The 121,137-nt window shown below is 43.8% G+C and overlaps 5 protein-coding genes and 3 pseudogenes across 5 annotated transcripts; all 8 read right to left on the bottom strand.

The window, feature by feature from the left end:
• Positions 1-11,345: 11,345 nt before the first annotated feature.
• On the bottom strand, positions 11,346-12,739 carry LOC144503817 (gamma-crystallin S-1 pseudogene; annotated as a pseudogene).
• Positions 12,740-18,730: 5,991 nt separating this feature from the next.
• LOC144503816 (gamma-crystallin S-1 pseudogene) lies at positions 18,731-20,700 on the bottom strand (annotated as a pseudogene).
• Positions 20,701-26,216: 5,516 nt separating this feature from the next.
• On the bottom strand, positions 26,217-37,063 carry LOC144503982 (gamma-crystallin S-1-like). The gene is made up of 4 exons (XM_078229132.1): positions 37,007-37,063; positions 33,165-33,278; positions 31,993-32,235; positions 26,217-26,492 (listed from the first exon to the last, which is right to left on the bottom strand). The coding sequence occupies exons 1-4, from the start codon at positions 37,061-37,063 to the stop codon at positions 26,217-26,219; spliced, it is 690 nt and encodes a 229-aa protein (XP_078085258.1).
• A 712-nt stretch (positions 37,064-37,775) lies between these two features.
• On the bottom strand, positions 37,776-49,310 carry LOC144503981 (gamma-crystallin S-1-like). The gene is made up of 5 exons (XM_078229131.1): positions 49,254-49,310; positions 45,395-45,508; positions 44,559-44,588; positions 44,223-44,465; positions 37,776-38,051 (listed from the first exon to the last, which is right to left on the bottom strand). Exons 1-5 carry the CDS (start codon positions 49,308-49,310, stop codon positions 37,776-37,778), a joined length of 720 nt encoding a protein of 239 aa, XP_078085257.1.
• Positions 49,311-50,022: 712 nt separating this feature from the next.
• Positions 50,023-61,563, bottom strand: LOC144503979 (gamma-crystallin S-1-like). Its single transcript, XM_078229130.1, has 4 exons — positions 61,507-61,563; positions 57,650-57,763; positions 56,478-56,720; positions 50,023-50,298 (listed from the first exon to the last, which is right to left on the bottom strand). The coding sequence occupies exons 1-4, from the start codon at positions 61,561-61,563 to the stop codon at positions 50,023-50,025; spliced, it is 690 nt and encodes a 229-aa protein (XP_078085256.1).
• Positions 61,564-62,275: 712 nt separating this feature from the next.
• On the bottom strand, positions 62,276-71,858 carry LOC144503978 (gamma-crystallin S-1-like). The gene is made up of 4 exons (XM_078229129.1): positions 71,802-71,858; positions 67,943-68,056; positions 66,771-67,013; positions 62,276-62,551 (listed from the first exon to the last, which is right to left on the bottom strand). The coding sequence occupies exons 1-4, from the start codon at positions 71,856-71,858 to the stop codon at positions 62,276-62,278; spliced, it is 690 nt and encodes a 229-aa protein (XP_078085255.1).
• A 712-nt stretch (positions 71,859-72,570) lies between these two features.
• On the bottom strand, positions 72,571-90,346 carry LOC144503977 (gamma-crystallin S-1 pseudogene; annotated as a pseudogene).
• Positions 90,347-92,517: 2,171 nt separating this feature from the next.
• LOC144503827 (gamma-crystallin S-1-like) lies at positions 92,518-96,638 on the bottom strand. Its single transcript, XM_078228755.1, has 3 exons — positions 96,624-96,638; positions 93,489-93,735; positions 92,518-92,786 (listed from the first exon to the last, which is right to left on the bottom strand). The coding sequence occupies exons 1-3, from the start codon at positions 96,636-96,638 to the stop codon at positions 92,518-92,520; spliced, it is 531 nt and encodes a 176-aa protein (XP_078084881.1).
• Between the last annotated feature and the right edge of the window lie 24,499 nt (positions 96,639-121,137).

Raw genomic sequence — 121,137 nt, 5'->3', positions numbered from 1 at the left:
CAGAACCTCAGTCTGTCAGGGGACTGTGTCTTCCTCTGGGAGTGATGTAGCTCAACTGGTCGAGGTTCAACTGTTGAGATAGTTTTGGTCAGCCTTGCTTCACTGGCACTCTCTCCTGGCACCAGCACATCACTTTCCACTATTCCCTTAGTTTCACTGGGAGCAGCACTTTGACCTTCTACCGGCTGATCAACCACTTCACTCTTCAGACAATCAACAACACTACTTGGTGGCACCATTGGATCAGGCAGTAGGTAACACTGACTCTTGGGATGACTCCTGGCTCTGCAAATGATCCATGTGTTTCTTCACATACTTGTCTTGCAATCTCACCTCATAGGACAGTTGAGTTGCCCCGTCCTGGTGCCCTACTTCATCTGCTTCCAAAATTATTTACAAAAACTGGATCATCTATCTCATAGGCTCTTTCCACTTTTGACAAATCATGGATAATTTCCTGGCAACTCTGCCTTGTCTCCACCCTCCCCACCAAGTTTGGAACTGCCAGGCTCAACCTGGTTCTCAAGCATGAACCCATCAGCAGCTCAGCTGGAGTTATTCCAGTACTGGTATGTGGGGTGGTTCTATAGGCTAACAGGAACCGTGCTATCTTGGTTTGTAGTAATGCATTGTTTCTTCATAGCAGCTTGAAAGTATGAACTGTGCGCTCAGCCAACCCATTGAATGAGGGGTGGTATGGGTGCAGTTTGGCTATGCTTTATTCCATTAAATGTCCTGAACTTCTGGAATTCAACACTTGTGAATGCTGTTCTGTTGTCTGGGACAAGTAAACTGTGGTGTATGAAATTGTGGACCTTATTTTGAAAATCTCCATCCATTTCGAATGGGCGTCCACTAGCAAAAGGAACATTGTGCCCATAAATGAGCCAACATAATTTATGTGAACTCTCACCCATGGCCGGACTGGCCATTCCCAAGTGGGCAAGGGTGTTCGTTGTACCAGATAACTTCTACTGTAACTGGCACTGGTCACATTGTTTCACAATCCTTTCTATATCAGTATTGATGCCAGGACATCAAACATAGCTTCTCACTCGCATTTTCATCTTTGATATGCCCAGATGGGCATTATTCAATTCTTCAAGCAATAATCCTCTTCCTGGTATGACGACGACCACTCTCACTCCCCAAACGATACACCATCCTCACAACTGTGTGCTTCCTGAGTTGATAAGGTTTAATTTCCTACGAAGTGCCATCCATGCTGTATCATAGCAGCGATTCTTTTGAATCTGAACTAAGTGCCCACGCCAGGGGAATACTAAAGGGTTTCCCGCTGGCGCTGGCAGCATCTGTCAAATGGGATTCACCCACCAGATGGGTGCAAATTCATGCATCACAAGCAACCTGCCAGCCAGGGTGCCAAGATCAGGGTGCCATTTTTCATCTCCGTGCAGGGAGACAGGTCCCCTCCCACCAAAAAATGAAATGGTGCTCTCAATGGGGCGGCATGGTGGCACAGTGGTTAGCACTGCTGCCTTATAGTGCCAGGGACCCAGGCTTGATTCCCGGCTTGGGTCACTGTTTGTATGGATTTTCACGTTCTCCCTGTGTCTGCATGGGTTTCCTCTGGGTGTTCCGGTTTCCTCCCACAGTCTGAAAGACGTGTGACTCAGGTTGATTTTCCATGCTAAATTGTCCTTAATGTTAGGGGGCCTAGCTAGGGTAAATGCATGGGGTTATGGGGATAGGGTCTGGGTGGGATCGTGGTTGGTGCAGACTCGATGGGCCAAATGGCCTCCTTCTGCACTGTAGGATTCTATCATTCTAACTGACCAGGGGAGCATCACAAACCCCGCACCAAAGAGAGGCATTCTCTCCCACCCACAAATAATTGGTTACCGCCCCCCCCCCCAACCACCACCACCACCACGCAGGCATGAGAGCGACCCAACCCCCCTACACTCAGCACCCCACTCATCCCCCTCCCCACTAAATCCCTCTGTTCAGCCTCCCCTCCTCACTCAGACCCCTTTCACCACCCTCCATACTCAGGCCCCCTCCCCAATAAATCCCTCCATTCAGTCCCCCCTCCTCACTCTGCCTCCCCTTCCCCACTCAGACACCCATTCAGCTACCCTCCACACTCAGACGCTCCATTCAGTCACCCTCTTCACTCAGATCCCTCATCTGGCCCTGTGTCTTGGCCGTGCCAACATTGCTTTGGCCCCGGCATCCTGCACTGATACTCTGACCTGGCACTTTGGACTCAGAGGGTCATCAAGGAGGAAGATCTGGTGGGTATTTGTTGCTGCCAGGCTACAGAGGGTGGGTCGTCCAAGTATCTTGGGGGTTGGGTGGATTCCTGCTGGGGGCAAAGGGTTGACCTCAGCACTCTCCCATAGGATGGGGGTTCCATGACAGGACTGCCCATACTAGCCCTGGCAGATCTGAAGATCACACCTAGCGTGATGATTTCAGGCAGCCCTGTGATCAAAATCTGCATTATGCCTGTCACCTGTGAACATATTCAAGTGGCCAGGTCACTTTAATCTCCCCTGGTCATCTGGCAGGATTTTAAATCACTACAGCACTGCATTCTGCAGCAAAGACTTTCCTTTCTCCCTGTCAGAAGCTGCAGGTGTAAGGAGACCCCCTTGAAGTCCTCTGACAGAGAGGAAATGTCAATTTCACCTAGGGGGGTGGGGTGGTTCTATTCTTCATGGCTGTGCACTCAACTCAAATATATTCACACAGCTTTGATTTGAAGTCTCCGAGGCTTCCTAGCAAGCTGAAACCTTTAAAACCCTCTCTGTTGCATTAGAAACCTTGATCTCTGTCCATTTCAAAGTGCAGTGCTTTGAAGTAAGCTTTTACTGGCAGTTCAATAGATTTCTACTCAGCTTCCTGTCATCTGTGTTTATTTTCATTTCCCTTCATACTTGAATGCATCTCATGCACATCCCATTGTTCCTAACCGCAATGTTTATAGAGACTCTAAACCTGATTGACATCTGTGGTTTCTCCAAAATGAATAAGTAATTTAACTTCCTCTTTTGCATACCACTTATTCCCAAATGATGGTGTGGATTGTGTGTACTTTATAGAACTGACATGTTTATTGGGTAATTTGTTCTTCCCAGGTGATGAAGATAAAAATCTACCCCTGAGGTTGCGTCCTTTGATGCAGTCAGTAATGTTTCCTCATCCATGCCGATGGAATCTGGGATGTGGACTGATTTTGCAGTTTCCTACCAACTGCAGAATATCCTGAAAGTTAGAGCATAAAGGGGGGATTGGGTAAAAGGTGTTGGGGAGGGCAGTGTGGAATTGGATTTATTACTGCTGTTTTATGGTTGAGGGGAGCCAGACGACAGGTTTGTGGCACTGATACCTAACGTTTGTTGATAGCATACAGAGCAGACATGACACAACATCAGTCAACATGTGAAGGTAATTTGATGCCAACGCTCCTGTTATCAATCTCCACACTTCTGACCTCAGCTTCTCTTAACATCTCACAATGGATCAAAACATTAAGCAGAAGACACATTCCCCACCAGCTCTATTTATACCACTTATAGTTTAATTGTTGGTTTATTTATTCTGGCCTCTGCTGCAATTCTACATATTTTGGGTGTTTTCTATACTTGGTTAAAATTTCAATAGTGCAGTGAGTGATAGTTGTTGGAGATCTTTTTAGATGACTTAAATGTTCCTGCGCAGACCTGTTTGGGTGGAGTTGTAAGCCTTCCCCTTTGCTTTGAGTGTGACTGGCAGAGCAAGAAGTCACACAGAGTACAACAAGCTGCTAGAAGAAGGGGGAGGAGAAGAGGGAGAAGGGCAGTCAGCAAGAGGCCATATTTGAAGAAGGTGTTTCAGACGCTATTCTCCTAGCTGACTGTCAGGCTTCATCCATGTTGCTGTTTGAGCTTAAGGCGCCGCCTCACAAATTATGACATAGAGAGGTGACTGAGGCTCTGAATGCACAGGGAGACAAATTCATCTTCCATCTCATCAGAAACACATAGCTGGCGTGAGCACCAACGTTTGCAAACATCCCCCTGGTGCAGGGTGCCTTTGATTGCATGTGCATATATCCCATTTCAATTCTGTCACACACCCATACAAAAGGGATTCCACTCCCTCAATGTGCCGCAGAACGTCCTGGTCAATGTTTGATACCCTATCAGCAATCGCAGTTATGGTAACACTGCACCAGTCATCAGTGCCAGCTGTATTAAAACCACCATGGCAAACCAAAGCCTGTGCTCCGGCTGACTAGTCACCCACTAACAACACAGCTCAGAAACTGATCCTCAGCACCCACACTGCAAGCATATAACAAGAGCCATGTTGCAGCAATGAATCTAATAGCCCAGACGTTTGGCAGGCTGACTCAATGAATCCACTAAATGGCCTGCTGCTGAGACACCATTCATACCCAGTCAAGTGGCTATTAAGATTTGTGTTGGCATGCTGCACAATCTTGCTAAAATATGGGAGCAACCCTTGTAAGCCTCTGTTAGGCAAAACACTGAGAAGCATGAGAAGAAGAGGAGAATCGGGGAAAGAGGAAGGGAACTTTGAGAATTTCTTCCACTCAGGCTCTATATCAACAAGTAATTAATGAGACACACAAAAATCTCAGCCCCATTCCCCACACACACTCCTTAACCCCTGTCACTGACCATCTTTTTTGACCACTATGTGATAACAAATGCCAACTCAGAATGCACAATCCAAAACTAATCATCCTTGCACATGAATTAAAAGCAAATGACTGCGGATGCTGAATCTGAAAAGAGAAAATGCTGGAAAATCTCAGCAGGTTTGGCAGCATCTATAAGGAGAGAAAAGGGCTGATGTTTTGAGTCCAGATGATCCTTTGTTAAAGCTAAAAGGCATAGTGCAGTTACTGTGAAAATCCTCTAGTCGCCACACTCCGGCGCCTGTTCAGGTACACTGAGGGAGAATTTAGCATGGCCAATGCATCTAATCAGCACGCCTTTCAGACTGTGGAAGGAAACCGGAGCACCCAGAGGAAACCCAAACAGACACGGGGAGAACGTGCAAACTCCACACAGACAGTGACCCAAACCAGGTCCCTGGCACTGTGAGGCAGCAGAGCTAACCACTGTGCCACCTTGCTGCCCACTGAACTGGACTGGACAAATCACAACATACTTTGGCTACTGTGACAGGTGAGGAAATTCTGTCCCTAGAAGGATTCAAAATTGATAAGGAGGAAGTGTTGAATAGACTGTTGGAACTAAAAGTTGATAAGACACCGTGACCGGATGAGATGCACCCTAGGATATTGAAGGAAGTTAGAATGGAAATTGCAGAGGCTCTGGCCAAAATCTTTCATTCTTCTCTAGATTCAGAGGAGGAGCGAGAAAACTGGGGAATTGCAACTGTTGGGGGGAGTTCTCTGGCCTCCTCGCCATGTGTTTCTCGGTGGCATGAGGTGGCGTGCTGTTCACTGGCGGCGGGACTCTCTGGTCCTGCCACTGTCCCTGGAATTTCCCACTGACGTCACTCCACAACACAGCAAAAACTGTGGGAGGGGAATGCTGCCAGCGGGCCTGGAGAATCTGCTGGAGTAAATGGCCAGAGAATCCTCCCCCCGACCCCATTATGTCCTTGTTCAATAAATGCTGTAAGGATAGCCCAGCAATTGCAGACTAGTCTGTTTTAACTTTAGTGTTTGGGCAAGCTTCCAGAAACAATCATCTAGGATAGAATTAGTGGTCACATGGAAAAATGTGGGTTTGTTATGAAGAGTCAGCATGGATTTCTAAAGGGGAAATTGTGTTTAACTAACTTGCTGGAGTTTTTTTGAGGAGGTAACAGAAAGGGTGGATGAGGGTAATGCTGTTGGTGTGGTATACATGGAGTTTCAGAAAGCATTCGATACAGAGCCACACAACAGACTCGTGAGAAAAGTTAAAGCTCATGGAATAAAAGGGACAGTAGCAAGGTGGATAGAAAACTGGCTGAATAATAGAATAAGAAGTTTAACAACACCAGGTTAAAGTCCAACAGGTTTATTTGGTAGCAAAAGCCACACAAGCTTTCGGAGCTGCAAGCCCCTTCTTCAGGTGAGTGGGAATTCTGTTCACAAACAGAGCATATAAAGACACAAACTCAATTTACATGAATAATGGTTGGAATGCGAATACTTACAACTAATCAAGTCTTTAAGAAACAAAACAACGTGAGTGGAGAGAGCATCAAGACAGGCTAAAAAGATGTGTATTGTCTCCAGACAAGACAGCCAGTGAAACTCTGTGGGGGTTACAAATAGTGTGCCATGAACCCAATATCCCGGTTGCGCTCAGGATGCAGACCAGCTGCGAAACTCTGCCAAGCAGACGAGACAAAGGAACTACACCATCTACATGCACAACAAGAACAGGAAACTTGAGAAACTCGGCATCACCACCAGCAGCAACCAAGCCTCCCCCGGTACCACAGTAGAAAACAGTACCACTGCAGGGAAGTCCATTGTCAACTCGTCCGACTACACACTTCAACCAGATGAAATCGAAGTTCTCAGCCGAGGGCTTAATTTTTGCCCCACCACCAAAATAGACCCCATCAGTCTCGCAGCAGACACTGAGGAATTCATCAGGCGAATGAGGCTGAGGGAGTTCTTCCACAAACCCCAAGAGGCCGACAACGAACACAATGGGACAGCCAATGAACCGGAACAGCCGACAGAGAGATCCGCAGTGCATCTGAAGAGGAAAGAGTCGAATTGGACTCCTCCGGAAGGCCGCTGCCCTCGACTTGACATGTATGCCCAAGCCGTCAGGAGATGCATCAACACCAAATTCATCAGCCGCACTCACAAGACAGCCCCGAACATCACCCAAGCACAACGTAACGCCATCCACGCTCTCAAGACCAACCGCAACATTGTCATCAAACCAGCAGACAAAGGAGGGGCCATCGTCATACTGAACAGAACGGATTACTGCAAAGAAGTGTACCGACAACTAAACAACGAGGAACAGACAGTTACCTGCAGATCCGACCAAAGAACACACCCGTCAACTCAACACTCTGATCAAGACCTTTGATCCGGACCTTCAGAACACCCTCCGTGCTCTCATCCCACGTACTCCCCGCGTTGGAGATCTCTACTGCCTCCCGAAGATACACAAGGCAAACACACCCGGCCGTCCCATCGTATCGGGCAATAGGACCCTGTGTGAGAACCTCTCCGGCTATGTCGAGGGCATCCTGAAACCCATTGTACAAAGAACCCCCAGCTTTTGTCGCGACACGACGGACTTCCTACAGACACTCGGCACACATGGAGCAGTTGAACCAGGAGCGCTCCTCGTCACAATGGATGTCTCGGCACTCTACACCAGCATCCCCCATGACGATGGCATTGCTGCAACGGCCTCAGTGCTCAGCGCCAACAACTGCCAGTTTCCAGATGCAATTTTACATCTCATCCGCTTCACCCTGGACCACAATATCTTCACCTTCAACAACCAGTTCTTCATCCAGACACACGGAACAGCCATGGGGACCAAATTCGCACCTCAATATGCCAACATCTTCATGCACAGGTTCGAACAAGACTTCTTCACCGCACGGGACCTTCAACTGATGCTATACACTAGATACATCGATGACATTTTCTTCCTTTGGACTCATGGTGAACAATCACTGAAACAACTCTATGATGACATCAACAAGTTCCATCCCACCATCAGGCTCACCATAGACTACTCTCCGGAATCGGTTGCATTCTTGGACACACGCATCTCCATTAAGGACGGTCACCTCAGCACCTCACTGTACCGCAAGCCCACGGATAATCTCACGATGCTCCACTTCTCCAGCTTCCACCCTAAACACGTTAAAGAAGCCATCCCCTACGGACAAGCCCTCCGTATACACAGGATCTGCTCGGATGAGGAGGATCGCAACAGACACCTCCAGACCCTGAAAGATGCCCTCATAAGAACAGGATGTGGCGCTCGACTCATTGATCAACAGTTCCAATGCGCCACAGCGAAAAACCGCACCGACCTCCTCAGAAGACAAACACGGGACACAGTGGACAGAGGTACCTTCGTTGTCCAGTACTTCCCCGGAGCGGAGAAGCTACGGCATCTCCTCCGGAGCCTTCAACATGTCATTGATGAAGACGAACATCTCGCCAAGGCCATCCCCACACCCCCACTTCTTGCCTTCAAACAACCGCACAACCTCAAACAGACCATTGTCCGCAGCAAACTACCCAGCCTTCAGGAGAACAGTGACCATGACACCACACAACCCTGCCACAGCAACCTCTGCAAGACGTGCCGGATCATCGACACAGATGCCATCATCTCACGTGAGAACACCATCCACCAGGTACACGGTACATACTCTTGCAACTCGGCCAACGTTGTCTACCTGATACGCTGCAAGAAAGGATGTCCCGAGGCATGGTACATTGGGGAAACTATGCAGACGCTGCGACAACGGATGAATGAACACCGCTCGACAATCACCAGGCAAGACTGTTCTCTTCCTGTTGGGGAGCACTTCAGCGGTCACGGGCATTCGGCCTCTGATATTCGGGTAAGCGTTCTCCAAGGCGGCCTTCGCGACACACGACGGCGCAGAGTCGCTGAGCAGAAACTGATAGCCAAGTTCCACACACACGAGGACGGCCTCAACCGGGATATTGGGTTCATGTCACACTATTTGTAACCCCCACAGAGTTTCACTGGCTGTCTTGTCTGGAGACAATACACATCTTTTTAGCCTGTCTTGATGCTCTCTCCACTCACGTTGTTTTGTTTCTTAAAGACTTGATGAGTTGTAAGTATTCGCATTCCAACCATTATTCATGTAAATTGAGTTTGTGTCTTTATATGCTCTGTTTGTGAACAGAATTCCCACTCACCTGAAGAAGGGGCTTGCAGCTCCGAAAGCTTGTGTGGCTTTTGCTACCAAATAAACCTGTTGGACTTTAACCTGGTGTTGTTAAACTTCTTACTGTGTTTACCCCAGTCCAACGCCGGCATCTCCACATCATGAATAATAGAAAGCAGAGAGTAACAGTCAATGGGTATTTTTCAGGCTGGAGGAAGATTTGTAGTGGAATTCCTCGGGGATCAGTATTGGGACCCTTGCTTTTCCTCATATATTAATGACCAAGATCTTGGTGTGCGGAGGACAATTTCAATGTTTGTGGATGACACAAAACTTGGAGGTGTTATAAACTGAAGAGGACAATGTAGAGATTTAAAAGGACATAGACAAGTTGATGGAGTGGGCAGGTAGGTGGCAGATGAAGTTTAATGCGGAGAACTGTGAGGTGGTGCATTTCGACAGGAAAAACATGGAGCCACATTATAAAATAAAGTATAAAATTCTTAAAATGGTGCAGGAGCAGAGAAACCTGAGTGTATATGTCCGAGGATCATTGAAGATGGCAGATTAGGTGGAGAGAGCAGTTAATAAAGCATATAGTATTCTGGGCTTTATTAATAGGGGCAGAGAATAGCAGAGCAAGCAGGTTATACTGAACTTATACAAGATACTAGCTAGACATCAACTGGAGTATTGTGTACAGTTCTGCACCTCTCATGAGTCTAGAGAAGACTGGTTTATGGAAACACCATGAACAAGCTCTATTCCAAACCACTGTTATGAAGCCATGCTTTATATAAAAAAAAGACTTATGAAATTATTGGCTGGAACCCACTAACTGAATTTTTAAAAAGACATTCCAATGACTTGAAATCACGGTCAAAGATGGCTAAGTATTTGCATCACATTCCAAAGGCATTGAAAGGGAGATAACCAGTCTGCAAAGCCTCACTGCAATAATCACCCTGAAGGAGTATTAATGGTGTCCATAACCTATCCCTTTAGCAATGCATCCCAGGAATCAGCTGGATACTCAGCGGGATGAGGAGAACCCATAAGATATAATTTTGACAATCGGACTCTGCCCAGAAAAGACAAAATCCAATCATGTGAGTCAATCAGTAGAATCCACTTACCATGTCCATATTTGTGTCTCCAGACAATTGGACAGATGTCAATTTTTGTGTTGAAGCATTTTTTTTCTCTCTGCAGAACAGAGAATAAAGAAATGCTCTCTCTCTCTCTTTTTCTTTCTATTTGGCTTGTAAGTGTTCAGTCCTGACTGCTGAATTTCGTGCAGAAAGTAAAGAATCAACCGAGCAGCTGCTTTTTCAGGAAGGAAAGATAAATCAACCGGCAACAATTGCACCACATTGATGCAGAACCCAGAAAGACTACTGAGTTCATCCTGAAGCTAACCAAGTCACAAACCTTCAGCATCCATTTCTCCTTCAGTTTTACTGGCCTTTAAATTGCTGAATCTATGTTTCCGCACTGTCATCTATTAGTGTATTTGTGAACTTCAGATCTGCATGTCTGAGTGAAAATTTCTTTATTTTACTTTGACCAGGTTTAAGTACAATAAATACTATTCTCTTTTCTTTTTAAAAACTCTTGGAGATCTGTGTATGCCCTATCTACAGTCACAGCATGTAAACAGTTAAATGAATGACAATTTCAAAAAAGACCCTGTAGTTCCAGTACAAAAGGGTGATTCCCCTGTTGAATGTACGGCTGCCTCTGTAATACGTCCACTGGACTATCGAGCCACTCCCTCTGAATATTTCCCAACCCTGGCCTTTCATTTTTCTCTAGTTTCTCTCCTATCAGCCCTCTCCAAGTTCATCTTGTCCATGAGAATGAGTTAATGATCACCTGAGCATAGTCCCACTGGAATTAATGATAACCAAACATGCCATTTGGCTCCCATGTTGAGCAACATTCTTAGTATATTCATGTACGGTTCCCCTTTCATTACTTATGTGCTTAAGAAACCTCAGAAAGGGAAGGTGCTGAGGGTGTGGTCTTGCAACTTTCTGCTTTTCCAGTCCTCGGACTCATTGGTGGGACACTGGAGGCTGTTAGACCCAGGGAGCTGAAACACAGCCACCTCAGGAAAGCTTGAAGTATTCCTTCTTGGAGGATGTTCAAACTGAGAAAAAGACTCTGTAGTTCCTGTACAAAAGGGTGATTCCCCTATTGAAGGTGCAAACCTCAGCAAGTTCAACAAGGATGATACAATTGGCCTGTTCACACTTTTCTGACAGGATCTTGGCCGACAATTTTTCTGCTTCTGTATTTTCTCACTTTAATGATAATCTCGTCACTGGCGAAGTATTCTGCATGTGAACACCAGATACACGCATGGTTTGGAACAATTTTGACAAGCATCCGAAAATAAGTGATTTAAGCAAGGTCACATTGTAATAGAATGCATTTTATTATGTTGACATATGATTCAGCATAATAAGGTCATGTTTAACAATAACAGATTAGAAATCTCTCATGCGTCTGAAAGATCCGACAGTTGAGTTGTAGCCACCCCAGTCACTGTATCTCCTGTATTCACCGGGTCTCATGAAGTACTGTCGGCCTCTGTAGTTGGGATGTTCATAGAAGGTCCAGTAACCGTCCATCACGTGGCAGGAGTGAATGTCACGGTAACGGAAACGATCGTAGACAGAGGGACAGTCTTCCATGAATTCCATCATCTGTCCCCCAAAGTCAGGCCTCTCGTAAATCCTCATTCTGTAGTTTCCACCTCGGTTCTGGAATAGAGATAAGATGATATTAATGGTGAAACTGCAAATGTACATTTGGTATATCTATTAAAATAGGAACATTGTAAAAGAAGGAATATAACAGACGATGACAACAATGAGATAATTTATTAACGTCGATTCAATAGATTGATAATGTTTGAAACTTGTTAGCAACAAGCAGCTCCTATGTAACTTTAAACAGTTAATTAGTGAAGTGTGTGTAAGAGTGCAATGGGACTGATGTTAGTTGGTGCACACAGACAGAGCTTTATCAATATCAGTAAAAGTGTGACTCTATTTCTGGTGTCCATTGTGAGCAGACGTTTTCTGTGTAGAGGTAGCTTTCTCTTTCTATAATGTATTAAGCAATTACAGTAAGATGAATGGGCTGAGTGCAAGTATATCTGCCATCAAGTTGTAGCCAGTCATGTCTTAGTCTATTTGTAAATGAATTTATAGCTCTTTACTGCCAATTTGACTTTCAGATTTAAATATCTGGTTAATTGTAAATAAATGTATCCAATTGTAGTCCAGATGTTCTTCTGTTTTGCAACAAGCTGCTGACGTGACACCCAGATGCAACTTTACAGTTTGCACAACTACTGACTTAAGAATCAACAGCGGTTACAGAATTGCAAGGGCTCTTATTAACTTCTGGCAGTGACAGGAAGACATGTGAGTGGATTGGTAAACCAGGCTGGATGTGTGACAGGCAGACAATCCACTACCTGTTAGCCACCACCGGCCAAAGTTAAAATCAGACCTGTGAAAACAGCCGATGTCTCTTCAGAGCTAATGTGCACAAAGTCAAATGTTGAGCACACATTTTCTACATCTCACTTTGGATAGAAAATACATCATCGAAGGTAACTTACGTATGGGTAGGAGCGACATGAGCCGATGCTGTCATTGAATCCCATCCAGCGCTGGTAGTCAGGATATTCTCCCCTGCTCAGAACATACTGGTATCCCATGTAATTGGGTCTCTCATACATCACCCACCAGTCACTCTCCACACGGACAGAGTTACAGCGACTGAAGTAAGGGGACAGGTCAGCACAGTCACTGCTGCACTCATAGTGCCGACCCTGGAAGTTCCTGTCCTCGTAAAAGATAATCTGTAGAAAAAGACATTGATTAATTAATTAATAACTTGTGAAACCCAGCAATAGGAATTCTAAAACTCAGATTTATCCTTGCCTTTCCCATTTTGAGCTCAGAGTTAGCTGACTAACTGACTGTTTCACCGCTTCACACTGATGGGTATTTATACGTTGGACAGAATTGCCTCTCTGGGCTGTACTTTTGTTATTTTAATGATCGCAATAGTTTGAACTCAGCACAAACGCAACAAAACACATGTCACATACACTAAAGAAAACCATTTTAACCTATGTATAATTGAATGTGTTTTGCCTTCACCTCATTTTAATTGTTGAGTCAATAAGGCAAAAGGACATTGGGATTCATTGTGTTCCTGATACTGTATTTACACTGAAATTCCCCAACAGTTAATGTTGCACATTCAATCAGGTGTGTTTCCGATTTGTCCATGTAATGATTGCAGTAGACTCCAGAACTGGCCACAAGGAGATGTATACATCTAGAACAAGTTATTTTTAATTCACACCACTTTATATAATTTGCTGATGTGTAACTATCAGTGTTATCTGATTTCACATTGTGCTCCAAAGCCCCTAAAGCTTTAATCACTGCATGTAGCTATTTGGTTTCATAGATGGTATTTATTAAAATGTTATTGTTCATATTGAGTTCATATTTTTGAATCAGTGTCGCTTTGTTGTGTGGGACCTTTCATTCGTTTCTAAGTTTCAGTTAAGCTGAAGGCATTTTGGAATAGTAAACAGAGAAATAGAAAGGCCAGTGGTAGCGTGATCAAAGACATTTTTAGAATGTGGTTTAAAAAAAAGTCATTGATGGTGAAAAGGAGATCTGGAGTGATCCTATTCAAGGAATATTGAAGAACAGAATGCTTTGTGGACACAGTGCTGAGTCAGATATTTGGGACAAGTGGACATTCCATGCAGAGGGGACTGTCATCTTGCATTCATTTCCTTCATCCCTGGCAGCTGATGAGTGTTTTTCTTTTGTTTTGAGTTTAAATGGTCGTAACTTTTTTATTCTGTTGGCTTACCAGTTGCTGATAAATCAAACAAAATAAGTAGCATGAAGTTCAACTGGACAGAGTACTTACTGAACTCCAGAAATGTGGTAAGTGAGCGAATTTGGCACAGTTGGGGAAGATGTACTGTTCTGCTTCTTTAGAGAACCAGGATTGGTCTGATAGAGGGAGCAAGAGTCAGTGAGGCCTGAGAACTGAGGTTCAGAGGCATTGCTGGTGATTGTTGAGTTTTAAAGTGTCTGGTTTTCCTCAAACTTCAGCAAGAGGTTAAACAAGGACTGGGAAAAAGTACATGTAATACACCAAATTTATAGCTAAGCGAGTTAAACAATCTGATATCACAACAGATATTCATTGAATATACACATTAATTAATTAAATAAATATGGCAATTTGAAACATGGCAGCGTAATTTATTTGTTTTAAAGAGCAGAATGCTGGAGTTTCGGGATAACAAGATATTCTCAAGCAAACACATCTGCTGGAGATGCCTCCATCTTGAATCTCTTGATCATAGCTGACAAATCTGACTGAATGTTTTGAAAATGTGACTAAGATAATGGACTGGGAAATATCTATAGATTTTGTCAATCTGGTTTTCCAGAAAGCATTAAATAAAATCCTTTCAAAAAGTCTGTTAGCCAAAGTTGAAGTTCAGGCAAGGGAAGGCAAAGTATTGACCTAATTAGGAAATGACTGAATGGCAGAAGAAGAGGGAAGGGATCGTGGGCAGTTACTAAGAATGGGAAGATCTACCTCATGGTATCTCTTAACAATTTGTGTTGAACCCTCAAATATTCCAGTACTTATTAACAGCCTAGGTTATGACATAGAAAGGATAGGGTCTGGGTGGGATTGTGGTCGGTGCAGACTCGATGGGCTGAATGACCTCCTTCTGCACTGTAGGGTTTCTATAATTTCTATGAAAGCCACATATTCAAGTTTACCGATGACAGCAAGATAGGCATTATTGTAAGGAGTGTTGATGGGAGCATGAAAATACAAATTAATAGATTATGCAAATGGAAAAATGTGTGGCAGATGGTTTCCAATATCGGCAATATAGGCGAAGGGATTTAATTCGGATCAGAAAGGATAGGAAAGTCTACTTTACATGCGGTTAAAATCTAGAAACAACGAAAGACCAAAGAGAATTGGGGACCGTATTTTTGATCATGAAATTTTTATCAACAGGTAGAGAATACATTAAAAAGGCCAATCGAATGATGGCCGTTATATCCTGCGGGTTTGAATAAAAGTGGGGAAAAGTCATGCTCCATATTAACAAAGCTCTAGTTAAACCTCACACGGAGCTCTGTGAATGACCTGAGCAGAAGTTTTTCGGAGAAATGAATTGTCTCTGGAGGGATGTATAATAACTTCAACAGAACAATACCTGGGCCCCCAGAGATATTATACACAGCAGGATTTTAATTCCTTGAATTTAGATGGTTAAGGGGTGATTTTTTCAAGATATTTAGAAAAGGTGGGCCAAATAAACAGAACATATTTCTGCTATTTAGGGAATTTCAGACATGGACAAAAAAATGAGTCAGACAGGGTGACTGAAGTTTGGGAATCTCTTCCACAAACAGCAATTGCGGTTAGATATTGTAAATGTTCAATCTGAGGTTGATAGACTCTTGTTAACGAAAGGTATTAAGGGGTAATGGGTGAAGGCAATTGGGGATTGACTGCACAGCAGCCATGAGGGACTGGCCAGAGGGGCTAAACAGCCTCCTCCTTTTATTCTCTTCCTCTATGTCACTCTGTTCTTGAAGGTTGCTATGGACGTGGTTTCCATCACCTTATCAGGCGATTTATTCCATAATAAAATATAATTCAGATATTAATGCCTGAGACAGAGAGAGACTTGGACAAGCCACCAAAACAATGATGATTTAATTCAGTTCCATTAACTGTCCAGAGATGATCATTTTCCCCTGAATTGGTCTGCTTCATGCATTTATAAACTATTTATGTGTTTGCAATTCCATGGATGTTACAAGGTGAGCATTTGCAATTTTGAGACTTTCTCTATCTCACCAGTATCATTCAGTATCTTTCTATCAGCAATGACACTATTTATGTTCAGATCATGATCTACTCCTGCTCCTAAGTCCTCCATTCCTATGTTTTAAAATTGTGACTAAGATAGTAGACTGGGAAATATCTATGGATTTTATCAATATGGTCTTCCAGAAAGCGATAAATAAAAGAGTCAGTTAACCAAAGGTGAAGTTCAGGCAAGGGAAGGCAAATTATTGACCTGTTTAGGAAATGACTGAATGGCAGGAGAAGAGGGAAGGGATAATGGGCAGTTCTTCAGAATGGGAAGGTGTACCTCGTGGAATCTCTTGACAATTTGTGTTGAACCCTCAAATATTCGCAGTCTTAATTAATAGCCTAGATGATGACATAGAAAGCCACATATTCAAGTTTACCAATGACAGGACGATAGGCATTATTGTAAGGAGTGTTGATGGAAGCATGAAAATACAAATTAATAGATTGTGCAAATGGAAAATGCCTGTGGCAAATGTAGGCAATATAGGCGAAGGGATTTAATTTGGATCTGAAAGGACTGATAAGTGTACTTTCCATGTGTAAAAATCTAGAAACAACGGAAGACCAAAGAGAATTGGGGACCATATTTTTGATCATTACATTTTTATCAACAGGTAGAGAATAATAAAAAGGCCAATGGAATGATGGTCTTTATATCCGGAGCGTATAAATAAAAGTGGGTAAAAAGCCCTGCTCCATATTAACAAAGCTCTAGTTAAGCCTCACGTGTGGCATTGTGAATGATCTGAGCAGAACACCTCAGAACAAATGAATTGGCTCTGGAGGGATTGTATTTTAACTTCATCAGAACGATACCTGGCCTCCCGGAAATATTATACACAGCAGGATTTTAATTCCTTGAATTTAGACGGTTAAGGGGAAATTTGATTGAAGTTTTCAAGATTTTCAGAAAAGGTGGGCCAAATAGATACAACATATTTATCCTATTTAAAGAGTTTCAGACATGGACAAAAAAATGAGTCAGACACGATGACTGAAGTCTGGAAATCTCTTCCACATATTGTAAATGTTCAATCTGAGATTGATAGACTCTTGTTAACGAAAGGTATTAAGGGATAATGGGTGAAGGCAATCGGGGATTGACTGCACAGCAGCCATGTGGGACTGGCCAGAGGGGCTAAACAGCCTCCTCCTTTTATTCTCTTCCTCTATGTCACTCTGTTCTTGAAGGTTACTATGGAAGTGGTTTCCATCACCTTATCAGGCATTGAATTCCATAATGAAATATGATTCAGATATTAATGCCTGAGACAGAGAGAGACTCGGACAAGCCACCAAAACAATGATGGTTTAATTCAGTTCCATTAAATGTCTGGAGGCGATCATTTTCCCCTGAATTGGTCAGCTTCATGCATTTATAAACTACTTATGTGTTTGCAATTCCATGGATGTTACAAAGTGAATACTTGCAACTTTGAGACTTTCTCAAGCTCACCAGTATCATTCAGTATCTTTCTATCAGCAGTGACACTATTTATGTTCAGATCATGATCTACTCCTGCTCCTAAGTTCTCCATTCCTATGTTCCTGTCAGGCAGCTCCTGCAAACCATGAACATTCCAGCCAGTGTGATTTGTCTTCAGTTCCATGTGCAATATAACCCAAGATGTACTTGCATTACACAACACTGCCATTCACCAGCACACCCAGATCCTTTCCTCTCCTACATTATGTTAATTTATAGTTCCAGTGTTTATTACACTTTCCGAATCTCATGACATTCTAGCTGACCAACTTGTTTTTCATTATTTGCAATTCTACCTTGATTCAGTTTGAAAGTTCAGCCAGTTATGTTTCTATTTTCTCTTCCAATTAATTGATATACAATATGATTGTAATGGTACCAGCTCTAATGCCTGGGGAGTGGTGGTCCTCAATCATTGGTACAGCTCTGTTTTCACTCACTCTCCCTCTCCCACACACACATAGGCATTAATCTCTGCTTCATTTCATGCAGTCATTGGTGAATCAATCTTAGAACTGCCAACCACCAAGGATTTTGAAAACATATCGGTGCCAGTTGCTCGAGCACCATGAATAGTTCTCAAACCCCACTCATTCCATGAAGCCTGGCAAAGTTATTCTCTTCCTGTGCTTGTACAGTTTTCCCTTGAAACCTTTAACCCGCTGTCCAGTAATGCAAAACAGATCAGAACCACTCTCCATTTAAAAATACATTTCCTCATGTTGGTTTCCTTTTACCAATCACAATAAGTGGGTGTCCTCTGTTTCTCAACCCATCCACCAAAGGAAACAGCACCTTTCTATATAATTTGTCCAGACACCTCTGGACTTTAAACACATCCATCAAACCATCTCTGAACCTTCTCTTCTGTCAGGAGGACAGTTCCAGCTTCTCTAATCTATCCACCTAACTGAAATCCCTCATGCCTGAAACTATTCTCCTGAATCTTTTCTGCACCATTGTTCCAACTTTTACCTCCTTCCGAAATTCGGTGTGCAGAATTGGAAATAAGAATTCAGGTCAGAGCCAAACAGTGCTTTATAACGATTCATCGTCCTTGCCTTATTCTCCATTCCTCTTTTTTGAAATCTAATGTTCCAGTTCTCTGGCACCATTCCCTTATCTACGGAGAATTGGTCGAATAGAATGAGTATCCTGTCAATTTCACCGAGTCAATGTATTAAATTATTAATAATATGGACAAGGTTTATTCCTAAATTTACATTTTGCCGATGAGATATATCCATGAGCTGAGATTACAGATGTAAAATGGAGAAGATGAGAACTCAGTTCCAGGAAAGTTCTAATGATCTCCACAACAATCCACAAATAAATGAAAACCTTGACTGTGAATGACAGGAGGTTTTATTATTTTCAAAAATATTTCAGCAATGAGGAATCACATTTATCAAGAACAATCTAGAATTCTCTCATGCGTCTGAAAGATCCGATAGTTGAGTTGTAGCCGCCCCAGTCACTGTATCTCCTGTATTCACCGGGTCTCATGAAATACTGTCGGCCTCTGTAGTTGGGATGTTCATAGAAGATCCAGTAACCGTCCATCACATGGCAGGAGTTAATGTCACTGTAACGGAAACGATCGTAGACAGAGGGGCAGTCATCCATGAATTCCATCATCTGTCCCCCAAAGTCAGGCCTCTCGTAAATCCTCAATCTGTAGTTTGCACCTCGGTACTGGAATAGAAATAACATCATATTTGTAATGGACTTAACAATTAGGAAGACAGCCTTCTGTGGAGCAGGGAGTATATGAAGAGTTGCAAATTATATTACCAAGCAACTGAGTTCATTATCTGTTGACTACATTCCCATGCATCCCTCCTTCAAATTATTACAAAAAATGGTGAAATCTTTCGAACATTATTTTCAGGTTGGATTCCAGCTGGGCCATACAGATTTATTTTGATATTAATGCTAATTTCTGTTCCACATTAGGTACCGATGGTTTTTCCACCTCACTGAGTAGTAGAATATTGCAATTGGATATAATGTCTATTAATAAGGCCTAGTATTTTCAACCTCATTGTAAAGAATATACTTACAATCAAACCAGCAATTCCAGGGTTTTTAGCTCTAAATAGTTACATAATGCAAACCAACTTCTAATACTATTATTGCTTTCTCTTTAAACTATCGACCCATGTAGGCTTCATGGTTTTAATATTTAAGTATAATTAATTATACATTTGTGAAAATGATTTATATATTTTATCTGGGGGTCCTTGTGCATGAGACGCAAAAACCCAGTCTGCAGGTGCAACAGGTGATCAAGAAGGCAAATGGGATGTTGGCCCATATCGCAAGGGGGATAGAATATAAAAGCAGAGATGTCTTGCTGCATCTGTACAGGGCATTGGTGAGGCCGCAGCTGGAATACTGTGTGCAGTATTGGTCCCCTTATTTGCGGAAGGATATATTGGCCTTGGAGGGAGTGCAGAGAAGGTTCCCCAGGTTGATACCAGAGATGAGGGGTATTGATTATGAGGAGAGACTGAGCAGATTGGGTTTGTATTCATTGGAATTTAGAAGGCTGAGGGGGGATCTTATAGAGACCTATACGATAATGAAGGGGCTGGATAGGGTAGAGATGGAGAGATTCTTTCCACTTAGAAAGGAAACTAGAACTAGAGGACACAGCCTCAAAATAAAGTGGGGTCAGTTTAGGACAGAGTTGAGGAGGAACTTCTTCTCTCAGAGGGTGGTGAATCTCTGGAATTCTCTGCCCACTGAAGTGGTGGAGGCTACCTCGTTGAATATGTTTAAATCACGGATAGATGGATTCCTGATCGGTAAGGGAATTAGGGGTTATAGGGATCAGGTGGGTAAGTGGAACTGATCCACTTCAGATCAGCCATGATCTTATTGAATGGCGGGGCAGGCTCGAGGGGCTAGATGGCCTACTCCTGCTCCTATTTCTTATGTTCTTATGTTCTTATTAGTTATCAATTCCAAAGAAAGCATATTTAGATGCTCCACACACAAAATATTGGTAAAACAGCTAAAAGGTTTCTTCAGTTCAAACTAAGAAACTCAACTGCCCAACAGCTTATCATTTTTCACTCATCCATCCGGGTTACATGCAAAAGTCACCAAAGGAAACTTACGTGTGGGTAGGAGCGACAAGACCTGATGTTGTCATTGAATCCCATCCAGTGCTGGTAGTCAGGATATTCTCCCCTGCTCAGAACATACTGGTATCCCATGTAATTGGGTCTCTCATACATCACCCACCAGTCACTGTCCACACGGATGGAGTTACAGCGACTGAAGTAAGGGGACAGGTCAGCACAGTCACTGCTGCACTCATAGTGCCGACCCTGGAAGTTCCTGTCCTCGTAAAAGATGATCTGTGGATAAAATGGCCGAATAATTAGTTAATAACTTGTCAAATCTTGTCAAAGAGTTCTACTGTAATATAATATCTCAGATTTATCCTTGCCTTTCCCATTTTGAGCTCAGATTTAGCGGACTGACTGAGTGCTTCACCACTTCACACAGCTTGGTATTTATACGTTGGACAGAATTGCCTCCCTGGGCTGTACTTTTGTTATTTTAATGATCGCAATAGTTTGAACTCAGCACAAAAGCAACAAAACACATCACATACACTAAAGAAAACCATTTTAACCTATGTATAATTGAATGTTTTTTGCCTCCACCTCATTTTAATTGTTGGGTCAATAAGGCAAAAGGACATTGGTATTCATTGTGTTCCTGATACTGTATTTACACTGAAATTCCCCAACAGTTAATGCTGCATATTCAATCAGGTGTGTTTCCGATTTGTCCATGTAATGATTGCGGTAGACTCCAGAATTGGCCACAAGGCAGATGTATATATCCTGAACAAGTTATTTTTTATTCACACCATTTTATATAATTGGCTGCCAGTGTTATCCGATTTCCCATTGTGCTCCAAAGCCCATAAAGCTTTAATCACTGCATGTGTCTATTTGATTTCATAGATGATATTTGTTAACATTTTATTGTTCGTATTGAATTCATATTTGAATCAGTGTCGCTTTGTTGTGTGGGACCTTTCATTAGTTTCTAAGTTTCAGTTAAGCTGAAGGCATTTTGGAATAGTAAACAGAGAAATAGAAAGGCCAGTGGTAGCGTGATCAAAGACATTTTTAGAATGTGGTTTAAAAAATAATCATTGATGGTGAAAAGGAGATCTGGAGTGATCCTATTCAAGGAACATTGAGCAACAGAATGCTTTGTGGACACAGTGCTAAGTCAGATATTTGGTACAAGTGGACATTCCATTCAGAGGGCACTGTCATCTTGCATTCATTTCCTTCATCCCCGGTCGCTGGTGAAAGTTTTTCTTTTGCTTGGAGGTTAAATGGTCGTAACGTTTTATTCTGTTGGCTTATCAGTTGCTGATAAATCAAACAAAACAAGTAGCATGAAGTTCAACTGGACAGAGTACTTACTGAACTCCGGAAATGTGGTAAGTGAGTGAATTTGGCGCAGTGGGGGAAGATGTGCTGTTCCGCTTCTTTAGAGAACCAGGATTGGTCTGATAGAGGGAGCAAGAGTCAGTGAGGCCTGAGAACTGAGGTTCAGAGGCATTGCTGGTGATTGTTGAGTTTTAAAGTGTCTGGTTTTCCTCACACTTCGGCAAGAGGTTAACCAAGGACTGGAAAAAAGTACATGTAATACACCAAATTTATAGCTAAGCGAGTTAAACAATCTGATATCACAACAGATAGTCATTGAATATACACATTAATTAATTAAATAAATATGGCGATTTGAGACATGGCAGCGTAATTTATTTGTCTGAAGAGTGGAATGCTGGAGTTTTGGGATGCCAAGATATTCTCAAGCAAACACATCTGCTGGAGATGCCTCCAACATGAATCCATTGGTCATACCTGACAAATCTGACTGAATGTTTTGAAACTGGGACTAAGATAATGGACTGGGAAATATCGATGAATTTTATCAATCTGGTTTTCCAGAAAGCGTTAAATAAAATCCCTTCAAAGAGTCCGTTAGCCGAAGTTGAAGTTCAGGCAAGGGAAGGCAAATTATTGACCTGCTTTGGCAATGACTGAATGGCAGGAGAAGAGGGAAGGGATAATGGGCAGTTCTTCAGAATGATAAGATCTACCTCATGGTATCTCTTAATTTGTTTTGAACCCTCAATTATTCACAGTATTTATTAACAGCCGAGATGATGACATAGAAAGCCACATATTCAAGTTTACCAATGACAGCAAGATAGGCATTATTGTAAGGAGTCTTGATGGAAGCATGAAAATACAAATTAATAGATTATGCAAATAGAAAAACCTGTGGCAAATGGATTTCAATATTGGCAATATAGGTGAGGGGATTTAATTTGGAGCTGAAAGTAGAGATCCATATGGTAAAAATTTAGAAATAACGGAAGTCCAAGGAGAATTGGGAACCATATTTTTGATCATTAAATTTTTATCAACAGGTAGAGAATACATTAAAATGCCAATGGAATGATGGTCTTTATATCCAGAGGGTATAAATAAAAGTGGGGAAAAGTCATGCTCCATATTAACAAAGCTTGAGTTAAACCTCACATGGACCACTGTGAATGATCTGAGCACCACATCCTAGGAGAAATGAACTGGCCCTGAAGGGATTGTATGATAATTTCATCAGAAATATTCCTGGGCTCCCGGAGATATTATACTTAGCAGGATTTTAATTCCTTCAATTGAGATGGTTAAGGGGTGATTTGATTGAATTTTTCAAGATATTCAGAAAAGGTGGGACAAATAGATGGAACATATTGTATTTAGGGAGTTTCAGACATGGACAAAAAATGAGTCAGACAGGGTGACTGAAGATTGGGAATCTCTTCCACAAACAGCAATTGCAGTTAGATTATTGTAAATGTTAATTCTGAGATTGATAGATTCTTGTTAACGAAAGGTATTGAGAGATAATGGGTGAAGGCAATTGGGTGCAGAGCAGCCACGTGGGACTGGCCAGAGGGGCGAAACAGCCTCCTCCTTTTATTCTGCTTCTCTGTGTCACTCTGATCTTGAAGGTTACTATGGAAGTACTTTCCATCACCTTATCAGGCATTGAATTCCATAACAAAATAAAATTCAAATATTAATGCCTCAGACGGAGGGAGACTCGGACAAGCCACCAAAACAACGGTGGTTTATTAATTCAGTTCCATTAAATGTCTAGAGGCGATCATTTTTCCCTCAATTGGTCAGCTTCATGCATTTATAAACTACATATGTGTTTGCAATTCAACGGGTGTTACAAAGTGAGTATTTGCAACTTTGAGACTTTCTCAATTGCACCAGTATCATTCAGTATCTTTCTATCGGCAATTACACTATTTATGTTCAGATCATGACCTACTCCTGCTCCTAAGTTCTCCATTCCTATGTTCCTGTCAGGCAGCTCCTGCAAACCATGAACATTCCAGCCAGTGTGATTTGTCTTCAGTTCCATGTGCAATATAACCCAAGATGTACTTGCATTACACAGCACTGCCATTCACCAATACACCCAGATCCTTTCCTCTGCTACATTATGTTAATTTAAAGTTCCAATGTTTATTACCTACATTGTAGGTGACCAACTTGTTCTTCATTATTTGCAATTACAACTTGATTCAATTTGAAATTTCAGCCAGTTGTGTTTCTATTTTCTCTTCCAATTAACTGGTGTACAATATAATTTAATGGTACCAGTTCTAACACCTGGGGAATGGTGGTCCTCAATCATTGGTACAGCTACATTTTCAATCTCTCTCTCTCTCTCTCTCGTACACACATAGGCATTAATCTCTGCTTCATTTCATGCAGTCATTGAACTGCCCAGTGTGGTGAACCATTGTTGGTTCCCACCAGGTAGTGCTGAGCCATGGTCTGGCCAGTACTATGAGTCTGTAGATATCTTACTGTTGGGGTTAGGGTTGGGCTGTTCTACCTGTTAATATAGTCCTATGGTACACCCCAGTTGGCTCCGCCTCTTGGGAGAGGTATAAAGGTCACTGCTCTGCCTGGTGACCCTTTAGTCTGGGATCATATACTGTATATAGTAGCTCTGTTATTGTTGGCAATAAAAGCCTTTATTTCCCGAGTACATCCAGCCTCTCGTGTGTTATATCGCGCATCACCCACCACCAAAGATTTTGATACCATATTGGTGCCAGTTGGTGCTCGAGCACCATGAATGGTTCTCAAACCTCACTCATTCCATGAAGCATGGCAAAGTTTTTCTCTTCCTGTGCTTGTACAGTTCTCTCTTGAAACCTTTAACACGCTGTCCAGTAATGCAAAACAGATCAATATTTACGATGCTTTTCATCATGTTGGTTTCCTTTTACCAATCACCTTAAATGGTTGTCCTCTGTTTCTCAACCCATCCACCAAAGGAAACAGCACCTTTCTATTTAATTTGTCCAGACTCCTCAGAACTTTAAACACACCCATCAAATCATCTCTGAACCTTCTCTTCTGTCAGGAGAACAATCCCAGCTTCTCTAATCTATCCACCCAACTGAAGGCCCTCATGCCTGAAACAACTCTCCTGAATCTTTTCTGCACCATTGTTACAACTTTTACCTTCATCCTAAATTCGCTATGTAGAATTGGAAATAAGAATTCAGTTCAGACCCAAACAGTGCTTTATAACAATTCATCAAAAAGTTCTTGCCTTTATTTTCCATTCCTCTTTTTCGAAATCTAATGATCGCGTCTGCCTTTTTAACCACTTGCTCAATTCAGTGATGTGTGTGTATATGGCTCCAGCTCTGTGAGTTTGTGTAACATTTCAGAATTGTGCTTCCTTTTATATTGCCACTATTCACTCTTCCCAACAAAATGAATCAACTCAGGGTTCTCTGCATTGAATGTCTTGGCCATGTGTTCACCCATTCCACCAGCCTCTCTCTATGTTCTTAAAGTCTATCTGTATCTTCCTCACAGTTTAAAATACCTCCACGTTTTTTGTCAGCAGCGTCTTTTGAAATTGTGCCCTGTAAAACAAAGTATAATTTCTTACTGGAAGGCATGATATCCATGCAGGGCACCCACTGTATAGCTTCAGGTTGTCTGTAATCATTCACAATTACTCCTTGTTTCCTGTCACTGAGCCAACTTTGTGAGTTTGTGGCTGCTTTCCCTCATATTTCATTAGCTTCAATTTTGCCGACATGCCGAATATGTGGCAGTTTATCAATTGTCCTTTAGAAATCCACATTAACCACATGACCCTCATCTATCCAATCCGCTATTTTATCATAAACGCCCAAACAAAATAAATAAACATGAAATGAAAAGAGAAAATGCTGGAAAATCTCATCAGGTCTGGCAGGGCAGAAGATAACTGACGTTTTGAGTCCATGTGACCCTTTGTCAAAAGCTTTTGCCAAAGATAAACATGATTTGACTTTAACATGTCCGTGCTGAGTTTTCTTACTCTACACTCGGCAAAATAACTGTAAATGTGATCCCAGGCAATATTAGCAAAGGTTCTCCCACACCACAAGGTGACAAGACCGTAGCTGCTGGATTTACACTATTTTTCTGTAAAAACAATTTCAATGTTCCAGTTCTCTGGCACCATTCCCATATTTATGGAGAGTTGGAAGACTCGGATGAGCCTCTCAATTTCACTGAGTCAATATATTAAATTATTAACGATATGGACAAGGTTTATTCCGAAATCTGCATTTTGCCGATGAGATATATTCATGAGCTGAGATTACAGGTGTAAAATGGCGAAGATGAGAATTCAGTTCCAGGAAATTTCTAATGATCTCCACAACAATCCACAAATAAATGAAAACCTTGACTGTGAGTGACAGGAGGTTTTATTATTTTCAATAATATTTCAGCAAAGAGGAATCACATTTATCAAGAACAATCTAGAATTCTCTCATGCGTCTGAAAGATCCGATAGTTGAGTTGTAGCCACCCCAGTCACTGTATCTCCTGTATTCACCGGGTCTCATGAAGTACTGTCGGCCTCTGTAGTTGGGATGTTCATAGAAGGTCCAGTAACCGTCCATCACATGGGAGGAGTGAATGTCACGGTGACGGAAACGATCGTAGACAGAGGGACAGTCATCCATGAATTCCATCATCTGTCCCCCAAAGTCAGGCCTCTCGTAAATCTTCATTCTGTAGTTGCCACCTCGGTACTGGAATAGAAATAACACCACATGTGTAATGGACTTAACAATTAGAAAGGCAGCCTTCTGTGGAGCAGGGAATAAATGAAGAGTCGTAAATGATATTACCGAACAATTGAATTCATTATCTGTTGACTAAATTCCCATGCATCCCTCCTTCAAAGTGTTACAAAAAATGGTGAACTCTTTCGAACATTATTTTCAGGCTGGATTCCAGTTGGGCCATACAGATTTATTTTCATATTAATGTTAATTTCTGTTCCACATTGGGAACTGATGGTCTTTCTACCTCACTGAGTAATAGAATATTGCAATTGGATAGAATGTCTATTAATAAGGCCTAACATTTTCAATCTCATTAAAAAGAGTATACTTACAATCAAACCAGCAATTCCAGGGCTTTTAGCTCTAAATAGTTGCATAATGCAAACCAACTTCTAATAATATTATTGTTTTCTCTTTACACTTTCGACCCATGTACAAGAACATAAGAACATAAGAACTTAAGAAATAGGAGCAGGAGTAGGCCATCTAGCCCCTCGAGCCTGCCCCGCCATTCAATAAGATCATGGCTGATCTGACGTGGATCAGTACCACTTACCCGCCTGATCCCCATAACCCTTAATTCCCTTACCGATCAGGAATCCATCCATCCGCGCTTTAAACATATTCAGCGAGGTAGCCTCCACCACCTCAGTGGGCAGAGAATTCCAGAGATTCACCACCCTCTGGGAGAAGAAGTTCCTCCTCAACTCTGTCTTAAACCGACCCCCCTTTATTTTGAGGCTGTGTCCTCTAGTTTTAACTTCCTTACTAAGTGGAAAGAATCTCTCTGCCTCCACCCTATCCAGCCCCCGCATTATCTCATAAGTCTCCATAAGATCCCCCCTCATCCTTCTAAACTCCAACGAGTACAAACCCAATCTCCTCAGCCTCTCCTCATAATCCAAACCCCTCATCTCCGGTATCAACCTGGTGAACCTTCTCTGCACTCCCTCCAATGCCAATATATCCTTCCTCATATAAGGGGACCAATGCTGCACACAGTATTCCAGCTGCGGCCTCACCAATGCCCTGTACAGGTGCATCAAGACATCCCTGCTTTTATATTCTATCCCCTTCGCAATAGAGGCCAACATCCCATTTGCCTTCTTGATCACCTGTTGTACCTGCAGACTGGGCTTTTGCGTCTCATGCACAAGGACCCCCAGGTCCCTTTGCACGGTAGCATTTTTTAATTTGTTTCCATTGAGATAGTAATCCCATTTGTTATTATTTCCTCCAAAGTGTATAACCTCGCATTTATCAACGTTATACTCCATTTGCCATATCCTCGCCCACTCACTCAGCCTGTCCAAATCTCTCTGCAGATCTTCTCCGTCCTCCACACGATTCACTTTTCCACTTATCTTTGTGTCGTCTGCAAACTTCGTTACCCTACACTCCGTCCCCTCCTCCAGATCATCTATATAAATGGTAAATAGTTGCGGCCCGAGTACCGATCCCTGCGGCACGCCACTAGTTACCTTCCTCCAACCGGAAAAACACCCATTTATTCCGACTCTTTGCTTCCTGTCGGATAGCCAGTCCCCAATCCACTTTAACACACTACCCCCAACTCCGTGTGCCCTAATCTTCTTCAGCAGCCTTTTATGGGGCACCTTATCAAATGCCTTTTGGAAATCCAAAAACACCGCATCCACCGGTTCTCCTCCATCAACCGCCCTAGTCACATCTTCATAAAAATCCAACATGTTCGTCAAGCACGACTTTCCCCTCATGAATCCATGCTGCGTCTGATTGATCGAACCATTTCTATCCAGATGCCCTGCTATCTCCTCTTTAATAATGGATTCCAGCATTTTCCCTACTACAGACGTTAAGCTGACCGGCCTATAGTTACCCGCCTTTTGTCTCCTTCCTTTTTTAAACAGCGGCGTAACATTAGCCGTTTTCCAATCAACCGGCACTACCCCAGAATGCAACGAGTTTTGATAAATAATCACTAACGCATTCACTATTACCTCTGACATTTCTTTCAATACCCTGGGATGCATTCCATCCGGACCCGGGGACTTATCCACCTTCAGTCCCATTAGTCTACCCAGCACTGCCTCTCTGGTAACATTAATTGTATTAAGTATTTCTCCTGCTGCCAACCCTCTATCGTTAATATTTGGCAAACTATTTGTGTCCTCCACCGTGAAGACCGACACAAAAAACTGATTTAAAGACTCAGCCATATCCTCATTTCCCACTATTAACTCCCCCCTCTCGTCCTCCAAGGGTCCAACATTCACTCTAGCCACTCTATTCCTTTTTATATATTTATAAAAACTTTTACTATCATTTTTTATATTAATTGCTAGCCTAGCTTCATAGTCTATCCTTCCTTTCTTGATCGCTTTCTTAGTCTCTCTTTGTTGTTTCTTAAATTTTTCCCAATCACTTGTTTCTCCACTATTTTTGGCCACTCTGTACGCAGCTGTTTTTATTTTAATACTCTCCTTTATTTCCTTCGTTATCCACGGCTGGTTCTCCCTTTTCTTACAATCCTTGTTTTTTGCTGTAGGTTTCATGGTTTTAATATTTAAGTATAATTAATTGTACATATAGAACATAGAACAGTACAGCACAGCACAGGCCCTTCGGCCCACGTTGTTGTGCTGAGCTTTGTCTGAAACCCAGATCAAGCTATTTCCTCCCTATCATCCCGAAGTACTCCATGTGCCTATCCAATAGCTTCTTAAATGTTCCTAAAGTTTCTGACTCCACTCTCACTGCAGGCAGTCCATTCCACACCCCAACCACTCTCTGAGTAAAAAACCTACCTCGGACATCCTTCCTATATCTCCCACCATGAACCCTATTGTTATGCCCCCTAGTTACCACTCCATTCACCCGAGGAAATAGTCTTTGAACGTTCATTCTATCTATCCCCCTCATCATCTTATAAACCTCTATCAAGTCTCCTCTCAACCTCCTCTGCTCCAAAGAGAAAAGCCCAAGTTCCCTCAACCTTTCCTCATAAGACCTACCCTCCAAACCAGGCAGCATCCTGGTAAATCTCCTTTGCACTCTTTCCAGTGTCTCCACATCCTTCTTATAATGAGGTGACTAGAACTGCACACAATATTCCAAATGTGGTCTCACCAAGGTCCTGTACAGTTGCAGCATAACCCCACGGCTCTTAAACTCAACCCCCCTGTTAATGAACGCCAACACACTATAGGCCTTCTTCACGGCTCTATCCACTTGAGCGGCAACCTTCAGAGATCTATGGATATGAACCCCAAGATCTCTCTGTTCCTCCACATTCTTCAGAACCCTACCTTTGACCCTGTAATCCACATTTAAATTTGTCCTACCAAAATGAATCACCTCGCATTTGTCAGGGTTAAACTCCATTTGCCATTTTTCAGCCCAGCTCTGCATCCTATCTATATCTCTTTGCAGCCTACAACAGCCCTCCACCTCATCCACTACACCACCAATCTTGGTGTCATCAGCAAATTTACTGATCCACCCTTCAGCCCCCTCCTCCAAGTCATTTATAAAAATGACAAATAGCAGAGGACCAAGCACTGATCCCTGTGACACTCCGCTGGTAACCGGTTTCCAGTCCGAAAATTTTCCATCCACCACCACCCTCTGTCTTCTGTTAGATAGCCAGTTACCTATCCAATCGGCCAAACTTCCCTCTATCCAACACATCCTTACTTTCTTCATAAGCCGACCATGGGGGACTTTGTCAAACGCCTTACTAAAATCCATGTATATGACATCAACTGCCCGACCTTCATCTACATACTTAGTTACCTCCTCACAAAATTCTATCGAATTTGTGAGGCAAGACTTGCCCTTCACAAATGCGTGCTGACTATCCCGGATTAAGCTGCATCTTTCTAAATGGTTGTAAATGCTATCCCTGAGGACCTTTTCCATCAACTTACCGACCACCGAAGTAAGATTAACCGGCCTGTAATTACCAGGGTCATTTCTATTCCCTTTCTTAAACAGAGGAACCACATTCGCCACTCTCCAGTCCTCTGGCACCACCCCCGTGGACAGTGAGGACGCAAAGATCAATGCCAAAAGCTCTGCTATCTCATCCCTTTCCTCCCAAAGACTCCTAGGATATACTTCATCAGGCCCAGGGGACTTATCAACTTTCAGTTTATTCAAAATTGCTAGTACATCTTCCCTCCGAACATCTACTTCCTCCAGCCTATCAGCCTGTGACACCCTCTCTTCCTCAAAAACATGGCCCCTCTCCTTGGTGAACACCGAAGAAAAGTATTCATTCATCACCTCTCCTATCTCTTCTGACTCCATGCACAAATTCCCACTGCCGTTCTTGACCGGCCTCAACCTCACCCTGGTCATTCTTTTATTCCTCACATAAGAGTAAAAAGCCTTGGGGTTTTCCTTGATCCGACCCGCCAAGGACTTCTCATGCCCCCTCCTAGCTCTCCTAAGCCCCTTTTTCAGCTCATTTCTTGCTAACTTGTAACCCTCCATCGAGCCAACTGAACCTTGTTTTCTCAACCTTACATATGCTTCCTTCTTCCTCTTGACAAGACATTCCACCTCTTTTGTGAACCATGGTTCCCTCACTCGGCCATTTCCTCTCTGCCTGGCAGGGACATACCTATCAAGGACACGCAGTATTTGTTCCTTGAAAAAGTTCCACTTTTCATTAGTGCCTTTCCCTGACAATTTTTGTTCCCATCCTATGCTTCCTAATTCCCGCCTGATTGCATCATAATTACCTCTCCCCCAATTGTAAACTATGCCCTGCCGCATGGCCCTCTCCCTCTCCATTGCAATAACAAAAGACACTGAATTGTGGTCACTATCTCCAAAGTGCTCTCCCACAACCAAATCCAACACTTGGCCCGGTTCATTTCCCATTACCAAATCCAAATCCCCCCCCCCCCCCCCCCCCCCGCCACCCCCCCCGAAGAGCTGTAGCAAATTTCCCTCCCAGGGTATTGGTGCCCCGCTGGTTCAGGTGCACCTCATCCTGTTGGTACAGGTCCCACCTTCCCCAGAAAGTGTTCCAATTATCCACATAGCTGAAACCCTCCCTCCTACACCATCCCTGCATCCATGTGTTTAACTGCACTCTCTCCCTGTTCCTCAGCTCGCTATCCCGTGGCACCGGCAACGTACCAGAGATGACAACCTGTTTTGTCCTGGCTCCCAGCTTCCACCCTAGCTCCCTGAATTCCTGTTTTAAATCCCCATCCCCTCTCTTACCTATGTCTTTGGTGCCGACGTGCACCACGACATGTGACTGTTCCCCCTCCCCCATATACATTTGAGAAAATGATTTGTATTAGTTATCATTTTCACATTAAGCATATTTAGATGCTCCACACACAAAATATTGGTAAAACAGCTAAGGATTTCTTCAGTTCAAATCAAGAAACTCAACTGCCCAACTACTTATCATTTTTCACTCATCCATCCGGGTTACATGCAAAAGTCACCAAAGGAAACTTACGTATGGGTAGGAGCGACATGACCTGATGTTGTCATTGAATCCCATCCAGCGCTGGTACTCAGGATAATCTCCCCTGCTCAGAACATACTGGTATCCCATGTAATTGGGTCTCTCATACATCACCCACCAGTCACTGTCCACACGGACAGAGTTACAGCGACTGAAGTAAGGGGACAGGTCGGCACAGTCAGTGCTGCACTCATAGTGCCGACCCTGGAAGTTCCTGTCCTCGTAAAAGATGATCTGTGGATAAAATGGCCGAATAATTAGTTAATAACTTGTCAAATCTGGCAAGAAGTGTTCTACTATAATACAATATCTCAGATTTATCCTTGCCTTTCCCATTTTGAGCTCAGAGTTAGCTGACTAACTGACTGAATGTTTCACCGCTGCACACAGCTTGGTATTTATATGTTGGACAGAATTGCCTCCCTGGGCTGTACTTTTGTTATTTTAATGATCGCAATAGTTTGAACTCAGCACAAAAGCAACAAAACACATCACATACACTAAAGAAAACCATTTTAACCTATGTATAATTGAATGTTTTTTGCCTTCACCTCATTTTAATTGTTGGGTCAATAAGGCAAAAGGACATTGGTATTCATTGTGTTCCTGATACTGTATTTACACTGAAATTCCCCAACAGTTAATGCTGCACATTCAATCAGGTGTGTTTCCGATTTGTCCATGTAATGATTGCGGTAGACTCCAGAATTGGCCACAAGGCAGATGTATATATCCTGAACAAGTTATTTTTTATTCACACCATTTTATATAATTGGCTGCCAGTGTTATCTGATTTCCCATTGTGCTCCAAAGCCCATAAAGCTTTAATCACTGCATGTGTCTATTTGATTTCATAGATGATATTTGTTAACATTTTATTGTTCGTATTGAATTCATATTTGAATCAGTGTCGCTTTGTTGTGTGGGACCTTTCATTAGTTTCTAAGTTTCAGTTAAGCTGAAGGCATTTTGGAATAGTAAACAGAGAAATAGAAAGGCCAGTGGTAGCGTGATCAAAGACATTTTTAGAATGTGGTTTAAAAAATAATCATTGATGGTGAAAAGGAGATCTGGAGTGATCCTATTCAAGGAACATTGAGCAACAGAATGCTTTGTGGACACAGTGCTAAGTCGGATATTTGGTACAAGTGGACATTCCATACAGAGGGCACTGTCATCTTGCATTCATTTCCTTCATCCCCGGTCGCTGGTGAAAGTTTTTCTTTTGCTTGGAGGTTAAATGGTCGTAACGTTTTATTCTGTTGGCTTATCAGTTGCTGATAAATCAAACAAAACAAGTAGCATGAAGTTCAACTGGACAGAGTACTTACTGAACTCCGGAAATGTGGTAAGTGAGTGAATTTGGCGCAGTGGGGGAAGATGTGCTGTTCCGCTTCTTTAGAGAACCAGGATTGGTCTGATAGAGGGAGCAAGAGTCAGTGAGGCCTGAGAACTGAGGTTCAGAGGCATTGCTGGTGATTGTTGAGTTTTAAAGTGTCTGGTTTTCCTCACACTTCGGCAAGAGGTTAAACAAGGACTGGAAAAAAGTACATGTAATACACCAAATTTATAGCTAAGCGAGTTAAACAATCTGATATCACAACAGATAGTCATTGAATATACACATTAATTAATTAAATAAATATGGCGATTTGAGACATGGCAGCGTAATTTATTTGTCTGAAGAGTGGAATGCTGGAGTTTTGGGATGCCAAGATATTCTCAAGCAAACACATCTGCTGGAGATGCCTCCATCATGAATCCATTGGTCATACCTGACAAATCTGACTGAATGTTTTGAAACTGGGACTAAGATAATGGACTGGGAAATATCGATGAATTTTATCAATCTGGTTTTCCAGAAAGCGTTAAATAAAATCCCTTCAAAGAGTCCGTTAGCCGAAGTTGAAGTTCAGGCAAGGGAAGGCAAATTATTGACCTGCTTTGGCAATGACTGAATGGCAGGAGAAGAGGGAAGGGATAATGGGCAGTTCTTCAGAATGATAAGATCTACCTCATGGTATCTCTTAATTTGTTTTGAACCCTCAATTATTCACAGTATTTATTAACAGCCGAGATGATGACATAGAAAGCCACATATTCAAGTTTACCAATGACAGCAAGATAGGCATTATTGTAAGGAGTCTTGATGGAAGCATGAAAATACAAATTAATAGATTATGCAAATAGAAAAACCTGTGGCAAATGGATTTCAATATTGGCAATATAGGTGAGGGGATTTAATTTGGAGCTGAAAGTAGAGATCCATATGGTAAAAATTTAGAAATAACGGAAGTCCAAGGAGAATTGGGAACCATATTTTTGATCATTAAATTTTTATCAACAGGTAGAGAATACATTAAAATGCCAATGGAATGATGGTCTTTATATCCAGAGGGTATAAATAAAAGTGGGGAAAAGTCATGCTCCATATTAACAAAGCTTGAGTTAAACCTCACATGGACCACTGTGAATGATCTGAGCACCACATCCTAGGAGAAATGAACTGGCCCTGAAGGGATTGTAAAATAATTTCATCAGAAATATTCCTGGGCTCCCGGAGATATTATACTTAGCAGGATTTTAATTCCTTCAATTGAGATGGTTAAGGGGTGATTTGATTGAATTTTTCAAGATATTCAGAAAAGGTGGGACAAATAGATGGAACATATTGTATTTAGAGAGTTTCAGACATGGACAAAAAATGAGTCAGACAGGGTGACTGAAGATTGGGAATCTCTTCCACAAACAGCAATTGCAGTTAGATTATTGTAAATGTTAATTCTGAGATTGATAGATTCTTGTTAACGAAAGGTATTGAGAGATAATGGGTGAAGGCAATTGGGTGCAGAGCAGCCACGTGGGACTGGCCAGAGGGGCGAAACAGCCTCCTCCTTTTATTCTGCTTCTCTGTGTCACTCTGATCTTGAAGGTTACTATGGAAGTACTTTCCATCACCTTATCAGGCATTGAATTCCATAACAAAATAAAATTCAGATATTAATGCCTCAGACGGAGGGAGACTCGGACAAGCCACCAAAACAACGGTGGTTTATTAATTCAGTTCCATTAAATGTCTAGAGGCGATCATTTTTCCCTCAATTGGTCAGCTTCATGCATTTATAAACTACATATGTGTTTGCAATTCAACGGGTGTTACAAAGTGAGTATTTGCAACTTTGAGACTTTCTCAATTGCACCAGTATCATTCAGTATCTTTCTATCGGCAATGACACTATTTATGTTCAGATCATGACCTACTCCTGCTCCTAAGACCTCCATTCCTATGTTCCTGTCAGGCAGCTCCTGCAAACCATGAACATTCCAGCCAGTGTGATTTGTCTTCAGTGCAATATAACCCAAGATGTACTTGCATTACACAGCACTGCCATTCACCAATACACCCAGATCCTTTCCTCTGCTACATTATGTTAATTTAAAGTTCCAATGTTTATTACACTTCCCGAATCTCATGACATTGTAGGTGACCAACTTGTTCTTCATTATTTGCAATTACAACTTGATTCAATTTGAAATTTCAGCCAGTTGTGTTTCTATTTTCTCTTCCAATTAACTGGTATACAATATAATTTAATGGTACCAGTTCTAACACCTGGGGAATGGTGGTCCTCAATCATTGGTACAGCTACATTTTCAATCTCTCTCTCGCACACACATAGGCATTAATCTCTGCTTCATTTCATGCAGTCATTGAACTGCCCACTGTGGTGAACCATTGTTGGTTCCCACCAGGTAGTGCTGAGCCATGGTCTGGCCAGTACTATGAGTCTGTAGATATCTTACTGTTGGGGTTAGGGTTGGGCTGTTCTACCTGTTAATATAGTCCTATGGTACACCCCAGTTGGCTCCGCCTCCTGGGAGAGGTATAAAGGTCACTGCTCTGCCTGGTGACCCTTTAGTCTGGGATCATATACTGTATATAGTAGCTCTGTTATTGTTGGCAATAAAAGCCTTTATTTCCCGAGTACATCCAGCCTCTCGTGTGTTATATCGCGCATCACCCACCACCAAAGATTTTGATACCATATTGGTGCCAGTTGGTGCTCGAGCACCATGAATGGTTCTCAAACCTCACTCATTCCATGAAGCATGGCAAAGTTTTTCTCTTCCTGTGCTTGTACAGTTCTCTCTTGAAACCTTTAACACGCTGTCCAGTAATGCAAAACAGATCAATATTTACGATGCTTTTCATCATGTTGGTTTCCTTTTACCAATCACCTTAAATGGTTGTCCTCTGTTTCTCAACCCATCCACCAAAGGAAACAGCACCTTTCTATTTAATTTGTCCAGACTCCTCAGAACTTTAAACACATCCATCAAATCATCTCTGAACCTTCTCTTCTGTCAGGAGAACAATCCCAGCTTCTCTAATCTATCCACCCAACTGAAGGCCCTCATGCCTGAAACAACTCTCCTGAATCTTTTCTGCACCATTGTTACAACTTTTACCTTCATCCTAAATTCGCTATGTAGAATTGGAAATAAGAATTCAGTTCAGACCCAAACAGTGCTTTATAACAATTCATCAAAAAGTTCTTGCCTTTATTTTCCATTCCTCTTTTTCGAAATCTAATGATCGCGTCTGCCTTTTTAACCACTTGCTCAATTCAGTGATGTGTGTGTATATGGCTCCAGCTCTGTGAGTTTGTGTAACATTTCAGAATTGTGCTTCCTTTTTTATTGCCACTATTCACTCTTCCCAACAAAATGAATCAACTCAGGGTTCTCTGCATTGAATGTCTTGGCCATGTGTTCACCCATTCCACCAGCCTCTCTCTATGTTCTTAAAGTCTATCTGTATCTTCCTCACAGTTTAAAATACCTCCACGTTTTTTGTCAGCAGCGTCTTTTGAAATTGTGCCCTGTAAAACAAAGTATAGTTTCTTGCTAGAAGTTATGATTCCCATGCAGGACACCCACTGTATAGCTTCAGGTTGTCTGTAATCATTCACAATTACTCCGTGTTTCCTGTCACTGAGCCAACTTTGTGAGTTTGTGGCTGCTTTCCCTCATATTTCATTAGCTTCAATTTTGCCGACATGCCGAATATGTGGCAGTTTATCAATTGTCCTTTAGAAATCCACATTAACCACATGACCCTCATCTATCCAATCTGCTATTTTATCATAAATGCCCAAACAAAATAAATAAACATGAAATGAAAAGAGAAAATGCTGGAAAATCTCATCAGGTCTGGCAGGGAAGAAGATAACTGATGTTTTGAGTCCATGTGACCCTTTGTCAAAAGCTTTTGCCAAAGATAAACATGATTTGACTTTAACATGTCCGTGCTGAGTTTTCTTACTCTACACTCGGCAAAATAACTGTAAATGTGATCCCAGGCAATATTAGCAAAGGTTCTCCCACACCACAAGGTGACAAGACCGTAGCTGCTGGATTTACACTATTTTTCTGTAAAAACAATTTCAATGTTCCAGTTCTCTGGCACCATTCCCATATTTATGGAGAGTTGGAAGACTCGGATGAGCCTCTCAATTTCACTGAGTCAATATATTAAATTATTAACGATATGGACAAGGTTTATTCCGAAATCTGCATTTTGCCGATGAGATATATTCATGAGCTGAGATTACAGGTGTAAAATGGCGAAGATGAGAATTCAGTTCCAGGAAATTTCTAATGATCTCCACAACAATCCACAAATAAATGAAAACCTTGACTGTGAGTGACAGGAGGTTTTATTATTTTCAATAATATTTCAGCAAAGAGGAATCACATTTATCAAGAACAATCTAGAATTCTCTCATGCGTCTGAAAGATCCGATAGTTGAGTTGTCGCCGCCCCAGTCACTGTATCTCTTGTATTCACCGGGTCTCATGAAGTACTGTCGGCCTCTGTAGTTGGGATGTTCATAGAAGGTCCAGTAACCGTCCATCACATGGGAGGAGTGAATGTCACGGTGACGGAAACGATCGTAGACAGAGGGACAGTCATCCATGAATTCCATCATCTGTCCCCCAAAGTCAGGCCTCTCGTAAATCTTCATTCTGTAGTTGCCACCTCGGTACTGGAATAGAAATAACACCACATGTGTAATGGACTTAACAATTAGAAAGGCAGCCTTCTGTGGAGCAGGGAATAAATGAAGAGTCGTAAATGATATTACCGAACAATTGAATTCATTATCTGTTGACTAAATTCCCATGCATCCCTCCTTCAAAGTGTTACAAAAAATGGTGAACTCTTTCGAACATTATTTTCAGGCTGGATTCCAGTTGGGCCTTACAGATTTATTTTCATATTAATGTTAATTTCTGTTCCACATTGGGAACTGATGGTCTTTCTACCTCACTGAGTAATAGAATATTGCAATTGGATAGAATGTCTATTAATAAGGCCTAACATTTTCAATCTCATTAAAAAGAGTATACTTACAATCAAACCAGCAATTCCAGGGCTTTTAGCTCTAAATAGTTGCATAATGCAAACTAACTTCTAATAATATTATTGTTTTCTCTTTACACTTTCAACCCATGTATAAGAACATAAGAACATAAGAACATAAGAAATAGGAGCAGGAGTAGGCCATCTAGCCCCTCGAGCCTGCCCCGCCATTCAATAAGATCATGGCTGATCTGACGTGGATCAGTACCACTTACCCGCCTGATCCCCATAACCCTTAATTCCCTTACCGATCAGGAATCCATCCATCCGCACTTTAAACATATTCAGCGAGGTAGCCTCCACCACCTCAGTGGGCAGAGAATTCCAGAGATTCACCACCCTCTGGGAGAAGAAGTTCCTTCTCAACTCTGTCTTAAACCGACCCCCCTTTATTTTGAGGCTGTGTCCTCTAGTTTTAACTTCCTTACTAAGTGGAAAGAATCTCTCTGCCTCCACCCTATCCAGCCCCCGCATTATCTTATAAGTCTCCATAAGATCCCCCCTCATCCTTCTAAACTCCAACGAATACAAACCCAATCTCCTCAGCCTCTCCTCATAATCCAAACCCCTCATCTCCGGTATCAACCTGGGGGTGAACCTTCTCTGCACTCCCTCCAATGCCAATATATCCTTCCTCATATAAGGGGACCAATGCTGCACACAGTATTCCAGCTGCGGCCTCACCAATGCCCTGTACAGGTGCATCAAGACATCCCTGCTTTTATATTCTATCCCCTTCGCAATAGAGGCCAACATCCCATTTGCCTTCTTGATCACCTGTTGTACCTGCAGACTGGGCTTTTGCGTCTCATGCACAAGGACCCCCAGGTCCCTTTGCACGGTAGCATGTTTTAATTTGTTTCCATTGAGATAGTAATCCCATTTGTTATTATTTCCTCCAAAGTGTATAATCTCGCATTTATCAACGTTATACTCCATTTGCCATATCCTCGCCCACTCACTCAGCCTGTCCAAATCTCTCTGCAGATCTTCTCCGTCCTCCACACGATTCACTTTTCCACTTATCTTTGTGTCGTCTGCAAACTTCGTTACCCTACACTCCGTCCCCTCCTCCAGATCATCTATATAAATGGTAAATAGTTGCGGCCCGAGTACCGTTCCCTGCGGCACGCCACTAGTTACCTTCCTCCAACCGGAAAAACACCCATTTATTCCGACTCTTTGATTCCTGTCGGATAGCCAGTCCCCAATCCACTTTAACACACTACCCCCAACTCCGTGTGCCCTAATCTTCTTCAGCAGCCTTTTATGGGGCACCTTATCAAACGCCTTTTGGAAATCCAAAAACACCGCATCCACCGGTTCTCCTCCATCAACCGCCCTAGTCACATCTTCATAAAAATCCAACATGTTCGTCAAGCACGACTTTCCCCTCATGAATCCATGCTGCGTCTGATTGATCGAACCATTTCTATCCAGATGCCCTGCTATCTCCTCTTTAATAATGGATTCCAGCATTTTCCCTACTACAGACGTTAAGCTGACCGGCCTATAGTTACCCGCCTTTTGTCTCCTTCCTTTTTTAAACAGCGGCGTAACATTAGCCGTTTTCCAATCAACCGGCACTACCCCAGAATGCAACGAGTTTTGATAAATAATCACTAACGCATCCACTATTACCTCTGACATTTCTTTCAATACCCTGGGATGCATTCCATCCGGACCCGGGGACTTATCCACCTTCAGTCCCATTAGTCTACCCAGCACTGCCTCTCTGGTAACATTAATTGTATTAAGTATTTCTCCTGCTGCCAACCCTCTATCGTTAATATTTGGCAAACTATTTGTGTCCTCCACCGTGAAGACCGACACAAAAAACTGATTTAAAGACTCAGCCATATCCTCATTTCCCACTATTAACTCCCCCCTCTCGTCCTCCAAGGGTCCAACATTCACTCTAGCCACTCTATTCCTTTTTATATATTTATAAAAACTTTTACTATCATTTTTTATATTAATTGCTAGCCTAGCTTCATAGTCTATCCTTCCTTTCTTGATCGCTTTCTTAGTCTCTCTTTGTTGTTTCTTAAATTTTTCCCAATCACTTGTTTCTCCACTATTTTTGGCCACTCTGTACGCAGCTGTTTTTATTTTAATACTCTCCTTTATTTCCTTCGTTATCCACGGCTGGTTCTCCCTTTTCTTACAATCCTTGTTTTTTGCTGTAGGTTTCATGGTTTTAATATTTAAGTATAATTAATTGTACATATAGAACATAGAACAGTACAGCACAGCACAGGCCCTTCGGCCCACGTTGTTGTGCTGAGCTTTGTCTGAAACCCAGATCAAGCTATTTCCTCCCTATCATCCCGAAGTACTCCATGTGCCTATCCAATAGCTTCTTAAATGTTCCTAAAGTTTCTGACTCCACTCTCACTGCAGGCAGTCCATTCCACACCCCAACCACTCTCTGAGTAAAAAACCTACCTCGGACATCCTTCCTATATCTCCCACCATGAACCCTATTGTTATGCCCCCTAGTTACCACTCCATTCACCCGAGGAAATAGCCTTTGAACGTTCACTCTATTTGTCCCCCTCATCATCTTATAAACCTCTATCAAGTCTCCTCTCAACCTCCTCCGCTCCAAAGAGAAAAGCCCAAGTTCCCTCAACCTTTCCTCATAAGACCTACCCTCCAAACCAGGCAGCATCCTGGTAAATCTCCTTTGCACTCTTTCCAGTGTCTCCACATCCTTCTTATAATGAGGTGACTAGAGCTGCACACAATATTCCAAATGTGGTCTCACCAAGGTCCTGTACAGTTGCAGCATAACCCCACGGCTCTTAAACTCAACCCCCCTGTTAATGAACGCCAACACACTATAGGCCTTCTTCACGGCTCTATCCACTTGAGCGGCAACCTTCAGAGATCTATGGATATGAACCCCAAGATCTCTCTGTTCCTCCACATTCTTCAGAACCCTACCTTTGACCCTGTAATCCACATTTAAATTTGTCCTACCAAAATGAATCACCTCGCATTTGTCAGGGTTAAACTCCATTTGCCATTTTTCAGCCCAGCTCTGCATCCTATCTATATCTCTTTGCAGCCTACAACAGCCCTCCACCTCATCCACTACACCACCAATCTTGGTGTCATCAGCAAATTTACTGATCCACCCTTCAGCCCCCTCCTCCAAGTCATTTATAAAAATGACAAATAGCAGAGGACCAAGCACTGATCCCTGTGACACTCCGCTGGTAACCGGTTTCCAGTCCGAAAATTTTCCATCCACCACCACCCTCTGTCTTCTGTTAGATAGCCAGTTACCTATCCAATCGGCCAAACTTCCCTCTATCCCACACATCCTTACTTTCTTCATAAGCCGACCATGGGGGACTTTGTCAAACGCCTTACTAAAATCCATGTATATGACATCAACTGCCCGACCTTCATCTACATACTTAGTTACCTCCTCACAAAATTCTATCGAATTTGTGAGGCAAGACTTGCCCTTCACAAATCCGTGCTGACTATCCCGGATTAAGCTGCATCTTTCTAAATGGTCGTAAATCCTATCCCTGAGGACCTTTTCCATCAACTTACCGACCACCGAAGTAAGATTAACCGGCCTGTAATTACCAGGGTCATTTCTATTCCCTTTCTTAAACAGAGGAACCACATTCGCCACTCTCCAGTCCTCTGGCACCACCCCCGTGGACAGTGAGGACGCAAAGATCAATGCCAAAAGCTCTGCTATCTCATCCCTTTCCTCCCAAAGACTCCTAGGATATACTTCATCAGGCCCAGGGGACTTATCAACTTTCAGTTTATTCAAAATTGCTAGTACATCTTCCCTCCGAACATTTACTTCCTCCAGCCTATCAGCCTGTGACACCCTCTCTTCCTCAAAAACATGGCCCCTCTCCTTGGTGAACACCGAAGAAAAGTATTCATTCATCACGTCTCCTATCTCTTCTGACACCATGCACAAATTCCCACTGCCGTTCTTGACCGGCCCCAACCTCACCCTGGTCATTCTTTTATTCCTCACATAAGAGTAAAAAGCCTTGGGGTTTTCCTTGATCCGACCCGCCAAGGACTTCTCATGCCCCCTCCCAGCTCTCCTAAGCCCCTTTTTCAGCTCATTTCTTGCTAACTTGTAACCCTCCATCGAGCCAACTGAACCTTGTTTTCTCAACCTTACATATGCTTCCTTCTTCCTCTTGACAAGACATTCCACCTCTTTTGTGAACCATGGTTCCCTCACTCGGCCATTTCCTCTCTGCCTGGCAGGGACATACCTATCAAGGACACGCAGTATTTGTTCCTTGAAAAAGTTCCACTTTTCATTAGTGCCTTTCCCTGACAATTTTTGTTCCCATCCTATGCTTCCTAATTCCCACCTGATTGCATCATAATTACCTCTCCCCCAATTGTAAACTATGCCCTGCCGCATGGCCCTCTCCCTCTCCATTGCAATAACAAAAGACACTGAATTGTGGTCACTATCTCCAAAGTGCTCTCCCACAACCAAATCCAACACTTGGCCCGGTTCATTTCCCATTACCAAATCCAATGTGGCCTCACCTCTTGTCGGCTTATCCACATATTGTGTCAGGAACCCCTCCTGCACACACTGCACAAAAACTGCCCCATCCGAACTATTCGACCTATAAAGGCTCCAATCAATATTTGGAAAGTTAAAGTCCCCCATGACAACTACCCTGTGACCCCCACACGTATCCATAATCTGCTTAGCAATTTCTTGCTCCACATCTCTATTACTATTTGGGGGCCTATAGTAAACTCCTAACAACGTGACCGCTCCTTTCCTATTCCTAACCTCAGCCCATATTACCTCTGTAGGCAGATCCCATTCAAAATGCCTTTCTGCAGCCGTTACACTCTCCTTGATTAACAGTGCCACTCCTCCACCTCTTTTACCAGCTACCCTACACTTACTGAAACATCTATACCCCGGAACTTCCAACAACCATTCCTGTCCTTGTTCTACCCATGTCTCCGTAATGGCCACAACATCGTAGTCCCAAGTGCCAATCCACGCCCCAAATTCACCTACCTTATTTTGGATGCTCTTTGCATTGAAGTAGACGCACTTCAACCCACCTTCTTGTCTGCTGGTACCCACCTTTGACCATGATACCCTTCCCAGTACCTCACTACACTCACTGACCTCCGGACTACAACTCCTTTTCCCATCCCCCTGACAAATTAGTTTAAACCCCCTCCCCCCCCCCCCCCCCCCCCGCCACCCCCCCCGAAGAGCTGTAGCAAATTTCCCTCCCAGGGTATTGGTGCCCCGCTGGTTCAGGTGCACTCCGTCCTGTTGGTACAGGTCCCACCTTCCCCAGAAAGTGTTCCAATTATCCACATAGCTGAAACCCTCCCTCCTACACCATCCCTGCATCCATGTGTTTAACTGCACTCTCTCCCTGTTCCTCAGCTCGCTATCCCGTGGCACCGGCAACGTACCAGAGATGACAACCTGTTTTGTCCTGGCTCTCAGCTTCCACCCTAGCTCCCTGAATTCCTGTTTTAAATCCCCATCCCCTCTCTTACCTATGTCTTTGGTGCCGACGTGCAGCACGACTTGTGACTGTTCCCCCTCCCCCATATACATTTGAGAAAATGATTTGTATGAGTTATCATTTTCACATTAAGCATATTTAGATGCTCCACACACAAAATATTGGTAAAACAGCTAAGGATTTCTTCAGTTCAAATCAAGAAACTCAACTGCCCAACTACTTATCATTTTTCACTCATCCATCCGGGTTACATGCAAAAGTCACCAAAGGAAACTTACGTATGGGTAGGAGCGACATGACCTGATGTTGTCATTGAATCCCATCCAGCGCTGGTAGTCAGGATATTCTCCCCTGCTCAGAACATACTGGTATCCCATGTAATTGGGTCTCTCATACATCACCCACCAGTCACTGTCCACACGGACAGAGTTACAGCGACTGAAGTAAGGGGACAGGTCAGCACAGTCACTGCTGCACTCATAGTGCCGACCCTGGAAGTTCCTGTCCTCGTAAAAGATGATCTGTGGATAAAATGGCCGAATAATTAGTTAATAACTTGTCAAATCTGGCAAGAAGTGTTCTACTATAATATAATATCTCAGATTTATCCTTGCCTTTCCCATTTTGAGCTCAGAGTTAGCTGACTAACTGACTGAATGTTTCACCGCTGCACACAGCTTGGTATTTAGACGTTGGACAGAATTGCCTCCCTGGGCTGTACTTTTGTTATTTTAATGATCGCAATAGTTTGAACTCAGCACAAAAGCAACAAAACACACCACATACACTAAAGAAAACCATTTTAACCTATGTATAATTGAATGTTTTTTGCCTCCACCTCATTTTAATTGTTGGGTCAATAAGGCAAAAGGACATTGGTATTCATTGTGTTCCTGATACTGTATTTACACTGAAATTCCCCAACAGTTAATGCTGCACATTCAATCAGGTGTGTTTCCGATTTGTCCATGTAATGATTGCGGTAGACTCCAGAATTGGCCACAAGGCAGATGTATATATCCTGAACAAGTTATTTTTTATTCACACCATTTTATATAATTGGCTGCCAGTGTTATCCGATTTCCCATTGTGCTCCAAAGCCCATAAAGCTTTAATCACTGCATGTGTCTATTTGATTTCATAGATGATATTTGTTAACATTTTATTGTTCGTATTGAATTCATATTTGAATCAGTGTCGCTTTGTTGTGTGGGACCTTTCATTAGTTTCTAAGTTTCAGTTAAGCTGAAGGCATTTTGGAATAGTAAACAGAGAAATAGAAAGGCCAGTGGTAGCGTGATCAAAGACATTTTTAGAATGTGGTTTAAAAAATAATCATTGATGGTGAAAAGGAGATCTGGAGTGATCCTATTCAAGGAACATTGAGCAACAGAATGCTTTGTGGACACAGTGCTAAGTCAGATATTTGGTACAAGTGGACATTCCATACAGAGGGCACTGTCATCTTGCATTCATTTCCTTCATCCCCGGTCGCTGGTGAAAGTTTTTCTTTTGCTTGGAGGTTAAATGGTCGTAACGTTTTATTCTGTTGGCTTATCAGTTGCTGATAAATCAAACAAAACAAGTAGCATGAAGTTCAACTGGACAGAGTACTTACTGAACTCCGGAAATGTGGTAAGTGAGTGAATTTGGCGCAGTGGGGGAAGATGTGCTGTTCCGCTTCTTTAGAGAACCAGGATTGGTCTGATAGAGGGAGCAAGAGTCAGTGAGGCCTGAGAACTGAGGTTCAGAGGCATTGCTGGTGATTGTTGAGTTTTAAAGTGTCTGGTTTTCCTCACACTTCGGCAAGAGGTTAAACAAGGACTGGAAAAAAGTACATGTAATACACCAAATTTATAGCTAAGCGAGTTAAACAATCTGATATCATAACAGATAGTCATTGAATATACACATTAATTAATTAAATAAATATGGCGATTTGAGACATAGCAGCGTAATTTATTTGTCTGAAGAGTGGAATGCTGGAGTTTTGGGATGCCAAGATATTCTCAAGCAAACACATCTGCTGGAGATGCCTCCATCATGAATCCATTGGTCATACCTGACCAATCTGACTGAATGTTTTGAAACTGGGACTAAGATAATGGACTGGGAAATATCGATGAATTTTACCAATCTGGTTTTCCAGAAAGCGTTAAATAAAATCCCTTCAAAGAGTCCGTTAGCCGAAGTTGAAGTTCAGGCAAGGGAAGGCAAATTATTGACCTGCTTTGGCAATGACTGAATGGCAGGAGAAGAGGGAAGGGATAATGGGCAGTTCTTCAGAATGATAAGATCTACCTCATGGTATCTCTTAATTTGTTTTGAACCCTCAATTATTCACAGTATTTATTAACAGCCGAGATGATGACATAGAAAGCCACATATTCAAGTTTACCAATGACAGCAAGATAGGCATTATTGTAAGGAGTCTTGATGGAAGCATGAAAATACAAATTAATAGATTATGCAAATAGAAAAACCTGTGGCAAATGGATTTCAATATTGGCAATATAGGTGAGGGGATTTAATTTGGACCTGAAAGTAGAGATCCATATGGTAAAAATTTAGAAATAACGGAAGTCCAAGGAGAATTGGGAACCATATTTTTGATCATTAAATTTTTATCAACAGGTAGAGAGTACATTAAAATGCCAATGGAATGATGGTCTTTATATCCAGAGGGTATAAATAAAAGTGGGGAAAAGTCATGCTCCATATTAACAAAGCTTGAGTTAAACCTCACATGGACCACTGTGAATGATCTGAGCACCACATCCTAGGAGAAATGAACTGGCCCTGAAGGGATTGTATAATAATTTCATCAGAAATATTCCTGGGCTCCCGGAGATATTATACTTAGCAGGATTTTAATTCCTTCAATTGAGATGGTTAAGGGGTGATTTGATTGAATTTTTCAAGATATTCAGAAAAGGTGGGACAAATAGATGGAACATATTGTATTGAGAGAGTTTCAGACATGGACAAAAAATGAGTCAGACAGGGTGACTGAAGATTGGGAATCTCTTCCACAAACAGCAATTGCAGTTAGATTATTGTAAATGTTAATTCTGAGATTGATAGATTCTTGTTAACGAAAGGTATTGAGAGATAATGGGTGAAGGCAATTGGGTGCAGAGCAGCCACGTGGGACTGGCCAGAGGGGCGAAACAGCCTCCTCCTTTTATTCTGCTTCTCTGTGTCACTCTGATCTTGAAGGTTACTATGGAAGTACTTTCCATCACCTTATCAGGCATTGAATTCCATAACAAAATAAAATTCAGATATTAATGCCTCAGACGGAGAGAGACTCGGACAAGCCACCAAAACAATGGTGGTTTATTAATTCAGTTCCATTAAATGTCTAGAGGCGATCATTTTTCCCTCAATTGGTCAGCTTCATGCATTTATAAACTACATATGTGTTTGCAATTCAACGGGTGTTACAAAGTGAGTATTTGCAACTTTGAGACTTTCTCAATTGCATCAGTATCATTCAGTATCTTTCTATCGGCAATGACACTATTTATGTTCAGATCATGACCTACTCCTGCTCCTATGACCTCCATTCCTATGTTCCTGTCAGGCAGCTCCTGCAAACCATGAACATTCCAGCCAGTGTGATTTGTCTTCAGTTCCATGTGCAATATAACCCAAGATGTACTTGCATTACACAGCACTGCCATTCACCAATACACCCAGATCCTTTCCTCTGCTACATTATGTTAATTTAAAGTTCCAATGTTTATTACACTTCCCGAATCTCATGACATTGTAGGTGACCAACTTGTTCTTCATTATTTGCAATTACAACTTGATTCAATTTGAAATTTCAGCCAGTTGTGTTTCTATTTTCTCTTCCAATTAACTGGTATACAATATAATTTAATGGTACCAGTTCTAACACCTGGGGAATGGTGGTCCTCAATCATTGGTACAGCTACATTTTCAATCTCTCTCTCTCTCTCTCTCGCACACACATAGGCATTAATCTCTGCTTCATTTCATGCAGTCATTGAACTGCCCACTGTGGCGAACCATTGTTGGTTCCCACCAGGTAGTGCTGAGCCATGGTCTGGCCAGTACTATGAGTCTGTAGATATCTTACTGTTGGGGTTAGGGTTGGGCTGTTCTACCTGTTAATATAGTCCTATGGTACACCCCAGTTGGCTCCGCCTCCTGGGAGAGGTATAAAGGTCACTGCTCTGCCTGGTGACCCTTTAGTCTGGGATCATATACTGTATATAGTAGCTCTGTTATTGTTGGCAATAAAAGCCTTTATTTCCCGAGTACATCCAGCCTCTCGTGTGTTATATCGCGCATCACCCACCACCAAAGATTTTGATACCATATTGGTGCCGGTTGGTGCTCGAGCACCATGAATGGTTCTCAAACCTCACTCATTCCATGAAGCATGGCAAAGTTTTTCTCTTCCTGTGCTTGTACAGTTCTCTCTTGAAACCTTTAACACGCTGTCCAGTAATGCAAAACAGATCAATATTTACGATGCTTTTCATCATGTTGGTTTCCTTTTACCAATCACCTTAAATGGTTGTCCTCTGTTTCTCAACCCATCCACCAAAGGAAACAGCACCTTTCTATTTAATTTGTCCAGACTCCTCAGAACTTTAAACACACCCATCAAATCATCTCTGAACCTTCTCTTCTGTCAGGAGAACAATCCCAGCTTCTCTAATCTATCCACCCAACTGAAGGCCCTCATGCCTGAAACAACTCTCCTGAATCTTTTCTGCACCATTGTTACAACTTTTACCTTCATCCTAAATTCGCTATGTAGAATTGGAAATAAGAATTCAGTTCAGACCCAAACAGTGCTTTATAACAATTCATCAAAAAGTTCTTGCCTTTATTTTCCATTCCTCTTTTTCGAAATCTAATGATCGCGTCTGCCTTTTTAACCACTTGCTCAATTCAGTGATGTGTGTGTATATGGCTCCAGCTCTGTGAGTTTGTGTAACATTTCAGAATTGTGCTTCCTTTTATATTGCCACTATTCACTCTTCCCAACAAAATGAATCAACTCAGGGTTCTCTGCATTGAATGTCTTGGCCATGTGTTCACCCATTCCACCAGCCTCTCTCTATGTTCTTAAAGTCTATCTGTATCTTCCTCACAGTTTAAAATACCTCCACGTTTTTTGTCAGCAGCGTCTTTTGAAATTGTGCCCTGTAAAACAAAGTATAGTTTCTTGCTAGAAGTTATGATTCCCATGCAGGACACCCACTGTATAGCTTCAGGTTGTCTGTAATCATTCACAATTACTCCGTGTTTCCTGTCACTGAGCCAACTTTGTGAGTTTGTGGCTGCTTTCCCTCATATTTCATTAGCTTCAATTTTGCCGACATGCCGAATATGTGGCAGTTTATCAATTGTCCTTTAGAAATCCACATTAACCACATGACCCTCATCTGTCCAATCTGCTATTTTATCATAAATGCCCAAACAAAATAAATAAACATGAAATGAAAAGAGAAAATGCTGGAAAATCTCATCAGGTCTGGCAGGGAAGAAGATAACTGATGTTTTGAGTCCATGTGACCCTTTGTCAAAAGCTTTTGCCAAAGATAAACATGATTTGACTTTAACATGTCCGTGCTGAGTTTTCTTACTCTACACTCGGCAAAATAACTGTAAATGTGATCCCAGGCAATATTAGCAAAGGTTCTCCCACACCACAAGGTGACAAGACCGTAGCTGCTGGATTTACACTATTTTTCTGTAAAAACAATTTCAATGTTCCAGTTCTCTGGCACCATTCCCATATTTATGGAGAGTTGGAAGACTCGGATGAGCCTCTCAATTTCACTGAGTCAATATATTAAATTATTAACGATATGGACAAGGTTTATTCCGAAATCTGCATTTTGCCGATGAGATATATTCATGAGCTGAGATTACAGGTGTAAAATGGCGAAGATGAGAATTCAGTTCCAGGAAATTTCTAATGATCTCCACAACAATCCACAAATAAATGAAAACCTTGACTGTGAGTGACAGGAGGTTTTATTATTTTCAATAATATTTCAGCAAAGAGGAATCACATTTATCAAGAACAATCTAGAATTCTCTCATGCGTCTGAAAGATCCGATAGTTGAGTTGTAGCCGCCCCAGTCACTGTATCTCTTGTATTCACCGGGTCTCATGAAGTACTGTCGGCCTCTGTAGTTGGGATGTTCATAGAAGGTCCAGTAACCGTCCATCACATGGGAGGAGTGAATGTCACGGTGACGGAAACGATCGTAGACAGAGGGACAGTCATCCATGAATTCCATCATCTGTCCCCCAAAGTCAGGCCTCTCGTAAATCTTCATTCTGTAGTTGCCACCTCGGTACTGGAATAGAAATAACACCACATGTGTAATGGACTTAACAATTAGAAAGGCAGCCTTCTGTGGAGCAGGGAATAAATGAAGAGTCGTAAATGATATTACCGAACAATTGAATTCATTATCTGTTGACTAAATTCCCATGCATCCCTCCTTCAAAGTGTTACAAAAAATGGTGAACTCTTTCGAACATTATTTTCAGGCTGGATTCCAGTTGGGCCTTACAGATTTATTTTCATATTAATGTTAATTTCTGTTCCACATTGGGAACTGATGGTCTTTCTACCTCACTGAGTAATAGAATATTGCAATTGGATAGAATGTCTATTAATAAGGCCTAACATTTTCAATCTCATTAAAAAGAGTATACTTACAATCAAACCAGCAACTCCAGGGCTTTTAGCTCTAAATAGTTGCATAATGCAAACCAACTTCTAATAATATTATTGTTTTCTCTTTACACTTTCAACCCATGTATAAGAACATAAGAACATAAGAACATAAGAAATAGGAGCAGGAGTAGGCCATCTAGCCCCTCGAGCCTGCCCCGCCATTCAATAAGATCATGGCTGATCTGACGTGGATCAGTACCACTTACCCGCCTGATCCCCATAACCCTTAATTCCCTTACCGATCAGGAATCCATCCATCCGCGCTTTAAACATATTCAGCGAGGTAGCCTCCACCACCTCAGTGGGCAGAGAATTCCAGAGATTCACCACCCTCTGGGAGAAGAAGTTCCTTCTCAACTCTGTCTTAAACCGACCCCCCTTTATTTTGAGGCTGTGTCCTCTAGTTTTAACTTCCTTACTAATTGGAAAGAATCTCTCTGCCTCCACCCTATCCAGCCCCCGCATTATCTTATAAGTCTCCATAAGATCCCCCCTCATCCTTCTAAACTCCAACGAGTACAAACCCAATCTCCTCAGCCTCTCCTCATAATCCAAACCCCTCATCTCCGGTATCAACCTGGGGGTGAACCTTCTCTGCACTCCCTCCAATGCCAATATATCCTTCCTCATATAAGGGGACCAATACTGCACACAGTATTCCAGCTGCGGCCTCACCAATGCCCTGTACAGGTGCATCAAGACATCCCTGCTTTTATATTCTATCCCCTTCGCAATAGAGGCCAACATCCCATTTGCCTTCTTGATCACCTGTTGTACCTGCAGACTGGGCTTTTGCGTCTCATGCACAAGGACCCCCAGGTCCCTTTGCACGGTAGCATGTTTTAATTTGTTTCCATTGAGATAGTAATCCCATTTGTTATTATTTCCTCCAAAGTGTATAACCTCGCATTTATCAACGTTATACTCCATTTGCCATATCCTCGCCCACTCACTCAGCCTGTCCAAATCTCTCTGCAGATCTTCTCCGTCCTCCACACGATTCACTTTTCCACTTATCGTTGTGTCGTCTGCAAACTTCGTTACCCTACACTCCGTCCCCTCCTCCAGATCATCTATATAAATGGTAAATAGTTGCGGCCCGAGTACCGTTCCCTGCGGCACGCCACTAGTTACCTTCCTCCAACCGGAAAAACACCCATTTATTCCGACTCTTTGCTTCCTGTCGGATAGCCAGTCCCCAATCCACTTTAACACACTACCCCCAACTCCGTGTGCCCTAATCTTCTTCAGCAGCCTTTTATGGGGCACCTTATCAAACGCCTTTTGGAAATCCAAAAACACCGCATCCACCGGTTCTCCTCCATCAACCGCCCTAGTCACATCTTCATAAAAATCCAACATGTTCGTCAAGCACGACTTTCCCCTCATGAATCCATGCTACGTCTGATTGATCGAACCATTTCTATCCAGATGCCCTGCTATCTCCTCTTTAATAATGGATTCCAGCATTTTCCCTACTACAGACGTTAAGCTGACCGGCCTATAGTTACCCGCCTTTTGTCTCCTTCCTTTTTTAAACAGCGGCGTAACATTAGCCGTTTTCCAATCAACCGGCACTACCCCAGAATGCAACGAGTTTTGATAAATAATCACTAACGCATCCACTATTACCTCTGACATTTCTTTCAATACCCTGGGATGCATTCCATCCGGACCCGGGGACTTATCCACCTTCAGTCCCATTAGTCTACCCAGCACTGCCTCTCTGGTAACATTAATTGTATTAAGTATTTCTCCTGCTGCCAACCCTCTATCGTTAATATTTGGCAAACTATTTGTGTCCTCCACCGTGAAGACCGACACAAAAAACTGATTTAAAGACTCAGCCATATCCTCATTTCCCACTATTAACTCCCCCCTCTCGTCCTCCAAGGGTCCAACATTCACTCTAGCCACTCTATTCCTTTTTATATATTTATAAAAACTTTTACTATCATTTTTTATATTAATTGCTAGCCTAGCTTCATAGTCTATCCTTCCTTTCTTGATCGCTTTCTTAGTCTCTCTTTGTTGTTTCTTAAATTTTTCCCAATCACTTGTTTCTCCACTATTTTTGGCCACTCTGTACGCAGCTGTTTTTATTTTAATACTCTCCTTTATTTCCTTCGTTATCCACGGCTGGTTCTCCCTTTTCTTACAATCCTTGTTTTTTGCTGTAGGTTTCATGGTTTTAATATTTAAGTATAATTAATTGTACATATAGAACATAGAACAGTACAGCACAGCACAGGCCCTTCGGCCCACGTTGTTGTGCTGAGCTTTGTCTGAAACCCAGATCAAGCTATTTCCTCCCTATCATCCCGAAGTACTCCATGTGCCTATCCAATAGCTTCTTAAATGTTCCTAAAGTTTCTGACTCCACTCTCACTGCAGGCAGTCCATTCCACACCCCAACCACTCTCTGAGTAAAAAACCTACCTCGGACATCCTTCCTATATCTCCCACCATGAACCCTATAGTTATGCCCCCTAGTTACCACTCCATTCACCCGAGGAAATAGTCTTTGAACGTTCACTCTATCTGTCCCCCTCATCATCTTATAAACCTCTATCAAGTCTCCTCTCAACCTCCTCCGCTCCAAAGAGAAAAGCCCAAGTTCCCTCAACCTTTCCTCATAAGACCTACCCTCCAAACCAGGCAGCATCCTGGTAAATCTCCTTTGCACTCTTTCCAGTGTCTCCACATCCTTCTTATAATGAGGTGACTAGAGCTGCACACAATATTCCAAATGTGGTCTCACCAAGGTCCTGTACAGTTGCAGCATAACCCCACGGCTCTTAAACTCAACCCCCCTGTTAATGAACGCCAACACACTATAGGCCTTCTTCACGGCTCTATCCACTTGAGCGGCAACCTTCAGAGATCTATGGATATGAACCCCAAGATCTCTCTGTTCCTCCACATTCTTCAGAACCCTACCTTTGACCCTATAATCCACATTTAAATTTGTCCTACCAAAATGAATCACCTCGCATTTGTCAGGGTTAAACTCCATTTGCCATTTTTCAGCCCAGCTCTGCATCCTATCTATATCTCTTTGCAGCCTACAACAGCCCTCCACCTCATCCACTACACCACCAATCTTGGTGTCATCAGCAAATTTACTGATCCACCCTTCAGCCCCCTCCTCCAAGTCATTTATAAAAATGACAAATAGCAGAGGACCAAGCACTGATCCCTGTGACACTCCGCTGGTAACCGGTTTCCAGTCCGAAAATTTTCCATCCACCACCACCACCCTCTGTCTTCTGTTAGATAGCCAGTTACCTATCCAATCGGCCAAACTTCCCTCTATCCCACACATCCTTACTTTCTTCATAAGCCGACCATGGGGGACTTTGTCAAACGCCTTACTAAAATCCATGTATATGACATCAACTGCCCGACCTTCATCTACATACTTAGTTACCTCCTCACAAAATTCTATCGAATTTGTGAGGCAAGACTTGCCCTTCACAAATCCGTGCTGACTATCCCGGATTAAGCTGCATCTTTCTAAATGGTCGTAAATCCTATCCCTGAGGACCTTTTCCATCAACTTACCGACCACCGAAGTAAGATTAACCAGCCTGTAATTACCAGGGTCATTTCTATTCCCTTTCTTAAACAGAGGAACCACATTCGCCACTCTCCAGTCCTCTGGCACCACCCCCGTGGACAGTGAGGACGCAAAGATCAATGCCAAAAGCTCTGCTATCTCATCCCTTTCCTCCCAAAGACTCCTAGGATATATTTCATCAGGCCCAGGGGACTTATCAACTTTCAGTTTATTCAAAATTGCTAGTACATCTTCCCTCCGAACATCTACTTCCTCCAGCCTATCAGCCTGTGACACCCTCTCTTCCTCAAAAACATGGCCCCTCTCCTTGGTGAACACCGAAGAAAAGTATTCATTCATCACCTCTCCTATCTCTTCTGACTCCATGCACAAATTCCCACTGCCGTTCTTGACCGGCCCCAACCTCACCCTGGTCATTCTTTTATTCCTCACATAAGAGTAAAAAGCCTTGGGGTTTTCCTTGATCCGACCCGCCAAGGACTTCTCATGCCCCCTCCTAGCTCTCCTAAGCCCCTTTTTCAGCTCATTTCTTGCTAACTTGTAACCCTCCATCGAGCCAACTGAACCTTGTTTTCTCAACCTTACATATGCTTCCTTCTTCCTCTTGACAAGACATTCCACCTCTTTTGTGAACCATGGTTCCCTCACTCGGCCATTTCCTCTCTGCCTGGCAGGGACATACCTATCAAGGACACGCAGTATTTGTTCCTTGAAAAAGTTCCACTTTTCATTAGTGCCTTTCCCTGACAATTTTTGTTCCCATCCTATGCTTCCTAATTCCCACCTGATTGCATCATAATTACCTCTCCCCCAATTGTAAACTATGCCCTGCCGCATGGCCCTATCCCTCTCCATTGCAATAACAAAAGACACTGAATTGTGGTCACTATCTCCAAAGTGCTCTCCCACAACCAAATCCAACACTTGGCCCGGTTCATTTCCCATTACCAAATCCAATGTGGCCCCACCTCTTGTCGGCTTATCCACATATTGTGTCAGGAACCCCTCCTGCACACACTGCACAAAAACTGCCCCATCCGAACTATTCGACCTATAAAGGCTCCAATCAATATTTGGAAAGTTAAAGTCCCCCATGACAACTACCCTGTGACCCCCACACGTATCCATAATCTGCTTAGCAATTTCTTGCTCCACATCTCTATTACTATTTGGGGGCCTATAGTAAACTCCTAACAACGTGACCGCTCCTTTCCTATTCCTAACCTCAGCCCATATTACCTCTGTAGGCAGATCCCCTTCAAAATGCCTTTCTGCAGCCGTTAGACTCTCCTTGATTAACAGTGCCACTCCTCCACCTCTTTTACCAGCTACCCTACACTTACTGAAACATATATACCCCGGAACTTCCAACAACCATTCCTGTCCTTGTTCTACCCATGTCTCCGTAATGGCCACAACATCGTAGTCCCAAGTGCCAATCCACGCCCCAAATTCACCTACCTTATTTTGGATGCTCTTTGCATTGAAGTAGACGCACTTCAACCCACCTTCTTGTCTGCTGGTACCCACCTTTGACCATGATACCGTTCCCAGTACCTCACTACACTCACTGACCTCCGGACTACAATTCCTTTTCCCATCCCCCTGACAAATTAGTTTAAACCCCCTCCCCCCCCCTCCCCCCCCCACCCCCGCCACCCCCCCCGAAGAGCTGTAGCAAATTTCCCTCCCAGGGTATTGGTGCCCCGCTGGTTCAGGTGCACTCCGTCCTGTTGGTACAGGTCCCACCTTCCCCAGAAAGTGTTCCAATTATCCACATAGCTGAAACCCTCCCTCCTACACCATCCCTGCATCCATGTGTTTAACTGCACTCTCTCCCTGTTCCTCAGCTCGCTATCCCGTGGCACCGGCAACGTACCAGAGATGACAACCTGTTTTGTCCTGGCTCTCAGCTTCCACCCTAGCTCCCTGAATTCCTGTTTTAAATCCCCATCCCCTCTCTTACCTATGTCTTTGGTGCCGACGTGCAGCACGACTTGTGACTGTTCCCCCTCCCCCATATACATTTGAGAAAATGATTTGTATGAGTTATCATTTTCACATTAAGCATATTTAGATGCTCCACACACAAAATATTGGTAAAACAGCTAAGGATTTCTTCAGTTCAAATCAAGAAACTCAACTGCCCAACTACTTATCATTTTTCACTCATCCATCCGGGTTACATGCAAAAGTCACCAAAGGAAACTTACGTATGGGTAGGAGCGACATGACCTGATGTTGTCATTGAATCCCATCCAGCGCTGGTAGTCAGGATAATCTCCCCTGCTCAGAACATACTGGTATCCCATGTAATTGGGTCTCTCATACATCACCCACCAGTCACTGTCCACACGGACAGAGTTACAGCGACTGAAGTAAGGGGACAGGTCGGCACAGTCAGTGCTGCACTCATAGTGCCGACCCTGGAAGTTCCTGTCCTCGTAAAAGATGATCTGTGGATAAAATGGCCGAATAATTAGTTAATAACTTGTCAAATCTGGCAAGAAGTGTTCTACTATAATATAATATCTCAGATTTATCCTTGCCTTTCCCATTTTGAGCTCAGAGTTAGCTGACTAACTGACTGAATGTTTCACCGCTGCACACAGCTTGGTATTTATACGTTGGACAGAATTGCCTCCCTGGGCTGTACTTTTGTTATTTTAATGATCGCAATAGTTTGAACTCAGCACAAAAGCAACAAAACACACCACATACACTAAAGAAAACCATTTTAACCTATGTATAATTGAATGTTTTTTGCCTCCACCTCATTTTAATTGTTGGGTCAATAAGGCAAAAGGACATTGGTATTCATTGTGTTCCTGATACTGTATTTGCACTGAAATTCCCCAACAGTTAATGCTGCACATTCAACCAGGTGTGTTTCCGATTTGTCCATGTAATGATTGCGGTAGACTCCAGAATTGGCCACAAGGCAGATGTATATATCCTGAACAAGTTATTTTTTATTCACACCATTTTATATAATTGGCTGCCAGTGTTATCCGATTTCCCATTGTGCTCCAAAGCCCATAAAGCTTTAATCACTGCATGTGTCTATTTGATTTCATAGATGATATTTGTTAACATTTTATTGTTCGTATTGAATTCATATTTGAATCAGTGTCGCTTTGTTGTGTGGGACCTTTCATTAGTTTCTAAGTTTCAGTTAAGCTGAAGGCATTTTGGAATAGTAAACAGAGAAATAGAAAGGCCAGTGGTAGCGTGATCAAAGACATTTTTAGAATGTGGTTTAAAAAATAATCATTGATGGTGAAAAGGAGATCTGGAGTGATCCTATTCAAGGAACATTGAGCAACAGAATGCTTTGTGGACACAGTGCTAAGTCAGATATTTGGTACAAGTGGACATTCCATACAGAGGGCACTGTCATCTTGCATTCATTTCCTTCATCCCCGGTCGCTGGTGAAAGTTTTTCTTTTGCTTGGAGGTTAAATGGTCGTAACGTTTTATTCTGTTGGCTTATCAGTTGCTGATAAATCAAACAAAACAAGTAGCATGAAGTTCAACTGGACAGAGTACTTACTGAACTCCGGAAATGTGGTAAGTGAGTGAATTTGGCGCAGTGGGGGAAGATGTGCTGTTCTGCTTCTTTAGAGAACCAGGATTGGTCTGATAGAGGGAGCAAGAGTCAGTGAGGCCTGAGAACTGAGGTTCAGAGGCATTGCTGGTGATTGTTGAGTTTTAAAGTGTCTGGTTTTCCTCACACTTCGGCAAGAGGTTAAACAAGGACTGGAAAAAAGTACATGTAATACACCAAATTTATAGCTAAGCGAGTTAAACAATCTGATATCACAACAGATAGTCATTGAATATACACATTAATTAATTAAATAAATATGGCGATTTGAGACATAGCAGCGTAATTTATTTGTCTGAAGAGTGGAATGCTGGAGTTTTGGGATGCCAAGATATTCTCAAGCAAACACATCTGCTGGAGATGCCTCCATCATGAATCCATTGGTCATACCTGACCAATCTGACTGAATGTTTTGAAACTGGGACTAAGATAATGGACTGGGAAATATCGATGAATTTTACCAATCTGGTTTTCCAGAAAGCGTTAAATAAAATCCCTTCAAAGAGTCCGTTAGCCGAAGTTGAAGTTCAGGCAAGGGAAGGCAAATTATTGACCTGCTTTGGCAATGACTGAATGGCAGGAGAAGAGGGAAGGGATAATGGGCAGTTCTTCAGAATGATAAGATCTACCTCATGGTATCTCTTAATTTGTTTTGAACCCTCAATTATTCACAGTATTTATTAACAGCCGAGATGATGACATAGAAAGCCACATATTCAAGTTTACCAATGACAGCAAGATAGGCATTATTGTAAGGAGTCTTGATGGAAGCATGAAAATACAAATTAATAGATTATGCAAATAGAAAAACCTGTGGCAAATGGATTTCAATATTGGCAATATAGGTGAGGGGATTTAATTTGGAGCTGAAAGTAGAGATCCATATGGTAAAAATTTAGAAATAACGGAAGTCCAAGGAGAATTGGGAACCATATTTTTGATCATTAAATTTTTATCAACAGGTAGAGAATACATTAAAATGCCAATGGAATGATGGTCTTTATATCCAGAGGGTATAAATAAAAGTGGGGAAAAGTCATGCTCCATATTAACAAAGCTTGAGTTAAACCTCACATGGACCACTGTGAATGATCTGAGCACCACATCCTAGGAGAAATGAACTGGCCCTGAAGGGATTGTATAATAATTTCATCAGAAATATTCCTGGGCTCCCGGAGATATTATACTTAGCAGGATTTTAATTCCTTCAATTGAGATGGTTAAGGGGTGATTTGATTGAATTTTTCAAGATATTCAGAAAAGGTGGGACAAATAGATGGAACATATTGTATTGAGAGAGTTTCAGACATGGACAAAAAATGAGTCAGACAGGGTGACTGAAGATTGGGAATCTCTTCCACAAACAGCAATTGCAGTTAGATTATTGTAAATGTTAATTCTGAGATTGATAGATTCTTGTTAACGAAAGGTATTGAGAGATAATGGGTGAAGGCAATTGGGTGCAGAGCAGCCACGTGGGACTGGCCAGAGGGGCGAAACAGCCTCCTCCTTTTATTCTGCTTCTCTGTGTCACTCTGATCTTGAAGGTTACTATGGAAGTACTTTCCATCACCTTATCAGGCATTGAATTCCATAACAAAATAAAATTCAAATATTAATGCCTCAGACGGAGGGAGACTCGGACAAGCCACCAAAACAACGGTGGTTTATTAATTCAGTTCCATTAAATGTCTAGAGGCGATCATTTTTCCCTCAATTGGTCAGCTTCATGCATTTATAAACTACATATGTGTTTGCAATTCAACGGGTGTTACAAAGTGAGTATTTGCAACTTTGAGACTTTCTCAATTGCACCAGTATCATTCAGTATCTTTCTATCGGCAATGACACTATTTATGTTCAGATCATGACCTACTCCTGCTCCTAAGTCCTCCATTCCTATGTTCCTGTCAGGCAGCTCCTGCAAACCATGAACATTCCAGCCAGTGTGATTTGTCTTCAGTTCCATGTGCAATATAACCCAAGATGTACTTGCATTACACAGCACTGCCATTCACCAATACACCCAGATCCTTTCCTCTGCTACATTATGTTAATTTAAAGTTCCAATGTTTATTACACTTCCCGAATCTCATGACATTGTAGGTGACCAACTTGTTCTTCATTATTTGCAATTACAACTTGATTCAATTTGAAATTTCAGCCAGTTGTGTTTCTATTTTCTCTTCCAATTAACTGGTATACAATATAATTTAATGGTACCGGTTCTAACACCTGGGGAATGGTGGTCCTCAATCATTGGTACAGCTACATTTTCAATCTCTCTCTCTCTCTCTCGCACACACATAGGCATTAATCTCTGCTTCATTTCATGCAGTCATTGAACTGCCCACTGTGGTGAACCATTGTTGGTTCCCACCAGGTAGTGCTGAGCCATGGTCTGGCCAGTACTATGAGTCTGTAGATATCTTACTGTTGGGGTTAGGGTTGGGCTGTTCTACCTGTTAATATAGTCCTATGGTACACCCCAGTTGGCTCCGCCTCCTGGGAGAGGTATAAAGGTCACTGCTCTGCCTGGTGACCCTTTAGTCTGGGATCATATACTGTATATAGTAGCTCTGTTATTGTTGGCAATAAAAGCCTTTATTTCCCGAGTACATCCAGCCTCTCGTGTGTTATATCGCGCATCACCCACCACCAAAGATTTTGATACCATATTGGTGCCAGTTGGTGCTCGAGCACCATGAATGGTTCTCAAACCTCACTCATTCCATGAAGCATGGCAAAGTTTTTCTCTTCCTGTGCTTGTACAGTTCTCTCTTGAAACCTTTAACACGCTGTCCAGTAATGCAAAACAGATCAATATTTACGATGCTTTTCATCATGTTGGTTTCCTTTTACCAATCACCTTAAATGGTTGTCCTCTGTTTCTCAACCCATCCACCAAAGGAAACAGCACCTTTCTATTTAATTTGTCCAGACTCCTCAGAACTTTAAACACATCCATCAAATCATCTCTGAACCTTCTCTTCTGTCAGGAGAACAATCCCAGCTTCTCTAATCTATCCACCCAACTGAAGGCCCTCATGCCTGAAACAACTCTCCTGAATCTTTTCTGCACCATTGTTACAACTTTTACCTTCATCCTAAATTCGCTATGCAGAATTGGAAATAAGAATTCAGTTCAGACCCAAACAGTGCTTTATAACAATTCATCAAAAAGTTCTTGCCTTTATTTTCCATTCCTCTTTTTCGAAATCTAATGATCGCGTCTGCCTTTTTAACCACTTGCTCAATTCAGTGATGTGTGTGTATATGGCTCCAGCTCTGTGAGTTTGTGTAACATTTCAGAATTGTGCTTCCTTTTATATTGCCACTATTCACTCTTCCCAACAAAATGAATCAACTCAGAGTTCTCTGCATTGAAAGTCTTGGCCATGCGTTCACCCATTCCACCAGCCTCTCTATATGTTCTTAAAGTCTATCTGTATCTTCCTCACAGTTTAAAATACCTCCACGTTTTTTGTCAGCAGCGTCTTTTGAAATTGTGCCCTGTAAAACAAAGTATAGTTTCTTGCTAGAAGTTATGATTCCCATGCAGGACACCCACTGTATAGCTTCAGGTTGTCTGTAATCATTCACAATTACTCCGTGTTTCCTGTCACTGAGCCAACTTTGTGAGTTTGTGGCTGCTTTCCCTCATATTTCATTAGCTTCAATTTTGCCGACATGCCGAATATGTGGCAGTTTATCAATTGTCCTTTAGAAATCCACATTAACCACATGACCCTCATCTATCCAATCCGCTATTTTATCATAAACGCCCAAACAAAATAAATAAACATGAAATGAAAAGAGAAAATGCTGGAAAATCTCATCAGGTCTGGCAGGGAAGAAGATAACTGACGTTTTGAGTCCATGTGACCCTTTGTCAAAAGCTTTTGCCAAAGATAAACATGATTTGACTTTAACATGTCCGTGCTGAGTTTTCTTACTCTACACTCGGCAAAATAACTGTAAATGTGATCCCAGGCAATATTAGCAAAGGTTCTCCCACACCACAAGGTGACAAGACCGTAGCTGCTGGATTTACACTATTTTTCTGTAAAAACAATTTCAATGTTCCAGTTCTCTGGCACCATTCCCATATTGATGGAGAGTTGGAAGACTCGGATGAACCTCTCAATTTCACTGAGTCAATATATTAAATTATTAACGATATGGACAAGGTTTATTCCGAAATCTGCATTTTGCCGATGAGATATATTCATGAGCTGAGATTACAGGTGTAAAATGGCGAAGATGAGAATTCAGTTCCAGGAAATTTCTAATGATCTCCACAGCAATCCACAAATAAACGAAAACCTTGACTGTGAATGACAGGAGGTTTTATTATTTTCAATAATATTTCAGCAAAGAGGAATCACATTTATCAAGAACAATCTAGAATTCTCTCATGCGTCTGAAAGATCCGATAGTTGGGTTGTCGCCGCCCCAGTCACTGTATCTCTTGTATTCACCGGGTCTCATGAAGTACTGTCGGCCTCTGTAGTTGGGATGTTCATAGAAGGTCCAGTAACCGTCCATCACATGGGAGGAGTGAATGTCACGGTGACGGAAACGATTGTAGACAGAGGGACAGTCATCCATGAATTCCATCATCTGTCCCCCAAAGTCAGGCCTTTCGTAAATCTTCATTCTGTAGTTTGCACCTCGGTACTGGAATAGAAATAACACCACATGTGTAATGGACTTAACAATTAGAAAGGCAGCCTTCTGTGGAGCAGGGAGGATATGAAGAGTTGCAAATGATATTACTGAACAATTGAATTCATTATCTGTTGACTAAATTCCCATGCATCCCTCCTTCAAAGTGTTACAAAAAATGGTGAACTCTTTCGAACATTATTTTCAGGCTGGATTCCAGTTGGGCCTTACAGATTTATTTTCATATTAATGTTAATTTCTGTTCCACATTGGGAACTGATGGTCTTTCTACCTCACTGAGTAATAGAATATTGCAATTGGATAGAATGTCTATTAGAACATAGAACAGTACAGCACAGAACAGGCCCTTCGGCCCACGATGTTGTGCCGAGCTTTATCTGAAACCAAGATCAAGCTATCCCACTCCCTATCATCCTGGTGTGCTCCATGTGCCTATCCAATAACCGCTTAAATGTTTCTAAAGTGTCTGACTCCACTATCACTGCAGGCAGTCCATTCCACACCCCAACCACTCTCTGCGTAAAGAACCTACCTCTGATATCCGTCCTGTATCTCCCACCACGAACCCTATAGTTATGCCCCCTTGTAATAGCTCCATCCACCCGAGGAAATAGTCTTTGAACGTTCACTCTATCTATCCCCTTCATCATTTTATACACCTCTATTAAGTCTCCCCCCTGCCTCCTCCGCTCCAGAGAGAACAGCCCTAGCTCCCTCAACCTTTCCTCATATGACCTACCCTCCAAACCAGGCAGCATCCTGGTAAATCTCCTCTGCACTCTTTCCAGCGCTTCCACATCCTTCTTGTAGTGAGGTGACCAGAACTGCACACAATATTCCAAATGTGGTCTCACCAAGGTCCTGTACAGTTGCAGCATAACCCCACGGCTCTTAAACTCCAACCCCCTGTTCATAAAAGCTAACACACTATAGGCCTTCTTCACAGCTCTATCCACTTGACTGGCAACCTTTAGAGATCTGTGGATATGGACCCCAAGATCTCTCTGTTCCTCCACAGTCTTCAGAACCCTACCTTTGACCCTGTAATCCACATTTAAATTTGTCCTACCAAAATGAATCACCTCACATTTATCAGGGTTAAACTCCATTTGCCATTTTTCAGCCCAGCTTTGCATCCTATCTATGTCTCTTTGCAGCCTACAACAGCCCTCCACCTCATCCACTACTCCACCAATCTTGGTGTCATCAGCAAATTTACTGATCCACCCTTCAGCCCCCTCCTCTAAGTCATTAATAAAAATCACAAAGAGCAGAGGACCCTGCGGCACACCGCTAGCAACCTGCCTCCAATCCGAAAATTTTCCATCGACCACCACCCTCTGTCTTCGGTCAGACAGCCAGTTACCTATCCAATCGGCCAACTTTCCCTCTATCCCACACCTCCTCACTTTCATCATAAGCCGACCATGGGGGACTTTGTCAAACGCCTTACTAAAATCCATGTATATGACATCAACTGCCCGACCTTCATCTACATACTTAGTTACCTCCTCAAAAAATTCTATCGAATTTGTGAGGCAAGACTTGCCCTTCACAAATCCGTGCTGACTATCCCGGATTAAGCTGCATCTTTCTAAATGGTCGTAAATCCTATCCCTGAGGACCTTTTCCATCAACTTACCGACCACCGAAGTAAGACTAACCGGCCTGTAATTACCAGGGTCATTTCTATTCCCTTTCTTAAACAGAGGAACCACATTCGCCACTCTCCAGTCCTCTGGCACCACCCCCGTGGACAGTGAGGACGCAAAGATCAATGCCAAAAGCTCTGCTATCTCATCCCTTTCCTCCCAAAGACTCCTAGGATATACTTCATCAGGCCCAGGGGACTTATCAACTTTCAGTTTATTCAAAATTGCTCGTACATCTTCCCTCCGAACATCTACTTCCTCCAGCCTATCAGCCTGTGACACCCTCTCTTCCTCAAAAACATGGCCCCTCTCCTTGGTGAACACCGAAGAAAAGTATTCATTCATCACCTCTCCTATCTCTTCTGACTCCATGCACAAATTCCCACTGCCGTCCTTGACCGGCCCCAACCTCACCCTGGTCATTCTTTTATTCATAGAATCATAGAATCATAGAAACCCTACAGCACAGAAAGAGGCCAATCGGCCCATCGAGTCTGCACCGACCACAATCCCACCCAGGCCCTACCCCCACACCCCTACATATTTTACCCACTATTCCCTATAACCTATGCATCTCAGGACACTAAGGGGCAATTTTTAGCATGGCCAATCAACCTAACCCGCACATCTTTGGACTGTGGGAGGAAACCGGAGCACCCAGAGGAAACCCACGCAGACACGAGGAGAATGTGCAAACTCCACACAGATAGTGACCCGAGCCGGGAATCGAACCCAGGCCCCTGGAGCTGTGAAGCAGCAGTGCTAACCACTGTGCTACCGTGCCGCCCCTCACATATTATTCCTCACATAAGAGTAAAAAGCCTTGGGGTTTTCCTTGATCCGACCCGCCAAGGACTTCTCATGCCCCCTCCTAGCTCTCCTAAGCCCCTTTTTCAGCTCATTTCTTGCTAACTTGTAACCCTCCATCGAGCCAACTGAACCTTGTCTTCTCAACCTTCCATATGCTTCCTTCTTCCTCTTGACAAGACATTCCACCTCTTTTGTGAACCATGGTTCCCTCACTCGGCCATTTCCTCTCTGCCTGGCAGGGACATACCTATCAAGGACACGTAGTATTTGTTCCTTGAAAAAGTTCCACTTTTCATTAGTGCCTTTCCCTGACAATTTTTGTTCCCATCCTATGCTTCCTAATTCCCACCTGATTGCATCATAATTACCTCTCCCCCAATTGTAAACTATGCCCTGCCGCATGGCCCTCTCCCTCTCCCTCTCCATTGCAAAAGCAAAAGACACTGAATTGTGGTCACTATCTCCAAAGTGCTCTCCCACAACCAAATCCAACACTTGGCCCGGCTCATTTCCCATTACCAAATCCAATGTGGCCCCACCTCTTGTCGGCTTATCCACATATTGTGTCAGGAACCCCTCCTGCACACACTGCACAAAAACTGCCCCATCCGAGCTATTCGACCTATAAAGGCTCCAATAAATATTTGGAAAGTTAAAGTCCCCCATGACAACTACCCTGTGACCCCCACACCTATCCATAATCTGCTTAGCAATTTCTTGCTCCACATCTCTATTACTATTTGGGGGCCTATAGTAAACTCCTAACAACGTGACCGCTCCTTTCCTATTCCTAACCTCAGCCCATATTACCTCTGTAGGCAGATCCCCTTCAAAATGCCTTTCTGCAGCCGTTACACTCTCCTTGATTAACAGTGCCACTCCTCCACCTCTTTTACCAGCTACCCTACACTTACTGAAACATCTATACCCCGGAATTTCCAACAACCATTCCTGTCCTTGTTCTATCCATGTCTCCGTAATGGCCACAACATCGTAGTCCCAAGTGCCAATCCACACCCCAAATTCACCTACCTTATTTCGGATGCTCCTTGCATTGAAGTAGACACACTTCAACCCACCTTCTTGTCTGCTGGTACCCACCTTTGACCATGATACCCTTCCCAGTACCTCACTACACTCACTGACCTCCGGACTACAACTCCTTTTCCCATCCCCCTGACAAATTAGTTTAAACCCCCCCGAAGAGCTGTAGCAAATTTCCCTCCCAGGGTATTGGTGCCCCGCTGGTTCAGGTGCACCTCATCCTGTTGGTACAGGTCCCACCTTCCCCAGAAAGTGTTCCAATTATCCACATAACTGAAACCCTCCCTCCTACACCATCCCTGCATCCATGTGTTTAACTGCACTCTCTCCCTGTTCCTCAACTCGCTATCCCGTGGCACCGGCAACGTACCAGAGATGACAACCTGTTTTGTCCTGGCTCTCAGCTTCCACCCTAGCTCCCTGAATTCCTGTTTTAAATCCCCGTCCCCTCTCTTACCTATGTCTTTGGTGCCGACGTGCACCACGACTTGTGACTGTTCCCCCTCCCCCATATACATTTGAGAAAATGATTTGTATGAGTTATCATTTTCACATTAAGCATATTTAGATGCTCCACACACAAAATATTGGTAAAACAGCTAAGGATTTCTTCAGTTCAAATCAAGAAACTCAACTGCCCAACTACTTATCATTTTTCACTCATCCATCCGGGTTACATGCAAAAGTCACCAAAGGAAACTTACGTCTGGGTAGGAGCGACATGACCTGATGTTGTCATTGAATCCCATCCAGCGCTGGTAGTCAGGATAATCTCCCCTGCTCAGAACATACTGGTATCCCATGTAATTGGGTCTCTCATACATCACCCACCAGTCACTGTCCACACGGACAGAGTTACAGCGACTGAAGTAAGGGGACAGGTCAGCACAGTCAGTGCTGCACTCATAGTGCCGACCCTGGAAGTTCCTGTCCTCGTAAAAGATGATCTGTGGATAAAATGGCCGAATAATTAGTTAATAACTTGTCAAATCTGGCAAGAAGTGTTCTACTATAATATAATATCTCAGATTTATCCTTGCCTTTCCCATTTTGAGCTCAGAGTTAGCTGACTAACTGACTGAATGTTTCACCGCTGCACACAGCTTGGTATTTATACGTTGGACAGAATTGCCTCCCTGGGCTGTACTTTTGTTATTTTAATGATCGCAATAGTTTGAACTCAGCACAAAAGCAACAAAACACATCACATACACTAAAGAAAACCATTTTAACCTATGTATAATTGAATGTTTTTTGCCTTCACCTCATTTTAATTGTTGGGTCAATAAGGCAAAAGGACATTGGTATTCATTGTGTTCCTGATACTGTATTTACACTGAAATTCCCCAACAGTTAATGCTGCACATTCAATCAGGTGTGTTTCCGATTTGTCCATGTAATGATTGCGGTAGACTCCAGAATTGGCCACAAGGCAGATGTATATATCCTGAACAAGTTATTTTTTATTCACACCATTTTATATAATTGGCTGCCAGTGTTATCTGATTTCCCATTGTGCTCCAAAGCCCATAAAGCTTTAATCACTGCATGTGTCTATTTGATTTCATAGATGATATTTGTTAACATTTTATTGTTCGTATTGAATTCATATTTGAATCAGTGTCGCTTTGTTGTGTGGGACCTTTCATTAGTTTCTAAGTTTCAGTTAAGCTGAAGGCATTTTGGAATAGTAAACAGAGAAATAGAAAGGCCAGTGGTAGCGTGATCAAAGACATTTTTAGAATGTGGTTTAAAAAATAATCATTGATGGTGAAAAGGAGATCTGGAGTGATCCTATTCAAGGAACATTGAGCAACAGAATGCTTTGTGGACACAGTGCTAAGTCAGATATTTGGTACAAGTGGACATTCCATACAGAGGGCACTGTCATCTTGCATTCATTTCCTTCATCCCCGGTCGCTGGTGAAAGTTTTTCTTTTGCTTGGAGGTTAAATGGTCGTAACGTTTTATTCTGTTGGCTTATCAGTTGCTGATAAATCAAACAAAACAAGTAGCATGAAGTTCAACTGGACAGAGTACTTACTGAACTCCGGAAATGTGGTAAGTGAGTGAATTTGGCGCAGTGGGGGAAGATGTGCTGTTCCGCTTCTTTAGAGAACCAGGATTGGTCTGATAGAGGGAGCAAGAGTCAGTGAGGCCTGAGAACTGAGGTTCAGAGGCATTGCTGGTGATTGTTGAGTTTTAAAGTGTCTGGTTTTCCTCACACTTCGGCAAGAGGTTAAACAAGGACTGGAAAAAAGTACATGTAATACACCAAATTTATAGCTAAGCGAGTTAAACAATCTGATATCACAACAGATAGTCATTGAATATACACATTAATTAATTAAATAAATATGGCGATTTGAGACATAGCAGCGTAATTTATTTGTCTGAAGAGTGGAATGCTGGAGTTTTGGGATGCCAAGATATTCTCAAGCAAACACATCTGCTGGAGATGCCTCCATCATGAATCCATTGGTCATACCTGACCAATCTGACTGAATGTTTTGAAACTGGGACTAAGATAATGGACTGGGAAATATCGATGAATTTTACCAATCTGGTTTTCCAGAAAGCGTTAAATAAAATCCCTTCAAAGAGTCCGTTCGCCGAAGTTGAAGTTCAGGCAAGGGAAGGCAAATTATTGACCTGCTTTGGCAATGACTGAATGGCAGGAGAAGAGGGAAGGGATAATGGGCAGTTCTTCAGAATGATAAGATCTACCTCATGGTATCTCTTAATTTGTTTTGAACCCTCAATTATTCACAGTATTTATTAACAGCCGAGATGATGACATAGAAAGCCACATATTCAAGTTTACCAATGACAGCAAGATAGGCATTATTGTAAGGAGTCTTGATGGAAGCATGAAAATACAAGTTAATAGATTATGCAAATAGAAAAACCTGTGGCAAATGGATTTCAATATTGGCAATATAGGTGAGGGGATTTAATTTGGACCTGAAAGTAGAGATCCATATGGTAAAAATTTAGAAATAACGGAAGTCCAAGGAGAATTGGGAACCATATTTTTGATCATTAAATTTTTATCAACAGGTAGAGAATACATTAAAATGCCAATGGAATGATGGTCTTTATATCCAGAGGGTATAAATAAAAGTGGGGAAAAGTCATGCTCCATATTAACAAAGCTTGAGTTAAACCTCACATGGACCACTGTGAATGATCTGAGCACCACATCCTAGGAGAAATGAACTGGCCCTGAAGGGATTGTATAATAATTTCATCAGAAATATTCCTGGGCTCCCGGAGATATTATACTTAGCAGGATTTTAATTCCTTCAATTGAGATGGTTAAGGGGTGATTTGATTGAATTTTTCAAGATATTCAGAAAAGGTGGGACAAATAGATGGAACATATTGTATTGAGAGAGTTTCAGACATGGACAAAAAATGAGTCAGACAGGGTGACTGAAGATTGGGAATCTCTTCCACAAACAGCAATTGCAGTTAGATTATTGTAAATGTTAATTCTGAGATTGATAGATTCTTGTTAACGAAAGGTATTGAGAGATAATGGGTGAAGGCAATTGGGTGCAGAGCAGCCACGTGGGACTGGCCAGAGGGGCGAAACAGCCTCCTCCTTTTATTCTGCTTCTCTGTGTCACTCTGATCTTGAAGGTTACTATGGAAGTACTTTCCATCACCTTATCAGGCATTGAATTCCATAACAAAATAAAATTCAGATATTAATGCCTCAGACGGAGAGAGACTCGGACAAGCCACCAAAACAATGGTGGTTTATTAATTCAGTGCCATTAAATGTCTAGAGGCGATCATTTTTCCCTCAATTGGTCAGCTTCATGCATTTATAAACTACATATGTGTTTGCAATTCAACGGGTGTTACAAAGTGAGTATTTGCAACTTTGAGACTTTCTCAATTGCACCAGTATCATTCAGTATCTTTCTATCGGCAATGACACTATTTATGTTCAGATCATGACCTACTCCTGCTCCTATGACCTCCATTCCTATGTTCCTGTCAGGCAGCTCCTGCAAACCATGAACATTCCAGCCAGTGTGATTTGTCTTCAGTTCCATGTGCAATATAACCCAAGATGTACTTGCATGACACAGCACTGCCATTCACCAATACACCCAGATCCTTTCCTCTGCTACATTATGTTAATTTAAAGTTCCAATGTTTATTACACTTCCCGAATCTCATGACATTGTAGGTGACCAACTTGTTCTTCATTATTTGCAATTACAACTTGATTCAATTTGAAATTTCAGCCAGTTGTGTTTCTATTTTCTCTTCCAATTAACTGGTATACAATATAATTTAATGGTACCAGTTCTAACACCTGGGGAATGGTGGTCCTCAATCATTGGTACAGCTACATTTTCAATCTCTCTCTCTCTCTCTCTCGTACACACATAGGCATTAATCTCTGCTTCATTTCATGCAGTCATTGAACTGCCCACTGTGGTGAACCATTGTTGGTTCCCACCAGGTAGTGCTGAGCCATGGTCTGGCCAGTACTATGAGTCTGTAGATATCTTACTGTTGGGGTTAGGGTTGGGCTGTTCTACCTGTTAATATAGTCCTATGGTACACCCCAGTTGGCTCCGCCTCCTGGGAGAGGTATAAAGGTCACTGCTCTGCCTGGTGACCCTTTAGTCTGGGATCATATACTGTATATAGTAGCTCTGTTATTGTTGGCAATAAAAGCCTTTATTTCCCGAGTACATCCAGCCTCTCGTGTGTTATATCGCGCATCACCCACCACCAAAGATTTTGATACCATATTGGTGCCAGTTGGTGCTCGAGCACCATGAATGGTTCTCAAACCTCACTCATTCCATGAAGCATGGCAAAGTTTTTCTCTTCCTGTGCTTGTACAGTTCTCTCTTGAAACCTTTAACACGCTGTCCAGTAATGCAAAACAGATCAATATTTACGATGCTTTTCATCATGTTGGTTTCCTTTTACCAATCACCTTAAATGGTTGTCCTCTGTTTCTCAACCCATCCACCAAAGGAAACAGCACCTTTCTATTTAATTTGTCCAGACTCCTCAGAACTTTAAACACACCCATCAAATCATCTCTGAACCTTCTCTTCTGTCAGGAGAACAATCCCAGCTTCTCTAATCTATCCACCCAACTGAAGGCCCTCATGCCTGAAACAACTCTCCTGAATCTTTTCTGCACCATTGTTACAACTTTTACCTTCATCCTAAATTCGCTATGTAGAATTGGAAATAAGAATTCAGTTCAGACCCAAACAGTGCTTTATAACAATTCATCAAAAAGTTCTTGCCTTTATTTTCCATTCCTCTTTTTCGAAATCTAATGATCGCGTCTGCCTTTTTAACCACTTGCTCAATTCAGTGATGTGTGTGTATATGGCTCCAGCTCTGTGAGTTTGTGTAACATTTCAGAATTGTGCTTCCTTTTATATTGCCACTATTCACTCTTCCCAACAAAATGAATCAACTCAGAGTTCTCTGCATTGAATGTCTTGGCCATGTGTTCACCCATTCCACCAGCCTCTCTCTATGTTCTTAAAGTCTATCTGTATCTTCCTCACAGTTTAAAATACCTCCACGTTTTTTGTCAGCAGCGTCTTTTGAAATTGTGCCCTGTAAAACAAAGTATAGTTTCTTGCTAGAAGTTATGATTCCCATGCAGGACACCCACTGTATAGCTTCAGGTTGTCTGTAATCATTCACAATTACTCCGTGTTTCCTGTCACTGAGCCAACTTTGTGAGTTTGTGGCTGCTTTCCCTCATATTTCATTAGCTTCAATTTTGCCGACATGCCGAATATGTGGCAGTTTATCAATTGTCCTTTAGAAATCCACATTAACCACATGACCCTCATCTATCCAATCCGCTATTTTATCATAAATGCCCAAACAAAATAAATAAACATGAAATGAAAAGAGAAAATGCTGGAAAATCTCATCAGGTCTGGCAGGGAAGAAGATAACTGACGTTTTGAGTCCATGTGACCCTTTGTCAAAAGCTTTTGCCAAAGATAAACATGATTTGACTTTAACATGTCCGTGCTGAGTTTTCTTACTCTACACTCGGCAAAATAACTGTAAATGTGATCCCAGGCAATATTAGCAAAGGTTCTCCCACACCACAAGGTGACAAGACCGTAGCTGCTGGATTTACATTATTTTTCTGTAAAAACAATTTCAATGTTCCAGTTCTCTGGCACCATTCCCATATTGATGGAGAGTTGGAAGACTCGGATGAACCTCTCAATTTCACTGAGTCAATATATTAAATTATTAACGATATGGACAAGGTTTATTCCGAAATCTGCATTTTGCCGATGAGATATATTCATGAGCTGAGATTACAGGTGTAAAATGGCGAAGATGAGAATTCAGTTCCAGGAAATTTCTAATGATCTCCACAGCAATCCACAAATAAACGAAAACCTTGACTGTGAATGACAGGAGGTTTTATTATTTTCAATAATATTTCAGCAAAGAGGAATCACATTTATCAAGAACAATCTAGAATTCTCTCATGCGTCTGAAAGATCCAATAGTTGAGTTGTCGCCGCCCCAGTCACTGTATCTCTTGTATTCACCGGGTCTCATGAAGTACTGTCGGCCTCTGTAGTTGGGATGTTCATAGAAGGTCCAGTAACCGTCCATCACATGGGAGGAGTGAATGTCACGGTGACGGAAACGATCGTAGACAGAGGGACAGTCATCCATGAATTCCATCATCTGTCCCCCAAAGTCAGGCCTTTCGTAAATCTTCATTCTGTAGTTTGCACCTCGGTACTGGAATAGAAATAACACCACATGTGTAATGGACTTAACAATTAGAAAGGCAGCCTTCTGTGGAGCAGGGAGGATATGAAGAGTTGCAAATGATATTACTGAACAATTGAATTCATTATCTGTTGACTAAATTCCCATGCATCCCTCCTTCAAAGTGTTACAAAAAATGGTGAACTCTTTCGAACATTATTTTCAGGCTGGATTCCAGTTGGGCCTTACAGATTTATTTTCATATTAATGTTAATTTCTGTTCCACATTGGGAACTGATGGTCTTTCTACCTCACTGAGTAATAGAATATTGCAATTGGATAGAATGTCTATTAGAACATAGAACAGTACAGCACAGAACAGGCCCTTCGGCCCACGATGTTGTGCCGAGCTTTATCTGAAACCAAGATCAAGCTATCCCACTCCCTATCATCCTGGTGTGCTCCATGTGCCTATCCAATAACCGCTTAAATGTTTCTAAAGTGTCTGACTCCACTATCACTGCAGGCAGTCTATTCCACACCCCAACCACTCTCTGCGTGAAGAACCTACCTCTGATATCCGTCCTGTATCTCCCACCACGAACCCTATAGTTATGCCCCCTTGTAATAGCTCCATCCACCCGAGGAAATAGTCTTTGAACGTTCACTCTATCTATCCCCTTCATCATTTTATACACCTCTATTAAGTCTCCCCTCAGCCTCCTCCGCTCCAGAGAGAACAGCCCTAGCTCCCTCAACCTTTCCTCATATGACCTACCCTCCAAACCAGGCAGCATCCTGGTAAATCTCCTCTGCACTCTTTCCAGCGCTTCCACATCCTTCTTATAGTGAGGTGACCAGAACTGCACACAATATTCCAAATGTGGTCTCACCAAGGTCCTGTACAGTTGCAGCATAACCCCACGGCTCTTAAACTCCAACCCCCTGTTGATAAAAGCTAACACACTATAGGCCTTCTTCACAGCTCTATCCACTTGACTGGCAACCTTTAGAGATCTGTGGATATGGACCCCAAGATCTCTCTGTTCCTCCACAGTCTTCAGAACCCTACCTTTGACCCTGTAATCCACATTTAAATTTGTCCTACCAAAATGAATCACCTCACATTTATCAGGGTTAAACTCCATTTGCCATTTTTCAGCCCAGCTTTGCATCCTATCTATGTCTCTTTGCAGCCTACAACAGCCCTCCACCTCATCCACTACTCCACCAATCTTGGTGTCATCAGCAAATTTACTGATCCACCCTTCAGCCCCCTCCTCTAAGTCATTAATAAAAATCACAAAGAGCAGAGGACCAAGCACTGATCCCTGCGGCACACCGCTAGCAACCTGCCTCCAATCCGAAAATTTTCCATCGACCACCACCCTCTGTCTTCGGTCAGACAGCCAGTTACCTATCCAATCGGCCAACTTTCCCTCTATCCCACACCTCCTCACTTTCATCATAAGCCGACCATGGGGGACTTTGTCAAACGCCTTACTAAAATCCATGTATATGACATCAACTGCCCGACCTTCATCTACATACTTAGTTACCTCCTCACAAAATTCTATCGAATTTGTGAGGCAAGACTTGCCCTTCACAAATCCGTGCTGACTATCCCGGATTAAGCTGCATCTTTCTAAATGGTCGTAAATCCTATCCCTGAGGACCTTTTCCATCAACTTACCGACCACCGAAGTAAGACTAACCGGCTTGTAATTACCAGGGTCATTTCTATTCCCTTTCTTAAACAGAGGAACCACATTCGCCACTCTCCAGTCCTCTGGCACCACCCCCGTGGACAGTGAGGACGCAAAGATCAATGCCAAAAGCTCTGCTATCTCATCCCTTTCCTCCCAAAGACTCCTAGGATATACTTCATCAGGCCCAGGGGACTTATCAATTTTCAGTTTATTCAAAATTGCTAGTACATCTTCCCTCCGAACATCTACTTCCTCCAGCCTAACAACCTGTGACACCCTCTCTTCCTCAAAAACATGGCCCCTCTCCTTGGTGAACACCGAAGAAAAGTATTCATTCATCACCTCTCCTATCTCTTCTGACTCCATGCACAAATTCCCACTGCCGTCCTTGACCGGCCCCAACCTCACCCTGGTCATTCTTTTATTCCTCACATAAGAGTAAAAAGCCTTGGGGTTTTCCTTGATCCGACCCGCCAAGGACTTCTCATGCCCCCTCCTAGCTCTCCTAAGCCCCTTTTTCAGCTCATTTCTTGCTAACTTGTAACCCTCCATCGAGCCAACTGAACCTTGTTTTCTCAACCTTACATATGCTTCCTTCTTCCTCTTGACAAGACATTCCACCTCTTTTGTGAACCATGGTTCCCTCACTCGGCCATTTCCTCTCTGCCTGGCAGGGACATACCTATCAAGGACACGCAGTATTTGTTCCTTGAAAAAGTTCCACTTTTCATTAGTGCCTTTCCCTGACAATTTTTGTTCCCATCCTTTGCTTCCTGATTCCCACCTGATTGCATCATAATTACCTCTCCCCCAATTGTAAACTATGCCCTGCCGCATGGCCCTCTCCCTCTCCCTCTCCATTCCACAACAAAAGACACTGAATTGTGGTCACTATCTCCAAAGTGCTCTCCCACAACCAAATCCAACACTTGGCCCGGTTCATTTCCCATTACCAAATCCAATGTGGCCCCACCTCTTGTCGGCTTATCCACATATTGTGTCAGGAACCCCTCCTGCACACACTGCACAAAAACTGCCCCATCCGAACTATTCGACCTATAAAGGCTCCAATCAATATTTGGAAAGTTAAAGTCCCCCATGACAACTACCCTGTGACCCCCACACCTATCCATAATCTGCTTAGCAATTTCTTGCTCCACATCTCTATTACTATTTGGGGGCCTATAGTAAACTCCTAACAACGTGACCGCTCCTTTCCTATTCCTAACCTCAGCCCATATTACCTCTGTAGGCAGATCCCCTTCAAAATGCCTTTCTGCAGCCGTTACACTCTCCTTGATTAACAGTGCCACTCCTCCACCTCTTTTACCAGCTACCCTACACTTACTGAAACATCTATACCCCGGAATTTCCAACAACCATTCCTGTCCTTGTTCTATCCATGTCTCCGTAATGGCCACAACATCGTAGTCCCAAGTGCCAATCCACACCCCAAATTCACCTACCTTATTTCGGATGCTCCTTGCATTGAAGTAGACACACTTCAACCCACCTTCTTGTCTGCTGGTACCCACCTTTGACCATGATACCCTTCCCAGTACCTCACTACACTCACTGACCTCCGGACTACAACTCCTTTTCCCATCCCCCTGACAAATTAGTTTAAACCTCCCCCCCGAAGAGCTGTAGCAAATTTCCCTCCCAGGGTATTGGTGCCCCGCTGGTTCAGGTGCACCCCGTCCTGTTTGTACAGGTCCCACCTTCCCCAGAAAGTGTTCCAATTATCCACATAGCTGAAACCCTCCCTCCTACAAATCCCTGCATCCATGTGTTTAACTGCACTCTCTCCCTGTTCCTCAACTCGCTATCCCGTGGCACCGGCAACGTACCAGGGATGACAACCTGTTTTGTCCTGGCTCTCAGCTTCCACCCTAGCTCCCTGAATTCCTGTTTTAAATCCCCGTCCCCTCTCTTACCTATGTCTTTGGTGCCGACGTGCACCACGACTTGTGACTGTTCCCCCTCCCCCATATACATTTGAGAAAATGATTTGTATTAGTTATCATTTTCACATTAAGCATATTTAGATGCTCCACACACAAAATATTGGTAAAACAGCTAAGGATTTCTTCAGTTCAAATCAAGAAACTCAACTGCCCAACTACTTATCATTTTTCACTCATCCATCCGGGTTACATGCAAAAGTCACCAAAGGAAACTTACGTATGGGTAGGAGCGACATGACCTGATGTTGTCATTGAATCCCATCCAGCGCTGGTAGTCAGGATAATCTCCCCTGCTCAGAACATACTGGTATCCCATGTAATTGGGTCTCTCATACATCACCCACCAGTCACTGTCCACACGGACAGAGTTACAGCGACTGAAGTAAGGGGACAGGTCAGCACAGTCACTGCTGCACTCATAGTGCCGACCCTGGAAGTTCCTGTCCTCGTAAAAGATGATCTGTGGATAAAATGGCCGAATAATTAGTTAATAACTTGTCAAATCTGGCAAGAAGAGTTCTACTATAATATAATATCTCAGATTTATCCTTGCCTTTCCCATTTTGAGCTCAGAGTTAGCTGACTAACTGATTGAATGTTTCACCGCTGCACACAGCTTGGTATTTATACGTTGGACAGAATTGCCTCCCTGGGCTGTACTTTTGTTATTTTAATGATCGCAATAGTTTGAACTCAGCACAAAAGCAACAAAACACATCACATACACTAAAGAAAACCATTTTAACCTATGTATAATTGAATGTTTTTTGCCTTCACCTCATTTTAATTGTTGAGTCAATAAGGCAAAAGTGCATTGGTATTCATTGTGTTCCTGATACTGTATTTACACTGAAAATCCCCAACAGTTAATGCTGCACATTCAATCAGCTATGTTTCCGATTTGCCCATGTAATGATTGCAGTAGACTCCAGAACTGGCCACAAGGCAGATGTATATATCCAGAACAAGTTATTTTTAATTCACACCACTTTATATAATTTGCTGATGTGTAACTATCAGTGTTATCTGATTTCACATTGTGCTCCAAAGCCCCTAAAGCTTTCATCACTGCATGTAGCTATTTGGTTTCATAGATGGTATTTGTTAACATTTTATTGTTCATATTGAGTTCATATTTGAATCAGTGTCGCTTTGTTGTGTGGGACCTTTCATTAGTTTCTGAATTTCACTTGAGCTGAAGGCATTTTGGAATAGTAAACAGAGAAATAGAAAGGCCAGTGGTAGCGTGATCAAAGACATTTTTAGAATGTGGTTTAAAAAAAGTCATTGATGGTGAAAAGGAGATCTGAAGTGATCCTATTCAAGGAATGTTGAAGAACAGAATGCTTTGTGGACACAGTGCTGAGTCAGATATTTAGGACAAGTGGACGTTCCATGCAGAGGGGACTGTCATCTTGCATTCATTTCCTTCATCTCCGGTAGCTGGTGAGCGTTTTTCTTTTGGTTTGAGGTTAAATGGTCATAACTTTTTATTCTGTTGGCTGACCAGTTGCTGATAAATCAAACAAAACAAGTAGCATGAAGTTCAATTGAACAGAGTACTTACTGAACTCTGGAATTAAGTGAGCGAATTTGTTGCAGTGGGGGAGGATGTGCTTTTCTGCTTCTTTAGAGAACCAGGATTGGTCTGATAGAGGGAGCAAGAGTCAGTGAGGCCTGAGAACTGAGGTTCAGAGGCATTGCTGGTGATTGTTGAGTTTTGAAGTTTCTGGTTTTCCTCACACTTCAGCAAGAGGTTAAACAAGGACTGGGAAAAAGTACATGGAATACACCAAAATTATAACTAAGCGAGTTAAACAATCTGATATCACAACAAATAGTAATTGAATATACACATTAATTAATTAAATAAATATGGCGAGTCTGAGACATGGCAGCGTAATTTATTTGTTTAAAGAGCAGAATGCTGGAGTTTTGGACTGACAAGATATTCTCAAGCAAACACATCTGCTGGAGATGCCTCCATCTTGAATCCCTTGATCATACTTGACCAATCTGACTGAACGTTTTGAAAATGTGAATAAAAAAGTGGACTGGGAAATGTCTATGGATTTTATCAAAATGGTCTTCCAGAAAGCGTTAAATAAAATCCCTTCAAAGAGTAACTTAACCAAAGTTGAAGTTCAGGCAAGGGAAGGTAAATTATTGATCTGCTTAGGAAATGACTGAATGGCAGGAGAAGAGGGAAGGGCTAGTGGGGAGTTACTAAGAATGGGAAGATCTACCTCATGGTATCTCTTAACAATTTGTGTTGAACCCTCAAATATTCGTATTCTTTATTAACAACCTAGGTGATGATATAGAAAGCCAGATATGCAAGTTTTCCAATGACAGCAAGATAGGCATTATTGTAAGGAGCGTTGATGGAGGCATGAAAATACAAATTAAAGATTATGCAAATAGAAGAATCCTGGGGCAAATGGATTATAATATAGGCAATATAGACATGGGGATTTAATTTGGATCGAAAGGATAGAAAAGTCTACTTTCTATGTGGTAAAAATCTAGAAATAACGGAAGTCCAAAGAGAATTGGGGATCGTATTTTTGATCATAAAATTTTTATCAACAGGTAGAGAATATATTAAAAGGCCAATGAAATGATGGCCTTTATATCCAGAGGCTTTAAATAAAAGTGGAGAAAAGTCCTGCTCCGTATTAACAAAGCACTAGTTAAATCTCACATGGAGTGTGAATGATTTGAGCAGAACACCTTGGGAGAAATGAATTGACTCTGGAGGGATGTATAATAACTTCATCAGAACGATACCTGGCCTCCCAGAGAGATTATACACAGCAGGATTTTAATTGCTTGAATTTAGATGGTTAAGGGGAAATTTGATTGAAGTTTTCAAGATTTTCAGAAAAGGTGGGCCAAATAGATACAACATATTTATCCTATTTAAAGAGTTTCAGACATGGACAAAAAAATGAGTCAGACACGGTGACTGAAGTCTGGAAATCTCTTCCACATATTGTAAATGTTCAATCTGAGGTTGATAGACTCTTGTTAACGAAAGGTATTAAGGGATATTGGGTGAAGGCAATCGGGGATTGACTGCACAGCAGCCATGTGGGACAGGCCAGAGGGGCGAAACAGCCTCCTCCTTTTATTCTCTTCCTGTATGTCACTCTGTTCTTGAAGGTTACTATGGAAGTACTTTCCATCACCTTATCAGGCATTGAATCCCATAATGAAATATGATTCAGATATTAATGCCTGAGACAGAGAGAGACTCAGACAACCCACCAAAACAATGATGGTTTATTAATTCAGTTCCATTAGATGTTTAGAGGTGATCATTTTTCCCTGAATTGGTCAGCTTCATGCATTTATAAACTACTTATGTGTTTGCAATTCCACGGATGTTACAAAGTGAGTATTTATAACTTTGAGACTTTCTCAATCTCGCCAATATTATTCAGTATCTTTCTATCAGCAGTGACACTATTTATGTTCAGATCATGATCTACTCCTGCTTCTAAGTCCTCCATTCCTATGTTCCTGTCAGGCAGCTCCTGCAAACCATGAACATTCCAGCCAGTGTGATTTGTCTTCAGTTCCATGTACAATATAACCCAAGATGTACAGCACTGCCATTCACCAGCACCACCCAGATCCTTTCTTCTGCTACATTATGTTAATTTATATTTCCAGTGTTTATTACACTTCCCGAATCTCATGACATTCTAGGTGACCAACTTGTTTTTCATTGGTTGCAATTCTATCTTGATTCATTTTGAAAGTTCAGCCAGTTTTGTTTCTATTTTCTCTTCCAATTAATTGATATACAATATAATTGTAATGGTACCAGCTCCAACGCCTGGGGAGTGGTGGTCCTCAATCATTGATACAGCTACATTTTCACATCTCTCTCTCTCTCTCACACACACATAGGCATTAATCTCTGCTTCATTTCATGCATGAATTGGAGATGCCGGTGTTGGACTGGGGTAAACACAATAAGACGTCTCACAACACCAGGTTAAAGTCCAACAGGTTTATTTGGTAGCAAAAGCCACTAGCTTTCGGAGCACTGCCCCTTCGTCAGGTGAGTGGGAGTTCTGTTCACAAACAGGGCATATAAAGACACAAACTGTGGTGAACCATAGATGGTTACCACTATGGGTACTTGTACATATGTTACTCATGTTACTGTTGGGGTTAGGGTTGGGGTGTTCCACCTGTTAGCATTGCTTATGTGGTACACTCCGTTTGGCTCCGCCTTCTTACAGGAGTATAAAGGTCACTGCTACTTCCTAGTAGCCCTTAGTCTGGGATAGTATTGTTAAGCAGTGTGCTCTATTCTTGTTGTGAATAAAAGCCTTTATTCCCGGGTACGTCCTAGCCTCCCGTGAGAATCAATCGTGCATCAAATTTATTCACAACAAAATACCGAAAATTTTGTTTGAAGAAAAATGGAGCAGATGCTGAAACCCGATCGGCTAACCTTGGATCCGCGTGCCGCTGGAGTATCGAATACTTGAAGTGTTTCGAGGATTACATCGACCCCTCGACAGCAGTCCAGTCCGACGCCGACAGATTGCGGGTCCTCCACGCCAGGGTGAGCGACACTGTGTATGCAACAATCCGTGATTCCCAAAATTACAAACAGGCCATCGAATTACTCAAGAAGCTGGACCATAAACAGCCGAACGAAATTCATGCTCGTCACCTATTAGCCACTCGATGGCAGCAGCCCGGTGAAACTACGGGACAGTACCTGCGCGAACTTCAACGGCTAGCCAGAGCCTGCAACTGCAAGGAGGTGTCGGCTACTCAATCCACCAACGATCGTATCCGAGATGCGTTCGTGGCGGGAATCGGCTCATCCTATATTCGCCTGCAGCTGCTAGAGCAGGGTAACTTGGACCTGGCTAAGATGGTAGAATTGGCCGATGCAATGGAAACGGCCTCCAGAAGTCTTGAAACCTACCCCACCGACCACGTGGGAACATCATGGCAAGTACAGCCACCGCCTCAACTGTACCCGGCGGCTCCTCAGAACTGCACGATAATGCTCCCAACTTCAGACCTGACGGCTGCGGCAGCTCCTGGAGGCCCACGGTGCTATTTCTGCGGATTGGCGAAGCACTCTCATCTGAGATGTCCGGCCAGGACGGTGTTTTGCTCCGCCTGTGGGAAGAAAGAGCACTATGCAAAAGTGTGCCGAGCAAAGACCCCTTCCAAGCCCAGCAGTGCTGCGTGTGACTCCCCAGGATCCATCTCCTCGTCTCCGGCCTCGTCGATGTCTTCAGCCACGTGCGATTCACGGGTGCCGCCATTTCCTATGACGACGATGCAAGCCACATGCGACCTGCGGGTGCCACCGTTTTCAACATCATCGACCACGTGCGATTCGTGGGCGCAGCCATTTTGGTCGACACCGGCCACAGAAGACCAGCAGGGTTCCTCGTCGTCGGCTATCTCAGCTGCCTGCAGTTACACTCGGGATCCAACAGTGGCGTCAATCATCCTGGACCAGGCCAAGCCTCACAGACTCGACAAGTCCATGATGGACATAGAGGTAAACGGGCGTCTGGCGCATTGCCTGTTTGACAGCGGGAGCACGGAGAGCTTTATCCATCCGGATAAGGTGAAACGGTGCGCTCTCCGTGTGCAAACTGTCAGGCAGACAATCTCCATGGCATCGAGGTCCCGATCTGTTCTCGTTCTTGGGAGCTGTGTGGTAACCTTAACGGTGCGGGGCACAGTTTACGAGAACTTCAGGCTCCTCGTGTTACCGCACCTTTGCGCTCCGGTACTCCTGGGGCGAGACTTTATGGTCCACCTGAAGAGTGTGACCCTGCAGTACGATGGGCCACTCCCTCCACTTTCAGTGGGAGAACAGCAGCCTCCAAATTGTCCAGCGCGCTCCACATGCAGTCTCTCGACACTCAAAATTACCCCGCCTTCCCTATTCGAAAATCTCGTGCCAGGCTGCAAGCCCATCGCGACTAAGAGCAGGCGTTACAGCGCTGAGGATTGGATCTTTATTCGATCTGAGGTTCAGCGGCTCCTCAGGGAAGGGGTCATTCAACCTAGCACGAGCCCATGGAGAGCACAAGTCGTGGTGGTCAAGACTGGAGACAAGCCCCGGATGATCATAGACTATAGTTAGACCATTAATAAGTACACGCAGCTGGACGCGTACCCTCTCCCGTGCATATCTGACATGGTCAACTAGATTGCGCACTACCGGGTGTTCTGCACCATCGACTTGAAGTCAGCCTACCAACAGCTCCCCATTCGCCCAGAGAACCGCCTGAGGCGGATGGCCGTCTCTACCACTTTTTAAGAGTTCCTTTCGGCGTCACTAATGGGGTCTCGGTCTTCCAGCGTGAGATGGACCGAATGCTGGACCAAAACGGGCTACGGGCTACCTTTCCGTACCTGGACAATGTCACTATCTGTGGCCATGACCAGCAGGACCACGACGCCAACCTCCTGAAGTTTTTACGCACTGCGGCTCTCCTGAAACTGACCTATAACAAGGAGAAGTGCGTATTCAGCAAGCACCGTCTAGCAATCCTCGGATACGTGGTGGAAAACGGGGTCATCGGCCCCGATCCAGACCGTATGCGTCCCCTCCTTGAACTTCCCCTACCCACTAGCATCAAAGCACTGAGAAGATGCTTAGGCTTCTTCTCGTACTATGCACAGTGGGTTCCCAATTACGCGGACAAAGCCCGTCCGCTCATAAAATCTACCTCTTTTCCCCTGACAGCAGAGGCTCGCCTAGCCTTTGCAGGGATAAAAGCCGACATCGCGAAAGCCACGATGCACGCTGTTGATGAGTCCATCCCCTTTCAGGTGGAGAGTGATGCATCTGATTTCGCCCTGGCCGCCACACTTAACCAGGCGGGCAGGCCCGTCGACTTTTTCTCTCGCACCCTCCAAGGCCCTGAAATTCGGCACTCCTCTGTGGAGAAAGAGGCTCAGGCCATTGTGGAGGCCGGACGGCATTGGCGCCATTATTTGGCTGGCAAACCGTTTACCCTGCTCATGGACCAGTGGTCCGTGGCCTTCATATTCAACAACACGTTAAGGGGAAAAATTAAGAATTATAAAATCTTGAGGTGGAGAATCGAACTCTCCACCTACAACTATGATATCATGTACCGTCCGGGGAAGCTCAATGAGCCCTCAGATGCCCTGTCGCGTGGAACATGTGCCAGTGTGCAGGAGGACCGGTTACAGGCCCTCCACAATGATCTCTGCCATCCGGGGATCACTCGGCTCTTCCATTTTGTAAAGGCCCGGAATCTGCCCTACTCCATAGAGGATGTCAGGTCGACAACCCGAAGCTGCCAGGTATGTGCAGAGTGCAAGCCGCACTTCTACCGGACTGACAGGGCACACCTCATTAAGGCCACTCGCCCTTTTGAACGACTGAGTGTCGACTTCAAGGGCCCCCTTCCTTCGACAGATCGAAATGTGTATTTCCTCAACGTGGTTGACGAATACTCCCGATTCCCCTTTGCCATCCCCTGTTCTGACATGTCCTCTGCCACGGTCATCAAAGCCCTGCGGAGTCTTTTTACCCTGTTCGGCTACCCCAGTTATATCCACAGTGATAGGGGTTCGTCGTTTATGAGCGACGACTTGAGGCAATACCTGCTCTCTAAAGGAATTGCCTCAAGTAAGACTACGAGTTATAACCCCAGTGGTAACGGACAGGTCGAGAGAGAAAACGCTACAGTCTGGAAGGCTGTTTTACTGGCGTTAAGGTCTAGGGGTCTTCCAGTATACCATTGGCAAGAGGTACTTTCTGATGCGCTCCATTCAATCCGGTCCCTCCTGTGTACGGCAACCAACGCGAACCCACATGAACGGATGTTTACCTTCCCTAGGAAGTCTTCCTCTGGGACCTCACTGCCGTCTTGGTTGACGTACTCAGGACCTGTCCTCCTGCGGCGGCATGTTAGGGCCCGCAAGTCCGACCCTTTGGTTGAACAGGTCCACCTCCTCCACGCCAACCCTCAATATGCCTATGGGGCATATCCTGACGGGCGAGAGGACACGGTCTCTATCAGAGATCTGGCGCCTGCAGGGGACCTGGAAACCCCCGTCACTCCCGCACCCCTGGTTAGGATTCCTTTGCCCATTCTCTCCCCTCCTGACTCGGCGCGGGCAGCATCGGGACCTCAACTTAATCCTCTTACTCCCATGTACAGCTTGCCTGAGTCCAGGAGATTGTCCCCACCTCGAGGTCCACAGGTGTGCGAGGAACTGGAGGAGTCACTGGACACCACCTCGGAGAGAGGGTCATCACCACGGTCACCAGAACCGACACTGGAGCCAGTGCTGCGGAGGTCGCAGAGACTGTGCGGACCTCCGATACGGCTGAACTTGTGAACATGTGGACAGTTCGTATTGTCTCCTTACCCCACCGGCCTTTGTTTTTAAAGGAGGGGTGAATGTGGTGAACCATAGATGGTTACCACTATGGGTACTTGTACATATGTTACTCTTGTTACTGTTGGGTTTAGGGTTGGGGTGTTCCACCTGTTAGCATTGTTCTGTGGTACACTCCGTTTGGCTCCGCCTTCTTACAGGAGTATAAAGGTCACTGCTACTTCCTAGTGGCCCTTCGTCTGGGATAGTATTGTTAAGCAGTATGCTCTATTCTTGTTGTGAATAAAAGCCTTTATTCCCGGGTACGTCCGAACCTCCCGAGTGAATTAATCGCGCATCACAAACTCAATTTACAAAATAATGGTTGGAATGCGAGTCTTTACAGGTAATCAAGTCTTAAAGATACAGACAATGTGAGTGGACAGAGGGTTAAGCACAGGTTAAGGAGATGTGTATTGTCTCCAGCCAGGACAGTTAGTGAGATTTTGCAAGCCCAGGCAAGTCGTGGGGGTTACAGATGGTGTGACATGAACTCAAGATCCCGGTTGAGGCCATCCTCATGTGTGTGGAACTTGGCTATCAGTCTCTGCTCAGCGACTCTGCACTGTTGTGTGTCGTGAAGGCTGCCTTGGAGAACGCTTACCCGAAGATCAGAGTTCGAATGCCCGTGACCGCTGAAGTGCTCCCCCACAGGAAGAGAACACTCTTGCCTGGTGATTGTCGAAGGGTGTTCATTGATCCATTGTCATAGTGACTGCATGGTCTCCCCAATGTACCATGCCTCGGGACATCCTTTCCTGCAGCATATCAGGTAGACAACGTTGGCCGAGTTGCAAGAGTATGTACCCACATGGTACACGTGCTTAACGCTCTCTCCACTCACATTGTCTGTACCTTTAAGACTTGATTACCTGTAAAGACTCGCATTCCAACCATTATTTTGTAAATTGAGTTTGTGTCTTTATATGCCCTGTTTGTGAACACAACTCCCACTTACCTGACAAAGAAGCAGAGCTCCGAAAGCGAGTGGCTTTTGCGACCAAATAAACCTGTTGGACTTTAACCTGGTGTATCCCACGTACTCCCCACGTTGGAGATCTCTACTGCCTCCCGAAGATACACAAGGCAAACACACCTGGCCGTCCCATCGTATCGAGCAAAGGGACCCTGTGCAAGAACCTCTCCGGCTACGCCGAGGGCATCCTGAAACCCATTGTACAAAGAACCCCCTGCTTTTGTTGCGACACTACGGACTTCCTACAGAAACTCAGCACACATGGAGCAGTTGAACCAGGAGCACTCCTCGTCACAATAGATGTCTCGGCACTCTACACCAGCATCCCCCATGACGATGGCATTGCTGCAACTGCCTCAGTGCTCAACGCCGACAACTGCCAGTCTCCAGATGCAATTTTACAACTCATCCGCTTCATCCTGGACCACAATGTCTTCACCTTCAACAACCAGTCCTTCATCCAGACACACGGAACAGCCATGGCGACCAAATTCGCACCTCAATATGCCAACATCTTCATGCACAGATTCGAACAAGACCTCTTCATCGCACAGGACCTTCAAACGATGCTATACACTAGGTACATTGATGACATTTTCTTCCTTTGAACTCATGGTGAACAATCACTGAAACAACTATATGATGACATCACCAAGTTCCATCCCACCATCAGACTCACCATGGACTACTCTCCGGAATCGGTTGCATTCTTGGACACACGCATCTCCATCAAGGACGGTCATCTCAGCACTTCACTGTACCGCAAGCCCATGGATAACCTCACGATGCTCCACTTCTCCAGCTTCCACACTAAACACGTTAAAGAAGCCATCCCCTACGGACAAGCCCTCCGTATACACAGGAGACTGCTGAGTAAAATAAGGGCCCATGGTATTCGAGGCAAGGTACTAACATGGATTGACGATTGGCTGTCAGACAGAAGGCAGAGAGTTGGGATAAAAGGTTCTTTCTCAGAATGGCAACCGGTGACGAGTGGTGTCCCGCAGGGTTCAGTGTTGGGGCCACAGCTGTTCTCTTTATATATTAACGATCTATATGACGGGACTGGGGGCATTCTGGCCAAGTTTGCCGATGATACAAAGATAGGTGGAGGGGCAGGTAGTATTGAGGAAGTGGGGAGGCTGCAGAAAGATTTAGACAGTTTAGGAGAGTGGTCCAAGAAGTGGCTGATGAAATTCAACGTGGGCAAGTGCGAGGTCGTGCACTTTGGAAAAAAGAATAGAGGCATGGACTATTTTCTAAACGGTGACAAAATTCATAATGCTAAAGTGCAAAGGGACTTGGGAGTCCTAGTCCAGGATTCTCTAAAGGTAAACTTGCAGGTTGAGTCCGTAATTAAGAAAGCAAATGTAATGTTGTCATTTATCTCAAGAGGCTTGGAATACAAAAGCAGGGATGTACTTCTGAGGCTTTATAAAGCACTGGTTAGGCCCCATTTGGAGTACTGTGAGCAATTTTGGGCCCCACACCTCAGGAAGGACATACTGGCACTGGAGCGGGTCCAGCGGAGATTCACACGGATGATCCCAGGAATGGTAGGCCTGACATACGATGAACGTCTGAGGATCGTGGGATTATATTCATTGGAGTTTAGGAGGTTGAGGGGAGATCTGATAGAGACTTACAAGATAATGAACGGCTTAGATAGGATGGACGTAGGGAAGTTGTTTCCATTAGCAGGGGAGACTAGGACGCGGGGGCACAGCCTTAGAATAAAAGGGAGTCACTTTAGAACAGAGATGAGGAGAAATGTCTTCAGCCAGAGAGTGGTAGGTCTGTGGAATTCATTGCCACAGAGGGCTGTGGAGGCCGAGACGTTGAGCGTCTTCAAGACAGAAATTGATAAATTCTTGATTTCTCGAGGAATTAAGGGCTATGGGGAGAGAGCGGGTAAATGGAGTTGAAATCAACCATGATTGAATGGTGGAGTGGACTCGATGGGCCGAATGGCCTTACTTCCGCTCCTATGTCTTATGGTCTTATGGATGTGCTCAGATGAGGAGGATCGCAACAGACACCTCCACACGCTGAAAGATGCCTTCATAAGAACAGGATATGGCGCTCGACTCATCGATCGACAGGTCCGACGCGCCGCAGCGAAAAACCACACCGACCTCCTCAGAAGACAAACACGGGACACGGCGGACAGAGTACCCTTCATCATCCAGTACTTCCCCGGAGTGGAGAAGCTACGACATCTTCTCCGGAGCCTTCAACATGTCATTAATGAAGACGAACATCTCACCAAGGCCATCCCCACACCCCCACTTCTTGCCTTCAAACAACCGCACAACCTCAAACAGACCATTGTCCGCAGCAAACTACCCAGCCTTCAGGAGAACAGTGACCACAACACCACACAACCCTGCCACAGCAACCTCTGCAAGACGTGCCGGATCATCGACACGGATGCCATCATCTCACGTGAGAACACCATCCACCAGGTACACGATACATACTCTTGCAACTCGGCCAACATTGTCTACCTGATACGCTGCAGGAAAGGATGTCCCGAGGCATGGTACATTGGGGAGACCATGCAGACACTATGACAACGGATGAATGAACACCGCTCGACAATCACCAGGCAAGAATGTTCACTTCCTGTTGGGAGCACTTCAGCGGTCACGGGCATTTGGCCTCTGATCTTCGGGTAAGCGTTCTCCAAAGCGGCCTTCACGAAACACGACAACGCAGAGTCGCTGAGCAGAGACTGATAGCCAAGTTCCGCACACATGAGGACGGCCTCAACCAGAATCTTGGGTTCATGTCACACTATCTGTAATCCCCACGCCTTGCCTGGGCTTGCAAAATCTCACTAACTGTCCTGGCTGGAGACAATACACACCTCTTTATCCTGTGCTTAACCCTCTGTCCACTCACATTGTCTGTACCTTTAAGACTTGATTACCTGTAAAGACTCGCATTCCAACCATTATTTTGTAAATTGAGTTTCTGTCTTTATATGCCCTGCTTGTGAACAGAACTCCCACTCACCTGATGAAGGGGCAGCGCTCCGAAAGCTAGTGGCTTATGCTGCCAAATAAACCTGTTGGACTTTAACCTGGTGTTGTGAGACTTCTTACTCATTTCATGCAGCCATTGGTGAATCAACCTCAGAACTGCCCACCACCAAGGATTTTGATACCATATCGGTGCCAGTTGGTGCTCGAGCACCATGAATAGTTCTCCAACCCCACTCATTCCATGAAGCCTGGCAAAGTTGTTCTCTTCCTGTGCTTGTACAGTTCTCTCTTAAAACCTTTAACACACTGTCTAGTAATGAGTGCCAGATCAGAACCACTCTCCATTTAAAAATGCTTTTCTTCATGTTGGTTTCTTTTTGCCAATCACAATAAGTGGGTGTCCTCTGTTTCTCAACCCATCCACCAAAGGAAACAGCACCTTTGTATAATATTTGTCCAGACTCCTCAGAACTTTAAACACATCCATCAAATCATCTCTGAACTTTCTCTTCTGCCAGGAGAACAATCCCAGCTTCTCTAATCTATCCACCCAACTGAAATCCCTCATGCCTGAAACCATTCTCCTGAATCTTTTCTTCACCATTGTTGCAACTTTTACCTTCGTCCTAAATTCGCTATGTAGAATTGGAAATAAGAATTCAGTTCAGACCCAAACAGTGCTTTATTACAATTCATCAGAACATCCTTGCCTTTATTTTCCACTCCTCTTTTTGAAATCTAATGATCCCATCAGTCTTTTTAACCACTTGCTCAATTCAGTGATGTGTGTGTATATGGCTCCAGCTCTGTGAGTTTGTGTAACATTTCAGAATTGTGCTTCCTTTTATATTGCCACTATTCACTCTTCCCAACAAAATGAATCAACTCAGGGTTCTCTGCATTGAATGTCTTGGCCATGTGTTCACCCATTCCACCAGCCTCTCTATATGTTCTTAAAGTCTATCTGTATCTTCCGCACAGTTTAAAATACCTCCATGTTTTTTGTCAGCAGCGTCTTTTGAAATTGTGCCCTGTAAAACAAAGTATAGTTTCTTACTGGAAGGCATGATATCCATGCAGGGCACCCACTGTATAACTTCAGGTTGTCTGTAATAGTTCACAACTAGTCTCTGTTTCCTGTCACTGAGCCAACTTTGTGAGTTTGTGGTTGCTTTCACTCCTACTTCATTAGCTTCAATTTTGCTGGCATACCTAAGGGGCCCTATTTTACCAACAATCTGCGCCCCTTTTCAGGCGCAAAATCGCGGTAAAATTGGGCGTGAGGGCTTTATCGCGATCTGCACCCGCGTCCGAGCAAATCGCGACTTTACCGACACCCGATTCGGGCGCAGATCCGTTCCATGCCCGAATCGGGCGGCCCGATGATTTAAATGCATTAGCATGCATTTAAATCAATTTAATGAACTGCCCGCCCAAATCTATCATCAATTCCCATTTTACCTTCTGTTCCATTCCGGATCCGTGCTTTTAGCAACCTGCAAAATAAAAATCCGAAGCCGATTTTTATTTTGCAGGGGAACCTCCGAAGCGGGTTCAGAGCCTGCAATGGCTCTCTGACCCAGATCATCCTCTGGGAGGGGGGGAGGAGGAGGGAGGTGGGTCAGAGCATCCTCTGGAAGGGGGGGAGGAGGGAGGCGGGTCAGAGCATCCTCTGGGAGGGGGGGAGGAGGGAGGCGGGTCAGAGCATCCTCTGGGAGGGGGGGAGGAGGGAGGTGGGTCACAGCATCCTTTGGGAGGGGGGGAGGAGGGAGGCAGGTCAGATCACCCTCTGGGAGGGGGAGGAGGAGGAGGCGGGTCAGATGTATCTCTGTGGGGGGGGGAGCAAGAGGGCTGATCATTGTCTGGTGGTGGGGGGGAGGCCTGATCGCTCACTGGTTGGGGGGGGGCAGGGGGGTCCACTGCCACTCTGCGGGTGATCGGTGGGGAGGGAGGGGGGCATGGGCATCCGCTGCCACTCTGCGGGCGATCCCTCCTCCCCACTGGAGGAACGAATCCCTCCTCCCGGAGTGGCCGCACATCCACTCCGGGGGGACGGATATGTTCTTCCGGTGGGGAGGAGGGATCAGCCGCAGAGTGGCAGCAGACACACCTGCCCCCCCAGACATACATCTGACCCACCTCCTCCTCCTCCCTCCCCCAGAGGATGCTCTGACCCACCACCCTCCCTCCCCCCGCCCCCAGAGATACATTTGTCTGCAAGACCCCAGACTGATTAGAGCTCCAGGTTCAGTGAATTACACCAGACAGGACAGCAATCAGAGTATTAACTCTGCTTGAAAATACTCTCCACTGCCCAGGATTAGCATGAACTTTTTGATATAGATCGATAAGCAATCTCCTTTCGACGGGGAATGCCTGCAAGATTCATTTGTCTGGTTTATATCAGTGACCTGAGACAGCTAGCTATTGTTTTCTGCCTTCTTTACAGCAGAACCTCTCTAAAACTCCCAGGCTCTCTTTCACCTAATCGTGGAAGTCATCACAGGGTTACAAAATTGCATCTTCCTGTGACTACCAGAATAAAATTAGCACAGCAGCGACTTCCAGTGCAAGGCAAATTAATGATCCGCGTCACTGACCCGCCTCCTCCTCCTCCCTCCCCCCGAGAGATACATCTGACCTGCCTCCCTCCCCGCCCCCCCCCCGCCGCCCGCCCACAGAGGATGATCTGTGTCAGAGAGCCTCTCTCTCTGCTTTTTGCTTTTTGCCTTTCCCGACCCTGGCGCGCTTTTTCAATTTTTTTTCAAACTGCGCATGCGCAGTTCGGAGCTCCGATCGTTCCAGCAGGGTTAAGCCCCGCCCACAGCGCGGATCGGACTGAAGCCGGCTGAAAGCGTATGGGGGCGTCCGAAAGCGGATTTCAAGGTCGGATCTGTACTACGCCAGATTCGGCACTTAGAATCAAAATGGTAAAATCGGGCCCAATATGTGGCAGTTTATCAATCGCCTTTTAGAAATCCATATTAACCACATGACCCTCAGATATTCCAGTCCGTTATTTTATCATAAACGCTCAACCAAAATAGATAAACATGAAACCAAAAGAGAAAATGCTGGAAAATCTCAGCAGGTCTGGCAGCATCTGTAAGGAGAGAAGATAGCTGACATTTTGAGTCCATGTGACCCTTTGACAAAGCTTTTGCCAAAGATAAATATGATTTGACTTTAACATGTCCCTGCTCAGTTTACTTAATCTACACTCGGCAAAGTAACTGCAAATGTGATCCCGCTAAATATTAGCAAAGTTTCTCCCACACCACAAGGTGAATTTACATTATTTTTCTGTAAAAACAATTCCAATGTTCCACTTCTCTGGCACCATTTCCATATCTACGGAGATTTGGAAGAATAGGATGAGCCTCTCAATTTCACTGAGTCAATATATTAAATTATTAATAATATGGACAAGGTTTATTCCTAAATCCACATTTTGCCGATGAGATATATTCATGAGCTGAGATTACAGATGTAAAATGGAGAAGATGAGAACTCAGTTCCAGGAAATTTCTAATGATCTCCACAACAATCCACAAATAAATGAAAACCATGACTGTGAATGACAGGAGGTTTTATTATTTTCAAAAATATTTCAGCAAAGAGGAATCACATTTATCAAGAACAATCTAGAATTCTCTCATGCGTCTGAAAGATCCGATAGTTGAGTTGTCGCCGCCCCAGTCACTGTATCTCCTGTATTCACCGGGTCTCATGAAGTACTGTCGGCCTCTGTAGTTGGGCTGTTCATAGAAGATCCAGTAACCGTCCATCACATGGGAGGAGTGAATGTCACGGTAACGGAAACGATCGTAGACAGAGGGACAGTCATCCATGAATTCCATCATCTGTCCCCCAAAGTCGGGCCTCTCGTAAACCCTCATTCTGTAGTTTCCACCTCGGTACTGGAATAGAAATAACACCATATTTGTAATGGACTTAACAATAAGAAAGACAGCCTTCTGTGGAGCAGGGAGTATATGAAGAGTTGCAAATTATATTACCAAGCAATTGAATTCATTATCTGTTGGCTACATTCCCATGCATCCCTCCTTCAATGTATTATAAAAAATTGTGAAATCTTTAGAACATTGCTTACAGGTTGGATTCCAGTTGGGCCATACAGATTTATTTTGATATTAATGCTAAATTTTGTCCACATTGGAAACTGATGGTCTTTCCAACTCATTGAGTAATAGAATATTGCAATTGGATAGAATGTCTATTAATAAGGCCTAACATTTTCAACCTCATTAAAAAGAGTATACTTACAATCAAACCAGCAATTCCAGGGCTTTTAGCTCTACATAGTTACATAATGCCAACCAACTTCTAATAATATTATTGTTTTCTCTTTAAACTGTTGACCCATGCAGGTTTCATGGTTTTAATATTTAAATATAATTAATTATAGATTTGAGAAAATGTTTTGTATTAGTTATCTTTTCCAAATTAAGCATATTTAGATGCTTCACACACAAAATATTGGTCAAAACAGCTAAAGGGTTTCTTCAGTTCAAACTAAGAAACTCAACTGCCCAACAGCTTATCATTTTTCACTCATCCATCCGGGTTACATGCAAAAGTCACCAAAGGAAACTTACGTGTGGGTAGGAGCGACATGACCTGATGTTGTCATTGAATCCCATCCAGCGCTGGTAGTCAGGATATTCTCCCCTGCTCAGAACATACTGGTATCCCATGTAATTGGGTTTCTCATACACCACCCACCAGTCACTCTCCACACGGATGGAGTTACAGCGACTGAAGTAAGGGGACAGGTCAGCACAGTCAGTGCTGCACTCATAGTGCCGACCCTGGATGTTCCTGTCCTCGTAAAAGATGATCTGTGGGAAAAGACGCCAAATAATTATTTAATAACTTGTCAAATCTGGCAAGAAGATTTCTACTGTGATATAATATCTCTGATTTATCCTTGCCTTTCCCATTTTGAGCTCAGAGTTAGTTGACTAACTGACTGAATGTTTCACCGCTTCACACAGCTTGGTATTTATACGTTGGACAGAATTGCCTCCCTGGGCTGTACTTTTGTTATTTTAATGATCGCAGTAGTTTGAACTCAGCACAAATGCAACAAAACACATGTCACATACACTAAAGAAAACCATTTTAACCTATGTATAATTGAATGTGTTTTGCCTTCACCTCATTTTAATTGTTGAGTCAATAAGGCAAAAGGACATTGGTATTCATTGTGTTCCTGTTACTGTATTTACACTGAAAATCCCCAACAGTTAATGTTGCACATTCAATCAGCTATGTTTCCGATTTGTCCATGTAATGATTTCAGTGGACTGCAGAACTGGCCACAAGACAGATGTATATATCCAGAACAAGTTATTTTCTATTCACACCACTTTATATAATTTGCTGATGTGTAACTGTCAGTGTTATCTGATTTCACATTGTGCTCCAAAACCCATAAAGCTTTAATCACTGCATGTAGCTATTTTCCTTCTTGTCATGGGAAATATCAATGGATTTTATCAACATGGTCTTCCAGAAAGCGTTTGATCAAATCCCTTCAAAGAGTCCATTAACCAAAGTTGACATTTATGCAAGGGTAGGTGAATTATTGAACTGGTTAGAAAATGGCCAAATGGCAGAAGAGGGAAGGGATAATGGGCAGTTACTCAAAATGTCAAGATCTACCTAGTAGACTGGGGTTGTTCTCCTTGGAAAGACGGAGAATGAGGGGAGATCTAATAGAGGTATACAAGATTATGAAGGGTATAGATAGGGTGAACAGTGGGAAGCTTTTTCCCAGGTCGGAGGTGACGATCACGAGGGGTCACGGGCTCAAGCTGAGAGGGGCGAAGTATAACTCAGACATCAGAGGGACGTTTTTTACACAGAGGGTGGTGGGGACCTGGAATGCGCTGCCAAGTAGGGTGGTGGAGGCAGGCACGCTGACATCGTTTAAGACTTACCTGGATAGTCACATGAGCAGCCTGGGAATGGAGGGATACAAACGATTGGTCTAGTTGGACCAAGGAGCGGCACAGGCTTGGAGGGCCGAAGGGCCTGTTTCCTGTGCTGTACTGTTCTTTGTTCTTTGTATCTTTTAACAATTTGTGTTGAACCCTCAGATATTCACAGTATTTATTAACAATCTTGGCGATGACATAGAAAGCCACATATTCAAGTTTACCAATGACAGAAAGGTTGGCATTATTGTAAGGAGTGTTGATGGAAGCATGAAAATACAAATTAATAGATTCGGAGAAAGTCGAAATGTGTGGCAAATGGATTCCATTATCGGTGACGGCTTTTAGTTTGGATCTGCAAGGATAGGAAAGTGCACTGTCCATGTAGTTAAAAATCTCGAAACAACAGAAGTCCAAAGAGAATTGGGAAGCATATTTTTGAACATTAAATTGTTATCAACAGGTCGAGGATATATTAAAAAGGCTGATGGAATGATGATTTTATATCCTGAGGACTTAAATAAAAGTGGGTAAAAGTCATGCTCCATATTAACAAAGCTCTGATTCAACCTTACATGGAGCATTGTGAATGATCTGAGCACAACACTTTGGGAGAAATGAATTGGCTCTGGAGGGATTGTACAATAGCTTCAGCAGTTCGATAAATGGGCTCCCGGAGATATTATACATAGCAGGATTTTAATTCCTTCGAATTTAGATGTTTAAGGAGAAATTTGATTCAGGTTTTTAAGATATTCAGGAGGACAGATAGGCCAAATAGATAGTTTCTCCTATTTATTGAGCTTCAGACATGGTCTAAAATTTGACTCAGACAGAGTGACTGAAGTTTGGAAATCTCTTCCACAAACAGCAATTGCAGTTAGATTATTGTAAATATTAAATCTGAGATTGATAGATTCTTGTTAACGAAAGCTATTAAGGGCAAATGGATGAAGGCAATTGGGGTTGACTACAGAGCTTCCATGTGGGACAGTTCAGAGGGGTTAAACAACCTCCTTCTTTTATTCTGTTCCTCTACATAACTCTTTTTTTCAAGGTTACTATCGAAACGGCTTCCACCACCTTATCGGACATTGAGTTCCATAACAAAATATAATTCAGATGATAATGCTTCAGACAGAGAGAGACTTGGAAAACCCGCCAAAACAATGATGGTTTAATTCAGTTCCATTAAATGTCTGGAGGAGATCATTTTCCCCTGAATTGGTCTGCTTCATGCATTTATAAACTACATATGTGTTTGCAATTCCACGGATGTTACAAGGTGAGCATTTGCAACTTTGAGACTATCTCTATCTCACCAGTATCATTCAGTATCTTTCTATCAGCAGTGACACTATTTATGTACAGATCATGACCTACTCCTGCTCCTAAGTCCTCCATTCCTATGTTCCTGTCAGGCAGCTCCTGCAAACCATGAACATTCCAGCCAGTGTGATTTGTCTTCAGTTCCATGTGCAATATAACCCAAGATGTACAGCACTGCCATTCACCAATACACCCAGATCCTTTCCTCTGCTACATTATGTTAATCTATAGTCCCAGTGTCTATTACACATCTTGAATCTCATGACACTGTAGCTGACCAAATTGTTTTTCATTGTTTACAATGAGGCGGGGAGGGGGGGGTCCTCAATCATTGATTCAGTTTCATTTTCACAACTCTCTCTCTTACACACACATCTCTCTTTCATTCCATTCAGTCATTGGTGAATCAACCTTAGAACTGCCCATCAACAACTTGAGGTCAGAGTGTCAAAGTCGACAAAACCAATATCCATGGAGTTACCTTCATGTATAAGTTCCATTCCATCCTTAAGGAGCTATAACCAGCATCCCTCTGTAAGGGCATGTTCATTTGTCTCCATGATTTCATTTCCCTTGTGTTAAAGGATGTATTTTATTATAGCCACTTAACGTTTGCCCCAAAACAAATATCTGACTTATTAGCCTATCATTTTCAGCACCATTCCCTTTTAATTTCCTTTTAAATTTAATGGTTATTTTAACTTGCCTTCAGAGTTTTGTTACAAATCTTGGTTCTATATTTAAATTCTCACAGCGCCAGAGACTCGGGTTCAATTCCAGCCTTGGATCACTGTCTGTGTGGAGTTTGCACATTCTCCCCGTGTCTGCATGGGTTTCCTCTGGGTGCTCCGCTTTCCTCCCACAATCCAAAGTTTTGCAGGTTAGGTTGATTGGCCGTGATAAATTGACCCTAGTATCAGGGGATTAGCAGGGTAAATGTGCGGGGTTACAGGAATAAGGCCTGGGTTTGGATTGTGGTCAATGTCAACTTGATGGGCCGAATGGCCTCCTTCTGCATTGTAGGGATTCTATGATTCTGTGATAAATACCACCAGCAAAAGCTGACCAATTTTCTTGGCCTTTTGCTTAAGTGATCTGGTGGCCTTGCCCTCTGGGCCTTATCCTATTACTTTACCCTGAATAATTTAATCACTTCCCTTTCGTTTCCAATCTGTAATCTTTACTTTGATCACTATTTTTCACTGCATAAGTGCTGGTATTTTAAATATACATCTGTGTTATAATTGATAATACATGTACATTGGTCTTGAGTGACTCGGTGGCAAGGTGGCACAGTGGTTAGCACTGCTGCCTCACAGCACAAGGCACCCAGGTTCAATTCCGGCCTCGGCTCACTGTCTGTATGGAGTTTGCATGTTCTCCCCATGTCTGCATGGGTTTCCTCTGGGTGCTCCGGTTTCCTCCCACAGTCCAAAGGTGTGTGGGTTAGGTGGATTAGCCATGAAAAATTTGCCCCTTAGTGTCAGAGGGATTAACAGGGTAAATACGTGGGGTTACAGGAATAGGGCCTGTGTGGGATTGTTGTTGGTGCAGGCTCGATGGGTCAAGTGGCCTCCTTCTGCACTGTAGAGATTCTATGACTCAGGGAAGAAGGAGCTGCTTCTTGTCTTAAGCAGGTAAGTGTGTAACAGGCATGACAGCCATGCACATAACCTTGCTGAGAAAGTGGTCCAGAAAATCTGTGAATCAAATTTCACCTCAACTCATTTTACCAAATGAGATTGGAATCAGTGAACGAGCAACAAATGATAAAATAAATTTCAGAATGGAAATATAAACTCTTTGAGATATAATTGACTTTGTGCAGCTGATACGAAATTAGTGAAGGATATAGAAGTGAGATTCCATGGCTAAATATTTTAATTTTATTTCTTGTTAAGCAGCAAAACACACATTACTCAGCCAATTGGTCAGATTGTTGTGTAAGAATCCATGGTAAATTTTTGTCATATGAATGGTATGACATTGTTCCTGAAAACATGCAAACACATGTAAATGAGGGTCAAATAAAGGTCACCTGTTCCCTCTTTTTGATTTATTATTGTCACATGTATTAACATACAGTGAAAAATATTGTTTCTTTGCACTATGCAGACAAAGCATACCATTCGTAGAGAAGGAAAGGAAAGGTTGCAGCATGTATTGTTACACTCATAGCTGGGGTGTAAAATTGTTAAGAGTAGAGTTTTAAAGGCATATAATGAAAGTAAAAGCTAGAATTAAAGGGTTTGCTGGGCACAGCTTGCAAGAAGTTGCCACACTCCAGCGCCAACTTGCCTTAACATAATTCCATGAAGGCTGTCCAACAATCAGGAGGGTCAGAAGATCATGAAGACACACCTTCTCCCATCACATTGCCATGTAACCTTCTACTTTCTCCAATAAACCAGTGGGAATCTAGGATCCATTACAAGCCCACTGACTCTCACAACTACCTTGACTACAGCTCTTCACACCCCACATCCTATAAGGACTCCATCCCGTTCTCTCAGTTCCTTCGCCTCCCCGCCGCGATGAGGCCACTTTCCAAAATGGTGCTGCCAATGTGTCTTCCTTCTTCCTCAATCGTGGTTTTCCACCCACTGTGGTTGACAGGGCTCTCAACCTTGTCCAACCCATATTGTGGGCCACTGTTCTTACCCTCTCCCCTCCCTTCCAGAACCAGGATAGAATCCCTCTTGTCCTCACTTTTCACCCAACCAGTGTCTGCATTCAAAGGATCATCCTCCGCCATTTCCACCAACTCCAGCATGATGCCACTGCTCAACACATCTTCCCCTCAGCCCCCCTCCTCCCCCACACCCCTCCCCCCCATCAGCATTCCGCAGGGACCGTTCTCTCTGGGACACCCTGGTTCACTCCTCCATCACACCCAAAATGCGGCCAGTCTGCGGCCGATCCCTCCTGGCACCATCACTGGTACACTACCAGCCACAGATTACTCTTCCCTGCAGGGTCAGGAGAGCGGGAGAGATGGCTGTGGCTGGCAGTGTACCAGTGATGGTGTATCCCTTTACACTGTGAAATCGGCCACTGTGGAATCGGCCGGTTCTGCTTCATCTTCTTAGCGAGGAATCGCTTCATCCTGACGGTTTCGTGGGATGGCATGGCCGCACGTCCTCTCCGGCAGGAGGCATCGGCCACAGACTGGCAGCCGACCCCCCCCCCCCCCCCCTCGACCAGAGGATGATACGTCACACCCCCTCTCTCTCTCCCCCCCCCCCCCCCCCCCCCCAGGGGATGATACGTTACACCCCCTCTCTCCCCCCCCCAGGGGATGATCGGTCACACACCCCCCCCTGCACATGCGCAGTTCAATGCTCCGATCGGTCCTCCAGCACTAAGCCCCGGCCACAGCGCGGATCGGGCCGGAGCCGGCAAAACGCGTATGGGCGCGCTGGAAAGAGGATTCCAGAGGCGGATCTATTTGATGCCCAGATTCAGCACTTAGACTCAAAATGGTAAAATTCCCCCCAGAGTTGCACTCATTGTGCCAACCCTTGAAGTTCCTGTCCTCGTAAAAGATAATCTGTGGAAAGAGACGCCGAATAATTAATTACTAAATTGTAAAATTTGGCAAGAAGAGTTCTACTGTAACATAATATCTCTGATTTTTCCTTGCCTTTCCCATTTTGATCTCAGACTGAATGTTTCACCGCTTCACACAACTTGGTATTTATATGTTGGACAGAATTGCCTCCCTGGGCTGTACTTTTGTTATTTAAATGATCGCATTAGTTTAAACTCAGCTCAAAGCAGCAAAACACATGTCACATACACTAAAGAAATCCAGTTTAACACACCTCTGTATCATTGATTGTGTATTGCCTCCATCTCATTTTAATTGTTGAGTCAATAAGGCAACAGTGCATTGGTATTCATTGTGTTCCTGATACTGTACTTACACTGAAATTCCCCAACAGTTAATGTTACACTTTCAATCAGGTGTGTTTCCAATTTGTCCATGTAATGATTGCAGTAGACTCTTGAACTTGACAAAATGCAGATGTATATATCCAGAACAAGTTCTTTTTTATTTACACCACTTTATATAATTGGCTGATGTGTAACTGCCAATTTTATCCGATATCACATTGTGCTCCAAAGTCCCTAAAGCTTTAATCACTGCATGTATCTATTTTCCCTCTTGTCATGGGAAATATCTATGCATTTTACTAAAACAGTCTTCCAGAAAGCATTTGATAAAATCCCTTCAGAGTCCATTAACCAAAGTTGAAGTTTATGCAGAGGAAGGTGAATTATTGACCTGGTTAGAAAATGGCTGAATGGCAGAAGAGGGAAGGGATATTGGGCAGTTATTCAGAATGGGAAGATGTGCCTAGTGGAATCTCTTATCAATTTGTGTTGAACCCTCAAATATTCATTATTTATTAACAATCTAGTTTATGACATAGTCAAGTTTACCAATGACATATTCAAGTTTACCAATGACAGATAGATGGGTATTATTGTAAGGAGTGCTGATGGAGGCATGAAAATACAAATTAATAGATTGGGAGAAAGCAGAAACCTGTGGCAAATGGATTCCAATATAGGCAATATAGGTGAGGGGATTTAATTTGGATCTGAAAGGATAGAAAGATGTACTTTCCATGTGGTAAAAATCTAGAAGCAACCGAAGTCCAAAGAGAATTAGGGACCATATTTTTGATCATTAAATTATCAACAGGTACAAAATACATTCAACAGCCGAATGGAATGATGGCCTTTATATCCTGAGGACTTAAATTAAAGTGGGTAAAAGTCCTGCCCCATATTAACAAAGTTCTGGTTAGACCTCACGTGGGGCACTGTGAATGATCCGAGCAGAAAACCTTTGGAGAAATGATTTTGCAGTGGAGGGATTTTAGAACAGCTTCAGCAGAAAGATCCCTGGGCTCCCGGAGGTATTATACTTCGCAGGATTTTAGAGTCTTGAATCTCGATGGTTAAGGGGTGATTTGATTGAGGTTTACAAGATAATAAGGAGAGCACGTAGGCCAAATAGATAGAACATATTTCTCCTATTTAGGGAGTGCAGGGCATGGTCTAAAATATGAATCAGACAGGGTGATTGAAGTTTGGAATCTCTTCCACAAACAGCAATTGCAGTGAGATTATTGTAAATGTTAGATCTGAGGTTGATAGATTATTGTTAACTAAAGGTATTACGGGATAATGGATGAAATCAATTGGGTTTAACTGCAGAGCAGCCATGTGGGACTGGCCAGAGGGGCTAAACTACCTCCTCCTTTTATTCTGTTCCTCCACGTAACTCTGTTCTTGAAGGTTACTATGGAAGCAGCTTCCACCATCTTATCGGGCACTGAATTCCATGACAAAATATAATTCAGATGTTAATGCTTCGGACAGAGAGAGACTTGGACAATCCACCAAAACAATGATGGTTTATTAATTCAGCTTCATCAAATGTCCAGAGAGGATCATTTTTCCCTGAATTGGTCAGCTTCATGCATTTATAAACTACTTATGTGTTTGCAATTCCATGTATGTTACAAGGTGAGTATTTGTAACTTGAGACTTTCTCAATCTCGCCAGTATCATTCAGTATCTTTCTATAGGGTGGATTTAAATAAGAGTGGCAGGGGGTTGGGAACCAGAACAGCAGGTCAGCAAGTAGAGGCATTGAGGGGAAGGTAGATGCTAGGACCAGTAAATCTGAAAGGAAGGATGGGCAGGTTAATGAGAATGATGGGACAGATGAACTGAAGTGTATTTCAATGCAGTGAATATTATGGGTGAGGCAGATGAGCTTAGAGCCTGGATCAGGACATGGGACTATGATGTTGTAAACATTACAGAGACTTGGTTGAGAGAAGGACAGGACTGGCTACTCAACGTTCCAGGGTTTTGATGTTTTAGATGAGACTGAGTGAGTGATAAAAGAGGTGGAGAAGTTGCATTACTGATCAGGGAGAATGTCACATCTGCACTCAGAGTGGACATACAGGATGGCTCATCCACCGAGGCAAAATGGGTAGAGTTCAAAAATAAGAAGGGTGCAATTATTCTGAAGGGACTTTACTATAGGTCCCCCAACAGCCACCGGGACATTGGGGAACAAATATGGAGGCAGATTATGGCAAGATGCAATAATGATGTGGGGATGCCGGCGTTGGACTGTGGTAAACACAATAAGAAGTTTAACAACACCAGGTTAAAGTCCAACAGGTTTATTTGGTAGCAAAAGCCACACAGGGTTGGCATAGTGGGTGATTTTAACTTCTCCAGTATTGACTGGGATTTCCTTAGCGCAGGAGGCTTAGATGGGGTCGAATTTGTTAGGTGCATTCAACAGGGTTTTTAAAACATCATGTGGATAGTCCAACTAGAGGTGGGACCATACAGGTCCTTGCTTTGGCAAATGAGCCTGGCCAGGGGACTGACCTTTCAGTGGGACAGCATTTTGGAAATAGTGATCACAACTCCTTAAGTATTAAGATAGCTATGAATAAGGCTAAGTCAGGACTTTGGGGGGAGGTACTAAATTGGGGGAGGGCAAATTATGACAGAATTAGGCAGGAGATATGGAGAGTTAGTTGGGATCAACTGATATCAGACAAGCCCACATTTGACAGGTGGGAATTGTTTAAAGACCTACTGATCCGCATTCAGGACGGACATGTTCCAGTAGGGAGGAAGAACAAGATGGTAAGGTATGAGATCCTTAGATAATGAGGGAGGTTGTGAATTTAGTTACAAGGAAAAAATAAGCATTTACAAGGAAAAAAGAAAAAAGAAGGTTTAGGAAGCTAAAATCGGACTGGGCTGCTGAGAAATATAAGGAAGCTACGACATCTCCTCCGGAGCCTTCAACATGTCATTGATGAAGACGAACATCTCGCCAAGGCCATCCCCACACCCCCACTTCTTGCTTTCAAACAACCGCACAACCTCAAACAGACCATTGTCCACAGCAAACTACCCAGCCTTCAGGAGAACAGTGACCACGACACCACACAACCCTGCCACAGCAACCTCTGCAAGACATGCTGGATCATCGACACGGATGCCATCATCTCACGTGAGAACACCATCCACCAGGTACACGGTACATACACTTGTAACTCGGCCAACGTTGTCTACCTGATACGCTGCAGGAAAGGATGTCCCGAGGCATGGTACATTGGGGAGACCAATGGGCAGACACTATGAATGAACACCGCTCGACAATCACCAGGCAGGAGTGTTCTCTTCCTGTTGGGGAACACTTCAGCAGTCACAGGCATTCAGCCTCTGATCTTCGGTTAAACGTTCTCCAAGGCGGCCTTCACGACACACGACAACGCAGAGTCGCTGAGCGGAAACTGATAGCCGAGTTCCACACACATGAGGACAACAAACAAAGAACAAAGAACAGTACAGCACAGGAAACAGGCCCTTCGGCCCTCCAAGCCTGTGCCGCTCCTTGGTCCAACTAGACCAATCGTTTGTATCCCTCCATTCCCAGGCTGCTCATGTGACTATCCAGGTAAGTCTTAAATGATGTCAATGTGCCTGCCTCCACCACCCTACTTGGCAGCGCATTCCAGGCCCCCACCACCCTCTGTGTAAAAAACATCCCTCTAATATCTGAGTTATACTTCGCCCCTCTCAGCTTGAGCCCGTGACCCCTCGTGATCGTCACCTCCGACCTGGGAAAAAGCTTCCCACTGTTCACCCTATCTATACCCTTCATAATCTTGTATACCTCTATTAGATCTCCCCTCATTCTCCGTCTTTCCAAGGAGAACACCCCAGTCTACCCAATCTCTCCTCATAGCTAAGACCCTCCATACCAGGCAACATCCTGGTAAACCTTCTCTGCACTCTCTCCAATGCCTCCACGTCCTTCTGGTAGTGGACGGCCTCAACTGGGATCTTGGGTTCATGTCACACTATCTGTAACCCCCACGACTTGCCTGGGCTTGAAAAATCTCACTAACTGTCCTGGCTGGAGACAATTCATACATCTCTTTAACCTGTGCTTGGCCCTCTCTCCACTCACATTGTCTGTACCTTTAAGACTTGATTACCTGTAAAGACTCGCATTTCCAACTATTATCTTGTAAATTGAGTTTGTATCTATATATGCCCTGTTTGTGAACAGAACTCCCACTCATCTGATGAAGGGGCAGCGCTCCGAAAGCTTGTGGCTTGTGCTACCAAATAAACCTGTTGGACTTTAACCTGGTGTTGTGAGACTTCTTACTGTGCTTACCCCAGTCCAACGCTGGCATCTCCACATCATGAATATAAGGAAAGCAGGAAAGAACTCAAGCATGGAATTAGGAGGGCAAGGAGGGGCCATGAAATTACCTTGATAAGTAGGGTTAAAGAATCCCACAACATTGTATACATACATTATTTCAGAGGAGCAGCTAGAGAGGTGATTCAAGTGAGGAAAGGTAGTAGGAAAGAGGGATTTATAACTTAATTTTTTTTCTTTCCTTTTTCGGAGTTTTTGTAAGGCAGCCGGAAGTCTAAAACCGGAAGTAGGCCCCAGTGAGACCTGGGAAGTTTTTTTTTCTGACGTCAGCCAGTAGCACGCGGAAGGTTTAAAAAGCAGGCCGCTCTGTCCAGCGGGCAGCGTTGTGAGCGGGCGGCGAGTGAGAGGGAGCAGAGTGGGACGGCTTTGGCTCAAACAGGCCTCGGCGTGAACAGGCAGAGGCGAGGGTAGGTTCCGGTAAGTTGTTATTGTTTCTTCAGAGTAGAAAGAATGCCAGGCAGGATGTTGGAATGCATCTCTTGCATGATGTGGGAAGTCAGGGAGGCCTCCGGTGTCCCTGACAACGACACCTGCAGCAGGTGCATCCAGCTGCAGCTCCTCACAAACCGTGTTAGGGAACTGGAGCAGGAGCTGGATGACCTCTGAATCATTCGGAAGAATGAGGAGTTTATAGATGGTAGCTTCAGGGAGGCAGTTACACCAAAGGCACAGAGCACAGGTAATTGGGTTACTGTCAAGCGAGGGAAAGGGAAAGGGCAGGCAGAGCAGGGTTCCCCTGTGGCCATTCCCCTCCACAACAGGTATACCGATTTGGATACTGTTGTGGGGGATGCCTTACCTGGGGCAAGCTGCGGCAGCCAGATCTCTGGCACTGAGTCTGGTTCTGCAGTGCAGAAGGGAGGGTGGAAGAAGAGGAGAGCGGTAGTGATAGGGGACTCGATAGTCAGAGGTACAGACAGGAGGTTCTGTGGCCGTGACAGAGACTCCCGGATGGTTTGTTGCCTCCCGGGTGCCAGGGTCAGGGATGTCTCTGATCGCGTGCACAGCATTCTGAAGTGGGAGGGTGATCAGCCAGATGTCATGGTACACATTGGTACCAATGACGTAGGAAGGAAGAGTGAGGAGGTCCTGAAGTCTGAATATTGAGAGCTTGGTAGGAAGTTAAAAAGCAGGACCCCGAGGGTAGTAATCTTAGGATTGCTGCCTGTGCCACGTACCAGTGAGGGTAAGGGTAGGATGCTCGGGCGGATGAACACATGGCTGAGGAACTGGTGTAGGGGGCAGGGTTTCAGATTTCTAGATCATTAGGACCTCTTCTGGGGCAGGTGGGACCTGTACAAGAGAGACGGGTTACACCTGAACTACAAGGGGATCAATATACTTGCAGGGAGGCTTGCTAGTGTTATTGGGGAGGGTTTAAACTAGATTTGCAGGGGGATGGGAACCAGAGTGCCAGAGCAGATAGTGGAGCGGGGGTGGAAATAAATGATGTTAATAGTTCATGCAAAATCACAAATAGAAGGGTTGTGTGTGGTGGTAATAATCTTCTGAGGTGTGTCTATTTCAATGCCAGGAGTATTGTGGGTAAGGCAGACGAGCTGAGGGCGTGAATCGACACATGGAATTATGACATTATAGCCATTCGTGAAACTTGGCTACAGGAGGGGCAGGACAGGCAGCTCAATGTTCCAGGGTTCCGATGTTTCTGACGTGATAGAGGCAGAGGGATGAAGGGTGGGGGGGTGGCATTGCTAGTCAGGGAAAATGTTACAGCAGAGCTCAGGCAGGACAGATTAGAGGGCTTGTCTACCAAGGCCATATGGGTGGAGCTGAGAAACAGGAAAGGTGTGACCACATTAATGAGGTTGTATTATAGACCACCCAATAGTCAGCAAGAATTGGAGGAGCAAATCTGCAGAGAGATAGCAGACAACTGCAGGAAACATAAAGTTGTGATAGTCGGGGATTTTAATTTTCCACATATAGATTGGGACTCCCATACTGTTAAAGGTCTAGACGGGTTAGAGTTTGTAAAATGTGTTTAGGAAAATTTTCTAAATCAATATCAATATCATCAAAGGTGGACAAGTCCCCGGGTCTGGATGGAATGCATCCCAGGGTATTGAAAGAAATGTCAGAGGTAATAGTGGATGCGTTAGTGATTATTTATCAAAACTCGTTGCATTCTGGGGTAGTGCCGGTTGATTGGAAAACGGCTAATGTTACGCCGCTGTTTAAAAAAGGAAGGAGACAAAAGGCGGGTAACTATAGGCCGGTCAGCTTAACGTCTGTAGTAGGGAAAATGCTGGAATCCATTATTAAAGAGGAGATAGCAGGGCATCTGGATAGAAATGGTTCGATCAATCAGACGCAGCATGGATTCATGAGGGGAAAGTCGTGCTTGACGAACATGTTGGATTTTTATGAAGATGTGACTAGGGCGGTTGATGGAGGAGAACCGGTGGATGCGGTGTTTTTGGATTTCCAAAAGGCGTTTGATAAGGTGCCCCATAAAAGGCTGCTGAAGAAGATTAGGGCACACGGAGTTGGGGGTAGTGTGTTAAAGTGGATTGGGGACTGGCTATCCGACAGGAAGCAAAGAGTCGGAATAAATGGGTGTTTTTCCGGTTGGAGGAAGGTAACTAGTGGCGTGCCGCAGGGATCGGTACTCGGGCCGCAACTATTTACCATTTATATAGATGATCTGGAGGAGGGGACGGAGTGTAGGGTAACGAAGTTTGCAGACGACACAAAGATAAGTGGAAAAGTGAATCGTGTGGAGGTAGGGGGAAGATCTGCAGAGAGATTTGGACAGGCTGAGTGAGTGGGCGAGGATATGGCAAATGGAGTATAACGTTGATAAATGCGAGGTTATACACTTTGGAGGAAATAATAACAAATGGGATTACTATCTCAATGGAAACAAATTAAAAAATGCTACCGTGCAAAGGGACCTGGGGGTCCTTGTGCATGAGACGCAAAAGCCCAGTCTGCAGGTACAACAGGTGATCAAGAAGGCAAATGGGATGTTGGCCTATATCGCAAGGGGGATAGAATATAAAAGCAGGGATGTCTTGATGCACCTGTACAGGGCATTGGTGAGGCCGCAGCTGGAATACTGTGTGCAGTATTGGTCCCCTTATATGAGGAAGGATATATTGGCATTGGAGGGAGTGCAGAGAAGGTTCACCAGGTTGATACCGGAGATGAGGGGTTTGGATTATGAGGAGAGGCTGAGGAGATTGGGTTTGTACTCATTGGAGTTTAGAAGGATGAGGGGGGATCTTATGGAGACTTATAAGATAATGCGGGGGCTGGATAGGGTGGAGGCGGAGAGATTCTTTCCACTTAGTAAGGAAGTTAAAACTAGAGGACACAGCCTCAAAATAAAGGGGGGTCGGTTTAAGACAGAGTTGAGGAGGAACTTCTTCTCCCAGAGGGTGGTGAATCTCTGGAATTCTCTGCCCACTGAGGTGGTGGAGGCTACCTCGCTGAATATGTTTAAAGCGTGGATGGATGGATTCCTGATCGGTAAGGGAATTAAGGGTTATGGCGATCAGGCGGGTAAGTGGCACTGATCCACGTCAGATCAGCCATGATCTTATTGAATGGCGGGGCAGGCTCGAGGGGCTAGATGGCCTACTCCTGCTCCTATTTCTTATGTTCTTATGTTCTAATATATAGAGGTACCAACTAGACAGGATGCAATATTTGATCTCCTATTAGGAAACAAGTTAGGACAAGTGACGGAAGTGTGTGTAGGGGAACACTTTGGATCCAGTGATCATAACACCATTAGTTTCAATTTGATCATGGATAAAGATAGATCTGGTCCTCGGGTTGAGGTTCTAAACTGGAAAAAGGTCAAATTTGAAGAAATGAGAAAGGATCTAAAAAGCGTGGATTGGGACAGGCTGTTCTCTGGCAAGGATGTGAATGGTAAGTGGGAGGCCTTAAAAGGAGAAATTTTGAGAGTGCAGAGTTTGTATGTTCCTGTCAGGATTAAAGGCAAAGTGAATAAGAATAAGGAACCTTGGTTCTCGAGGGATATTGGAACTCTGGTCAAGAAGAAGAGAGAGATGTATGACATGTATAGGCAACAGGGAGCAAATAAGATGCTTGAGGAGTATAAAAAGTGCAAGAGGGCGGCACGGTAGCACAATGGGTAGCACTGCTGCTTCACAGCTCCAGGGACCTGGGTTCGATTCCCGGCTTGGGTCACTGTCTGTGTGGAGTTTGCACATTCTCCTCGTGTCTGCGTGGGTTTCCCCCGGGTGCTCCGGTTTCCTCCCACAGTCCAAAGATGTGCGGGTTAGGTTGATTGGCCATGCTAAAATTGCCCTTAGTGTCCTAGGATGCGTAGGCTAGAGGGATTAGTGGGTAAAATATGTAGGGATATGGGGGTAGGGTCTGGGTGGGATTGTGGTCGGTGCAGACTCGATGGGCCGAATGGCCTCTTTCTGTGCTGTAGGGTTTCTAAGATTTCTAAGATTTCTAAGAAACTACTTAAGAAAGAAATCAGGAGGGCTAAAAGAAGACATGAGGTGGCTTTGGCAGACAAGGTGAAGGATAATCCTAAGAGCTTCTACAGGTACATTAAGAGCAAAAGGATAGCAAGGGATAAAATTGGTCCTCTTGAAGATCAGAGTGGTCGGCTATGTATGGAACCAAAATAAATGGGGGAGATATTAAATGGGTTTTTTGCATCCGTATTTACTAAGGAAACTGGCATGGAGTCTATGGAAATAAGGCAAACAAGTAGGGAGGTCATGGAACCTATACAGATTAAAGGGGAGGAGGTGCTTGATGTCTTGAGGCAAATCAGAGTAGATAAATCCCCAGGACCGGACAGGGTATTCCCTCGGACCTTGAAGGAGACTAGTGTTGAAATTGCAGGGGCCCTGGCAGATATATTTAAAATGTCGGTATCCACAGGTGAGGTGCCGGATGATTGGAGGATAGCTCATGTTGTTCCGTTGTTTAAAAAAGGCTCAAAAAGTAATGCGGGAAATTATAGGCTGGTACGTTTGACGTCAGTAGTAGGTAAATTATTGGAAGGAGTACTAAGAGATAGGATCTACAAATATTTGGATAGACAGGGACTTATTAGGGAGAGTCAACATGGCTTTGTGCGTGGTAGGTCATGTTTAACCAATCTATTAGAGTTTTTCGAGGAGGTTACCAGGAAAGTGGATGAAGAGAAGGCAGTGGATGTTGTCTACATGGACTTCAGTAAGGCCTTTGACAAGGTGCCGCATGGGAGGTTAGTCAGGAAGGTTCAGTCGCTAGGTATACATGGAGAGGTAGTAAATTGGATTCGACATTGGCTCAATGGAAGAAGCCAGAGAGTGGTAGTGGAGGATTGCTTCTCTGAGTGGAGGCCTGTGACTAGTGGTGTGCCACAGGGATCAGTGCTGGGTCCATTGTTGTTTGTCATCTATATCAATGATCTGGATGATAATGTGGTAAATTGGATCAGCAAGTTTGCTGATGATACAAAGATTGGAGGTGTAGTGGACAGTGAGGAAGGTTTTCAAAGCTTGCAGAGGGATTTGGACCAGCTAGAAAAATGCGCTGAAAAATGGCAGATGGAGTTTAATGCAGGCAAGTGTGAGGTATTGCACTTTGGAAGGACAAACCAAGGTAGAACATACAAGGTAAATGGTAGGACACTGAAGAGTGCAGTAGAACAGAGGGATCTGGGAATGCAAATACATAATTCCCTAAAAGTGGTGTCACAGGTAGATAGGGTCGTAAAGAGTGCTTTTGGTGCATTGGCCTTTATAAATCAAAGTATTGAGTATCGGAGTTGGAATGTTATGGTGAAGTTGTATAAGACATTGGTGAGGCCGAATTTAGAGTATTGTGTGCAGTTTTGGTCACCTAATTACAGGAAGGATATTAATAAGGTTGAAAGAGTGCAGAGAAGGTTTACAAGGATGTTGCTGGGACTTGAGAAGCTGAGTTACAGAGAAAGGTTGAATAGGTTAGGACTTTATTCCCTGGAGCATAGAAGAATGAGGGGAGATTTGATAGAGATGTATAAAATTATGATGGGTATAGATAGAGTGAATGCAAGCAGGCTTTTTCCACTGAGGCTAGGGGAGAAAATAACTAGAGGACATGGGTTAAGGGTGAGGGGGGAAAGTTTAAAGGGAATATTAGGGGGGCTTCTTCACACAGAGAGCGGTGGGAGTTTGGAATGAGCTGCCAGATGAGGTGGTGAATGCAGGTTCACTTTTAACATTTAAGAAAAACTTGGACAGGTACATGGATGAAAGGGGTGTGGAGGGATATGGTCCAGGTGCAGGTCAGTGGGACTAGGCACAAAATGGTGCGACACAGGCAAGAAGGGACGAAAGGCCTGTTTCTGTGCTGTAATGTTCTATGGTTTATGGTTCTAATAGGATAATAGGAAGAGGGTAGGACCACTCAAGGATAAAGGAGAGGACTTGTGCTTGGAGGCAGAGAATGTGGGCCAGATCCTAAATGAGTACTTTGCATCAGTATTCACCAAGAAGAAGGATATGGAGGATAGTGAGATCAATCATAGAAATCATAGAAATCATAGAAACCCTACAGTGCAGAAGGAGGCCATTCGGCCCATCGAGTCTGCACCGACCACAATCCCACCCAGGCCCTACCCCCCATGTGGAACATGCTAATACGCCAGGATATTTTGAGATCAATAAAGAAATGTTGTTCGGCCTCTTGAAGAGCATTAAGGTGGATAAGTCCCCAGGGCCCAAAGGGATCTACCCCAGGTTATTGAGAGAGGCAAGAGAGGAGATTGCTCTGGCCCTGACAAAGATCTTTGTATCCTCACTAGCTACTGGAGGACCGGCGAGGAGCTAATGTTGTTCCTCTGTTCAGGAAAGGAAAAAGGGATAATCCAGGAAATTATAAACCAATGAGTCTCACATAGGTGGTTGGGAAGCTATTGAGAAGGATTCCTAGGGATAGGATTTATGCGCATTTGGAAAAGCATGACCTAATTAGGGAAAGTTGGCAAGGCTTTGTGCGGGGCAGGTCATTTCTCACTAACTTGATTGATTTTTTTCGACGGGGTGACAAAGGTGATTGATGAGTAGAGCAGTGGATGCTGTCTACATGGATTTTAGTAAGGCTTTTGACAAGGTCCCTCATGGTAGGCTCATCCAGAAGATTAAGATTATCGGGATCCATGATGACGTGGCCATTTGGATTCAGAATTTGCTTGCCCGTAGAAGTCATAGAATGGTGGGGGAAGGCTGTTTTTCTGGTTGGAGGTCCGTGACTTGTGGTGTTCCGCAGAGATCCATGCTGGAACCTCTGTTGTTTGTGATATATATATATAGAAATGACTTGGATGAAAATGTAGATGGGTGGGTCGGAAAGTTTGCAGACGACACAAAGATAGGTGGAGTTGTGGATAGTGTAGAAGGTTGTCAAAGGATACAGTGGGATATAGGTCAGTTGCAGATATGTGTGGAGAAATGGCAGATGAAGTTTAATCTGGGCAAGTGTGAGGTGCTGCACTTTGGGAGGTCAAATGTTAAGGGTAAGTATACAGTTAATGGCAGGACCCTGAATTGCATTGATGTACAGAGGGATTTAAGCTTCAAGTCCATAGCTCCATGAAAGTGGCTACACAAGTAGATAGGTCGTAAAGAAGGCATATGGCATGTTTGCCTTTATTGGTTGGGGGATTGAGTACAAGAATTAGGATGTCATGTTGCATCTTTATAAAATTTTCATTAGGCCACACTTAGAGCCCGATTTTACCAAAGATTGGCGCCCGTTTTCGGGCGCGAAATCACGGTAAATTCGGGCATTGGGCCTTTAACGCGATCTGCACCCGAATCCGAGCAGATCGCGGCTTTACCGACACCCGATTCGGGCGCGGATCCGGCCCAATCCGGATCCGCGCTTTTAGCGACCTGCTGAATAAAAGTCGGAAGCTGGTGCTTCCTCAGTGAGGGTTGGCGAGGAGGTAGGTGCATGGCTTCTGAAAGCTCTCCGGTACTTACGAGTGTCTTGTAGTCGCAGCCATTCCGCCGTCCCAGGTTGGTGGCGGCTCTGCGAGTGTGTGGCAGGGAGGGGGGGGAGGATGGATCTCTGGTTGTGGGGGGGAAGGGGGGGAGGATGGATCTCTGGTTGGGGTGGGGAGGAGGGGGGGGAGGATGGATTTCTTGGTTGGGGGGGGGAGGATGGATCTCTGGTTGGGGGGGAGGAGAAGGGAAGGATGGATCTCTGTTGGCGGGGGAGGAGGGGGGGAGCATGGATCTCTGGTTGGGGGGGAGGAGAGGGGGAAGGATGGATCTCTGGTTGGGGCGGGGAGGAGGAGGCGGGGGAGGATGGATCTCTGGTTGGGGTGGGGAGGACGTAAACCATTCCAGGCACGCAAACCATTCATTATCTTTGCTGTTAAAGGATAGGAATTGAAACATTTGAATGTTTTAATTCCTGTCCTTTAACAGTAAAAAGCATCTCTTTTCAAAATATTGTTACACTTTAAAAAGTTAATAAACTAATTTTTCTGCATGAACTACCATTATATTCATCTGATCTAAAATATTAAACTTCTGACACTGTTTAAGTATATCCTAGATGTTCCTGGGACTAGAAATTTCTTCTAAAGAACTGTTGCTTCAGGAAAAATGCTACAAGTACTGGGTTTGTTATATATTTATTTTACAATATGTTGATGGGGAGACATCTCTGTGACAACAGGAACGAACAGACACTCAAAATGATATGGATGTACTTTGTTCTGTGTGGTCGAAGATTCTCAGAAATGCACATTTTATTTTTCACTTGAGCCCTGCAAGTTGACACAATCAGCCCAAAATAACCCAAGCGGCTCACATTCATTACTGAGACAAAAGTAGACAGTTGAAATAGATGCAAGTGTAATCTTTCGACAAAAGCTTTGAGTTTAATAGCGTTATCAGATTGTTAGAACAATATTTTCTCTAACAAGAGCAGGTATAATTATTGCCAATTCTTCCATGTGTCAGAGAGCCGCTCTCTCTGCTTTTTGTTCTTTCTCACCCGGGCGCGCTGCTTCAGATTTTTTTTCAAACTGCGCATGCGCAGTTCAGAGCTCCGATCGTTCCGGCAGCGCTAAGCCCCGCCCACTGCGCGGATCGGACCGGAGCCGGCAAAAAGCGTATGGGCGCGCCGCAAAGAGGATTTCGGGCTCGGATCTGTATTACGACCAGATCCGGCCCTTCGACTCCAAATGGTAAAATCGGGCCCTTAAAGAGTATTGACTTCAATTCTGTTCACCACATTACAGGAAGGATGTGAAGGTTTTGGAGAGGGTGCAGAAGAGGTTTACCAGGATGCTGCCTGGATTAGAGGGCATGAGCTATAAGGAGAGTCTGGATAAACTAGGTTGTTTTCTCTGGAAGCAGTGAAGTCCGGGGGGAGACCTGATAGAAGTCTCCAAAATGATGAGAGGCATAGATAGGGTTGACTGTCAGAATCTTTTCCCCAGAGTTGTTATGTCTAATACTAGGGGGCATGCACTTAAGGTGAGAGGGGGATACTTCAAAGGAGACGTGAGGGGCAATTTTTCTACACAGAGAGTGGTAGGTGTCTGGAACAGGCTGCCAGGTGTGGTGGTGGAGGCAGATACAATAAGAGTGTTTAAGGGGCTTTTAGATAAGCACATGAATATGCAAGGAATAGAGGGATATGGACCAAGAGGGATATGGACCAAGGGCAGGCAGAAGGGGTTAGTCAGTTTAATTTGGCATCATGTTTGACACAACATTGTGGGCCAAATGGTCTGTTCCTGTGCTGTATTATTCTATGTGTAATGTTTTATAGGCAATGACACTATTTATGTACAGATCATGACCTACTCCTGCCCCTAAGACCTCCATTCCTATGTTCCTGTCAGGCAACTCCTGCAAACCATGAATATTCCAGCCAGTGTGATTTGTCTTCAGTTCCATGTGCAATATAACCCAAGATGTACTTGCATTACACAGCACTGCCATTCACCAATACACCCAGATCCTTTCCTCTCCTACATTATGTTAATTTATACTTCCAGTGTTTATTACTCTTCCCGAATCTCACGACATTGTAGCTGACCAACTTGTTTTTCATTATTTGCAATTCTACCTTGATTCAATTTGAAATTTCAGGCAATTTTATTTCTATTTTCACTTCCAATTAATTGACATACAATATAATTGTAAAGGTACCAGATGCCTGGGGTGTTGGTGATCCTAAATCATTGGTACAGTTCCATTTTCACATCTCTTTCTCACGCATCGGCATTAATCTCTGTTTCATTTCATTCAGTCTTCATTTCCCTTTGTGTTAAAGGATGCCTTTTATTATAGCCTCTTAACATTTGCCCCAAAACAAAGATCCGACTTATTAGCCTATCATTTTCAGCACCTTCCTATTCTTTCCTTTTAACTTTGATGGCTATTTTAATTCCTCTTTAGAGCTTTAGTACAAATCATGGTTCTAAATATCTCCAGCAAAATCTGACCAATTTTCTTGGCCTTTTGTTTACGTGCCCTAGAGGCCTTGCCCTCTGGACCTTATCCGATTACTATGCTCTGAATAATTTCATCACTTCCCTTTCACTTCCAATCAGTAATCTTTGCTTTGATCACCATTTTCCACAGTGTAATTGCTGGTAATTTGAATGTACATTATATTTGATAATACATTTTGTTATCTGTGGAATATTCTGTACAGAACTTTGACGAGTTTATTACACATTTACTCAAGTGCTTTTACTTTATGAGACAGGCAAATAGAAGAGGTTCAAACTTAACTTTATTAAAAATGTTTACGGATTAAAGAAACAATTCTTACACAATAAATTAAGTTAACTTTAACTAAACTAGGCTAATTGCCTGAGAAATAGATACTAGCCATTCTGTGAAATCGATTGAACCGTTGGATTCAAATCACTGAGCTCCCGGTGACAGATGAACTCAGGGTCCTTTGAGCACGAAAATGGATCTCATATGTCCTCCTGCATCTTCCCAATTCACAGTAGGTTTGGTGGAGTCTTCGCTGGAATTTGCTTTGAAATGGCTGTTTTCATCCTCCCCCTTCCTTTGTCGATTGTTCCCTGGCTTTTGGCCAATGGGGTGACAGGACAAGAGGTCACAACAGCCATTGAGGTTTAGCCAGGTCATCCTAGTTGTACATATCTTTTTAATAGCAGGGAATCTGGCTGAAACTAAGGAATGCACAATCATAATGCCTTCTGGCTGAGTACCTCAAAGAACAAAGAACAATACAGCACAGGAACAGGCCCTTCGGCCCTCCAAGCCCGCGCCGCTCCCCGGTCCAGGATTGAATCCTGAATCCAGGATCCCCGCCCAATTTTCCAGCCTATCTACATACCAATATCCTATCCACCGAGCTGTCCCTCACAGCTACGATGCTTTGTTCATCACAACCTATTAACTCACCCCCACCCCCCCATTCCAGACCATGTGATCTCCAGGGAGAGGCGAAAACCCAGAGTGAAAACCCCAGGGCCAATATGGGGAAAAAAAATCTGGGAAATTCCTCTCCGACCCCCTGAGGCGATCGAAACGAGTCCAGGAGATCACACTGGCCCAGATCAGAAAATGCTTCCCAACCCTATTCATTTCCCCTTCTGCTTTACGAACACCATCTGAATTCCCTGCCCCCGAGACAGGTTCCCAACTATCCGCAGTCTCGCTCTGTACTGGCACCAGCAAGATGATCATAGAATGAAGCCTTGAAACGAGAAACAAAGAACAATTAGCCCGCGCCGCTCCCTGGTCCAAACTAGACCACTCTTTTGTATCCCTCCATTCCCACTCCGTTCATATAGCTGTCTAGATAAGTCTTAAACGTTCCCAGTGTGTCCGCCTCCACCACCTTGCCCGGCAACACATTCCAGGTCCCCACGACCCTCTGTGTAAAATATGTCCTTCTGATATCTGTGTTAAACCTCCCCCCCTTCACCTTGAACCTATGACCCCTCGTGAACGTCACCACCGACCCGGGGAAAAGCTTCCCACCGTTCACCCTATCTATGCCTTTCATAATTTTATACACCTCTATTAAGTCTCCCCTCATCCTCCGTCTTTCCAAGGAGAACAACCCCAGTTTCCCCAATCTCTCCTCATAACCAAGCCCCTCCATACCAGGCAACATCCTGGTAAACCTCCTCTGTACTCTCTCCAAAGCCTCCACGTCCTTCTGGTAGTGTGGCGACCAGAACTGGACGCAGTATTCCAAATGCGGCCGAACCAACGTTCTATACATCTGCAACATCAGACCCCAACTTTTATACTCTATGCCCCGTCCTATAAAGGCAAGCATGCCATATGCCTTCTTCACCACCTTCTCCACCTGTGACGCCACCTTCAAAGATCTGTGGACTTGCACACCCAGGTCCCTCTGCGTCTCTATACCCTTTATGGTTCTTCCATTTATCGTGTAGCTCCTCCCTACATTATTCCCACCAAAATGCATCACTTCGCATTTATCAGGATTGAACTCCATCTGCCATTTCCTTGCCCAAATTTCCAGCCTATCTATATCCTTCTGTAGCCTCTGACAATATTCCTCACTATCTGCAAGTCCTGCCAGTTTTGTGTCGTCCGCAAACTTACTGATCACCCCAGTTACTCCTTCTTCCAGATCATTTATATAAATCACAAACAGCAGAGGTCCCAATACAGAGCCCTGCGGAACACCACTAGTCACAGGCCTCCAGCCGGAAAAAGACCCTTCCACTACCACCCTCCGTCTTCTATGACCAAGCCAGTTCTCCACCCATCTAGCCACCTCCCCCTTTATCCCATGAGATCCAACCTTTTTCACTAGCCTACCATGAGGGACTTTGTCAAACGCTTTACTAAAGTCCATATAGACAACATCCACGGCCCTTCCTTCGTCAACCATTTTGGTCACTTCTTCAAAAAACACCACCAGGTTAGTGAGGCATGACCTCCCTCTCACAAAACCATGCTGACTATCGTTAATGAGTTTATTCCTTTCTAAATGCGCATACATCCTATCTCTAAGAATCTTCTCCAACAACTTCCCCACCACGGACGTCAAGCTCATCGGCCTATAATTACCCGGGTTATCCTTCTTACCCTTCTTAAATAACGGGACCACATTGGCTATCCTCCAATCCTCTGGGACCTCACCTGCGTCCAGTGACGAGACAAAGATTTGCGTCAGAGGCCCAACGATTTCACTTCTCGTCTCCCTGAGCAGCCTTGGATAGATTCCATCAGGCCCTGGGGATTTGGCAGTCTTTATATTCTCTAACAAACCTAACACTTCCTCCTTTGTAATGGAGATTTTCTCCAACGGTTCAACACTCCCCTCCGAGACACTCCCAGTCAACACATCCCTCTCCTTTGTGAATACCGACGCAAAGTATTCATTTAGGATCTCCCCTACTTCTTTGGGCTCCAAGCATAAGTCCCCACTTTTGTCCCTGAGAGGTCCGATTTTTTCCCTAACAACCCTTTTGTTCCTAACGTATGAATAAAATGCCTTGGGATTCTCCTTAATCCTGTCTGCCAAGGACATTTCGTGACCCCTTTTTGCTCTTTTTCGTGACCCCTTTTTGCTCTTTTTCGTGACCCCTTTTTGCTCTTTTTCGTGACCCCTTTTTGCTCCTGGTGGGTTTTGGACCATAACAACTCTTCCCTATTGTTACAGTGAAGTGCCCCTGTTCAATATACGAGACAATTCTGGTATGTATACCTGGTGGCTTTTGACCTGTGGTAACCTTGTAGAAGCAGTTTTAGTTGCAGTAATTTAAAAGTCCAATTTTATGTTGAACCTAATTCCTCAAGCTCGTGTCCATTTGACCACAATGTGCACTGATCATGAGCAACTCAGGAAAGATGGATCTTTTTGCCTTAAGCAGGTAAATGTGTAACAGGCATGGCAACCATGTACATAACCTAATTGAGAAAGTGACCCACAGAACCTCCTGTCAATCATATTAAACCTCAACTCATATTTTAGCAAACCACATGAGAACAGTGCTGTCAGTGAACTAACAACAAATCGTAGAATAAATTGCAGAATGATAAAATAAACTCTTCGAGATATAATTGACTGTGTGCAGCTGATACAAAATTAGTGAAGGATAGAGGGAGGGAGATTCCATATTTTAATTTTATATCTGGTTAAGCAGTAACATACACATTAATTGGCCAATTGGTCATATTCTGTTAGAATCATAGAACCATAGAAACCCTACAGTACAGAAAGAGGCCATTCGGCCCATCGAGTCTACACCGACCACAATCCCACCCAGGCCCTACCCCCATATCCCTACATATTTACCCACTAATCCCTCTAACCTACGCATTTCAGGACACTAAGGGGCAATTTTAGCATGGCCAACCAATCTAACCCGCACATCTTTGGACTGTGGGAGGAAACCGGAGCACCCGGAGGAAACCCACGCAGACATGAGGAGAATGTGCAAACTCCACACAGACAGTGACCCAAGCTGGGGAATCGAACCCAGGTCCCTGGAGCTGTGAGGCAGCAGTGCTAACCACTGTGCTACCGTGCCGCGTGTTGTGTAAGAATGCATGGTAAACTTTTGTTATGTCAATGGTATGACATTGTTCCTGAAAACATACAAACATATGTAAATGGGGATCAGATAAAAGTTACCAATTCCCTCAAGCCTGCCCCACAATCAGGAGGGTCAGAATATAGAAATCATAGAAACCCTACAGTACAGAAAGAGGCCATTCGGCCCATCAATTCTGCACCGACCACAATCCCACCCAGGTCCTACCCCCATATCCCTACATATTTACCCACTAATCCCTCTAACCTACGCATCTCAGGACACTAAGGGGCAATTTTAGCATGGCCAATCAACCTAACCCACACATCTTTGGACTAAAGAGACACCTCTTCTCATCACATTGACATGTAACTTTCTGTTTTTCTCCAGCAAACCAGTGGGAAAATATAACTTGTTCAATTGTGAAAAACTCAGTGATCCAAAATCTTTTCGTGTTCTTTTCATTCCCACTTAGCTTCCAAGCCTTGTTCCCCAAGGGATGTTTGATCAGAGTATGTTTCAACCATAGACGGTCTCCATTAGAAGCACTGAGGAAAGGGAATAAACCTAAAAAGATCATTCAGCTTATACTATCGTCTTGAGTTGTGGGAGAGAATGATGCAGCACTAAATACAGTGTGCCCTAATTTACCATTTTGATTCTAAGTGCTGGGTGGACTTGAAACTGGCAGTGTTACAGATCCAACTTTTAGACCCGTTCTGAGGCGCCGCCGTACGCACTCTGCCTGAAAAAACATCAGCGATTCCGAATTGCGCTGCAGAAGCCTGTGGGCGGGGCTTAAAGCACCCAAAATCCTGCAGCTCCGATCGGCGCCTCCAACTGTGCTTGTGTGGTGAACCATCGTTGGTTCCCACCAGGTAGTACTGAGCCAGGGTCTGGCCAGTACTATGAGTCTGTATATATGTTGCTGTTCGGATTAGGGTTGGGTTGTTCTACTTGTTACTGTTGGGGTTAGGGTTGGGCTGTTCTACCTGTATTATAGTTATTATGGTACATCCCAGTCGGGCTCCGCCTCCTGGGAGAGGTATAAAGGTCACTGCTCTGTCTGGGACCCCTCAGTCTGGGATCGTGTACTATACACGGTAGCTTCATTGTAATAGTAAATAAAAGCCTTTATTTCCTCGAGCATCTCTAGCCTCGTGAGTTATATCGCGCATCAATTTTATTTACTATTAATTAAACTCTCGTCGTTAAAAAAAAAGGAAAACGATGCAGAGAGTATGGAGCAAATGTTAAAACCCCAACGTCTTACGCTGGACCCACGTGCGGCGGGCGCCTCCAACACCTTCGACCACTGGTTGAAATGTTTTCAGGACTACCTTGCAGCCTCCGCAGCGGTCACCACAGACGACGACAGACTCCGGGTCCTCCACGCGAGGGTAAGTGACGCCGTATATCTAGCGATCCGTGCGGCCACCGACTACAAAGGGGCCCTCGAGCTTCTTAAGAAGTGCTACATTAAACCGCCAAACAAGATGCATGCTCGATATCTCTTAGCCACTCGACGACGGCAGCCCGGCGAAACGACGGAACAGTATGCGTGCGAGCTCCTACAGCTAGCCAGGGGCTGTAACTGCAAAGCAGTGTCGGCAGACCAGAACATGAATGACCTCGCTCGAGATGCGTTTGTGGCGGGAATCGGATCATCTTATATCCGACTCAGACTGTTGGAGCAAGGTAATCTTGATCTCACTAAGTCGATAGAACTAGCGGATACGTTGGAGATGGACTCCAAAAGCCTAGCGTTGTATCCCGAAGACCACGTGGAGACAGCGTGGCAGGAGCAGTCGCAGATCCCGCCTCGTCCCTCGGGTCCGAAAAGCTGCGTGATGGCGTGCCCACACTCGGGCCTGACGACGGCAGCAGCTCCAGGCGGCCCACGGTGTTACTTCTGTGGGGGAGTGAAGCACACTCGGCAGCGATGTCCCGCTAAAGCGGTGTTGTGCTCCGCCTGCGGCAAGAAGGGGCATTATTCAAAGGTATGTCGATCCAAACTTACTTCCAGGAACAGCAGTGCGGCCTGCGATTCCCCAGAGCCGAGTTCTTCGTCGTCGGCATCGTCGAGGGTGTCTTCCACGTGTGAGGCCAGGACGTCGCCATTACAGACGACGGCGTCGCAAGAGACGCGTGACCACCAGGGGTCGCT

The sequence above is a fragment of the Mustelus asterias genome, chromosome 14 (genome assembly GCF_964213995.1).
Source record: "Mustelus asterias chromosome 14, sMusAst1.hap1.1, whole genome shotgun sequence".
Lineage (NCBI taxonomy): Eukaryota > Metazoa > Chordata > Chondrichthyes > Carcharhiniformes > Triakidae > Mustelus > Mustelus asterias.
Note: the sequence above shows the minus strand (reverse complement) of the source record. Positions and strands in the feature narration are given on the sequence as shown.

Bases quoted from the DNA above. Each gene is read 5' to 3' on its own strand.
- LOC144503982 (XM_078229132.1), bottom strand. From the start codon at position 37,063: ATGTCGGCAAAATTGAAGCTAATGAAATATGAGGGAAAGCAGCCACAA. The intron at 33,279-37,006 runs GTTGGCTCAGTG...TTGATTTATCAG, and splicing joins AGCAGCCACAAACTCACAAA to CAACTGATAAGCCAACAGAA. The intron at 26,493-31,992 runs GTAAGTTTCCTT...TTTCTATTCCAG, and splicing joins CATGTCGCTCCTACCCATAC to TACCGAGGTGGCAACTACAG.
- LOC144503981 (XM_078229131.1), bottom strand. From the start codon at position 49,310: ATGTCGGCAAAATTGAAGCTAATGAAATATGAGGGAAAGCAGCCACAA. The intron at 45,509-49,253 runs GTTGGCTCAGTG...TTGATTTATCAG, and splicing joins AGCAGCCACAAACTCACAAA to CAACTGATAAGCCAACAGAA. The intron at 38,052-44,222 runs GTAAGTTTCCTT...TTTCTATTCCAG, and splicing joins CATGTCGCTCCTACCCATAC to TACCGAGGTGGCAACTACAG.
- LOC144503979 (XM_078229130.1), bottom strand. From the start codon at position 61,563: ATGTCGGCAAAATTGAAGCTAATGAAATATGAGGGAAAGCAGCCACAA. The intron at 56,721-57,649 runs GTATGGAATGTC...TTTTATCCACAG, and splicing joins GCAAGATGACAGTGCCCTCT to ATCATCTTTTACGAGGACAG. The intron at 50,299-56,477 runs GTAAGTTTCCTT...TTTCTATTCCAG, and splicing joins CATGTCGCTCCTACCCATAC to TACCGAGGTGGCAACTACAG.
- LOC144503978 (XM_078229129.1), bottom strand. From the start codon at position 71,858: ATGTCGGCAAAATTGAAGCTAATGAAATATGAGGGAAAGCAGCCACAA. The intron at 68,057-71,801 runs GTTGGCTCAGTG...TTGATTTATCAG, and splicing joins AGCAGCCACAAACTCACAAA to CAACTGATAAGCCAACAGAA. The intron at 67,014-67,942 runs GTATGGAATGTC...TTTTATCCACAG, and splicing joins GCAAGATGACAGTGCCCTCT to ATCATCTTTTACGAGGACAG.
- LOC144503827 (XM_078228755.1), bottom strand. The intron at 92,787-93,488 runs GTTTCCTTTGGT...TCCAGTACCGAG, and splicing joins TCGCTCCTACCCACACGTAA to GTGGAAACTACAGAATGAGG.